Source organism: Microcebus murinus, chromosome 16 (genome assembly GCF_040939455.1).
Source record: "Microcebus murinus isolate Inina chromosome 16, M.murinus_Inina_mat1.0, whole genome shotgun sequence".
In the NCBI taxonomy this organism is placed as follows: domain Eukaryota; kingdom Metazoa; phylum Chordata; class Mammalia; order Primates; family Cheirogaleidae; genus Microcebus; species Microcebus murinus.
Window position 1 is genome coordinate 33,870,418 of NC_134119.1, and position 144,179 is coordinate 34,014,596.

At 42.3% G+C, this 144,179-nt stretch overlaps 3 protein-coding genes, 1 non-coding gene and 1 pseudogene across 5 annotated transcripts; 2 read left to right on the plus strand and 3 right to left on the minus strand.

Annotated features, from left to right (window-relative positions):
• Positions 1 to 477: 477 nt before the first annotated feature.
• On the minus strand, positions 478 to 64,829 carry MROH8 (maestro heat like repeat family member 8). Its single transcript, XM_012754956.3, has 24 exons — positions 64,395 to 64,829; positions 53,144 to 53,265; positions 50,498 to 50,643; positions 46,429 to 46,551; positions 39,982 to 40,061; positions 39,122 to 39,266; positions 37,456 to 37,551; positions 36,110 to 36,214; positions 31,013 to 31,148; positions 27,869 to 27,987; positions 26,490 to 26,633; positions 24,400 to 24,560; positions 21,628 to 21,763; positions 17,466 to 17,656; positions 16,196 to 16,333; positions 15,796 to 15,910; positions 15,323 to 15,463; positions 13,881 to 14,045; positions 12,712 to 12,867; positions 10,373 to 10,495; positions 8,713 to 8,812; positions 8,358 to 8,423; positions 3,077 to 3,247; positions 478 to 1,548 (listed from the first exon to the last, which is right to left on the minus strand). Exons 1-23 carry the CDS (start codon positions 64,679 to 64,681, stop codon positions 3,099 to 3,101), a joined length of 3,144 nt encoding a protein of 1,047 aa, XP_012610410.2. The 5' UTR covers positions 64,682 to 64,829; the 3' UTR covers positions 478 to 1,548; positions 3,077 to 3,098.
• RPN2 (ribophorin II) lies at positions 64,410 to 120,620 on the plus strand. 2 transcript variants are annotated; one of them, XM_012754965.2, is made up of 18 exons: positions 64,410 to 64,541; positions 69,992 to 70,185; positions 78,821 to 78,916; positions 80,348 to 80,523; positions 85,819 to 85,894; positions 87,006 to 87,140; positions 89,263 to 89,439; positions 90,991 to 91,109; positions 93,126 to 93,231; positions 104,480 to 104,571; positions 106,260 to 106,374; positions 108,607 to 108,801; positions 110,040 to 110,126; positions 112,064 to 112,159; positions 113,690 to 113,765; positions 115,956 to 116,085; positions 117,535 to 117,582; positions 120,277 to 120,620. In XM_012754965.2, exons 1-18 carry the CDS (start codon positions 64,529 to 64,531, stop codon positions 120,287 to 120,289), a joined length of 1,944 nt encoding a protein of 647 aa, XP_012610419.2. In that variant the 5' UTR covers positions 64,410 to 64,528; the 3' UTR covers positions 120,290 to 120,620. The 2 variants fall into 2 exon arrangements, with proteins under 2 accessions (XP_012610419.2, XP_012610420.2); XM_012754966.2 differs by lacking the exon at positions 117,535 to 117,582.
• LOC142861509 (small nucleolar RNA SNORA51) lies at positions 68,046 to 68,176 on the plus strand. The gene has a single exon (XR_012912734.1). It is a non-coding gene; the product is annotated as a small nucleolar RNA SNORA51 (small nucleolar RNA).
• On the minus strand, positions 96,044 to 96,400 carry LOC142861158 (large ribosomal subunit protein eL37-like; annotated as a pseudogene).
• Positions 120,621 to 128,989: 8,369 nt separating the features above from the next.
• GHRH (growth hormone releasing hormone) lies at positions 128,990 to 133,357 on the minus strand. Its single transcript, XM_012754952.2, has 4 exons — positions 133,275 to 133,357; positions 132,925 to 133,029; positions 131,065 to 131,184; positions 128,990 to 129,137 (listed from the first exon to the last, which is right to left on the minus strand). The coding sequence occupies exons 1-4, from the start codon at positions 133,355 to 133,357 to the stop codon at positions 129,119 to 129,121; spliced, it is 327 nt and encodes a 108-aa protein (XP_012610406.1). The 3' UTR covers positions 128,990 to 129,118.
• Positions 133,358 to 144,179: the final 10,822 nt, after the last annotated feature.

Here is a 144,179-nt window from a genome sequence, read left to right on the forward strand (position 1 = left end):
TTAGAGGTTCATGCCTTTGGCTTAAGAACTCTATCCTGTTAAAAAGACTCTTTGGTTTTAACCCCAGTAGCATATATTAAAAAAAAAAAAAAAAGACTCTTTGGAAAGTGTTGACTTCATTAAACATTGCATTATTAATCATTTACAAATAAGGGTGAGTTCATCAGATCCTTTCCTGAGAAGGAGACACAGAAAAAGGAGCATGGAGCCAAAAAGATGGGAAAATGGAGGGGGAAACCTGAAGGGGCAAAGAGACTTGACCTATTTTGTGATTTTACCTAGTATAGTTTTACTTGCCAGGGCTGGTGTCTAAAAGAATCTCCCCTTCCTCAATCCCATCTTTTACTACATGACAGTTTAATCTTTCAATAAGAGAAAAAAAGAATTTCTTATAAAATAATGTCTTATTATAAAGGAGAGAATATTTAAAGTAAAAAAAGTAAGAATCTAAAATAATAAAGACACAGATAAGCCAGTAATAGATGATGAAGAATACATTTTAATACTATGTGGATGAAAATAAAGCCAAAGTGACATACTATTATATTGAACTTTTATTTCAATATGTTTTAACAATATTAATACCTAGAAATTTTTGTTTTGTATATTTTATAAATCCCATAAAAATATAAACCTATTTCTGAGGACAGCCTTATATAAAAATAATGGTGCTATCTGGACTAAAAAGACTTGTTAATGTAATCACTATTAAGTACTTCTTCAGCTCTTCCCAACTGTTGAGGTAGTTCAGTAAAGAATACTTTACTTCTCTGTCTCTTTATGGATGCTCTCTGTGAATTTTAACCCAATAAATCACAAATAAAATAGAATACGCATTGTTGTGCTTGTTATCCCCTGTTGGTGGTATCACTCAGAAAATAACTCTCCACCTGGAGGGAAATGGACTCTAGCATAAAAATGAATAGCAAACAGAAAGGATTCAGTCAAACTCCTACATGTCACTGGAGATTTAAACTGTAGCCTAAAACTAGCCCCTGAAAGCATAAACCCCTTAAGTTTTTGGATTTGAAAAAAAATAAATTCATTCATTTTTAAATATAAAAATTTAAATTTAAGTGTATTCCAGTCACCAGAGGTCTGTTTTCTGTTGTGAGACAGGGATAGTTCATGAGATCAAACCAAGGACTAAAAAAGTATTCTTCAAGAATAACTACCACTTTTTACTCTAACTCCACTTTCTTTCTCTACAGTATAGGATATGTATTCTACCCTATTAAGAAATAAAATAATGTACACTAACTTTTGAGGAAGAAGTGTTCAACCTTTGTATTTGATAAACTATTTGAGGCTCAATATCCGTTTATAACGTTTGTTTGATTACATGTGTTTGTTTGGGGCTTGAGTTCAGGAACTAAGACTAATTGTAGAGTAGATCTGCATTTATTCACATTAGCAGGAAAGAGTAAGATTGGAGAAGAGCAGAGCAGATGAATCATGGCTTTGGAGCCAGACTCCTTGGCTTTGCTATTTACTAGTTGTGCAACCTTGGGCAAGTCACTTTCATGTTTGGTTCCGCATCTTCCCCACCTATAAAATGGAGATGGTTACAAGGAATAAAAGATGTTAGTATAGAATGTACCTAGATCAGAGTTTGGCTCATTGTAAGCACTCAATAAACATTATTCATTTTTATTGGGTAAGCCACAAAATGGATTCAAAAGTAGATAGCAGAGTTGGCTGCACATAATGAGGCCAAGGAAAATACAGCAAGGGATGCATAGAGCTCAAGCGTGCGCTTTGTGTTGAAAGTTAGCATCTAGTCACTACTCTCAAGGTGTACTCTTAGCTCTGCTTGAGAGTAAAGATTTAATCCATCAAGCAACTGGGGGCTGCTTTTCAGCTCAAAACTCTTGCTGGCCCCAGATATAAAGAACTCTCTTGGGCAGTGATTACCTTGAAGCCACATTTGGCATGTGGCATATATCAAAACAAATCCAACTCACTATAAATCATGAAGAAATTTATTCCTAAAGATGTCTTGGCAGAGGGATGGGGTGAAAGGTGTGGGGGGTGAATAAGGGTTCATATTGCTCACTGTACAACAAAAACTTAATGCAGTTCACCACTGGATCTCTATTCTTCATCTGCCAGTTGTGCCATTTCTTTTCTCCTTTCCCATACCACCTCTCTAAGAGCCACTCCATTGCCCTAGATAGTTCAGCTCTGATTCTCTGCTTATGTTCCTCAACAAAACAAGAGCCTGAGAATTGGACTGACAGTAACCATTTCTAATTAGTCCAGTGTGCCTTGGGGGCTTCCCCTGCTTCCACATGCAGTATTTTGAAGTCTTCACCCAACACAAACTGATCTGTCTTCCGGAAAATTTCTGCTTGTAAGAAAATTTTCTTCATCTATGCTTAAAGCAGATAGTGGGTACTCAACAAATAATAATTCCTATCCTAGAGCCATTTGAGGATCTGAAAACAGTTGTAGGAGAGATAATCAGGAAAGCAGAAAAAAAAGGGGAGAAGGAGAGGAAAATTACATATATTGGGATAGACTTAGCATTATACCAGTTTGGAAATTTTTCTTGCTTGGAGATTTATTTTATTTTTTATTATTTATTTATTTATTTATTGCTCAAAGATTTGAAAACCCTTAAGGGAAAGGAAAAGGAAGAAGAAAGGCCATAACGGATTTTGTAAAAATATATCATTAAATATAAAAGTATAAAAATGGGTTGTTATTTTATTCTTAAGATTATTTGACAATTAAGGAGACTGGGAATTGGAAAAAGAGCCAATAATATGAACACTATAACATTAACATTTATTTAGACTCTCTTTTGAAGCTGTCCTTGAATTGTTGATCAAGACTGGAACTTTATAAATCTTCTGGTATGCCTAAAACACTCAGTAGATTTTTCACTGTATCTGCAAATTTAAACTAAGGGCTGCCCTTCCCTATATCTTCTAATTCCTTAAAGGTTTTTGATAACACAAAACATGTTGGAAGAAATTAAATGGGTGGAAGTATTTTCATGCTGGCATTTTTAAGCCTGAAAAAAAATGGAGCATTAGTTGCTTCTGTGGTTTCTAAAATGATTAAGTTTTACCTGACTTGCTTGTGATGCATTTCTAGGTAGGAAGACAGCCCATGAGCTTCCTCAACCAGCAAACCGTTTGCTCAGGTTCTGGCTCAGCCCTCACCTTCTGGACTTGGTACAGAGCCTGGGATGCGATGACGCGCAGAGAGGGTTCGGGGTCTTGCAGCAGACCTCTCAGATCTAGTGGCAGGAAAACCAGGTTGGAGGAGAAATCTCCTGAGATCTATGGAAATGAACACTGGTCTAGACACCAAAAAGCCCACATGCCCGTAGCAGCTCACATAAAGGGCCAACTTTGTCTAAATCTCTGTCTAAAAGTTTATCAGTGAATCGATTTTAGTTTTGACCTACAAAATTTACTGGTTTCTGAGTTGCCAAATATTTCACTCCTTTGCAATAATCACATTCTAAGAAGTCTACTTAAAGTCAAATTATCTGGACCTGCTAAGCCATGTCTAATGTTAATCTCTAAATTCCTGTGTTGGTCCTAGATATAACTCTTAAATCACTGTTCCCTTTTAATTTTTTAAAAACTTTTAGTTTTTGTGTTTTCTTATTGCCAAAGAAATACATGTTCATTATGTAGAAAATTTAGACAATACATGCAAGCATGAGAAGAAAATCAGTTACCCATAATCCTATTATCTAGAAATAACTACTGTTATTTTGAGTGTATATCTTTCTGATCTTTTTTTCTATGCATTTCTTTACATATGTAAGCTTTTATTTTTTTGTCTGAATGGAACCATATGACATAATAATTGCTGGTTTTATTTAATGATATCACATCATCATTTATATGAGTCATTTAAAAATTCTTCTGAAATATTTTCATGACTATTCAGATTGAGTATCCCTAATCCAAAATGCTTGAGATCAGAAGTGCTTTGGATTTTTTCAGATTTTGGAATATCTACATATATATAATCAGCTATCTTGAGTATAAGACCCAAGTTCAAACACAAAATTGATTTGTTTCACATACATCTTATGCATATAACCTGAAGGCAATTTTACACACTATTTTAAATAATTTTGTGCATGAAATAAAATTTTGACTTTGTTTTGACTTTTGACTGCAGCTGGTCACATGAGGTCAGGTACCAAATTTTCTCCTTGTGGTGTCATGTCAGTGCTCAAAGAGTTTCTGATTTTAGAGCATTTCAGATTTGGGATTTTAGATTGCGGATGCTTAACCTGTATATAATTCTACAATATGGATATGCTATAATTTAACTAGTTCTCTATCCCTTCCAATCAAGAATATTTCCTATTTTCACTATTCTAAATATTAATAACACAAAAATGAACATTTCTGGAACTATTTTTACTTATTTTCATAGGTTAAATTCCCAAAGAATCAAGGTATATTATTATATTAATGGATTTTGAAACATACTGCCAAACTTCCCTATTAAAAAGTATCAATTTATGAGCCAGGCACTGTGGCTCACACCTGTAATTCCAGTGACTTGGGAGGCTGAGCTGGGAGGATTGCTTGAGTCCAGCAGTTTGAAAGTAGTTTGGGTAACGTAGTGAGACTCTAAAAAATTTTTGTAAAACTTTAAAAATTAGCTGGAAATTGTGGTGTGCAACTGTAGTCCCAGCTACTTGGGAGGCTGAGGCAGAAGGATGGTTTGAGCCCAGGAGTTGAAGGCTGCAGTGAGCTATGATTGCGCCACTGTACTTGAATTGTTGATTCAATTCAATGCCTGGGTGACAGAGCAAGACTCTATGTCTTTAAATTAGAAAAAAAGAAATATCAATTTATGTTCATTCAAGCCCAGTGTATAATGTCAGTTTTCCCTTAACACATCAATATTGAATGTAATTTGGTAATCTTTGTGACACAAATAAATGGAAAAATATCCCATGTTCATGTGTCAGAAGATTTATATTGTTAAATGACTATACTGCCTAAAGCAATTTACAGGTTCAATGGAATTCCTATTAAAATACCAAAGTCATTTTTCACAGAATTAGAAAAAACAACACTGAAGTTCATATGGAACCAAAAAGGGTCCAAATAGCCAAAGCAATCTTAAACAAAAAGAACAACACTGGAGGCATCACATTGCCTGACTTCAAATTAGACTATAAGATAATAGTAACCAAAACAGCATGGCATTGGTGTAAAAATAGACATTGGCTGGGTGTGGTGGCTCATACCTTAATCCCAGCACTTTGGGAGGCCAAGGCAGAGGATTGCTTGAGGTCAGGAATTCAAGACCAGCCGTGGCAACATAGTGAGACCCCCATCTCTAAAAAAAAAAAAAAAAAAAAAAAAGACACATAGGCCATGCGCAGTGGCTCACGCCTGTAAACCCAACACTTTGGGAGGCCAAGGCAGAGGATTACTTGAGGCCAGGAGTTCAAGACCAGCCTAGGCAACATAGCAAGACCCTGTCTCTCCCAAAAGTATTTAAAAAATTATCAGGGCATGGTGGCATGTGCCTGTAGTCCCAGCTAAGCAGGAGGCTGAGGCAGGAAGATGGTTTGAGCCCAGAAGATCGAGGCTGCAGTGAGCTATGATCAGGCCACTGCAATCCAGCCTGGGTAACAGAGTTAGATCCTGTCTTGAAGGAAAAAAAAAAGTCATAAAAGACAAACAGATCAACAGAACAGACTAGAGAACCCAGAAATAAAGCCACACACTTATAAGCAACTGATCTTCAACAAAGTTGACAAACATACACTGGGCATACCCTTTTCAATAAATTGTGCTGGGAAAACTGGATTGCTATAAACAGAAGAATGAAACTGGATCCCCATCTCTTACCATATACAAAATCAACTCAAGATGGATTAAAGACGTGAATGTAAGACTGAAAACTATAAAAATACTAGAAGAAAACCTAGGAAAAACTCTTCTGGACATTGGTCTAGACAAGGGAATAATCTACATAGCTTTTTTCTTTCTTTTTGCTTCAGATATCTGTGAGGAAGTGGGAAATTGTAGAGAAAAGTGGCATGATCTTCCTTAAATAAGCTTTAGTGCCTAGCTGTTTTACCAGTTATATGTTTGTATTTTAGAAGTAATGAATTGTTCGGGATTTTTTTTTTTAAACAAAGTCTTGCTCTGTTGCCCAGGCTGGAGTGCAGTAGCATGATCACAGCTCACTGCAGTCTTGAACTCCTGGGGTCAAATGATCCTGCTGATTCAGCCTCCCTAGTAGCTAACATTATAGGTGCATGCCACCATGCCCAGCTGATATATATATATATATATATATATATACACACACATACACACTTTTTTTTTTAATTTTATAGAGACACAGTCTCTAGTCTTAAACTCATGGCCTCAAGCGATTCTCCTGCCTCAGCCTCCCAAAGTGCTGGGATTACAGGCATGAGCCACTGAGTCCAGCCTGTTCAGGATTTTGATTTGGTTCTCAAAGTAATAATTTTAGATTGTGAAACTTAGCATTTCATGTCTTTTTCTAGTTGTAGGACTACTCCTTAAGTGGGAATAAATAATTCTTTGAGCACTGAATTGTATAGCAGAGCTGTACAATAATAGAACAATTTCACTCATTGACAATTCGGAAACCATTTGCATGATGGTAGCCTTATATGACTTAAAACATCTCTGTTACCAAGTCCTGCCACTTTAAAAATAACCACTTATAGAAAATAGTGCTGTAGTCATCTCTGTGGTACTTGTGAGGTATCATCATAATTTACCAAGATATTTAGGTTATTAAGTATGAAATGTCTGATTTCCTTAAGTGCTAAGTTTGACAGTTGATATCTCTGACATATCAGTTTGACACTTCTTGTCTTATTTTTATTGTAAAGGTACATCCTCAGTCTTTTAAATACATATTTTGGCTTGTGATTATCTTTCAAGTTTTTTTCTGGAGCAATTTTTGTAAAACCATGGATAAGTCAAAAATTTGTGTTATTTTTGAATATGAGTTCCGTTGTGGAACCAATGCAGTGCAGACAGCTCAAAATATCAACAAAGTATTTGGGAAGGATGTGACTAATGAATGCATGGTATGTCAATGGTTTGAGATGTTCTGTTTTGGTGATTTTAATCTTGAAAATTAGCCATGTGGGCAACCTGAGACTAAGGTGGATAATGATGAGCTTAAAGCTATAGTGGAAGTGAATCCATCTCAACTGTGCATAAATTATGCATAATTAGCATAAATTAGCAGCAAGGTTTGATGTTACTATTCCAACAATATTGGACCATTTGGAACAAATTGTCAAGGTAAAGAAGCTGGATAGGTGGATTCTGCATTAATTAAACAAGCATCAAAAGAGAAATCATCTCAAAGCTTGCCTTTCTTTGCTGTCATGACATAAAGATGAATAATTTCTACACAGTATTGTTATGTGTGATGAAAAATGGATTCTTTTTGATAATCCCAAGTGTTTGGCACAATGGTTGGATAAAGATGAAGTGCTGAAATACAGTCCAAAACCGAATATTCATCAAAAAAAGCTAATGGTGTCTGTTTAATGGTCTAGCACTGGTATTATCCACTGCAGCTTCATGAAACCTGGTCAACTGATAACAGCAGATGTCTACAGCAACCGATTGGATGAAATGATGAGGATGCTTGCAATTAAGCAGCCAAGATTGGTCAATAGAGACAGTCCAATCCTCTTGCAAGACAACACGCGACCTTATGTCACACAAGCAATGCTGCCCAAACTACAGCACCTGGACTTGGAAACTCTCTGTCATGCACTGTATTCACCAGATCTTGCACCAATGGGCTACCACTCCTTCCAGGCTTTGGACCATTTCTTGCAAGGAAAAATAGTCAATTCTCGACAAGCTGTAGAAAGTACCTTTTGCAATTTCATCACCATCACTCTCCAGGCTTCTTTGCTGCTGGCATAAATGAGTTACTGTTAAGATGGCAAAACTGTGTCGATAATTTAGGTGCATATTTTGGTTAATTGTACTGCTTCTTGTTTGAGATATAATAAAGTACGTTTTTGTTTAGAAATTGAACATTTCATATTTAATAACCTACTATTATTTGTAGGTACTGTCTTATTTCCTGGCAGACAAGGTTCAGGAAATATCCCTGAGATATTCATTAAAGCTAGTTTCCAGACAAATAGGGTTATGTCCTTTCCTAAAAGGGGAACTGGACTGGGATGAGACTGTCATTCAGATGAAATCTCCAAGGGCTTTATTGTTGCAAAGTCAGGCACTCCAGATTTCAAGAGTCTCGGCTCTGCTACAGAGCCTGCCCACAGTCACTGACTCAGATAAATTCCAAAATATGGATGTACTCCAAATTCAAGGACTGTTACCACTTACCGTCCTCTATCCAGTCAGTACCCTTCATCCTGAGCTCACTGCGATCTGTATACTTTGATAAGAGCCCTAAATGGAAGATAAAGTCAGTGAGTCTGTGATCTGGCTTTTGCTCTAGGAAATTAATACCTAAGAGTTTTTATCATTGAAAAATCTATGCAGCTTGTAGAATTGGCCTTTTCATAATTAGGCAGATTCCAAAACTGGACTTCCAAGTGCCTGGTAGTTACCTATAGGTACCATAGCCCCTTTCTCCTAGAAATATTTTCAAGGTCATCTTCATAAAGAATGGGGATACTACAATTTAGGAAAGTAGAGGACAAAAGTGACAGTGGAAATGAAAGGATTTTCTTTGTACCTACAAACATGACTGCTGATCTCCTGATGGGAAGTTTTGCATTCTTGGAGTACATCAATGTTTGGGCTAGGATGTTAATTTTCCCCTTGCATTTTTTTCCCTAAGTGGGGAAAAAAGTAAGAGTACAAAGCAGTGAAGTAGCAACACTATTTTCATTAGCCGCACCATAGTTTCTGGGGGCAGGGACTGTATCAGATATAGAGTGTAGCAGTATTTGAAATAACTGCAGTTTCTGAATAAGTATTATATCACAATTGACAAGCTCCTGGACCAAGTTAAATCCTCTGAATACCTCTTGTTCACACCCACCCATGCCACATGTTGTGCCTATAATGCTTCCAAAGCCACCCTGGCTCCTCTGTATCTAAGCCTTTGTTCTCTAAGCTCCATCTTGAGCTCTGCTGCCCTATGAGCTCTTTCCCAACCACCTGCCTGCCTGAGCTAACCCTGCTTCGAGCATTTTGCAGGTACTCCTCTCTTGGCATGTATTATTTTCCACATTGAGTTTTTATTTAATTTTCCATGGAGGTTTTATCTCCCTTACTAGTTTGCAAGCTCCCCTCAGGAAGTTTTAATCCTTTGGTTCTCCATGGCTTATTGCACACTGGATTTGTTGTGCCTATTGGGTGAATGAATGCACCTCTCAGTGGATCTCACATACGGACAGGCACCTCAGGAATAGGAGAGGGGGAAACAGGAATTTGTTCTTATAGAACTTATTTAGTTAACATGGACACCTTGTAGTTTTATCCACTGATAGCACTAAATTTCCTGCTGTAAATACATTCATCACTGCATCAGCTATAGGTCTGGCTGCAGGTCAGAGAGATACCCCCTACTAGAAAGCCTAACATGAGGGAACTGCAAGTCTGATCACAGGAACCTGCTCTGGGTCCTAAACAGGCAATATGTATGGAAGATACCTAGAACAGTCAGTCTTAGGGTCTTCATAGTAGAAGCCAAGTGGTTTTAGGGCCAATTTCTAGAAAATCATGGATGGGCATTCTGAGGTTATTGTGGCTCATGCTTGCCCGAGATCAGCCACAGTAGCCTTTGTCGAGTTTGTGAGGAGAAAGGATGCGATCTAGGTCTTGGTAAAGCCAGTGGCATGCTGCCATCATGTTGCATGGCCACACTGCATGACAGCTCTTTGCTTGGGACTCCCTGAACATGCTCTGATAGAATAAATCGATCCACTATATTTGAGGAAAGGATTAGAGATAGTTGTATAGGTAACACATAACTCCATTTCAATTCAGTCTAATAATTATTTTTTGAGCATATACTATCAGCCTGACCTTATAGGCTATCACCATATACTATCACCTCTGACCCAGGTTAGTAGGGCTCCCAAGAACTCACCAGTCTTTTTTGTGAGTAAGCATGATAATGGAAAGTAAGTTTGTATAGCTTTTGATTTAAAGTGAAAAAAAAAAAAAAAAGAAAGAAAGAAAGAAAGAAAGAAAGTCTGTGCTCAAATGGGAGGCAGCCATAGAAAAATAGGTCCACAATACAAAACAGTTCCTAGATATCAAATCTGATGTTGATAGGGATGGAACATGTTTCCTGTATGCCACGTTCTTTCACTAAAAACTATGTCAGAAAAAAATAAATATGTCAGCATGTTAAAGAGCTAACAAAACCATTATTGCACACATACAAAGAATTTGCAGACTGTTCTAGCTTCAGTAGGTTTGATGTACCAGGGCTCTTTGCAGTATACTCCCTGGGGCAGCCTCCACTTCAGGAACTGGGCACATACAGTTAGGACTCGCCTGCTCTCCTGTGAAAAAGATGATCATAAATCAGCATTTTCAAACCTTTTCTAGCTGACGTAATGTTTCTTCAATACTAAAGTTTCTTCAATACTGATACTAAAGTCCAATATGGAAAGCTGATAAGCTCAGAATTACCCTGGTTGAAGTGAGTGGAGGGGTGGCAAGGAACCAGAATCCTGCCCTTCTCCTCCCACTTCCCCAGACAGTCCCTAGAGTGGATGCATAAAACCTCCACCGTTCTGGGGAGGATGTAGAAATCATTGGTCCTGGGCAAAAGTGTCAGATGGAATCCCCAGATCACAGATTTGGGCAGGGATTCCCACTACCCTGTGCTCTGGAGATAAAGCTTTCGCCCCTGCTTGCTGCTCCCACGTCAATTTTCTGTCACTATACACAGGAAAGTATAGCTCCTGACTTCTTGCCCTTGTGGCATCTCTGGGTTGGAAGCAACTAAAGAGAGTATTGATCCCTTCCTGATCCAGATACTTAAGCAAGATTTAGCCAAGTGGGCCTTCTCTCTAGTTCAGGGCTCTCAGAATGCCTCCCACGCACCACATAACACTTCTGATGAGTCTCCAAGCTAGTACTTCATCTCAGGTTCACTAAATATTTGGACCATACAAATTCCTTTGGGGACTGATAAAAATAAAAATTAGTTCAGCTGCTTGGTTTAGTAATCTATAAATATCTAGTAAAGTTAAAATACCCAGATATTCTACTTCTGGGTTTATGTCCTCAAGAAACTCTCATATATGTACACAGGAAATATATATAAGAATGCTCATTGCAGCATTGTGATCATGAAAAATGGAAAACTATCTAAATGTCCAGGAATAGGATAACGGGATAAGTTGTAGATTATTCATACAATAGAATTTTACATAGCAGTGAAAATAAATAAACTAGAGTTATACAACATAGATAAATCTCATAAATATAATGTTAAACAAATAAAAAAGCAAGATACTGAACAATCTGTAGAATGATACAACATATAAAGTTTTAAAACATGAAAAAATATTACCAGAGGAATGATGAAAATAAGATTCAGGATGATAGTTCTTGGCGAAATTTAACTGGAGATGGGTATATGATTTATTCCTGTTTTATTACTTAGAGTGGGTGGTGGATATATGGGTGTGTGTTATGTTCTCCGTGCCAGTGGCTCCTAACTCATCGTACATCAGACACCCTCCTCTCTGCTTAGACTACTTTCTGAGGAGCCCGGAAGGAGGCTAGAGGTTGTTTAAGGCTTGAAGGAAAATAAGCCCAGAGCCATGGCTGCTCTAGGCCTTTCCTGACGGCTGAGGGCTGGCCAGTAAGAGTGGGGTGTCAATACCTCTGTATATCTGTAACCCCTGCAAAGTATACTTCCCCATCACTTAATTGGGAAGCTCTGCTCTTTACTTTATGGGAGTCTAAAATACTTCATATTTATAGCTATAGAGCCATAAAACTTTCCTCATAACAAGGTGCCAGGGCCCACCTTAATCTTAAGTCCTGTTTCTACCTGAAACCTTGAACTTTCATTTCTGTATAGGGGGGGATAGGGAGGTGAGAGCTCTGGCATTTTCCCAGAATCCTTGAGGTCTAGACCTTCCTGGGTTGCTGCAACTGGTGGTCAAGGTTAGCACCTTGGAATGGACAGATTTCTGAAGTGAGGAACATTACTAACAATGACAACATTCCAACCTCCCACCCACCACCTAGTTAAGATTTAGATGGCTTAAATGGAAAACCCCAACTCTTATGGCAAAAAACCTTGGAAGATCAAGGAGAGGTAAAGTCCTCTCCAGATTGTCAGAGAAGCTACTATGTCTGACTTAGCCCCAACACAAATCTCAAGGCTATGAGGCAGTTCTTGAAGTGAAATAGAAATATAATAGAATATTATCATTGTCATCAACAAAAGAGCTTGTTGATTGGGTGCTGTATGTAGGGCTCTCTGCCAGGCTGAATATCAGGAAAGGGGCTACAAAGAAGGATAATACACCATTCTTATCCACAAAGGACTATAATTTGTGATATAGAAATAAGAAGTAAGATTTTCTACACAATTTACTTAGGCAAAATCATTGAAAGGTAGCTCTGGGCCAGAGTGAATGGGGAATAAAGACAGTACTACAAAGTCCCTGCCCACAAAGATATGAATGCTTATGTGCAGAGCTGGTTGGGGATTTGAAGTTATTCAGGACTAAAAGAAGTTAATAGTAGGCATCACCTCAGCAACTGCATCATTTTCATCCTGAGAGTACAAAAGTAGCGGGACCAAGCTGTCCAGGACTTGATTCTCTATATTCTTCTTATCTGAGTATTTCACAGACTTTATGGAAGCTCCAAAGAGAACCATGGACAAACGATGAACATCAGGTCTCACCTATAAAAGGAGTATCAAACGGAAGCAACCCATTGAACATCTCCATGCTTAGCTTATAAGAATTCTGGGTGGGCTGAAAAGCCAGTCCTAACATTAGGCTACTTAGCTGTATGTAGCTGAGGGCAAGAAATCAAATATGTGAAGATAGTAAGACTTGCTATTTGGGCACTCTCTCACTCTATAAATGAGAAACAGGCACAGTCCCACTTGCAGTCCACAAAGCTTGCACCTGATAGTGGTATTAACCATCCACACAGGCTATTTTGCTGAAATTCAAAATCCCAGCCTATCCCAGCTTTGGTATGTTTTACTCTTCCAAGGATGCTGGTCATTGTACTCCATGTATTTCTTTTTGAAAAATAAATGGGATTTTGGATAAGGACATAAGTACACTACACCATCTTTTTTTTTTTTTTTTTTTTTTTTTTTTTGAGACATGGACTTGCTCTGTCACAGAGGCTGCAGCATCATCACAGCTCACAGCAAACTCAAACTCCTGGGCTCAAGGGATCCTCCTGCCTCAGCCTCCCAAGTAGCTGGGACTACAGGGATGTGCCACCACACACAGCTAATTTTTTCTATTTTTTTTTTTTATAGAATAGGGTCTGGCTATGTTGCTCAGGCTGGTTTCAAACTCCTGGCCTCAAGTGATCCTCCTGCTTTGGCCTCCCAAAGTGCTAGGATTACAGGTGTAAGCCACCACTCCCAACCATCTTGACCCAGTTCTGATTCTTGAAAAGAAAGACAATGTTTTCTCCTTCCTCATCCCACGAAGTAGGATAGTACCTTAGCAAGTTTCTATGTCTCAGCTTTTTATCTAAAAAAACCAATAACATTAGCCCTACCAACATTGCAGGTTACCTGGAAGGGTCTTAAGACAGGAGATTTGAAAATGCTCTGAAAGTAAAAGTCCTATATAAAATAGAATATACTTACTACCATTCCAACTTCTGCTCCCTGTTATGCCAATTACCACCCTCTCCCCGAAAGTCTCTCCTTTCCCATTGTCTTACATCACCAAATAAGGAATACAGGGTCCTCATCATGGCAGCCAGGGTAGTGAAATCCATTGTCCCGACAAGCCGCAGGAGTATCTGGATGGCCAACAAAACAATCTCCTCATCGGTTTCACATAAGCTGTCTAAGATGCATGGCAACAGGCTCCTGATGTCTTCCTTCTGTGTATCCAACAGAAATGCATCACTTCCTTTCTTTTTTTTTTTTTTGAGACAGAGTCTCACTTTGTTGCCCAGGCTAGAGTGAGTGCCGTGGCATCAGCCTCGCTCACAGCCTAGCTCAATCTCCTGGGCTCAAGCAATCCTCCTGCCTCAGCCTCCCGAGTAGCTGGGACTACAGGCATGTGCCACCATGCTTGCCTGAGTTTTTCTATATCTATTAGTTGGCCAATTAATTTGTTTCTATTTATAGTAGAGACGGGGTCTTGCTCTTGCTCAGGCTGGTTTCGAACTCCTGACATCGAGCAATCCTCCCACCTCAGCCTCCTAGAGTGCTAGGATTACAGGCGTGAGCCACCGCGCCCAGCCATCACCTCCTTTCCTGACACCATGTCACCTGGTACCAAAGGGAGGTCTCCCCACCTTTACTCGGTATGTAGTGCTTACTAAATTTTTGGTAGGGCTGGCTAGTCCAGAATGGAGAAGAAGAGGTCATGACTGTCCTCTCTCAGTATTGGCAGGCCTGACATGTAGGGGAGGGCAGAGATGTCGTGAGTTGCCTCACAGGGCAGAAGTAGGATCAGGCAGGGAAGATCTAGGGATGTGGACCTGGGCTCACTGTAAGGAAGAGTTCTCCTAACGATGAAAGTGGAACAGCTATCTCAGGTTATAATGAGTTCCCAAATATGGAAGGTATCCAAACAGAGGCTCAAAGACCCCTTGGCAGGAATTCAAGCAGAAATTGACTAAGGACGCTTAGGGGTCCTTCACCTTCTGAATTGGGATTCTGCTCTTCTAAACTCATGAAAGGAAGCAGTCTCAGGGTTGTAAAATTTAAAAAATTGATGTAAAAAAGTAAGTAGAATAAAGCAATGGATATTAATTGGATAATAAACCAGAATTAATATATATTAACATTTGTCATTTTTGCTTCAGATATACCCAAGGCATAAGAGGATACCTGAATGTTATCCAGGTTGTGATGATGATGAGCATACTTCTCACACAAATTTCAGGTGCCAAATATTATGAATATATGTAACTTGTAATTTTTGTTTATTTATTTTAGTTTCATTAAATTTTTAATAGTTAGTACTTGCATATTTGGTAGGTACAAATTCAAATGGTTCAAAAGGATGTGCGGCAAAAAAGACCTTCTCCCACCCACTCCTGTCCCCAGGCTACCCAATTTTCCTCCTCAGCCATATTAGTTTCTTTAGTATCTTTTTGGGGTATTTTATCTGTGACTTAAGAATCAATGCTCTGAGGGCTCCTCCTACCATCTCCTGGTGTCTGACAAGATTGTGCAGTCCCCTCAGGGCAAGTATCCTAAAAAGATTATTTCCATGATGTAGCCAGTCTTTCAAGCGGGCAATGGAGTATATGCCAGGCAGTCGTCTAGCCACCGGACTCTGGAGAAGCTGAAAGAACCCAGAAATGCGCCAAGGCAATTACCTTCAAGCCTTTTTTCACGAGGGGAGCTACCTTCCCACTAACTTAACGATCTCTATTTTCCTTTGAAATTTCTACAGTACAGCACATACACTACATGGTGAAGCCCTATAGGTACATAAAGAATACCAAATAATGAATGTGTGGAAAGAAGAATTTCAATAGGCTTGAATATGAAAAATATTTCTATCCCACACCTGAAATAGATCCCAGCCTTCTATTCTGTTGGATATGGCCTAGGAAGGCAGGTACTGCTGCTTTATATGCTTCCCGAATCCAGCTTCTAAAGAATCAGTCTTACCTCCACAAAAAAGCCCGCAGATGTGAGTTTATGTTCATCATTGCCTCGGTTAAGAAGTGGGACTAACAAGTACATGACCTTACGTGCAAGGTAGTGATTTTTTTCCCGCAATGCACTGCAAAACAGAACATCCACAAAATGACTCTCAGAAATGCTTCTACACAGAAGGCATTTTCTTGGGGCTGGGGACCCTCTGAAGTTTTTGCCCAGCTTTGGTAACACAGGAGGGTATGGCAGGGCCAGGACCTCTGAAAAATTTGCCGGGCATTATGGATATTTGCCCACTCTATTATGAAAAAGTTATTCAACCTTAGTTACTGTGATAACTAAAAGGGAAATAAATACCCCAAACAATGCCAATTTAGAGCAGGTGGGTATATGCATGACAAGGAAGCCTTACTTGGCAAGGAGAAATACTCCCTGAAGATGGCAATCTTTTCTTTCTAGAAGAGTCCATCCTTTATTCTTTTCCATGATGTTGAATTCCTGCCAGCACAATGTTCTGAGGAGGAGAGTCTTTATAGCCTGTATGGCAAAGCTGAATCAAACAAAATGGTATGGGTGAATTTAATAGGTCTCTCCAACTTCCAAGCACACAATCACCCTGCTCTCACTGAGGAGGACCAGGCATTGACAGCTGGATGGTAATTCTCTCCTTTCTAGATTTCCTAAAAGACTTAATACTCTAATAACTTGGAAGGCTCTTTACACAAGTTCTCAGGATAAAGAAATTTAACTATTAATAGAATCCTTTTTCCCCAGGAGTTTGGAAAGAAATCTATGATAAAACAAATGATCTGGAATGCTAACCAGACACTCACTGTTATTTTTGTAAAGCTTTATTAAGATATCATTTATACACTATAAAAAATCTATCTCCACTGCTTTTAATTTTTTGTTGTTGTTGTTGTTATAGATGAAGGATCTTACTATGTTGCCCAGGCTGGTGTCAAACTCCTGGCCTCAAGCATTCCTCCCATATCAGACTCCCAAAGTGTTAGCATTACAGGCATGAGCTACCACACCCAGCCTCTCCACTGCTTTTATTTATTTATTTATTTATTTTTTTCAGTTCGACTATGTGGCAGCTCCACTGCTTTTAAAACTACGTATTGAACTGTCATCCTGGACATTGCATCAGAGAAAAGAAAGATTTCTTAGAGATTACCTTGCCTGACTCCCTCATTTACAGATAAGAAAACTGAGGCACAGAACAATAGATTTGCCCAGGGTACACAGCTTAGTTGAAAGGACAAATAAGAATTAGAACTAAACTCAGGTCTACTGACTCTTAGTCTGGTGTTCTTACATATGCCATATTATAGCACTATAGTACTTTCTCTGAAAGAAATCCATGTACTACAGCAATACTAAAAAACTTCTACTGAGACCCTAACGGGATTTAAAAATATCTCTCCATGCAACAAAGCAGAAACGAGGAATCATTCCACAGTGGATAAGTATAGTTTTGGAGGTAGGTGTAGGCTATTTTGCTTGTTTCTGTCTTGACTTGATTTATTAGGAAAGAGTTGGCATGATATCACACATTATTTTGCAGGGCATCTGGACCCAGCTGGACAAATTCACCTTGGTATCAATAAAACCAAAGACAACCAATGAAAAGCCCAGAATGGTTCCTGTTCATACTGATGCAATCACAATGGGTATACCTCAAAGGGGTGGCCTCTGAAGACATTTCCTGTTCTGGGTACAGACCACTTGGGATGGCAATGTCAGACATGGTAAGGCCGATGCTATGGTGAATCTGGATGAGCAGTGTCATGAGAAGCTGAGGGAAGAGTCGGAACGTAGCTGCTTGGAGACGATTTCCCACAAACACCTCATAGAGGGCATCTGTTGCCTGTGACAGAAAAGAGAGAGCAGAACTGAGCACTAACCTGAATCCCACTTTGGCTTCACTGCTGTTTGTGCCAGAATGTGCTTTCTGGCTCTACTGCCCCACAGGCAGATCAGCAGTGGTAGTCAGTACAGGAAAATGAAAGCCAAGGGGAAAAGTAATAGGAGTGCAGTGGTCATTAAAAGTTATCAAAGAGCAAGGGGAGACTTGAAATCCAGAAGATATAAAGGAAACTATTAATATGAACATATCTGACTACATACAAATATAAAACCAAGGCAAAATTTATCATAGTTAGATGACAAATAACAACCCAGAGAAGTATTTGCATCAATGTGTTGTTCTTAATAGATACAATGCTCTCTTAGGTATTAGCAAGAAAAAATGTAAAAGGCTTGCTACTCAAAGTGTGGGTCAGATACTAGTAGCACTGGCATCACCTGTGAGCTGGTTAGAAATGAAGAGTCTCAAGCCTCACCCTAGATCTTCTGTATCAGAATCTACCTTTTATTTTATTTGATTTATTTATTCATGTGTTCATTTTTTTTTTTTTTTTTTTTTTTTTTTTTTTGAGACAGAGTCTCGATTTGTTGCCCAGGCTAGAGTGAGTGCCGTGGCGTCAGCCTAGCTCACAGCAACCTCAAATTCCTGGGCTCGAGCGATCCTTCTGTCTCAGCCTCCCGAGTAGCTGGGACTACAGGCATGCGCCACCATGCCCGGCTAATTTTTTATATATATATCAGTTGGCCAATTAGTTTCTTTCTATTTATAGTAGAGACGGGGTCTCGCTCTTGCTCAGGCTGGTTTTGAACTCCTGACCTTGAGCAATCCGCCCGCCTCGGCCTCCCAAAGAGCTAGGATTACAGGCGTGAGCCACCGCGCCCGGCCATGTGTTCATTTTTTAGAGACAGAGTCTCACTCTGTCTCCCAGGCTGGAGTGCAGTGGCATCATCATAGCTCACTACAACCTAAAACTCCTGGGCTCAAGCGATCCTCCCATCTCAACCTCCCGAGTAGCTGGGACTACAGGCATGTGCCACCACACCTGGCTAATAAAATGCTTCATTGATTTAAAATGAGTACAGGTATTATCAGAGATTTTACTAAGATCCCCGGCTGATCATGGTTTGTGTGCATATTAAATTTGAGAAGGACAGGTATATAGGAGATGAGCAGGTAGGTCACAAAAGAAGAAATATAATTGGCCAATTAAAAACACATACAGGCCAGGCGTGGTGGCTCACGCCTGTAATCCTAGCACTCTGGGAGGCCAAGGCGGGAGGATTGATTGCTTGAGGTCAGGAGTTCGAAACCAGCCTGAGCAAGAGCGAGACCTTGTCTCTACTATAAATAGAAACAAATTAATTGGCCAACTAATAGATAAAAAAAAAAAAAAAAAACTTGCTGGGCATGGTGGCACATGCCTGTAGTCCCAGCTACTTGGGAGGCTGAGGCAGAAGGATCACTTGAGCCCAGGAGTTTGAGGTTGCTGTGAGCTAGGCTGACGCCACAGCACTCACTCTAGCCTGGGCAACAAAGTGAGACTCTGTCTCAAAAAAAATAAAAATAAAAATAAAAAAATAAAACACATACAAGTATTCAACCTTACCAATAACAAAATTATTATTTAAACAGTATGTTCCTATTTCAACTATCAGCAAGGCAATGATGAGAAGACTGTAATGTTCAGTGTGGTGAGGATATGGGTAAAAGGCATCCTCACACACAACTAGAGGAAGGGCAAAACTTCTAGCAGACAATGTGGCAACAAATACTAAAACTTTAAGTAGGTCCATTGACCTAGAATTTCCCCTTTAATGGACTTTAGCCTAAGAAAATAATTGAGTATATATGACATTTATGTATGCATGTAGCAGCATTGTTTTAATGGCAAAAATTTGAAAATTTCTAAAATGTTCACTTAATAGGAATCTTGATAATTAAATGATGATTCTGTACCATGTAAGACCTATTTTTAAAAAGGTAATTACAGCTGGGCGTGGTGGCTCATGCCTGTAATCCTAGCACTCTGGGAGGCCAAGGCAGGAGGATCACTCAAGGTCAGGAGTTGGAAACCAGCCTGAGCAAGAGCGAGACCCCATCTCTACTATAAAATAGAAATTAATTGGCCAACTAATATATATAGAAAAGTTAGCCGGGCGTGATGGCGCATACCTGTAGTCCCAGCTACTTGGGAGGCTGAGGCAGCAGGATTGCTTGAGCCCAGGAGTTTGAGGTTGCTGTGAGCTAGGCTGATGCCATGGCACTCACTCTAGCCTGGGCAACAAAGTGAGACTCTGTCTCAAAAAAAAAAGGTAATTACAAATAAACTACTATGCAGGTGGGGCATGGTGGCTCAGGCCTGTAGTCCTAGCACTTTGGGAGGTTGAGGCAGGAGGATCACTTGAGGCCAGGAATTTGAGACCAGCCTGGGCAATAGTGAGACCCTGTCTCTACCAATGGAAAAAAAAAATTTAATCTCACCTACTCAGGAGGCTGAGGCAGGAGAATCCCTTGAGCCCAGGAGTTTGAGGTTGCAGTGAGCTAAGATGATACCACTGTACTCTAGCTCAGGCAAGGGTCTCAAAAACAAACAAATAGACAAAAACCCTACTATGCAGCCATGAAAAGAATAACAGACAGCACTTATATTGATACAGAAAGTAATTCATATATTGTTAAATTTTAAAAAGAAAGCCATTAAACAGTATATGCGGTATGATCCTATCAATATATATGTAATTTTATAGGCTAACATAATTGAATATATACCTTTATCTTCCCCAGCTCCTAAAACTGCACTAAAATGGCATTATAGGGATTTAAAAAAAGGCATAAGCCCACAAGAACAGAGAGAAAAGGAGAGGAGACAATAGCAGATTAGAGAAGTTGAAATAATTTTGGAAGCTAAAAAAAAAAAAGTATGACAATAACTTAGACCAGAGAAAGCTGAACCACAAAACTGATAGGGGAGAAAATAAAGTGAAAAGTGTATGTTGGCAGTGGCAGAGGCTGTGTGTGGGGGGCGGCAGAGGGTTTATGAGAACTCTTTGTACATCCTGCTCAATTTTGCTGTGAACATAAAACTTCTCTAAAAAATTATTTGAAATGAAAAATATGTGAAAAAAGAATACCAAATATATATATACAAAGTTTACATATAAACACTTTCAGAATGTTCATTTTTAGAACAATGGTACAGACATCAGCTAAGAATGACTTTTACAGTTTTAAAAGGATTGTTAAAAAAAAAAATCCAAAGGCTACATGAAAGAGACTGTATGTGGCCTGCAAAGCCTAAAATATTTACTATCTGGTCTGTTGCAAAAATTTGCCAACTCCTGCTCAAGGGGACTTTTACTTTCTATTTTATATACTTTTTAAAAAATTATTTTTAGAGATAGGGTCTTGCTCCATCACCAGGTTAGAGTGTAGTGGCCCGATCATAGTTCATTGTAACCACAAACTCCTGGGCTCAAAAGATCCTCCCTCCTTAGCCTCTTGAGTAGCTGGGACTACAGGTGTGTGCCACCACACTCAGCTAATTAAAAAAATTTTTTTTTGTAGAGACAGGGGTCTCACTATGTTGCCCAGGCTGATCTTGAACTACTGGTCTCAAGTAATCCTCCCACCTTGGCCTACTAAAGCATTGGGATTACTGTGTGAGCCACTGTGACTAGCCTATTTTACACATTTCTGTATTATTTGAAAATTTTTTATCACAAGTTTGTATTGCTCTTTAACTATGATGATAAAAATTTTTTAAAGGATGAGGGAAAGAATGTTTAAAACATATGAAACCATACTGATTCCTGTACTCTTCCTAGCTCCCTCTGTGTCAGTCTCCTGGTAGAGATACTGTGGATTTATAAATGGATGACAGAGCACAATTTGAGAGGACCAAAAGGAAAGCTCTGCCAGTGGGGCATGTGACCTCGAGAATGGGGCACAGTGGGCAGAGCTCGAGGGCTTACAGCCACGGCCTCGTAGGGCATCTTCTCCTGGGTGGGCACATTATGGCACTTCTGCAGCTTCCTCAGGAGCCTCCACAGAATCCAGGTCGTGCTGGGCAGCTTTACCTCCAGACTTCTCCACAACTCAGCTAGATGCCTAGAAATCCCAAAGAGTGAGAAGGTTCAGGAGATTCTGGCTTATCCCAGGCCTACCATAACCACAACCTTCCTAGAGTCTGTTTGGAATCCAATCTATCCAATCCAATCCAATCTAAAGGTTTTCCTCCCTGCTCAGTTCCTTCGGTGTATCAAAAGACTTCCTATCTGATTTTATCACTAACTCTCCAGGTTTGTCAGGTTCTCATGGTCTCAGCACGCACCTCAAGGCCATTCATAAACTGGTCCTGACTAAACTTTTCAGCCCCACCACTTCCCTGCCATGCGCTCTGTGCTCGAGCCACCTGACCATCCACCTTACCCACACAAACCACGGACTTTGAAATCCCTATGCTTTTGCTTATGTCACTTTCCTAAAACAGAAGGCCCTTTCCAAAACTTTTCTCTGCCTGTCAAAATCCTTTAAGGTCTAGCTCCAGTGTCACCTCTTCTGTGAAGCCTCTGCTGCTTCATCATGTCTCTCATAGGAGTTCCCATAATACTTTTAAAATTTCTTTTCTTAGAGGCTGCCTGAACCTTACATGTGCTATTGTCAGTTCTCTGTGTGTGCATCTCTGTTCCCTCTGAAGGAAGGGATTATTTCTGGCTCTTCTCTGAATTCCTCAGGGCCTAGCACAATGCCAGGTTCACAGAAGACATTCAAAGACACATTTAGCCAATACAGTCTATGGTCCTCAAATTTTGGCTAAGGTCAATCCTTGAAATAAAGCTTTGATCCTGCTTAGAAGAGATCTCTTAAAGAAAAATCATGTAATTTCTCTTTCCATCATTGATTCAAATGTAGGGCCTGAGAGCTATATAAACATTGTGGAAGAGCATTATGGTAAGAAGATGGGGAGTGACTCATCCTTTTAATTTAGTCTCTTATTTTTGGAATCTACCTAGCATATCTTTGTATGCTACAGTCAGAGTTTTTAATCTTTTAAAAATTTTTAAAATTATTATGGGTACATAATAGTTACATGTATTTATAGGGTACATGTGATGTTTTGATATGGGCATACAATGTGCATTTTTCATTTTTTTTATTTTAGCATTTCAATGTGCATTGATGACATCAGGGTAACTAGGGTATCCATCACCTCAGGCATTTATCATTTCTTTGTATGAAGAACATTCCAATTCCACTCTTTTTTGAGACAGAGTCTCGCTTTGTTGCCCAGACTAGAGTGCTGTGGCGTCAGCCTAGCTCACAGCAACCTCAAACTCCTGGGCTCAATTGATCCTTCTGCCTCAGCCTCCTGAGTAGCTGGGACTATAGGCATGTACCACCATACCTGGCCTTTAAATAATCTATTTTATTTATTTCTTTCAATGAATAAAAGTCCTCTATTTTTTGATTTAGTAGTTGTATGTCTAAGTGCAGTTTAGAGAACATATGTACTATACCAAGATATTATGTAACAGTCATTTAAAAGAGTGGTTTTCAAACAGCTTAAAGTGGATAAATCTTTTCTTCAAATAAAATAGTTGCCCAGAATCACAATATATAAAGCAGATAAAAAGAGGTGCTCCTCTGCTTAAAGTGGGCAGGGAGTGGTAGTAGTGGGGGCTGGAGCTTTCCTCTGAAGCCTTATTGCCTCCCACATATGGCATTTCCTAGAACTCCCAGGGTGCCTTCAAATGTGAAAAACACTCATCTAAAAAACATCTTGTTCCACTCTATTCTTCTTTATGTAGATATGTGTATTTTCATTTTTTTTTTTTTTTTGAGACAGAGTCTCGCTTTGTTGCCCAGGCTAGAGTGAGTGCCGTGGCGTCAGCCTAGCTCACAGCAACCTCAAACTCCTGGCCTCAAGCAATCCTCCTGCCTCAGCCTCCCAAGTAGCTGGGACTACAGGCATGCACCACCATGCCCGGCTAATTTTTTGTATATATATTAGTTGGCCAATTAATTTCTTTCTATTTATAGTAGAGACGGGTCTCGCTCTTGTTCAGGCTGGTTTCGAATCCCTGACCTTGAGCAATCCGCCCGCCTCGGCCTCCCAGAGAGCTAGGATTACAGGCGTGAGCCACCGCGCCCGGCCTCTGTATTTTCATTTTAATGTATATATTTTTTATTTCCTTAATTTTAGCAAAATCATTCTCAAGTGAGTTGCAGACATTATGACACTTTGCCCCTACATAACTTTAGTATCTTATCTCCTAAGAATAAGAACATCCTTCTGCATAACTATAGTATCCTTTCATACCTAAGAAAATTACATTAATTTAATAAAATCTAGTATAGAATTCATATTTAAATTTTCTTCAAGTTTTTTTTATAGCTTTTGTTTTTGACCAGGATCTAATCAAGGTCACATAGCACATCTGGGTATGTCTCTCACATATCTTTTTTACCAAGGATAGTACACCCACCACCAATTTTCTTTTATGACATTAACTTTTTTGAAGAGTCCAGTCCAATTATCTTATAGAATGTTCATTATTCTGGATTAGTTTGATTGTTTCCTTATGATTATGTGTTATATTCTGATTTATATCACAGGCATTTATCTATATTTTATCTCCTCTACAAGAGAATCATTAGAGTTTTGAGGGCAACAATCTTCCACAATACTCAGAGCTATGTCACGTACCCAAATTTAATCCAGAGGCTATACAGGGTTCTGTTACCTGTCATATGGTATTGGATGACACAGAAGGTGGCTGAGCACTATGTCTGTATACTTGGGCATGGATATAAACAAACTCACAGCATTTATGATTTGTTGGCGGATTCTAGGCTGGCTGATCACGGATAGCTGGGCACAGATAACTCCCATAATTTCTGGCACCTGAAGAAGAAAAAGAAATTCCTAAGACCATAACCCTATAGGACACTGATGGTTACTGAGGATATTTCTAAAAGGTCCTGAGGGGTGACTTTTAAACAAATGTTTATTATTTAAAAAACACTTATCAAAACTACTTAAAACGTATCTATATATGTATATGCATATAAAAGAATTTGGAAGGATTTATTATCAAAGATGTTACTAATGTGTTTTTGAGTGATATTAGATTCATTTTTTCCTTCTATATTTTTTCTAATTTTTCCTCAATGATTATGTATTGTTTGTATAATAAGGCAAACCAATAAAAGTATCGCAAAGAAACTGGACTTTTTCCCACTGTGACTCTGAGAATGGCAGAAGAGTCCTTACCCATCTTCCTCCCAGAGATGTCCACTGGGCTCAGGTAAAGGAAACAGGAGCCATTGGGCTTTTATCCCTTTCTCTGCTTGGACTACTCTTCCGACCCACAGACTCGTGGCTTCAGGTCTCTATGGAAATGTCAGCTTCCCAGAGAGAAGAACTTTATATAAAATGGCCATCATCACCACTAATTTCTAGAAACTGGTTTAAGGATGGGCAGGTGACAACATTTCATCCTGCCCAATGAAACATGAGGGTAAGTTCACTGGGGGCTTCTGGGAAAGATTTTCTTCCCTTAATAGAAACATGAAAAGGAAGGCAACATCTTTCTTCTTTCTGAATACAGTCTTATCTGCTCAGAAAATGTGAAATTGTTGCCACTACCTTATGATCATGTAAATAGACAAAGTAGAAAGATAGAAAAACCTCCGGGTCTTTATTAATAATGTTGAATCACTGAACCAATCTTGAAAAATACTCTACATTCAGACTTATTATGTGAGACAATAAATCCCTTTGGTTAAGCTTCTTGCCAACTATGTTTTTGCTGCTAAAAGCACCCAACTGATATAAGTGCTTATCTCACCATCCTCTCATATCATACCATTCTTTTTGCATCTTTTAATAGGTTAAAAATGGATTCTCATCATTTTAAAATTACTTTTTATTTTAAATTTTTTTTTGAGACAGAGTCTTGCTCTGTTGCCCTGGGTAGTGTGGAATGGCGTCACTGCAGCTCACAGCAACCTCAAACTCCTGGGCTCAAACAATCTTCCTGCCTCAACCTCCCGAGTAGCTGGGACTATAGGTGCATACCACAACACCTGGCTAATTTTTCTATTTGTAGTAGAGATGGGGTCTTGCTCTTGCTCAGGCTGGTCTTGAACTCCTGAGCTCAAGCAATCCTCCCACCTCAGGCTCCTGAAGTATTAGGATTACAGGCATGAGCCACCATGTCTGGCCTACATTGTATTTTTATCAAAGTATAATATGCACATATTTTTAAAAGTCCAGGGGTGTTTTGAGGCTCTTTCCTCCCTATTCCCCAGGTCTGCTCTCTAGAGACAACTTTCCTCCCTTTTATCTCTTGCTGTATGTGCTTCCCTATTTCTAAATGATATAGTTAGATTATTATTTCTTGATGTATCAATTTTAGATACATTTAGATAAATTGTCTTCAATTTAGACTTTCTTAGTCTGCCTCCTTCTAGGGTCACTTATGGCTTTTTTTTTATCTTGACACCTTAATCCATCTGGATGAGTATCTAAATTGAAGTTATTGTTCTCATGTGTTACTTATATCTCCCCAGAAAAACCTCTACTCTTATGGAAAATATGGACCATGCCTTAGATTTAAAAATCTCCCTCTCCACTGCATACACAGTGATTGTGTTGTTCAGTATACATTTATTAAATAGATGAATGTCTGTGACCAAATGAACTAAGGCTTTGACCCTGTCCTCATCAGTAGTTGTTCTCAGTTGAATAGCAGGAGCAAAAGAAACCTCAGCAGCTGAGGTCTTGCTGGTATTTTGAACCCAAGGAAATAAATGGCCATTGAGCTTTTACCGTCTCAAATCGGGATGCTGCATTTTTCACCAATGTTATCAGCAATTCTCCTGCTGATTCTTGGATGCGGGGATTTTTCAGGCCATCCAATGTAGTCATCATGAACTGGCAGAGCTCATTGGAATTGAGAAAAACTTCAAAGACCTGAAATGATTTAGGAAAAATGAATTTCCAAGAAATGTGAAAGATATAAAGAGCCTTGAACAAGCACTAGCTTCTAAGTTAACAATCAGAGAAGTGTATAAAGATGTACAAGCCTGTTTACTTCAATCTTGTTTACAGAGAGAAAAATTAGAAGCAACCCAAATGTCCATTGCTAAGGTCTACGCATGGCCTTTTGCTGCTCTTTTAGACAGAAGCTTTATTATGAGGTCCCCAGAAAGAGTGATACTTAAAACATTTTTTTTTGGTTTGGTTTTATTTTTTTAGAGATAGGGTCTCACTATATTGCCCAGAGCTGGTCTTGAACTCCTGGCCTCAAGCAATCCTTTTGCCTTGGCCTCCCAAAGTACTAGGATTATAGGCAGGAGCCACAGCACTCAGCCAAGAGTAACTCTTTTATGGGAGTAGGACTAAAGAAAAGTCCCTAATGCTATATAGCTGATATGGTTCCAGGCATAATGAAGACAGGGGACAACATATTAAAAGAATGTGTCATTCTGCTTCTCATTGCACATGGCAGTATATAAAATGCTTCACATGATTGTAATAGGTACAATCTACTGGGTACTTACTATGTAACAGGCATTATGTAAAGCATTTGCCTTACAATATCTCATTTAACCCTTATAACAACTTAGCCCAATTTTTAGAAATCCTCATGGTATCAGAAGAGAAAACTGATACACAGGGAGGTTAAATTATCTGATACCTTTGACCCTAAATGAGTAAAATCTGTAGGGTTTATTTTTTAGCCCTAATCCCTAAGATGCCTGGCACCTAGTTGGTGTGTAAATATTTACTGAATAACTACATTAATTAAATAATGTCTCCTTTAATCAAGCACACTGTCTTGCAGCTCCTTTTTGTGACAAGGGTTTACATTTGCAAGAGGCTGGCAATCAGAGGAAGCAGAGCTGGTCTGCAGAGAAACCCAGGGATATGGGCCTCCTTGACAGGTTGACCTAAACCACTGAACTAAGAGGGCAAAGTGTATAAGAGTCACAAACATAGTGCCTCGTTTCCAAACTATAATATGTTTACAGAGCTCATTCCCTGGGCAATCTTGTATGTTTAGTTTTAGAAGAAACTATCAGAACTCTTTCCAAAGTGATTTTTACTCTTTTATATTTCCATGAACGAATGTATGAGACTTCTGGTTGCTCCCCATACTTGCCAACATTTCAAGCTGCCTTTATAATTTTAGCCATTCTGATCACCTGGGCAATTCTGAAGGGACAACTATAGAATTGTTTAATATCGCAGAGCTCTAGGAATTCTCGACATTTTTTCAATGCTCTTCTCAAGCTTTGGTGATTTTCCTTGTCATGAGTGATATCTGAGAAAAAACAAGAAATGTTAATACTTTCTTTCTACTTGATTTTATAAGTCTGGTTGATCTCCAGTTTCAAGTGGATTCTAAGACCTCACTCTTCTTGTCTTTTTCACTTGAACAAAAATGCCTGGGGAAGAGAGTGTGTGTTAATCTAAAGGCTGATTTGTTTCCCTTTTCTTCTGGAAAAATAGATAAAAAGAACTGAAAGAAAAAGAAAAGATCTTTTTATAAAAGCAGTGTTTTTGAGCAAGTTGTGAGTACAACCAAGACATGCTACCTCACTTCCTCATTGATGAAGAATTTTGAAAAGGTCTCCCTATGAAGTTTAGATCCCCACAAAAAATTTCCCAGTTTTATACTGTTTGATAATTCTGTACCAGAACTCTTTATGTGTCTAGTTTTGCTGATTACTGAGTCTGCCAACATTCCTTGTGGTGTTTTATTTTTCTCATGTTTTATTGTGACCTCATATTTGCTGGAAATTTATCTATGAGAAATCTTTGAGCCTGTAGTTAAGGATACTATCTCTCCAACTAGAGAATCAGCTCCCTGGGGGAAGGAACTTTATCTGTCTTGTTTACTGATGCATCCCTAGGACAATAAATGCTTCATAAATATTTGTTGAATCAATAATCAATCATATTCCCCTGGCTGTATATCTTGGTAGACATTGTTCATAATCAGAGCTGCCCAAAGATGGAACAATTGCTTTGGGAAGCACAGAGCTTCGTATCCATGTGACGAGGATGCCCAGGCAGAGCAATGACAGTTGTGCATAGTTTAATGATGAGGACATGTTCTGAGAAAGATGCATCATGAGGCAACTATGTCATTGTGTGAACTTCATGGAGTGTACTTACACAAACCTACTATATACTGAGGCTATATGGTACAGCCTATTGCTCCTAGGCTACAAATTTGTACAGCATTTACTGTACTAAATACTGTAGGCAACTGTAACACAATGGTAAGTATTTGTGTATCTAAACATAGAAAAGATACAGTTAAAAAAAGAAAAGGTACAGTAAAATATGGTATAAAAAATAAAAAATGGTATATCTCTATAGGGCACTTACCATGAATGGAGCTTGCAGGATTGGAAGTTGCTCTGGGTGGGTCAGTAAGTGGTGAGTGAATGTGAAGGCCTAGGACATTACTGTGCACTACCATAGACTTTATAAACACTGTACACTTAGGCTACACTAAGTTTATAAAAAAATTTTCCTTTCTTCAATAATAAATTAACCCTAGTTTACTATAACTTTCTTACTTTAGAAACTTAATTTTTAAAAATTTGGTCAGCTGTACAAAAATATTTTCTTTATATCTTTATTCTATAAGCATTTTTCTACTTAAATTTTTTTTTAACTTTTTAAACTTTTTTGTTAAAAACTGAGACACAAACACATACAGTAGCCTGGGCCTACACAGGGTCAGATCATCAATATCACTGTCTTCCACCTCCACATCTTGTCCCTTTGGAAAGTCTTCAGGGACAATAACAAGCATGGAGCTGTCATCTCCTACGATAACAATGCCTTCTGGAATACCTCCTGAAGGACCTGCCTGAGGCTGTTTTACGGTTAAATTTTATTTATAAGTAGGAGTATGCTCAAAAATAATATGTAGGATAGCAAATACATAAACTAGCAACACAGTCGTTTATGATCGTTATCAAGTATTATGTACTATACATAATTACATGTGCTATGCTTTTATATAACTGGCAGCGCAGGTTTGTCTACACTAGCATCACCACAAACACGTGCGTAATGCATTGCACTACATTATGACAGCTACGATATTACTAGGTAACAGGAATTTTTCAGCTCCACTATAATCTTATTGGACACATATGCAGTCTGTTGTTGGCTGAAATGTCATTATATGGTACAGGACTATACTTGGTGGGGATGGACTAGACTGAGATTTGAACACTGGGAGGATTCTGTGTTGGGTTGGGTATTTTCTAAAGTCCCTTCTAACTGGGAAAGTCAGTGGCTCATTCCTTGACCATGTTGGCCCTCTCTCTATTTTCTACACTCCTCAAGCTCACACCTGCTGAGGGCCTTTGCTTACGCTCTCCCTCTGCCTAATATTCTCTTCTTATCTCTTCACCCAGCTAATCGCTCTTTATTCTTCAGATTATCTTCAGACAGGCCTTTTCTGAACAGATTATCTTCAGAGAGGCCTTTTCTGAACCTTACAACTAGATCTGATTCTTACTCATGGCCCCTGTGATTTCCCTTCATAGAAGTTATCTTTGTTGATAATAACAGAGTTATTTACTGATTCTTTGATTGTCTGAATCCCCCAACAGGCTGTCTGTAATATAAGGACCACTTGTGTTCTGGTTACTGTTGCATCCTGAGTAAGTACTAAACAAACATTTGCAGGATAAATAAATGGAAGGCCCAAGTGATGGTAAGAACTTTTCTCATTTCTGACCAAACTAATCACTCCAGTTTATCCACAGGGCCACATGTTCAGCCACTCCATGGCCGTGCAGATGGCTCACAATGATGGGTCTGACCCAGTGTTATGATTCTAATTATTAAGTCTGTTGCTTCAACTCTCTGCCTGTGGACCATGTCTGTTTCTCTCTCCCTTTTAAAAATATTTAAATAGACATATGAGGTCAAGTGTCTTTTTTTACATGGTTGAATTGTATAATGCTGAAGTCAGGGCTTTCAGTGTACCTGTCACCAGAATAGTCTGCATTGTACCCAATAGGTAGGTTTTCATCCTTCTCTCCCCTCCCACCCTCTCCCCTTCTTAGTTTTCAATGTCTATTACAACACTTTATGACCATATATATCCCTCATTTAGCTCTCACTTACAAGTGAGAACATATGATATTTGTTTTTCCATTCCTAAGATACTTCAGTTATGGACCATGTACCTTTCTCTTTTAAACTACTGTAAAAAGTCTTTCTAGAACATGGAGAGTGAGTGTATAAGGAGGACTGGTGCTTATGTTGTGCTAGAGAATTCACTCAGGGGCTTGCTGCCTTCAGCAGGGCCTTACACTTTAGCCTCTGGGTGATATGTAGCAGGTAGTGTGTGCCCTCTGCAGCCTCCTCGGCCACCTCTTTCACTGGGTCCCCACACAGCAGCGCCATCACAGCCACCAGGTGTCCAAGTCTTTGGAATCGCAGCGGAGGCTAATTAAGAAGGAAAAAGGAAAATGCCATCAGAATACAGGTGCATTTAGTGCTTTAGATTTGAGTTGTTGAGAAGGAATCCCACATCTACCCAAACTCAAGAAGTGCAAAGGTCACATTCAGTCCTTGGATCTCTGTAGGGCTCACATTTAACATGGGTAGATATGATATACCCAGCAGATGGTATTAAGTAGGGAAATTCTAGTCTAAGTAAACAATCTGAAAAATGAAAAAATTTTGTACATAAAGATTCTAGCACTGTTTTTAAAGATCACATTTTAGAAATAATTGCATAATAGTAAAGAGAATTATGGTACAACCACTCTATGACTGACTATAACTGTTAGAAATCAAGTATCTTAGGAATTTATAGTATTGGAAAATGTACTGTTCTGCTAAGTAAAAAGGCTGAATGCAAAGTTGAGATGTAGTATTTAATACTACTAAAAAATTTTATTTATCGATATGCTGCTTTATTATGCAAAAAATAAAGTGCCAGAACCATACCAGAAAAAGAAGTGTACCTTAAAATAAATAGTGAAGAAAATCAGACACATTAAAAAATTAAGGAGAAAAATGCATAATCATTTGCTCAAAGTAGACCAAAGAGTTAGGCTCTGAACTTTCTCATGGCTAATGTAGAGGTACACACAATGTCCTGCGTAATATAATTCATGTAGTTCATAAGATAAGAAGCAACTAGCTAAACAGAGGAAGTACAACTTTTCCTAGGATTGAGGCAGAAAGAAATTTCTTTTTTTAAAAAAAGGTTTTTCTTTGTTTTGTTTTGTTTTTTAAGAGAGGGGCTTCCTATATTGCTCAGGCTGGTCTCAAACTCTTGGTCTAGATCGATTCTCCTGAAGGCAGAAAGATATTTCTGCTGTGGCTCTTCAAACACAAGACACAGAAATATTGTGAATGGCGGGCACGCCTGTAATCCTAGCACTCTGGGAGGCCAAGACTGGTGGATTGCTCAAGGTCAGGAGTTAGAAACCAGCCTGAGCAAGAGCAAGACCCCGTCTCTACTATAAATAGAAAGAAATTAATTGGCCAACTAAAATATATAGAAAAAATTAGCCGGGCATGGTGGCACATGCCTGTAGTCCCAGCTACTCGGGAGGCTGAGGCAGGAGGATCGCTTGAGCCCAGGAGTTTGAGGTTGCTGTGAGCTAGGCTGATGCCACGGCACTCACTCTAGCCTGGGCAACAGAGTAAGACTCTGTCTCAAAAAAAAAAAAAAAAAAAAGAAATATTGTGAAAAAGAGTCTCTACAACCTCTTTACAGTAAACACAGCAACACTTACACAAAACTATATAACATCTTTAATTCACCATTATAACCTTCATTCAGTCAATCAATGAACACAGTGTCAATTATGAGCCAGTCACTATGACTGGAACTGGGGATATAAACAGTAAACAAAAGAGACATATCTGGTTGTGAGGTGATAATCTAGCTGGGGAAACATGAAATAAACAAAATAAATTTGTAAAATTAATTATGTATCAAATGGTGATAAATGTCATGATGAAGGAAAATGTAGAGGAAAGGGATAGAAATTGTTATTTTAGAATGGTCAGGGACAACCTCACCTAATATTAAAATGAGGTATTGGGCCGGGCGCGGTGGCTCACGCCTGTAATCCTAGCTCTCTGGGAGGCTGAGGCGGGCGGATTGCTCGAGGTCAGGAGTTCGAAACCAGCCTGAGCAACAGCGAGACCCCGTCTCTACTATAAATAGAAAGAAATTAATTGGCCAACTAATATATACAAAAAATTAGCCGGGCATGGTGGCGAATGCCTGTAGTCCCAGCTACTTGGGAGGCTGAGGCAGGAGGATTGCTTGAGCCAGGAGTTTGAGGTTGCTGTGAGCTAGGCTGATGCCACGGCACTCACTCTAGCCTGGGCAACAGAGTGAGACTCTGTCTCAAAAAAAAAAAAAAAAAAAATGAGGGATTGAACTACATAGATATCTGGGAGAAGAATATTCCAGGCAGAGAGAACAGCAAGTGCAAGGGACTGAGAAGAGAGAGTATTTGATGCTTCTGAGGAACAATAAGTAGGTTAGGTTGGCTGGAGCAAAGTAAATGAGAGAAAAAGAAACAGGAAGTGGATGGAGGATGGGCCAGATGGTGTAGCAACCTATAGAATATTGTAAGGATTTTGGATTTTATTCTGAGTGATATGGTAAGACATTAGAGGTCTTGAGCACAGAAGGGATCTGAGTTGACTTATATTAACTCATAAATATTTAATAGAGTATCAGCCATGTGCCAGAGTCTGTGCTAGGTAGGCACTGGGGTGGGGACCTGTGTTGAACAAGGAAACATAATCACTGGTGGAATTTATATGCTATTAGAAGCAAACAGATAATATATCAGTAAAGAATAATCAAACCAGATAACCTCTGATTCTAAGAAATTCTAGGAAGGAAAGAGAGTGGTGAGAGACAGCAAGGGCAGACCTATGTGTGTTGAGCAAAGGCTTTGTTGAGGTCGAGACATCTGAACGAGCAGTAAAGAATGAGGAGGGCCTGGCTGGCTCTGTGCAGAGCTGGGCAAGGTCATTCCAAGCAAAGGACACAAGGCAAGAAGAGCCTTATGTGGGAAGGAACATAAAGGAGGCCAGTGTGGTATGTGGGAGGGTGTAGAGAGGCAGGCAGGAGGGACCTTGTATTTTAATAACACACAAGACCTTATATTTTAATAACAGTTGGAAATCACTGCATCAAACCAGTGACATGGGGGAAAAAAGGAAAAGATGAAAAAATAAAGAAAACATAAAGGGGAGCAACAAACAAACAAAATAAAAGTAAAAGAGTGACACGGGTCTTAGGAAGACAATTCTGAAACATGTAGAGAACAAATTGGAAATGGAAGTCAATACCAACACACGCATGCACAAAAAAGTACTTGGAAGGAATAAAAATGTTAACGGTGGCTATCTCTGAATACAAGTTAATTTTTAAAAAAATTTTTTGTAATGAGAATATTTATAATCATAATAGAAAAAAACCCAAACTTTATTAAGACAAAAAAATCGATTGAAGAATTATGCTCCTAGGCTGATCACTAAATACTGCTTTTTTTTTTTTTTTTTTTTTATTGAGACAGAGTCTTGCTCTGTTGCCCTGGCTAGAGTGCCGTGGCGTCATCATAGTTCACTGCAGTCTCAAACTCCTGGGCTCAAGTGATCCTCCTGCCTCAGCCTCTCAAGTAGCTGGGACTATAGGCACATGCCACACACCCAGACAATTTTTCTATTTTTGGTAGAGATGGAGTCTTTCTCTTGTTCAGGCTGGTCTTGAACTCCTGAGCTCAAGTGATCCTCCCAGCCTCCCAGAATGCTGGATTACAGGCATGAGTCAACATGCTGAGCCCACTAAGGGCTTCGTTAACAGTTTCTTTTTTATCTTTATATTCTTTAGGCTCCTTTGAGAATAGGAAAAAAGTCAGGGATACAGAGAATATACATTTGTCAAAACTTACTGAATTGTACATTTATATCAGATGGATTTCATTGTATATAAATTATACCTTAATAAAGTTGACATAAAAAAAGCTATGGACCTTTGTCAGAAAAATCCAGAAAACTGCACTTCACTAAATTCTACATACAACTTCTGGATGTTGTTTTTTGTTTGTTTGTTTAATTTCTTTCTTTTATATATATCTTTTTTCCTTTTTTTCTTTATAGTCACAGTAGTGTGATCACTTTTATATATTTTTTTCTTTTTTCTTTTTTTTCTTTATAGAACTTCTGGATGTTAACAGACCCCAGTGGCACCCAGGCTAAGCATTCCTATAATAGCAACTCTCTCCAGGAAAAACAATGCTAAGGAAGATCTCTAGGACCTAGAGGGAGATCATGAATACAGGAGGGAGTCATTTGAAACTCTTCTTTAATCTGCAGCAAAAATCAGAGGTTGAGGAATGTAGAAGGAGGAACAATGCATTGTTGTTATGAGAGTAATAGGGTAGTCAGTGATGGCCAGAAGTTACTTGCTTGCATTCTCTAAAGAGAAAAAAGGAAGTAGTATAGGTTGAGAGGCTGAACTTCAATAAGGAGGTAGAAAGTTTGGATATATTTTCAATGTGAAAAATAAGAAAGCTAGTAGAATGCAATTCTTTTAAACATGACTGTTAGAACTTTTGTATCAAGAACAAATTCTCTGAGGAAAATTCTGACATAAGCACCCAGCATCCTACCCTACCAACTTCGTTTCCAATTCCTAGGGCTTATGATGTAGACTGGAGATATGATGGATAGAGAATAGAAGTAGCTCCCATGGCCAGGAAACCTGCTTGGGGAAGGGGTAGGAGAGATTCACAGATGAAAAAAGGAGTAGATCCAGGAAGGAGAATCTTGGTTTTGAGGAATTCTTTTTATTAATAGAAGTTATGGTAGAGGATTCAGAACAATTGAAAAGTGAGAGAGTAAAAGAGAAATAAGACTTTAAAAAAGAGATAACATATGGGAGAGGATTCAGAATTGAGAAGTGAGAGAGTGAAGAGAGAAATGCAAAGATTTAAAAGGAGGTGCCAGAGTACCATTCTTTTTGAAATGCCGGGAGCTGTTTAAATTGATTTATATAAATTTTCTTGCTGGATTCTATTTCTTCAAACACAACATTGTACAGAGACCAGGCCACTGTGGGCCCTCAGACATTTTCAGATTATATTTATTTATTCATGCATTCATTCAAAAATATTAACTATATTATTATGTCCCAGCTGTTGTGCTAAGCAATGGGGATACAAAGATTAATCAACACAGTACCTGGCCTCGAGCTGCTCATATTTCAGGAGAGGGCAGATATGTAAATAATGCTAAGTGCTATGATATTACATGAGCACTAAGGGGACACATAACCCCATTTGAGGAGTCATGAACAAGAGGGGAAACAGGCAGTGGTAGGAGGCTTTGGATCCTTTCTCCTCTGCAACCAAAGGGCAGCTCACCTTCAAGCTGAGATGACTGGACAAGCACTTCAGAACTTGAGCCACGCTGGCTGTGGCCCGTTCCCGCTCGTGGTCTTCAACTGACTGTAACCAGGGGTCCATGTGCTGTGAGAAATAAAGGAAGGCTAAATGGTTTATCAGGAAGATTTGGGACCTTTATTGTGTTTAGAAGAAAATGCGAAGAAAGAAGTTCCATATTACTACTATGTTTGAAGATATTTTTCTAAATGATGAATCAGCTTGGGTGAGAAATGAAAGTGCCTGGACGACAAGCAAGGCATAAAGACCTGGGTGGTTGTGTGGTCTGGCTGCTACAGGAGCTTATTTTCTAGATTTATTTTTCCTTCATCCCAATTTCTTCATTAATTATTCTATTTTTCTATATGTTTTTAACCCTCTCAAATCTGTTTTGGAAAGAAATAAAGTTAATAACATACTATGAAAGACCTCTGAGGATAGAGAAATTGCAGCAACTTGAACAGTCAGGGAGGAATGAATGGAGAAGATAATATCCATGAGTAGGTGCTCATGAAGAAGGAGGCATTTCAGGTAGAAGAAATCGCTTGAATTAAGCTGCCTTCAAAGTACAACTGGATAAAGGGGAGAAACCCAGTCTACCTGGTATGTTAATGTACAAACACAAGAGGAATGAGAAATAATGTTAAGGTCAGTTATGACAAGAATAATGCTGATCTGTACTTAGGTACAAATGATGGGTAATAGCTTGAGGGTTATCTCTTGTCTGGGATATCTGTATCTTTTTTTTTTTTCTCAAATGCATCCTGATGTGCGAAGAATATCTGCATCTTTAAAATGGGCAAAAGAGCAAGATGCTTGAACTGCAGAGAATGCACTCCAATGAATAAATCCCTAATGATGGAATGGCATATACTGGAACAGGTATCGTTATGGGCAGGTGGTCATTATTACCTTTGAGTCCCACCTGGTAGGAGGCCGCTTATTTACTAACTCATGGGGCTGAGTCTGTTCCCTCATCAATGATTAAAACCCTTCTGTGCTAGTAAGGAATAATAATTTAAGGAATAGTTATAGCAACCATTTAAACCATTTATTGAAGGCTATTTATCCAATACTCACAGTAGTTACTATCTCCATGTAAAGGTGAAGAGTGAGACTTTGAGAGAGCAAATTCCTTGCAGAATTTACAGCAGGAGGACTTATAATCAATGAATGGCAGAGTCAGAATTTGAGCCCAAGTCTCTGACTCAAAGCTGATAGCTGATACTCTTAAATAACATGTTGCCTTCTACAACCTGAGCCTTCCACATTTTCCTCTTCCACTTTCATCAGTTAACAGGAATAGTTTTCCATGATATCCTGTTTACCTTCAAAATGGCATCAAGATTTTCCAAATGTGGGTCTTTTATCACCAAACTCTGGAGCATCTCAAAGAATGCCTGGAACGTCAGCCTGTAGAGACACTGAGAAGGCACAGGATCAGTGATGCTCCCCCACACGAAGCTCTCCGAGCACTGCATGTTTTTGAGGCTCTTATCACTATCTTGAGACTTTATTCAAGGTTGCAGAACCAGCGTAAAAGTTCTCGCAGATACTTTGCGGCATCAGGTGAAGCAGAATAAATCTTCATTTCAAATGGACACCTTTGCATCACTGGGATCACAGTTAATTGACTCTTACTATTAATTCATCTGGGGAATTACTTAACGGTCATCAAGATACTTTTAAAAGTGACTTGTAACTCTTTCTGACATCTTGAAACAGAGGGGAATAAGTCCTCTTTGGCAATTGCTTTACCAGCTGAGTTTACTAGCCACTGAATTAGGGATCAGGGCCTTTGTATCTAACCCTTCTCTCAGCTTAAAAGCTTCTCCTCCAGACATACCCACACCCTCTCCCTTCCTTCAACTATCACCCCATCAGGAAGGCTTTGCCTGACCACCCATATGCCTCCCAAACACAGTACTCTTTGTTTTTTAGAGACAGGGTCTTGCTCTGTTGCCTAGGCAGGAGTGCAGTGGCATGATCATAGCTCACAGCAAGCTCAAACTCCTGGGCTCAAGCAATCCTCTCTCCTCAGCTTCTTGAGTAGCTGGGACTACAGGAGCACACCACCACGTCTGGCTAATCTTTAAATTTTTTATAGAGATAGGGTCTCACTCATTATGTTGCCCAGGCTGGTCTTGACTCCTGGCCTGAAGAGATCCTCTCCACCTTGGCTTCCCTAAGTGCTACGATTACAGGCGTAAGCTGTGCTCAGCTGTGCTCAGCTCACAGTACTCTTCATCCTCCTCTTTCCCTGCTTTTTTTCTTATAACGTTTATTACCAGCTGACATATTTTCTTTATCATCAGTTTGTCTCTCTGCATTAGAATGCAAGCTCCATGAGTGAGACTGAACTGCGGTGTCCCTATTGCCTATCAGAATGCTTAGCACATGGTGACCCTTAAATAAATATATGAATAACTACTCATACCTTATTTTACATTTGAAAGGAAGGAATGAAGTAATGAAGGGAAAATGAAGGGGGGAAAAGGCCATCTTTTAACTTAACTGCCTATTTTGTTCACCAGACTTGGCTTAAATGGTTTTGGCTAGGTTTTTTGTTGTTGTTGTTGTTGTTTTGAGACAGAGTCTCATTCTGTTGCCCAGGCTAGTGTTGTGGTGTCAGCCTAGCTCACAGCAACCTCAAACTCCTGGGCTCAAGTAATCCTACTGCCTCAGCCTCCCGAGTAGCTGGGACTACAGGCATGTGCCACCATGCCCAGCTAATTTTTTCTATATATTTTTAGCTGTCCTGCTAATTTCTTTCTATGTTTTTAGTAGAGACGGGGTCTCTCTCCTGCTCAAGCTGGTCTTGAACTCCTGAGCTCAAACGATCCACCTGTCTTCGCCTCCCAGAGTGCTAGGATTACAGGCATGAGCCACCATGCCCAGCTGGTTTTTGGCTAGTTTTAAAAAATCAAATGCATTCACTACAGGCCAAGATCAGCTGACCCCATGGATGGGCAGTTACTAAAGCAAATGAGTTACCTCCGAGTTGCAGGGCCCATTTGGCATGATTTCCTGAGGCTGGGTAAGATTCCTCATAGAGGGCAGAGTGATTACACTTTTGTTGATGAGGCAGAACAACTCAGCTCGATCTTCAGAGCCAAACAGCAAATGGACATCTTGGTAACTAAGAAAAGACAGTTTGGTGACAGCAAGCTGGGAAAAGGGTTTGACTTGATATTCATGAGCAGGGATCAAAGTTACAAAAAAGAGAAGGGTAAACTGGCTGGGGGGTCATTCTGATAGAAGAGATAAATGGCTTGTCAGTCTGCTTAGAGAAATCTCGCAAAAGGTTAGAGAAGAGATCCCCCCAAGAAGTAAGCAAAGCAAAATCCTTCCAGGCTTTCCTTCAGTTCATCTGCAGAGGGAAAGCTGCTACAGTCTAGCATGGTAAGTCACAATTTTCCAAAGCATACTCTGTGGAATGTTAGTTTGGGCAACAGTGGGTTGAACCAAGCTAAAAACTTTTTAACTACAGGACTTCTCAGGACCTGCAATCAGTTTAATCACTGCAAAACAAATCTCCAAGACAGGTAAACAGCAGGCAGCCCTTCCAAATTTCTTAGACCTTGGAACTTGAATGTCATGAAACATACGGAAGTAACTTGGCACTGAATATACTTTGGGCAAATCTGAACCCCAAAGAAGTTCCAATAAAGTCTTTCACATATTGATGGCAGCATACATCAAATCAAAGTTTGTACTCAAAAACATGGATTTGGCTTCCCCTTATTTATCTAAATAGTTTTCAAAAGTTAAAAATACAGAACATGTCAGTTGTCTCTGGCATTGGCCCTGAATGAGGAACCAGGATGCACATGTAGGGGGCATGTGGGCATCACCTGAGATCAGTAATGGTGACAAAGACCTCCTGGCACACAGGGCTGAATAGAGAATGCGAGGCCTCCTCTTGCACCAGTACCTGCAATGAGAAGGAAAGAACTTGGGAGAGTTGAGAATGTATCCATTCATTAGGCCAGAGCTGATCAGAGATGTGGGTGGCATGTAAGAACAATAGCAGGTCCTTCAGTTGGCCCTACTCTTTGGCTCCACAGGACCGGCTGCAGGATGGTGGCAGAGTTAGGGGTTTATTCTCTCGAGCCAGAGCCCCAACCCTGGCTCTGCCTCTTACCAGCTGTTTGAGCTGACATGAGTTATTTAACTTCCTGGTACCTCCGTTTCCTTAACCATGAAACTAGGTAACAGTACTACTTACCTTCATGGGGTGGCTATGAGTACTAAATGAGCTAATTCATGATACCTACTAGCCCTCCTTAATTGTTATTATCTGTTATTCATTATTTTTATTACCAGTGATTATTTCTACTTTAGGCATTCTAACTCCGCTTTCTAGTAAACTAGTCATCTCTGCTTTCATGTCTCATATTATTCTGAGTTACTTGTCCTGGAAAAGGAATAACTTTCCAAATTAGAAATTGGTAGAGGGAAAACTGCTTGGAAAATCTGCAGTGATACAGAGGGGAAAACAGGGACTTTGGAGTGGAAAGTCTCAGGGGTGAGCATTGGTTCTGCCACTCGATGTGTGACCCTGACCATGTCATTTAACTGCTCGAGTGCCTCATTTGCATGAGGGAATGAGACATATTTCAGGGAGTTGATGTGCGGAGCAAATGTCAATGGCTTTTGTGGAAGCCTCTTTGGGAACTGCCTCCATCCCACAGGAATGGGCACTCAGAGCCATGTGTCTGCCAAGTCATTCTGTCCCACTGTCCAGGAGTAGATACTAAGGTCAACTGGATTCTCTCAGGAATCAGGACAATGTGCTTCATTCTCAGTCTGGCTGTACTTCTAAAAGGAAATTTAAAATTTGGGAGCACTAGTTCCTATGGACAAGGTAACATATATGGCCAATTTTGGGGCGAGGCTGGGGCTGGGTGAGGTGACTTACACCTGTAATCCTAACACTCTGGGAGGCCGAGGCAGTAGGATTGCTTGAGGTGAGTTCGAGATCAGCCCGAGCAAGAGCAAGAGCAAGATCCTGTGTGTAGTGAAAATGGAAAAAAAAAAATTAGCTGGGCAATTAAAAATAGAAAAAATTATCTGGGCGTGGTTGCATGCTCTGTAGTCCCAGCTACTCAGGAGGCTAAGCCAGGAGGATTGCTTGAGCCTAGGAGTTAAGGTTGTAGTGAGCTATGATGATGCTATGGAACTTTAGCCTGATAGAAGAGATAATAGGGTAATAGGGCGAGACTCTTGCCTCAAAACAAAAATAAAAACAAAGGAGAAAAGATAAAAGATGGAGAAAAAGTTCTCCCTGAGTTTGTGGAAGCTTTTTATTTTCTAGATAAATTCCCTTTCTGGGGCAGGCTGCTCTTCCTTGTTGTAGGGTTCTGGAGAACACTCAGTGATCCTTGGAACAAATCTCCTCTTTGGTGTTTCAACTTGCCTCTAGTAGATGTCTCTTACTGCCACCAAAAAGACTTCACGAGGAATTTAGGAGGCAGTTAAGGCCAGGCACGGTGGCTCCTGCCTGTAATCCTAGCACTCTGGGAGGTCGAGGCGGGCAGATCGCCCAAGGTCAGGAATTCAAAACCAGCCTGAGCAAGAGTGAGACCCCATCTCTACCATAAATAGAAAGAAATTAATTGGGCAACTAAAAAAAAAAAATATATATATATATATATATATATATATATATATATATAAAATTAGCCAGGCATGGTGGCACATGCCTGTAGTCCCAGCTACTTGGGAGGCTGAGGCAGCAGGAGTGCTTGAGCCCAGGAGTTTGAGGTTGCTGTGAGTTAGCCTGACGCCACAGCACTCTAGCCCAGGCAACACAATGAGACTCTGTTTCAAAAAAAAAAAAAAAGAGGCAGTTAAGTGTCAATGTGTATCACCAGGTTCCCCTTCTCACCCCTTTCTTTTTCTCTTCTCACTTTCCAACTCTTGCTCTGACTCAGATCTAGCTGGTGGCCTGCTGCTCTCCTTCACGTACTTCCTCAAGGAGCTCATTCATTTTTATGGCTTTATAGTCTGGAAGGAACAGCATAAGACTGTCTTCAGCCTTGACAGTTCTCCCAGGGCTCTCCTGGCCCACATCTAGTTATCTCAAGGACACACCTTTCTAGCCTTTGATAGTTGTCAATGGTGCCCTTTCCCAGGGCTCATTAAAGAGGTGATTTATGACTTTTTCTCTTTTGTTCAAGCCCTACATCCCAGCTACAGCCACTCCCTGCTCTGCACTGTCTGGTTTCTGGGACTGTCCTTTTCTAGAGCCATATCCCTCACATGTGGATGAAGGCAGTGTCTCTTAGCTGAACCCTCAGGCCTGCCGTTCCCTCTGACTTCAATCTACTTGACCCACTTCTGCCAGAATCTTTTTTCTTTTTTAAATGACTTGGGTATTAAAGGCTTATTATTTGTTCACAATTATGCTAGCCACTACGGGGAATTCAGAAGTGAGACTATTTTTTTGTTTGTGAAGTACTTGTATGGTAGAAAACTCTTTAGGTGACTGCCCAGATCACAACAATCACCCCTTCTCTCTGGGAATGCCTCCAACACACAGGGAGGGATGCCCAGAAGTCATACCATTACTATATGATCCTGCCCTTAGACATATGTGATTGATGCAGGGGTGGAAAACAGACCAGTCTGGGACAATCAGATTCTCTCTTGCAGTTTGGAATTTTAGAGTGACAGAGAGTGGGTTTGAACTGCTAAAGGTTTGAGTCATGTTGATGGTAGAGCAACCCCTGCCTGAGACCCCTGGAGCTGTGCTGGAACTTGCTCCTACCTCCAGGCAACCCCTGGTCTGCTATCACTATGGATTAGTTTGTATTTTTTAGAATTTTATGTAAATGGAATCACACAGCATATCATCTTTTCCCATCTGGCTTCTTTCACTCAGCATAATTATTTTGAGATTCTTCTAAGTTGTAGCATATATCAATAGTTTGTTCCTATTTATTCCTAAGCAGTATTCTATTGAATGAATATACAGTATCACAATTTCTTTATCCACTCATTTGCTGAAGAAGATTTGGGTTTCTTCTAGTGTTTGTCTCTTACATATAGAGCTGCTACGAACATTTGTGTATACATCTTTGTGTGGATGTATGCTTCATTTCACCTAGGAGTGTAATTATGGAATTGCTGGGTCATATGGAAAGTGCTCATCTAACTGCTTAAGAAACTGCTTAACTGTTTTCCGAAGTGGTTGTGCCATTTCATATTCCTACCAGCACTGTATGAGAGTTTTAGTTAATCCATATCCTCACCACTATTTGGTATTGCCTTCCTTTTTTAATTTTAGCCATTCTAATAGGTGTATAGTTGAATCTTATTGTGGTTTTAACTTGCTTTTCCCTAATCACAATGATGGAGCATCTTTTCAGGCACTTACTTATATTCTTTGGTAAAGTGTCATAACAGATTTTTTTCCCTTTTTTCTACTTTCTGTTGTTGGCTTCTTTGGCTCTTTTTATTTGGAGATTTAAGAGCCATGCACTGGTGTGGCTCACAAAAAGATTGACAAATGCCTTAAAGTTTTATTTCTCTGTAATGACCCTGGCTTTTTCCTCCTATAGGTTCCTTAGCAGCACTGCTTCTCCTCTTGGGCATCTTTCCTCTTGGTTGGAAGCCATGCTTTTTCAGCCCCGCAAGGACTTTATAGACTTGTACGATGTTGCAGGATGCAATTTCTCATGGACACTAGCTACCCTTAACTCTTCTAGGGTGAACCCTTTGCCAGCACATACTTTGGTTAATATCTGATGTTGGCATTTCACTACTGGTTGGACAGATCCAAAGGCAAAGCACGGGGCAATTCAGTGGGCTTTTGCTGTCTGAGACTTGCATTTGTGGATTTTCTGAGCTGGCTTGTTGAACCATGTGGCAACCCATTGCTGCCAATTCTAGTGGAAGTGGAAATTTTGAAACATGTCACTTTGGGTGAGTTTTATGGCTGCCTATAGGCCTTTTCCAAGGAGTATACCCAAGCAGAAAGCTGCATTCGTTCTTAAATCTGCATTGTATCATTCTGTACTTCTTTTTTTTTTTTTTTTTTTTGAGACAGAGTCTCGCTTTGTTGCCCAGGCTAGAGTGAGTGCCATGGCGTCAGCCTAGCTCACAGCAACCTCAAACTCCTGGGCTCAAGCAATCCTACTGCCTCAGCCTCCCAAGTAGCTGGGACTACAGGCATGTGCCATCATGCCTGGCTAATTTTTTCTATATATATTAGTTGGCCAATTAATTTGTTTCTATTTATAGTAGAGATGGGGTCTAGCTCTTGTTCAGGCTGGTTTCGAACTCCTGACCTTGAGTAATCCGCCTGCCTCGGCCTCCCAGAGTGCTAGGATTACACGCGTGAGCCACCGTGCCTGGCCTCATTCTGTACTTCTTAATGTATTATTTGGAATGGTTCTCAATCTATTTACTTTTTGAGGTATGGTCATTTCCAGATGGATTATAAACTCTTGGAGATCAAAGATTAAAGCTTCTCGGAAATTTGTAACCTTTATCAAAGCACCATAGTATACTAGATGTAGAAGATCCTTGACAACTGCCTACCATTTAACAAAACTGTTGGCTGGTTAACCTTCAATTTAAAAAGTTAATCATCAATTTAGTTAGCCTTACAGATGCATGGTATGAGAAAGAACTCATATTCCTGGAGTATATAAGAAATCTCAAAATCAGAATTTTAGAGCTTTAGAGAAACTGAAGGGGGCATTTCAGTGATGAAAAAACTAAAGCACGAAGAAGTTAAGTACTTGCTTAAATGCATCACCTGCTTTGTAAAGCCCTTTTGGACCCTTGGACATGGAATTGATCATGCACTCACTCCTCTGTGTCCCCAGTACACCCATTTAAACTTCCGTCAAAGTCCTTGTGACACTTGATTACACCTTCCTTGGCTGCATGAACAGGGATATGTCTTCTTTGACTTTGCAGCCCCAAATCCCAGGATAGTTACTGGAACTGTCAGACACTTAAAAAATGAATGAATGGATGAGTTGGTGGCAGAGTGTGGTTGGAGTAAGTGCAAGCAGGACAAAATACAATGCTAACACTATTACAATCATGTTTCTCAAATGCATAATGTATGTTAGTTACCATGTTACATGGCTTACATTTATTTCTTATTTAATACTGACAATAGCTCTGTGAAGCAGATATTGCTATTCTTATTTTATAGATGAGGAAACTGAGGCATTGACAAGTAATTTCTGAAAATTATACAACTAAAAAGAAGCAGAGTGCTGGGAGTTAGCTATGCTCCCAGCAAAAACAGGTCCCTGGCAGAATCGTCGCAAGAGATTTGGAAATAATAGAAATAGAAAAATAATAGAGAATAGAGAAATAACTGAGACAAGAGACAATGCATAGTTTAAAAAGATGGGTGAGTCAGGGGTCCTCCAGCATTCCCATGAGCTGTGAGGCCCTGAGTGAAGTCCCGTGTCAGTATTTATTGGTGCAGCGATTAGTTGTCAGTGGTTACAGATTTACATAATAATAGATAATTCGTTTAGGTTTTAAGTCTCCCCAAAAGTTTGTAGAGATCCCTTAATTAACTCTATTTACGTGAGCAAACAGTTACTATTATTTTTCTAAGATAAACTTCTAAACCCTAAGATAAAATTATCAATTAGCAGAAAGACTAAACAGAAATATAGAGGCTATATATTTCTTTATTTAGTTTCTTGTTGATTGAGACAAGTGGTCAGGAGTGAAGCAGGAACTGTCCCTAAGGCCAATTGTCTCTAGCTACAGGTGACTGCCAGGCAGGCATTCTTTGATCAGTCCTCAACCTGTGACCCCATACTGAGCCCATGTCTTACACAAGCATCAGGCGCAGGCCTACAGGTCTGGAGACGGGCATCACCATGCAAACACTCCTGAACGGTGAGATGCCCTCCTATGGTGAGGCAGCTTTTGGTCTGTGAACTAACATGTTCACATATTCCTTCAAGGCAAAGCCCTGCAAAACTCCTGATATCTTTTATTTCTTTATCTTCCAACAGCAGAGTAGGCACTTGATTACAGAGACTGTCTCAGATCCCACTGCTTGATTAATGAGAATGCAGCATCAGCCTTGCTGAGAAATTTAAATTCTATTTCTCTCCTTTCTACTCTTCTTTTAATTGGTTTTCAAGGATGATTATATTTGAGGGGTATCCCTGAGTATTTCTCCTCATGCAGAAATACTGAAATGAGTTCAAGGGAATGTATAACACAGGTGAAGGCACTAAAACATGTTTTGGCCAAGTCACTGAATTTCTTCTGTAGTCCTAATAATTTGTGATAAGGTCATAAATACTTACATTTAGGATATGCACAATGTTTGCTATGTGGCTGTGAATGAATGATTCTGCAGTTTCATCATAAGATAAAGTTTGGCTGAGAGAAGACAAAGATCTTAGGAATGTCAGCTTTTCAAGTTCACCCTGAATTTGTAGAAAAATGATAAAAACACAGTTATACACTATTATCTGACAATTGTACAGGGCTTTTGAAAAGTTTCTTGGAATGTTTTAAACATCTGACCTCTCATTCAATCCTATATCAGTCTTTTTTTTTTTTTTTTTTTTTAGTCTGCTTGCCAGGGTGACATATCAGTCTTTTATTATAAGGAATGAATAAATGACAGAGGATTTCAGTGAAATTCCTTGTCTACTGGCCCTGCCTTGATTGGAACCTCATTCTTCCTCACAGCTAGATACTAAGTGCTCCTTTATGGCTCTCCCCATCTTTAGCCTTTGCTTTCCTACCTACCTGCCCTGTGCAGTGCTGCCTGATTAAGCTTCTTAAAGGTGATCTCTGAAGCTGTTACTTCTAGTTCTTTTGATGTCATTAAAGATTCATTATTTTGTCTTTAAGGTTTGCTAAAATGCAAGTTCTGATGTGAAGAATAAAATCTCTTTTTGGATTAACATTCTCTTTTTCTGATTATGAAAGCAATATCTCTTTATCATAGAAACTTTGAAAAAATAATGTGTAAATTAAAAAATAAAAGAAACCAATTCCACAACCTTGGGAAAATTTCTTCCAGTCCTTTTCTCCTGCACATAGATGATGTGAACTGGTACAAGTTCTCTGGAGAGCACATAGCAATCCACTAAAAAGAAGGCCCCATTCTCTCTCATATCGAGTAGCATATTCTCTGTTCTAGTTTTGCCCCCCCCCCCAATTCATTTCCCCAGTTGTTGCCTGATTCATCTTTCTCAAATGCAAATTTGGTCAGGTAACTCCCCATCCAGAATCTTTCAACGGCACCCATAGAAGTTGAGGCCCTCCCCAACATTACCCCAGCTGATCTCTTCAAATTTGGCTCTTGCCCTGTGGCATTCTGAACTCTAGCCAAATTAACTTTTATGCTGCTCTTTCCTGCTTCTGGGCTTTGCACCTTTTGACTTCTCTATACATTTCTTCTTGCTTACTGACTAAAATCAGTATATATTTAAAGAATCTGATCATGCAGTTTCTTCTGAAGCAGGATCAGGTGCCCTTCCTAAGTGTATCTATAAACCACATGAGTAAATCACTATCAAGGCATTTGTGATGCTCTGACATCATTACCTTCTTATCTATTTTCCTGACTGACTGTGGAGTCAGGTCAAGGCAGGGAATGGACTTTTTTGTTTTAATTTACTGCAGCAATTCAAGCCCTTCATTAATTATAAAGAAATGCAAATAAAGCCTTGCTGACATGAAGTATAATGACTAGTCCAAGTCAAAAGTGAAGACCAATGTGCTGGCTTTAGGTGTTTTATTTTTTATTAGCATTCTACATAAAGAAAATGTATAGCTTGGTGAATTTTCACAAATCAAAAACACGTGTGTAACTAGCAACAGATTATGATAAGCATTCCAGAACTGTTCCTCATCCTCTCTTCCAGTGGAGGCTCAGTTTTTTTTTATATTGTAAATTGACAAATTATATTGTATATATTTATAGGATACAAAGTGATATTATGATTTTTTTAAAGTGTCATACAACAAAATTGATTTTTTTATGGAGGAGTGTATGGATCTATGCCTTGTATTACATGCATACATAAGTGGAAACACCACCACAACCAAGATATAGAACAGATCCATCACCTTCAAAACTTCTCAGGTGCTATTACTTTATGTCATACTCCCTTCCCCATCCCTAATTTCTGGGAATCACTGATCTGTTCTCTATCACTATAGTTTTGTCTTCTAGAGAATGCCACGTAACTGGAATCATATAAAATAGTATGCAACCTTTTGTGACTGGCTTCTTTAACTCAGCATAATGCATCTGAGCTTCACCTAAGTTGTTGCAGGTATCAATAGTTCATTTGTTTTATTGCTGAATAGTATTCCGCTTCATGGATGTTCCCTAGTTTGTTTACTTATTGAATAGACTTTTTTTTTTTTGAGACAGAGTCTCACTCTGTTGCCCAGACTAAAGTACCGTGGTGTCAGCCTAGCTTACAGCAACCTCAAACTCCTCAAGCAATCCTTCTGCCTCAGCCTCCCAAATCGCTGGGACTACAGGCATGCACCACCATGCCCAGCTAATTTTTTTATATATATTTTCAGTTGTCCAGCTAATTTCTCTCTATTTTTAGTAGAGATGGAGTCTCACTCTTGCTCAGGCTGGTCTCGAAATCCTGACCTTATGCTAGGATTATGGGCGTGAGCCACCATGCTGGGCCTGAATAGACTTTTTAAATCTTACCACTCCAACTTCTTCCGAGTGCCTAGCACAATGTCTTATAAATGGTAGGTACTCATTCCTTTCTTGTTGATTGGCTGAATGGGATTTAAAAGCCATATAAAGGTGAAATCACTGGGAACACTAACCAGAGAGGAGTTACTGTGATACTTGCTTCTTGTGAAGCTTCAGGCTAAGTAAGCTACTACCCAGTAGGATGAGAAATGCTAAGATACAGAGGTAAAACAAATGGATTCACTTGTTCTTCTATTAGATTGGTAATGATTAAAAACAAAAAAAGTAATAGTGATTTTGGACAGTTGTAAGCACCTAGCATTTAATATATTTTGCTGGTGAGACTATAAATAGGCTTAACATTCTTGGGGCATAATTTAATAGTATCTATTAAAAGCCTAGAAAAGGTACATACCCTTTGATTCAGCAATAGCACATCTAGGAATTTACCCTAGAGAAATCATCTGAGGGGTACACAAAAACCCACAATGAATATTTGTCCAATCTGGGAGGCTGAGGTGGGAGGATCACTCAAGGTCAGGAGTTCGAGATCCTCCTGAGCAAGAGCAAGACCCTGTGTCTACTAAAAAATAGAAAGAAATTAACTGGCCAACTAAAAATATATAGAAAAAATTAACTGGGCATGGTGGCACATGCCTGTAGTCCTAGCTACTCGGGAGGCTGAGGTAGGAGGATCACTTGAGCACTGGAGTTTGAGGTTGCTGTGAGCTAGGCTGATGCCACAGCACTCTAGCCCAGGCAACAGAGTGAGACTCTGTCTCAAAAAAAAAAAAAAAAAACACAAAAAAAACCCCAAAGAATATTTGTCAAAGGACTATAATAACAAAAAACTGGAAAGAAACTAAATAGCTAATAATGGGGTATTAGGATATTCATTTCCTTATATATTCCTTATTTGTTTTACTGTTCTTAGACTAAAGATCAAAATTCTTATTCTGGTTTCCAAGGGCTGCCTTCATCTCTTCAGCCTCACCTGGTACCACCCTCCCCTTTCATCACCATGATTTAAACATACTGGTCTTAGTTCTTCAAGCATGCTGTGCTCCTTTCTGCCACAAAGTTGTTAAAGATATGCTTTCCTATTTCTGGAACACTAACCCCAGTTCTAACTTCTAGTTTTTCCTATTCATTCCTCAGATCTGATGTCAAGGGTTACTTCCTTGCAGATGCCTTCCCTTACCCACAGATAAGTTCTTCTGTTACATGCTCTCATACATGCATGAATGAATGAATGATTCACCTAAACAGTGGAATACTGTACAGCTATTAGGTAGAATAATATTGGTCTATAGTTACTGACCTAGAAAAGGTTTTTTCTTCTACCATATACGATGGTTTTCCCCTATAATTACATGCATTTGTATGAAAAGATATAAAAGTCTAAAAATATATAAAGTGATATGTTAACAGTAGTTAACTCAGGAGAATCTGACTAGAGAAGATTAACTTTTAATTTTTATTACAGTTTTATTTTTATATGAATTTTAAATTTTATACATATAAATATAATTTAGAAATATATAAAATATATTCATTATGAATATAAAACAAACATGTTTTATAATCTATAATATAAAATTATTTGCATAATAAAGAAATAATATATGTTTAAAATATTTGTTAAAATGGAGGAATAAGTTAGACAACGCGTAAGGATTGCTTGTGCATACCTTTAGCTCACCATTAAAAACTGCCTGGATGGACTGGATCAGCTTCTCAATGATGGCCTGGCTGAGGGGTTCCTGGTGGGTTGGGTATCTGAAGCTACATGAGAAGGACTCTGGAGGAGGTCCAGGGATGTCAGAGATATCCAAGTCTAATATCGAAAGAAAGACACTGGGTGACGCCTCCATACTGAGTAAAGTATGGTTTAGCAGGGAGCACCACTAAACATCAGGATAGACAGGTCCTGTTCTCACCTTTACTACTTGATCTACGACTTGACCAAGTCCCTTCCCTTCTCTGAATCTCAGTTTTCTCAATTACAAATTCAATGTTCTCTAAGGGCCTCCTAAACTACAAGAACTTTCGGGATTGAGCAGTAGCAGAATAGTTAAGAGCGTGGACTTTCAATCTCAGTTTGAGACTAGTTTGAATCTTAGCTCTACCAATTTATTAGTTGTATGACCTTTATCAAGTTAGTTTGCCTCCTGGAACATTAAATTTCCTCATCTGTAAATAAAACAGGGTTACTGTAAGAATTAAAGGAAGTAATACAAGCAAAGAACTGATTCCAGTATCTGGCACATAGTAAGCACTTAAATGGTTGATATTGTTCAAACTCAAAAGTCTACAACTCTGTAGTGACAAGAGCTTAAAATACAGTAGCAGCCCCTTGCTGATCCTTATCTCTTCCCACTGGAGCAGGCCGCAGTATGTGTTGGAGGTAGCTTCTTCTCCACCTGGGACAGCACAGGCTCCACTGCCCATCTGCCTAGGCTCAGAACCTGGCTCTGTCTCTTTCTAGCACTCTGACTATGTGTGACCTTAGCTTCTCTGGGCCTTATTTCTTCATCTCCAAAAATGGGGATGATAATAGAAACTACTTACCCCATTTGGCTGATACAGAGTTAACACCAAGGAAGTGTCAGCAAATATTACCCCTTTGTTCCCTGAGTGACAATGATGACAGCGGTATCATTTTTCTCTTCATTTACCTTTACATCCTATCTCCTCTATTTTCCAATATAAAATTTCTTATTCCTATTAGGCTAATAGTATTACTATTTCCTCCTTTTTTTTTTTTTTTTTTTTTTTAAAGCAAAGGAGTTTATGTATACTATTTCCTCCTTAACACATCTATCATCTGAGGATTTCTGCTACTCTACTTTTATAATTTTTTAGTCTCCTGAATGCCTTTTTTTTTTTACAAACTCCTCCTACTCTTTGCCACATTCTTGTCATCTACTAAGAGCAATACTTGAAACCATGTTCTTGCTCACCTCTGATCTTTACATAGGCTCTTTCTTCTGCCTGCATTTTTCTCCTTCCTTTCTCCCACCTTCCCTTACCTCTCCTTTCCTTGCTAACTACTACTCTTTCTTCAAGAACTCAGCTCCAGGATGCCTTTCCAGTATCCCTTCTGCCCATTTTAGTAGGTATCCTTGTGCTCATTAATAAACCTCTCTGTTTCCACTCTGGTCCCCCTCCCCATCTCACAGATTACACCTAGTTCCAATTGTGTACATTGCGTCTGTCCTGTTCACTGCTGCATCTCCAGCAGCTACATTAAATTTAGAGCACAGGAGGGCTTCACTATTTGCTGAGCGAATATATGAATGAATGAATATAGCTCCTCAAACACACTAGGTCTTTCTGTCTTGTGCACATGCTGTTTCATCTGTCTAGAATGCCTATCCCTTTACTTATATGGGTTACTCTTTCATATCCTTGAGGCCTCCTCTATGTTTAAATAGCACTGCTCATACAGGTGTTCTCTGACATCCATAAAGTAGGTTCTCATCTCCCTTATTTTTGGTCTCAGCTTCTTGTTTAATTTTTCCATAGTGCTTACTACAACTTGAAGTTACTTTAGTTACTATTTACTTTGTTGTTATTGTTTTTTTGGAGAAAGAGTCTAGCTCTGTTGCCCAGGCTGGAGTGCAGTGGTGTCATCATAGCTCACTGCAACCTCAAACTCCTAGGCTCAAGCAATACTCCTGCCTCAGCCTCCCAAGTAGCTAGGACTAAGACACGAGCCACCTCATCCAGCTAATTTTTTCTATTTCTGGTAGAGACAGGGTCTCACTGGTGCTCATGCTGGTCTCAAACACCTGGCCTCAAGCAATCTTCCCACCTTGGCCTTCCAGAATGCTAGTATTACAGTAGTGAGCCATCATGCCCGGCCTGTTTACTTTTTTGGTGTTTTTTCTTAGTATAATGTAAGTTCTGTGAGGGCAAGGACCATGTCAGCTATGTTCGCTGTTATATGCCCAGCACCTTGTATTCAATAAATGTTTGTAGAATAAATGAAAGACAGTTATTCTACAGCTCAATCCAGACACCACCTTCTGCATGAAGTCTTCCCTCTCTATATCAACCCACACTCTCCTTTGCCTTCTCAGAATAATCTCCCAAGCACTCAAATTCTGCTGCAGAGTCTGTAAGACTGTCTGTCTCATTTTCGATACATCTAGAATAACACATCTTACCTTACCAGCTGTATTCCAAAGTCTCAAAGTCAGGTATCAAATTCATTGTCTAAGTCTAGTCAAGGGCTGGTCACCCAGCAAGTACTCAATCAATACCTCTTGGCTTGACTTGAAAAGAGATTTCCTCACCACTCTCCCTCTTTTAAAGTCCTTTCCCCTTTTCACCTGTAAATTCAGAGCTGTTTGGACCTTCTTTAATATCCTCTAAGTTGGTCAGCTGCAAGTCCACACTTCCCGAATCATTGTCAGAAGCACAAGGGATCACTACTTCTTCCTGACCAGGGCTCCTAGGAATAAAGAAGAGATTAGAGAAATTAGTTTTTCAGGACTGCTTCTCTCTCATCATTTAATTGAAAGCCTAAATATCACCTTCTCAGAGAGGCACTTAATCATCTAGATTAAGCACCTCCCTCTACCTAGCCCCACATTTAATTTCTTATTTTTTTCTCATAGTATTTAACCATCACCTACAATTATCTTTTTCATTCGTGTGTGTTTGACTGTCTGCTATCAGACTGCAAGCTCCACTAGAGGAGGAAACCTTGTCTACATGGTCACAGTTTTATCTCCAGCACCTGGCATACTGTCAGCCTCAGGGGAAGTGAATGGATGGGTGAGAAACACTATGCTGCTGTTAAAAACAGATTGAGGTAGAATATCTCACCCAACCTCCCTCAATCCCCTTACCCTTTCCTACTTTTTCTTTTTTCCGTAGCACATAACACTTATTAATATATCATTCAGTTATTTATGGTGTTCATTGTTTATCAGCTATTTCTTCCTGCTAAAATATAAGATCCATGAGAACAAGGATCTTTGGCTGCTTTGTTCATGAATATATCCCAAGAGCCTAGAACAGTATCTGGTGCACCATAATGCTCAATAAATATTGGCAGAGTGGATGAGTACATTTATATTTACTGAATGTTTAGCATAATGAATGAAAAAGCAAGTTGCCAAACAGTTGACATAATATGACCCTAATTTTATTAAAAAAATAGTGGTAAGTATGTGTATGTGTGTATACACACAGAGAAACATACGTGTGCGCGCGCACACACACACACACACACGTTGGGATACATGTAGAAAAACTTACCAAATTCAAACCAAACATCTGTGGAGTGAAATTGTTGAGAGAAAATTTTGGTTTTTAAATTTCTATATTGCATGAATATTTTACATTGGCATTAATATTAGATGTGGAGCAAACAGAAATAATATAAATTGCAGTTGGCAGTGTACATTGGTACTACCACTTTGGAAATAATTATCTAGTAAACTTGAAGGTGTACATACACTATGACTCACTCTTCCATTCCTAGGAATATATTCCAGTGAAATTCTTACACATGTATACCAGGAATATGTATAAGAATCTTCATAGCAGTATTTATCATAGTAAATATCTGGAGACACCCAATGGCCTATCAACAATAGAACAGAAAAACTGTGCTATCCAGTAAAGTACTTAAAGGAGTGAAAAATAATGAATTCTAGCTATACACAACAAAACAGACAAATCTCACAATGTTAAGAGAAAAGAAAGTCATGAAAAAAACGCAGAAAATTCCATTTATATAAAATTAAGAAATATGTACAACTAAATAAATACTTCTTAAAACTATAAACATACAAGGTAAAACTATGAAGAAAAACAACAAAACAATATAATCTGCAGGATGGGTACTTCTCAGAGAGGAAGGAAGGAGGTGGAATGGGTAGGACCAGAAGGAGAACTTCAAAGTTATGGTTATGTTCTTTCTTTCTTTTTTTTTTAATAAAAAGAAATTTCTGAAGATGGCGGACGAGAAACACGGCCAGACAGAGTGTCTCTGCAGAAAAGACAGATTTTGGGCCGGGCATGGTGGCTCACACCTGTAATCCTAGCTCTCTGGGAGGCCGAGGTGGGCGGATTGCTCAAGATCAGGAGTTCAAAACCAGCCTGAGCAAGAGTGAGACCCCGTCTCTACTATAAATAGAAAGAAATTAATTGGCCAACTAATATATATATATATAAAAATTAGCCGGGCATGGTGGCAAATGCCTGTAGTCCCAGCTACTTGGGAGGCTGAGGCAGCAGGATTGCTGGAGCCCAGGAGTTTGAGGTTGCTGTGAGCTAGGCTGACGCCACGGCACTCACTCTAGCCTGGACAACAAAGCGAGACTCTGTCTCAAAAAAAAAACAAAAAAAAAAAAAAAAAAAAGAAAAGAAAAGACAGATTCTAGCAGAAATTAGAAGAAAGAAGCAAGAAGACGAGAAAACAGCGGACAAGGGTCGGAAGGAGAGGTACCTGAGACCACGGGAGACTCCATGGGAGGAGGCTGTGGAGGAGAACTGGAAGCTGAGACCGCAGGAGCAGCCCAGAGACCAGTGGGAAGGCTTTTCCTGGAAGCAGAGAACAGAACTTTGACCCCCACTAACTACATTGGTGGTGCCTGAGGGCAGGCTTACCCAACCCAGCTCCAGCCAGACTCTCTCCTAGACCAGCCCTCTAGAGTGCCTCTCTACAGGAACAAGAGCTGATAACAGGACACAAAAACAACAGCAGAGCCAGCTCCTACAAGCAAGCGCCACCTACTGACAGGGAGGACATCCTGCACACCCTTTTCACCGCACCTACTGACTCATTATACAGGGAGTGGTCAAATCTCACCCACAGACACCACCTACCAGCTCAGAAACTAAACAAGACGTGTGAATACCCAAATGAAAACCTAAAGGAAAGAAACAACAACTGATCTACATGGGAAGAAACCAGCGAAGGAACTCCAGAAATATGAAGAACCAAATGGAAAACACCCCCCCAAAGAGGAACACCAGCCCCCTAGAAACAGACACCAACAAAAATCAGGCAACCAAAATGACAGAAGAGGAATTTTGAATGTGGAGCATAAGAAAATTCAATGACCTGCAAGATCAACTCAATAACCAACACAAAGAAACCACAAAAAGCCTCCAGGACCTGGAACAAAAGTTCACTAAAGAAATCGACACAATAAAGAAAAATTTAACCGAATTACTGGAAATGAAGAATCAATTCAGGGAACTACAAAATACAGTGGAAAGTCTCAAGAACAGGGTAGATCAAACAGAAGAAAGAATCTCAGAGATTGAAGACAACATCCTCCAATTAAATAAATGAGTCACAGAGATAGAGCAGAGAAACAAGAGAAAAGAGCAAAGCCTACAAGAGATGTGGGATTACGTGAAGAAACCTAACGTGAGGGTCATAGGGTTACCAGAAGGGGAAGAAGACAACACTAAAGGGTTGGACAAGCTATTTGAAGATATAATAGAGGAAAATTTCCCAGGCCTTGCTCAAAATCTCGATATACAAGTTCAAGAAGCTCAGAGGACCCCTGGGAGATTCAATGCAAACAGGAAGACATCACGACATGCAGTCATCAGACTGACCAAAATATCAACTAAAGAGGCCCTTCTAAGAGCTGTAAGACGAAAGAGGCAAGTAACATACAAGGGAAAGCCAATTCCAATAACACCAGACTTCTCTACTGAGATTTTACAAGCAAGGAGAGACTGGGGCCCCATTCTCACTCTTCTGAAACAAAACAATGCCCAGCCTAGAATCTTATTCCCTGCAAAACTAAGCTTCATATATGAAGGAGAAATAAAGACATTCTCAGACAAGCAAAGTCTCAGAGAATTCACCAAGACAAGACCAGCCCTACAAGAAGTACTCAAAACAGTGTTACGTACAGAACACCATAATAAAAACTCACGAATATAAAAACAACCAAAACCCAAAGATTGAAGGCCAGATATTACAATGGCTCAAGAGAAAAATCAAAGCAACAACATCCAACCCAACAGAATGAACAATAATCTACCTTACCTATCAGTTCTCTCAATAAATGTGAATGGCTTAAACTCTCCACTCAAGAGACATGGGCTGGCTGAATGGATAAGAAAATACAGGCCATGGCCCGGCGCGGTGGCTCACGCCTGTAATCCTAGCACTCTGGGAGGCTGAGGTGGGCGGATTGCTCGAGGACAGGAGTTTGAAAGTGGCCTGAGCAAGAGCAAGACCCCGTCTCTACTATAAACATAAAGAAATTAATTGGCCAACTAATATATATAGAAAAAATTACCTGGGCATCGTGGCACATGCCTGTAGTCCCAGCTAATTGGGAGGCTGAGGCAGAAGGATTGCTTGAGGCCAGGAGTTTGAAGTTGCTGTGAGCTAGGCTGACGCCACGGCACTCGCTCTAGCCTGGGCAACAAAGCGAGACTCTGTCTCCAAAAAAAAAAAAAAAAAATACAGGCCAAGTATGTGCTATCTACAGGAAACACATCTAACCTACAAGGATGCATATAGACTAAAAGTAAAAGGGTGGAGATCAGTATTCCAAGCAAGTGTAAACCAAAAAGAAGGCTGGCGTGGCAGTTCTAATTTCAGACAATTTAGTTTTTAAACCAACAAAAGTAGTGAAAGACAAAGAGGGTCATTATATAATGGTGAAGGGCACACTTCAACAAGAAGAGATAACAATTTAAAATATATATGCATCCAACTTAGGTGCACCCAGATTCATAAAGCAAACCTTACTGAATCTAAGCAAATTGATTAATAGCAACTCCATAATCACTGGAGATATCAACACCCCACTGATGGCACAAGACAGATCCTCCAAACAGAAAATTAATAAAGAAATAATGGACTTAAACAAAACTCTAGAACAATTGGGACTGACTGACATTTACAGGACATTCTACCCAAAATCCACTGAATATATGTTCTTCTCATCAGCTCACGGGACATTTTCTAAGATTGACCATATCCTAGGACACAAAGTAAACCTCAAGAAATTTAAAAAAATAGAAATCATACCATGTATCTTCTCAGATTACAGTGGAATAAAAGTAGAAATCAACCCTAACAGAAACTCACATTTCTACACAAAAACATGGAAATTAAACAACCTCCTACTAAATGATTACTTCATAAATGAAGAAATCAAGATGGAGATTAAAAAATTCTATGAACAAAATGACAATGGAGAGACAAGTTATCAAATCCTCTGGGACACAGCTAAGGCAGTTCTGAGAGGAAAGTTTATCTCTATAAATGCCTATAACCAAAAGTCAAAAAGATCACAAATAGACAATCTAACGAACGACTCAAAGAGCTGGAAAAAGAAGAACAGACCAACCCCAAACCCAGCAGAAGAAGTGAAATCAACAAGATCAAATCAGAACTAAACGAAATTGAAAACAGGAAAGCTATGCAGGAGATTAATAAAACAAAAAGTTGGTTCTTTGAAAAAATAAACAAAATTGACACACCATTGGCTAAGCTAATGAAAAGCAGAAAAGAGAAATCTCTAATAAGCTCCATCAGGAACAAAAAAGGAGATATCACAACTGATCCCAAAGAGATACAAGTTATAATTTATGAATACTACAAAAATCTTTATGCACACAAACTGGAAAATGTGGAGAAAATGGACAAATTTCTAGAAACACACAGCCTCCCTAGGCTCAACCAGGAAGAAATAGATTTCCTGAACAGACCAATCTCAAGAGCTGAAATAGAAACAGCAATTAAAAATCTCCCTAAAAAGAAAAGTCCCGGTCCAGATGGTTTCACACCCGAATTTTACCACACTTACAAAGAAGAACTAGTACCTATCTTGCAGAAACTATTCCACAACATCGAGAAGAACGGAAACCTCCCCGACACCTTTTATGAAGCGAATATTACTCTGATACCAAAACCAGGAAATGATGCAACAAAAAAAAGAAAACTACACACCAATATCCCTAATGAATATAGATGCAAAAATTTTCAACAAAATCTTACCTAACCGAATCCAGATGCTTATCAAAAAAATAATCCATCATGACCAAGTGGGCTTCATCCCAGGGATGCAGCAATGGTTCAACATACGTAAATCTATAAATGCAATTCACCACATAAACAGAAGCAAAAACAAAGACCACATGATTCTTTCAATAGATGCAGAAAACAGGCTGGGCGCGGTGGCTCACGCCTATAATTCTAGCAATCTGGGAGGCCGAGGTGGGAGGATTGCTCAAGGTCAGGACTTCAAAACCAGCCTGAGCAAGAGCGAGACCCCATCTCTACTATAAATAGAAAGAAATTAATTGGCCAACTAATATATACAAAAAAATTAGCTGGACATGGTGGCGCATGCCTGTAGTCCCAGCTACTTGGGAGGCTGAGGCAGAAGGATTGCTTGAGCCCAGGAGTTTGAGGTTGCTGTGAGCTAAGCTGATGCCATGGCACTCACTCTAGCCTGGACAACAAAGTGAGAATCTTGTCTCAAAAAAAAAAAAAAAAAAATAGATGCAGAAAAAGCTTTTGACAAAATTCAACACCCTTTCATGATATGAACACTTAATAAAATAGGCATAGAAGGAACATACCTAAAAATGTTACAAGCCATATATGACAGACCCATAGCCAACATCATACTGAATGGGGAAAAATTGAAAGCATTCCCACTTAGAACTGGAACCAGACAAGGCTGCCCACTATCTACACTTCTGTTCAACATAGTGCTGGAAGTCCTGGCTACAGCAATCAGACAGGAAAGTGGAATTAAAGGTATCCAAATAGGGGCAGAAGAGATCAAACTTTCACTGTTTGCTGATGATATGATATTATATCTAGAAAACCCGAAAGATTCAACCAAGAGACTCCTGGAACTGATAAATGAATTTAGTAAAGTCTCAGGATACAAAATCAATACACAGAAATCAGAGGCATTCATATACACCAACAACAATCAAATTGAGAACTAAATCAAAGACTCAATTCCCTTCACAATAGCAACAAAGAAATTAAAGTACCTAGGAATATACTTAGGAGGTAACCAAGGAGGTAAAAGACCTCTACAGGGAGAACTATGAAACACTGAGGAAGGAAATAGCAGAGGATGTAAACAGATGGAAATCCATACCATGCTCGTGGATCGGCAGACTCAACATCATTAAAATGTCTATACTACCCAAACTGATCTACAGATTCAATGCAATACCTATTAAAATCCCATCAGCATTCTTCACAGATATAGAAAAAATAATTTTACGCTTCGTATGGAACCAAAGAAGTCCCCAAATATCAAAAGCAATTCTAATCAACAAAAACAAAATGGGAGGTATTAATATGCCAGATATCAAACTACACTACAAAGCTGTAGTAATTAAATTAATCTGGTATTGGCACAAAATAGGAATATTGACCAGTGGAACAGATCTGAGAATCTGGATATAAAATCATCCTCATATAGCCATCTAATCTTTGACAAAGCAGACAAAAACATACGCTGGGGAAAAGAATCCCTTTTCAATAAATGGTGCTGGGAAAACTGGATAGCCATTTGTAGAAGGCTAAAGCAGGACCCACACCTTTCACCTCTCACAAAAATCAACTCACACTGGATAACAGACTTAAACCTAAGGTATTAAACTATTAGAATTCTAGAGAAAAATGTTGGAAACACTCTCCTATAGATATAGGCCTAGGCAAAGAGTTTATGAAGAAGTCCCCAAAGGCAATCACAGCATCAACAAAAATAAATAAATGGGACATGATGAAACTAAAGAGCTTCTGCACAGCCAAAGAAACAGTCATGAAAGTAAACAGACAACCTACAGAATGGGAGAAAATTTTTGCATCCTATGCATCCAATAAGGGACTGATAACTAGAATATACTTAGAACTCATGAACATCAGCAAGAAAAAATCAAATAACCCTATCAAAAAGTGGGCAAAGGACTTGAACATAAACTTTTCTAAAGAAGACAGAAGAATGGCCAACCAACATATGAAAAAGTGCTCAACATCTCTAATCATCAGGAAAATGCAAATCAAAACCACAATGAGATATCACTTAACTCCAGTGAGAATGGCCTTTATCAAAAAGTCTCCAAACAATAAATGCTGGCATGGATGCGGAGAGAGAGGAACACTCCTACACTGCTGGTAGGACTGCAAACTAGTTCAACCTCTGTGGAAAGCAATATGGAGATACCTTAAAGTGATACAAGTGGACCTACCATTTGATCCAGCAATCCCATTACTGAGCATCTACCCAAAAGATCCAATGACACTCTACAAAAAAGACACCTGAACTCGAATGTTTATAGCAGCACAATTCATAATTGCAAGGCTGTGGAAACAGCCCAAGTGACCATCAATCCAAGAATGGATTACTAAAATGTGGTATATGTATACCATGGAATGCTATTCAGCTCTAAGAAACAACGGTGATATAGCACATCTTATATTTTCCTGGTTAGAGCTGGAACCCATACTACTAAGTGAAGTTTCCCAAGAAGGGAAAAACAAGCACCACATATACTCCCCAGCAAACTGGTATTAACTGAGCAGCACCTAAATGGACACATAGGTACTACAGTAATAGGGTATTGGGCAGGGGGTAGGGGGGCGGGTATATATATATATATATATATATATATATATACATCATGATCGAGATGTGCACCATCTCGGGGATGGTCATGCTGGAAACTCAGACTTGTGGGGGGAGGAGGGAAAGGGCATTTATTGAAACCTTAAAATCTGTACCCCCATAATATGATGAAATAAAAAAAAAAGAAATTTCTTTTTTGGTAGAGACAGGATCTCACTATGTTGCTCAGGCTGGCCTCAAATTCCTGGCATTGAGCAATCCACCTACCTCCGTCTCCCAAAGCGCTGGGATTATAGGTGTGAGCCACTGCACCCCTCCTATGTTCTCTGTTTAACAGGATGGTGGGTGTACAGTTTTATTGTATTGTTATTCTTTTTTCCTTATATATGCCTTGTAAAAATTTTTTCAGTAAGTCAACATTAAATAAAACAATTTTGGAAAAAAGCCCTCCAAACCAATAAAGTTTGTACTTTTTCCTATGTGCATGTATTTCTTTAATTAAAAAAAAACAAGGTAATTAAAAACAAAGCCTCTAGGAACAGAATGATTGGGTTGTATGGTAGGTTATATAATTGATTTTTTTTGTATTTCGGCATATTATGGGGGTACAGATTTTAAGGTTTGTATAATTGATTTTTTAAGAAGCTGCCAATCTGTTTCCAAAATGGTTATACCACTTTACATTTCTACCAGCAGTATGAGAGTTCTAGTTGCTCCACATCCTTGCTAACATTTGGTATTGCTGGGTTTTTTACAGTAACCATTCTAAAGCATGTGTAGTGGTATCTCACTATGGTTTAATTTGCAGTGATGTTGACCATCTTTTCATGTGTTTATTTCCTATTTATCTCTCTTCTTTGAGGAAGTGTCCTCTGGCAAATCTTTTGCCCATGTTTTTCATTGGGTTGTTTGCAGTGGTATGCTGGTAAATGTTATTTAATAATAGGTTCTCTAAGTGTTGTTTGTAAGTGAAAGCTAGTTGACATTTTCATTTACATCAACAAATAAGATGTAATTAAAACAACAAAGACAATAAAAAATAAAAAATAAAACAACAAAGACAACTGGAAACTTCAGGAGTGACTTTTCTGAATTAGATAATAGTTTTCAAATATTAGAAGACTATTTCCTCAAATTTTTGTGCTACTCACAATGTAAAGACACAGATGTGACACACTTTTAAGTTTAAATTCTATTAACAATTTCTTCATAAAGTTTAAATAAGCAACAGAGCATTAAATCAAGCTCTAGTTCATAGCATTTGTTGATCTATGGTATAAATACTCCCAGAGTGGCCAAAATCAAGCTACCAATATTACTTTGGGAAGAGATGTGCAATAGCATACCACCAAATAATATTTCCACCATACAGTTACAATAGATATAAGCAACCCCAAAAGCACAGACAATGTAAAATGTAGTAAAAGAATTAGGAAATGATGAGTTTTGTTTTCAAGATACTTCGTTGTTTAGTTGATACAATTTAATTTTCTAAATAGCTATATTTAAACAATTTTCAAAATTCCTATGTAACAAGTGACTCTCTCAAGACAGTATGAAATGGCTCAAGCACACCATGGTTGTTTCTCTTTTTTTTTGTTTTTTGAGACAAAGTCTCATTTGTTGCCCGGGCTTGAGTGAGTGCCGTGGAGTCAGCCTAGCTCACAGCAACCTTAAACTCCTGGGCTCAAGCAATCCTTCTGCCTCAGCCTCCCGAATAGCTGGGACTACTGGGCATGCGCCATCATGCCCGGCTAATTTTTTCTATATATATTATTTGGCCAATTAATTTCTTTCTATTTATAGTAGAGATGGGGTCTAGCTCTTGTTCAGGCTGGTTTCGAACTCCTGACCTTGAGCAATCCACCCGCCTCGGCCTCCCAGAGAGCTAGGATTACAGGCGTGAGCCACCGCGCTGGGCTGTTTGTCTTATTATTGAGTTGGAAGAGTTCTTTATATATTCTAGATCAGCACAGCCCACTAAAACTTTCTGTGATAATGTAGATATTCTATAATTTTGTGATGTCCAATACGATATCCACTAGCGACCTGTAGCTACTGAGTGCTTGACATGAGGCCAGTATATAGGAGGTACTACATCTTAAATTTTATTTAATTTCATTTAAATTCAAATTTAAAATACCTGAATTAAGACTAGTGGCTACCATACTGAATAGCACAGTCTAGACACAAGAAAGAACCAATTCTCCCCTATGTGGGATAATATTTAAAACAATAATGATAAGAGTTGTCATATTGTGCATACTTTATATGTTCATAATACTGTAGTTAAATGCACAGAATCTGAAATCAGACTGCCTGGTTCAAATGTTTCCTTCTTCTTAAAATGGAATTAACAACAGTACATACCTCACAGAATGGTGATAAAGAGTAAATGAAATAATGTAGGTAGAGCGCTTGGTGCACTGTCGGGCTATAGTGTAAACACTTAGTAATTGGAGCTAGTTATTAGTCCTGTGTTCTTAGATGAGTCACTTCCATGTTTGAGCCTGTTATGTCTGTAAACTTGGGCTAATGTGCTCCTCACGAGTCACTGAATTGCTCTTAAAAATCAGATAAAACGCCACTCAGAGGTCGGTTATTCATAACCAAAGTAGGAATTTTTGGAGGAAATTGCTATCATTTTCTAAAGAAAAAAGAAACACATCCCTTCGAATATTGCTCTCCACTCCCCACCCCACCCTACCCGTTCCTTTAAAATTGGCCGGGCTGCAGAGAGACGAGTGAGTGACAGCATGTTCGGCCAATCAGAGGCGGCCCCGTCTCGGGCCCACCCCGAGGCCTCGTCCAACTGCTTCCCGGCAGCGCCCGGAATAGGACCGTTGCCAGACGGCCGGCTCCAAGTGGGTCCGGGCGCGGGGGGAGGGAGACGGCCTAGACGCGAGAACGGCTAGGCCCTCTGCGCGCGAGGACTGGAATCCCGCCGCGGCTGCTAGGAGCGCCCAGGCCCAGAGGGCCCGCGGAGACTGACCTGGGCCTAGAGCTCATCCCAGCGGGCAGAGCTTGCCGCGAGGCCCTGGCGTCCCCTCCGGCGCGCTCTTGGAGCCACTTTGCCGAGCGGAAGTCAGCCGGTGGCTCGGGCTCCGGTGGGACCTGCTCCGAGGAATGGCGCCGCCGGGTGAGGCGTTGCGTTTGGCTCAACGGCGGGGCCCCGCGGCCGGCACGCCTTGGGGAGCTGGCCGTCGCCCGCGGGAGGCTAGTGGCCACCGCTCGGGAGCCGGCCAGGCGGGGTCCCCTTCCCCTGTAGGGCAGGGGCATGGGCTCGGGCTCTCGGGGGGTCGAGGATCTGACGGACGGGTGCGAGCTGGTCGGAGTGCCCGCGGCCAGCGTGGGTTGGGGGTGTGTGTTCGTGTGCAATGCGGAGCTACGGGTCCCCCCGAGGCCCAGCCAGGGGAACCGCGGCCGCGCTCAGCCCCAGGCCTGGCTCGGCTCATTCATTTGACTCGCGCGGGCTTCTGGTCCAGGGCGGCCTAAGGTCTGTTCTCCGCGCCGCCCCTTAACACTGTGTGAGCCTTTGGGCACATCTTCTTTCTTTGGGCCATAGTTTCCTTTTCAGTGAAAGGGGCAAGAAGATCACTCACCTCTCTCGGGGAGACTTAGAACATAAGTTCTGAAGTTAGGCTCTGGGTGCAAACTTGCAGTCTGCCACGTATTCATTATGTGACTCTGTGCGCATTACTTAACCCCTCTGCACTTAAGTTTCTCATCTGTAAAATAAGTTAGCCATGTTATCTGTCTTATAGTGTTGCTCTATTAAATGAGGGAATCTCTGGGCATAGTTTAGAACACTGCATGGCACTGAGTAAGCGCTCACTAAAGTTAACTGCATTGGTGGTTATTGTGTGGACACTGCAGGATGGAATTTCACGTGGTCTCATCACAGTTTGGGAAGTGTGTGCTCTTGTGATTTCCATTTGACAGATGAGAAGTTGGAATCCCAGAGAAGGGAAGTAACTTGTCCAAGGTGACACAGTGGTTCACCGCCTCATTATCTGAGAAGTGGAGGATAATACCAAGTGGTTAAAAACAGACTTTGGATTCGGGCCGCCTGCAGTTTGATTCTCAGTTATGTGTCATAGGGCAGTTAACTATTTCTGTGTCTCAATTTCTTGGTCTGTAAAACACAGAAAATAGCGACCTCACTTGGGTGTTGTGAGGATTTTATCGGCGCATGCACAGTCCTTAGCATGGTATGGGCATAGCCAATCTATGTTAAGTGCTCAAATTTTAGTCAGAAAAGTTATTTCTGTCATTAACGTGAGGTGGGAAGATTAGGATTCTGACACAGATGCTGTGTTAGGGGAATTTACAGTCTAGCTGGGAAAATGCTAGTCTTAGTCATTCACTAGCTCTTAACGTATTGAGTACATAAGGCATTGGGGATTGAGCATTAGTGTCTTGGTTTCTCTTTCTCTTACATCTTTCTATCCATTAGCAATTCTGATAGGCTTTAACTTTGAATTCTAGTCAGGCTAACTTGGACCATGTCTCACCATCTCCACTGCTGTTGCCCTGGTTCAGACCACCATCATCTTTTTGCTTAGATTATGGCAGTAGTCTCCTAACTCTGCCCCCTTCTCTCCTCCTCTCCCCTGTGCTCCCCAGGCCAGGGAAGCTTCATTTACAGCTGCTCCCCATCACTCTCATCACTTCCTGAGCTCTGCCTCCATAACCCCCACCTTCCATGGAAAAATGGTCTTCCATGAAACCCATCCCTGGTGCCAAAAGGTTGACAAAAAGGTTGGGGACCCCTGGCCTAACTGGTAACCCTCTTTCTGTCCTTGATACATAGACTATACTCAACACAGTATCATCTCTTCTGACCACTATGATCCTGTTGCAATGTAAGTCATATTACTGCTTTAAACTTTCCAGTGGCTCCCATGTCACTCAGTAAAAGCCAGAGTCTCTACAGTGGCATACAAGGTACTCTAGATTTGGCCTCAGCCACCTCTGTCACTTCATCTCCCACTTCTCATCCCTTGCTTAACCCACTCTAGCTATACTGTCCTTGTTGGTCTCAAAAAACAGCATATATACACATACTCCTGATGCAGAGTCTTTGCATTTGCTCTTCTTCTTGGGATAGTTTCCCCCCAGATGTCACCGTGACTTGCTCTTCCTCCTGCAGGTCTATACTCAGTATCTTTATTTCTTTTTCTTTTCTTTTTTTTTTTTGAGACAGAGTCTCACTGCCATGGCATCAGCTTAGTTCACAGCAACCTCAAACTTGGGCTCAAGTGATCCTCCTGCCTTAGCCTCCCGAGTAGCTGGGACTACAGGCATGCACCACCACCATGCCTGGCTAATTTTATGTATATATATATGTATGTGTGTGTGTTTAGTTAGCCAATTCATTTCTTTCTATTTATAGTAGAGACGGGGTCTTGCTCTTGCTCAGGCTGGTTTCGAACTCCTGACCTTGAGCAATCCATCCACGTAGGTCTCCCAGAGTGCTAGGATTATAGGTGTGAGCCACCACACCAGGCTAATATCTTTATTTCTTACTTAGGCCTTTTTAAAACTACCATATTTAAAATGTAGCCCTTCCCAAATATCCCTTTTTTTCTTTTTTATTTCAGCATATTATGGGGGTACAAATGTTTAGGTTACATATATTGCCCTTGCCCCACCCGAGTCAGCTTCAAGCGTGTACATCCCCCAGACAGTGTGCATCACACTCATTATGTGTGTATATATACCCATCCCCTCTCCCAAATATCCCTTTTATACTTCATTTTTCTCCACTTTTTACCTTTAACTTTTACCTTTAACTTTTTACCTTTAGCACTTTTTACCTTCTAACATGATAAGTAATATTTAATTATTTTGTGTGATGTCTTTCTTTTCTCACTAGAATATAAGCTCTGAGGGTGGGGGTTTTTGTTCTGTTTTTTGTTGTATTTTTAACACCTATAATAGTGCTTGGCACAGAGTAGCAGTCAATATATATTTGATGAATATTCTCTATTATAGATCTTTTTCTATTTTTTAAAAGAGATTTCACATTCTTTAGGTTAACATACATGGGACTGAAATAGAACTAAGATCATAGATGAAGGATTCTCTGAGTTAAACTCTTAATGTAGGCATATCTTTTAAAAATAGTAGGGTGTGGGCCGGGCGCTGTGGCTCACGCCTGTAATCCTAGCTCTTGGGAGGCCGAGGCGGGCGGATTGCTCAAGGTCAGGAGTTCAAAACCAGCCTGAGCGAGACCCCGTCTCTACTATAAATAGAAAGAAATTAATTGGCCAACTGATATATATATAAAAAATTAGCCGGGCATGGTGGCGCATGCCTGTAGTCCCAGCTACTTGGGAGGCTGAGGCAGAAGGATCACTCGAGCCCAGGAGTTTGAGGTTGCTGTGAGCTAGGCTGACGCCACGGCACTCACTCTAGCCTGGGCAACAAAGCGAGACTCTGTCTCAAAAAAAAAAAAAAAAAAAAAAAAAAAAAAAAAAAATAGTAGGGTGTGAACTCTATTAGACCTGGGTTTGAGTCCAAGATTGGTTATGTGTGAGCTGTTTTGGTCCTCAGTTTTCTTATTTGTAAAATGGATATAAGAATGCCTTTCTCAAGGGATTCTAGTTCAAGCTTAATTTAACACTAAAGGCAAAGGATTGGCCTCCCAGTGCTTACCACAGGCTGTGTTCTTACACTGCCTGTATAGAAAGAGGAGGCAGAGTAAAGCTACCCCGTGTACACCCCAGCCTAGGCCCTGTGCCTGGTCTGTATTATGAATGGGGAACATGGAGTTAAGGGGAAAAAAAGAAAGGCAAAGGATTTAGGACCATTCATGTTAGCCTTGTGATTGCTTGTTATTTCTATCAGTTGAGTGGCAGACAATTAACTTTATCATGAAGTAGACTATTCAGAAGTTTTTTATTTTTTATTTTTTTGGGAGGACAGTGTCTCACTTTGTTGCCCTAGGTAGACTCACTGCAACCTCACACTCCTGGGCTCAAGCGATCCTCCTGCCTCAGCCTCCCAAGTAGCTGGGACTACAGGTGCACACCACCACACCCAGCTAATTTTTCTATTATTGATAGAGACAGGGTCTTGCTCTTGCTCAGGCTGGTTTTGAATTCCTGAGGTCAAGCAGTCCTCCTGCCTCAGTCTCCCAGAGTGCTAGGATTATAGGTGTGAGCCACCGTTCCCAACCCAGAAGTTTTTTAATCGAAAAGTAGAAATGTACCATTCCTACAGCTTCCTGGCTGCTGGGGCATCATAGATGGGGATTGATTTTTCTTTCCATTTGTTTAGCAAATATTTATTTAGTACTTACTGTGGTGTGCCAGGCGGTGTGCAAGACTTGGAAATACTGGGATGAGCCATAAAAACAGTTTTTTGGTTTTTTTTTGAGACAGAGTCTCGCTTTGTTGCCCAGGCTAGAGTGAGTGCCGTGGCGGCAGCCTAGCTCACAGCAACCTCAAACTCCTGGGCTCAAGCAATCCTCCTGTCTCAGCCTCCCAAGTAGCTGGGACTACAGGCATGCGCCACCATGCCCGGCTAACTTTTTTATATATAAGTTGGCCAATTAATTTCTTTCTATTTTTTTTTTTTTTATAGTAGAGACGGGGTCTCGCTCAGGCTGGTTTTGAACTCCTGACCTTGAGCAATCCACCTACCTTGGCCTCCCAGAGTGCTAGGATTACAGGTGTGAGCCACCGCGCCTGGCCAAAACAGTCTTTATCCTCATGGAACTTACAGTTTAGCAGAGAAATCCGACATTACACTGTTATAGTTGTGAAAAACACCGCATTAGGAGAAGTACAGATTGCTGTTACAATAATAATGGTAGTAGAAGTAGTAACTAACATTTATATAGCACTTGCACTTGTTATATGCCAGTCATTATTCTAAGATCTTCCTGTATTGACTTGTGTAATCATCATCCCTTACATAGATACTTAGTATCCCACTTTACATTTGAGGAAACTGAGGCACTGGTTGGCTGAGTGACTTTGCCATAGCCAGATTGCTAATAAATGGCAAATATGTGATTTAAGCCTGGCTCGAGAGCCCAGGTTCTTCCCTACTTTATTGTACTAGAGACTTAATCCAAGGGAGGGCTGTTAGGGAGGGCTTCTTAAGGAAGAGATATTTGAGCTGAAATCTGAAAGTAAAAATTCAAGTTGATGTAAGGGAAAGCATGAAAAAATGCTGGGTAGGAAAGAACATGTCACCTCAGAGGACAAAGGAGGTCACAGAGCAACAGATGGTGAGAAGAGAGAGGGATGATATCTGGTTAAGAGGTAATATGGCAGGGTGAGGATTCAGGACTGGCTATATGCTAAGAGGCATAGAATTTATGAGCATCCTTTAAATGGGAATAGTGTGATACTCCTGTGCTTCAGATGCCTGGAGGCTGCTGGGAGGACTGTCCTTCTGACTATTTAAAACTAAGCTCACCACTTCCCCAAGGCTTCTTTTCAGGTTAAATCTCCCTGGCTTCCTTACTCTTCCCCATGTGATTTGGTTCCCAGACTTTGGTGTGCATCGTCATTGGGATTATGTGTAGAACTTTGGAAATGCGTGGAGTGTATTTAACAGTCGTTTCCCCCCAAGGTTCAAGCACTGTCTTCCTGTTGGCCCTGACAATCATAGCCAGCACCCGGGCTCTGACACCCACTCACTACCTCACCAAGCATGATGTGGAGAGACTGAAATCCTCGCTGGACCGCCCTTTCACAAATTTGGAATCTGCCTTCTACTCCATCGTGGGACTCAGCAGCCTTGGGGCCCAGGTGCCAGATGTAAAGGTAAGGCTGCCTTTGTCCTGGTGGCCAAAGTGGTTCAGAAGAAGGTTCGTCCCCACAGTAGGTTACCTTTGAGTACTTCAAAACTAACTCTTGCTCATTTGAGGATAACCAAAGTTAATCCAATATGAGAAATAATGTATTTCAATCTGACAGATTTTTTTTATTGCTTAATATGTTTAGGACCATGCCAGATTTTTGTAGTGAAATATAAAGAAAAGCAAGTCTTAGATCCTCTAGAAACTTTTACCATATCTCTGTGAGGAAGACTGTTCAATATCACATGTACCCTAGGTATGTGGCTAATAAATAACAGAAGAATTCAAGGGGTACTCACATGTATTAAACAGTGGTGGTCACTACATCAGGCAATTTTGATATTTTTTTTGACTTTTGATGAAGAAAATGCATCATGATTAAGATCTTTTCTGGATTCAAGAGCAGTCTTAAGTGAATTTACATTGTGTTCATTATAATACTATGGACAGCGGGACTAAGGGATTTTCCTGTGCCAGGTTTCTCACATACCTTAGTTTTCTATGACTGCATAACAAATTACCTTAAATTTAGGGGCTTAAAACACCACTCATTTATTAGCTGATAATTCTTTTTTTTTTTTTTGAAAAACAGGGGTCTCACTGTGTTGTCCGGACTGGAGTACAGTTGCTATTAACAGGTGCAATCATAGTATAGTACAGCCTTGAACTTGTGGGTTCTGTGATCCTCCCATCTCAGCCTCCCAAGGCACATGCCACTGTGCCTAGCTATTAGCTGATAGTTCTGCAGGTCAGAAGTCTAGGCAGGCTTGCCTGGGCTCTCTGCTTAGTGTCTCCTAAGGTTAAAATGAAGGTGTTGGGCAGGCTGGCTCTTATGGGAAGCTTTGGGCAAAGAAACTGCTTCTAAGCTCATTAATTTTTTTTTTTTTTTGAGACAGAGTCTCGCTTGTTGACCAGGCTAGAGTGAGTGCCGTGGCGTCAGCCTAGCTCATAGCAACCTCAAACTCCTGGGCTCAAGCAATCCTTCTGCCTCAGCCTCCCGAGTAGCTGGGACTACAGCCATGCGCCACCATGCCCGGCTAATTTTATATATATATATTAGTTGGCCAATTAATTTCTTTCTATTTATAGTAGAGATGGGGTCTCGCTCTTGCTCAGGCTGGTTTCGAACTCCCGACCTCGAGCAATCCGCCCGCCTCAGCCTCCCAGAGTGCTAGGATTACAGGCGTGAGCCACCGCACCCGGCCAACCCGAGCTTTTAATTCCAGCTCCACCTCTCTGGAAAAAGGGAATTATAAAGCCTACCTCACTGGATTGTTACAAGGATAAAGTGAAATCATATTATGCCCACCAAAGGCTCTCAAATACTAGCAATTATTGTCACTCTTAATATTAAAAGGTTTTCTTTATAATTTATTTAAGGGGGTTCAGGCAGTGCCTGATGCACATACTATATTCATGGTACCTTTTGTGGTGATGCCTCAGCCCTCTGCCCTGGTTTTCTTGATGACTGTAGAGGGCCTGGATGGGACAGAAAGAACAAATTAATTAGAAGTGTTGTACTGTGAGGGGTAGTAGATAAAATTGGCATATTAGATTAATGTTAAATATTGGCAGGATTTGAATGCAGGGTGGAAGGTTTCTGCTGTTGATTTTCAAACTTTTTTTTTTTTTTTTTTTTTTTTTTTTAGACAGAGTCTCGCTTTGTTGCCCAGGCTAGAGTGAGTGCCGTGGCGTCAGCCTAGCTCACAGCAACCTCAAACTCCTGGGCTCAAGCAATCCTCCTGCCTCAGCCTCCCAAGTAGCTGGGACTACAGGCATGCGCCACCATGCCCGGCTAATTTTTTGTATATATATTAGTTGGCCAATTAATTTCTTTCTATTTATAGTAGAGACGGGGTCTCGCTCTTGCTCAGGCTGGTTTCGAACTCCTGACCTCGAGCAATCCGCCCGCCTCAGCCTCCCAGAGAGCTAGGATTACAGGCGTGAGCCACCGCGCCCGGCCGATTTTCAAACTTTTATGGAACCCTAGGATTCACTTTAGGGGGGTCATGGAGGCATCAGGTACTCTCACTTCATCCAGAGCGATGCCTTTTTATCTGTGTTGTGATTTAGAGTTCCACATGAGATTTAGGTTGAACACAGACCCCTAAAGGTGTTCGCTGCCAGTGTCATGAATTTGAGGGCATGTTGGTGAGGACTGAAGATGTAGAATGAATGGCCACATAGACAGCTGCCATGCCGTGTGACTTGGGATAATTAATGATTAGGCCAGCTGCGGCTTTAGGTTTATAATTTAGGCTCTGAAGTCGGACTGCTCGGCTTCAGGGTGTTAACTTCAGAACTTCGTAACTCAGTCACCTGTGCAGCTTACTTAACCTTTCAGAAATTTTGTTTTCTCATCTCTGAGATGGAGATGATAATAGTTCTCAGCTCACAGGTGATCTAGGCAGGGTAGTTAGCACTTTGGCATGTGGTAATACATAGGAAGTATTAGCTTATATTCATGGTACTTTTATATAATAATAGCAGTTGGTGTACATTGATTGACATTTTTTTTTCAAATTGTCTTCCTGCTGCTTAGCATACATCTGACACACAGAGAATGTTCAACAAATGTTTGTTGAACGGATGAATTGTAAACTTTAGCTTAATAGAAATGGGAGCTCTCTAAATGTGCCCCATAATCAGAATATAAATAGGTTAATCACACTTCATTCTGCTAATTGCTTATGAAATGTGCTGTGGTGATTAAGTGGTATGTGTGTTATAATAATGGAAGAAAGGGAGTTGTATGGATGTTTCAGAGCTGTTGAATTAACTTATTAGATGCGCACAGTAAATAAATCCATTGAGAGAAAGTCTCTATTACTGTCCTGTGTTCTGCTTAACTATTGTTGCTTTCAGCTGAGCAGAACTCCCTTAGCCCTGTTCAACCCTGTTGGTTGTTTTCAGAGATAGATCCTTGAGGGAGATTTTGGTTATTTTGTCACAAGAGGTTTTAGCAGCAAAACTGGGAGAAATGAGAATTTAAAACTGGGAGATTAATGAGAATACAAGAATAGAAAGCAGCTCTGGAAACAGCAGTATGGAATGAGAGTTGAATTTAGGTATTATGAAGAGTGAGCATCTTTCATTGTGATAGGTATTGTATTTATATAAAACATAAGCATATCAGAATAGTGACTTTATTTATATTATTGTTTAGCTTTTTACAAGGTTAAGAACGTAAGAACAATGGGAGTTGTTTTGTATTTATTTTAATAAAATAGTGAATGGGCTACGTTCTATGGCAAAAATGGTAATGGTAGTATTCCAATGACTGAAACCAGGAAATGGATAGTATTCACAGGTTGTCAGTCAATCAGGCCCTTTCTTTATCTGTAAGCTAGGCATAATAATACCTACCTTAATAACTGTTGTGAGGTTTAAGTGAGATAAGTATAAAGTGCTTAGTGTAGTTAGTGTCTGGCTCATGGTGAGTGCATATAGAAGTAAGTGTATTTGTTTTTTGGTTTTTGGTTTTTTTTGAGACAGAGTCTCACTCTGTTGCCCAGGCTAGAGTGCCATGGCATCAGCCTACCTTATAGCAACCTCAAACTCCTGGGCTCAAGCGATCCTCCTGCCTCAGCTTCCCAAGTAGCTGGGACTACAGGCATGCACCACCATGCCCGGCTAACTTTTTCTATATATTTTTAGTTGGCCAATTAATTTCTTTCTATTTTTAGTAGAGACAGGGTCTCGCTCTTGCTCAGGCTGGTTTTGAACTCCTGATCTTGAGTGATCTGCCCGCCTCAGCCTCCCAGAGTGCTAGGATTACAGGCATGAGCCACCGCCTCCGGCTGAAGTAAGTGTATTTATGGGCCTGGCACTCTCCTGTGCGCCAGGCATTGTGCTAAGTATAGAGACAACACCTTGTTTGCTAGTGAGAGACAAGTACCCTAACATAGAGTGCTGAGTACAGAGGCACATAGGTATGGCTTGTGGAAAGTACCATGTAAGTCCAGCAGAGGGAGCTGGCATACACCTTGTCTGCCAAGAAAACTTCCTGCAAGCCACAATCTTATACAGGGGGAGTTGCTGTCTGTGCTGGCTGCTGTATGATTTCATTTAGTCATTCAACAAATATTTAATGAATTTCTGCTATGCACTAGGCATGATGCTAGGCACTGAGGATTTAGTATTGAACAAAAAAGAGGGCCCTGTACTCTTAGAATATATTGTCTAATAGTGGAGATAGACATTAGTCATGTAATCAAATATATGTACAATATTTGTAACAATGGTAAGTTTTTTGAAGGTGAGATATATGCTGTTAAAAATAATGGACTCCTTTAAATGTAGAATAGGAGGCTTTGACCTGGTCGGAAAAGGCTTTCCCAAAGAAATCTCTGGACTTATATCTCACTCAGCATCACACTAAATTACAACTCTTCGAGGGCAAGACTTTATCCATTTTATTTGTTGTGTATCCCCAGGGCCTAGACTAGCACTTGACGTGTGGTAGGCACTGAGGAGCTGCTGTTTATTAAATGAAGGAAGGCATGATTGATCTGAATTCTAAAGGGAAAGTAGGAGTTAACTGGGAGATGTGGGGAAGGGAAGGGATTTGAGGCAGAGGGAATAGCCTGTGTGGGTAGAGAGCAGGTTATATTTGAGAGTCTAAAAGGAGGCCATGTGTGAAACAGAGAGTGGGAGGGAGAGGAGTGAGGCTAGAGAGACAGGCTAGGGCCCAGCCACAGTGCCTTGGCAGCCACAGGAAAGGTTCTCATCTTTCTCCAATTGATGAGAAATTGATTTAAAACAGTGAAATTGATTTTAAACAGTGATTCCAGTCTGCATTTGGGGGAGATTTCTGCTCTGCATTGTGGAGGACACACTATAGCAGGGGGCTCTGGGGCTAGATTGAACGCAGAAGGGGTGTAAAAGATAACAGGCAGATTTCCTACTATTTTTGCTGCATGGATGGATGGTCAGACCATTTCCTGAGATGGGAACACAGGAAGAGAATTAGGTTTGTGTAAGGAAGATCGTGCATTTGGTCTTCACCATGTTGAGCTTGAAGTGCCTTTGCGTCATATGAGTGGCTGTTGAAAGAAGTCTAGGCTAGAGGTACAGAATTCTGAGATAAAATTCTGAGAATTATCTGCATGGAGGTTTGGGATGAAGCCGTGGGCATGAATGAGATGGCCTAGGGAGAGGAAGGGTTTGGAATGAGAGGTAGGCCTAGGAGGTGAGAAACTCCCGTATTGAATGGCCAGGCAGGAGAGCTTGAAACTGAGAAAGAGCTGCCAGAGAAGTAGGAAGAAAACCAGGAAAGTGCGGTGGAATCCCACAGACCAAAGGAAGCAAACATTTCAGGATGAGAAAGTATCCAGTGTTGAGGGAATGAACACTGGAAAATGTCCCTTGCTTTAACAGATTGGTCACCAGTAGCATGCCAGGGGCAGGAACCAAATTGGAGCAAGTAGAGGTGAGAAAATGAAGACTTGAGCACAGGCAGCTTTTTGGAGGAGTTTGGCTGTGTGGGAAGAGAGGTGGTAGTAGCTGGAGGGGAGAGAAAGACTGAGCGAAGTTGTATTTTAAAACAAGTCTTGAGTTTTATTAATATGTTTTAGGAGAAGGTGAATTGATGAAATAATGGGCATCCAGGAGGAAAGAACAGGCTGTACCAATGCCTGGAGACTTAAAAGTGCTTGTGTTTTGGGGCAGTGAGTTCTGGTTGGGGCAGCTGGAGCAGAAGTGTGTGGGGGCACATGGGATAATGGGCCTGGTGACAAAGGATCTGGTGTAGGGCTCCAGCCAGGGTGCGCCTGGGTAGTGCATCATGGTAAGGACATCTGCAGAGATTACAAAGCACAGTTTAAGAGGCAGCAAGAGTAGCTGGGAGCTATTTATGGTGGAAATAGAGGGAGGGGAGGGCAGATGAGAGAGATTTGCTCCCTTTTCTATAGGACTTGGTACCTGATTAGGTTCAGGGTGTTGTAGGGGAAAATGTATAGTAGAGGAAAGCACTGCTATTCTTTGCTCTGGAGGATGTCTAGATAATTGGAGTATTAATTAACACAGGGCACAGAAAGTTGGAAGGAAGCAGGTAGGTGGGCATTTAGGGGATGATTTCCAGCCTTCAGTTGGGAAGATGAGTCTGGAACATGATAGGGCAGCTGGAGTCAAATCCCCTAGAAGCGGCTGGCTGAAGCTCAGCATTGGGTGGGGTTCACTGAGCATGTTCTGAGAGATCTTCCCCTGCTGCTGCTGCTGTTAAAACTATACCATTAACATCCTGGGCTTTCGAGCTACTGAATGCTGGACCTGTTTACCTTGATTTGTCTTTGCAGAGAATTAGTATAGGCATGATTCCTGTTTTACTCCAGAACAGATCATTTTTAGTTGTCTCTTGAGAGATAGAGGTTGTGTAGCTGAGATTCTGGAGCCAGACTGCCTGGATTTGAATTCTAGTTCTCCCAGTTATGACCTTGGACAAGTTACTTTGCCTCTTTAATGCCTCAGTTTTCTTGTCTGTAAAATAAAGATAATAAGAGCACCTAATGCAGGAGATTATTTGAGGATTAAATGAGAAATGCACATAAGGCATTTCGGACAGCGGTGACACATTTTAATTGCTCAAAAAGAAGTAGCAATGGAAGTAGAAGTAACCAAGCAATCTTAGTTTTGGGGTCTTGAGTGCTGTCATTCCATTGCTAAAACACCAGATGGCGACAAGCACATGTCTTAAGCTTACATTCTGCTGCTAGGATGGACTTCTTGAGTAGATTAACTTGTTTTATAAGATCCCTAAATATCAAGCAATGCAGAATCGTTATTAGTGAAAAGCAACAATCTATTTCATGGTCCACCTTGCCCTACTCCCTGTCCTGTGCCCCAGAAGCACCTATTTTGAACTGTTATTATTGCCATATAATTTTTTTTTTTTTTTTTTTGAGACAGAGTCTCACTTTGTTGCCCAGGCTAGAGTGAGTGCCGTGGCCTCAGCCTGGCTCACAGCAACCTCAATCTCCTGGGCTCAGCGATCCTACTGCCTCAGCCTCCCCAGTAGCTGGGACTACAGGCATGCGCCACCATGCCCGGCTAATTTTTTGTATATATATATTTTTAGTTGGTCAATTAATTTCTTTCTATTTTTGGTAGAGACGGGGTCTCGCTCAGGCTGGTTTCGAACTCCTGACCTTGAGCGATCCGCCCGCCTCGGCCTCCCAAAGTGCTAGGATTACAGGCGTGAGCCACCGCGCCCGGCCCCATATAATTTTGAATGGTTGAAATTTATATTTTTTCAACCAAAATATTTAGTAATATAACCATTCAATAATATTTCTTCGAGTTTGATAGACTAGAACTAGCATGGGTTTTGTTATGTGCTTACTCTGTACCGGTCACTGTGATGGGTGTTCAGCAAAGTCCCTGCTCTCAGGTAGCAAGTTACTGGAGGAGGTAGTTAATACAGTGTGGCAAGTGCTTTGGGGAGCAGTTGAGAGGGAGGACTCCTGGCCTCTCCTGGAATGAATGTCTGGAAGAGGTAACATCCGAGCAGAGATGAAGATAAGACCTGGTTTGGCAGATAGGGACAAAAGAAAGGGTGCTCCTGGCAGAGGGAGTAGCAGGTTCAAAAGTACTAAATGGCGAGGGTGTAGTATAGTTGCAGTAGGGTGGAGGGTAGGATTTTGGAGTTGGAGGTGGGGATGTGGTGTTGCCGCTGGCACAGAGTGGGAGGGTCGGTCAAGAGGGCATCTTATCCCGTATCAGAAACTTTTGCTGTTATCTGAGAATTATATATAAGGAACCACCAAAGGGTTTTAATAGCACAGCAACACAGTTACATTTACACTCTTTGAAGGTCACACTTGAAGCAGTGTGCAGAATGGATTGCATGGCTTGAGACCAGTTAGGAGACGGTTGTGACAGTCTAGGTAAGAAATGACAAGGGCTCACCCTAAGGCAATGACAGAAGCCAGAGGGCAGGACTAGGTTTGAGAAATGACAAGGAGGTAGATTTGATAGGCTTGAAGGGGAAGGGAAAAGTCAAGAATGGTTCCCAGGGTAGTTAGATGCATAGTGATTTCTTGTACATGAGCTGGGAAGTCCAGGTGAAGAAATAGAAGGTTTTGAGCTCATGTTAGATTTGTTGAGCCTGACTTAGCTTTGGAGACTCCTAAGTGGAGATGCCAGTATGGTTAGAGTCAGAGGAGACTCCCTGCCACTTATTAGCTTTGTCACCTTCATCAGGTTACTTACCAACTCCAAGCCTCAGTTTCTTTTTAAGTTAAATAAGGATGGTGACAGTATCTACCAAAGGGTCCTTATATTCCTTAAAAGGAAGATCATCTTTTATGGATGTCAGAGAAGGAAGGTGATGGCCACAGCAGGTGATTGGTGAAGCGGTTTCTTTCTTTCCTTCCTAAAGTTTAGAAAGAATTAAGGTGCCTTCAGTCTTATTGCTCCTTATATGAATTGAACAATTTTGGGTAATACAGTGTCCTAAGGAAAATAACTGCTTAAAAAACTCTATCTTGTGTAGCTCATTCTTCAAGCCATCATAGATGACTTAGAATTTTATTTATCCAAAAATAACTTTGCTTTTCCATTGCATATGTCACCACTAATGTTGACTTTTCTCCCTTGTTTAGAAAGCATGCACCTTCATTAAATCTAACCTTGACCCCAGCAACGTGGATTCCCTCTTCTACGCCGCCCAGTCCAGCAAGGCTCTCTCAGGGTGTGAGGTGAGTCCAGGTTCCTACATTGACATTTACTTTAAACTGTAAAATGCATTTTTAAAGAGGAAGGGTCATATCAGATTATTATTATTATTATTATTTCTTTTTTTTTTGAGACAGAGTCTCGCTTTGTTGCCTAGGCTAGAGTGAGTGCCGTGGCGTCATCCTAGCTCACAGCAACCTCAAACACCTGGGCTCAAGCGATCCTCCTGCCTCAGCCTCCCGAGTAGCTGGGACTACAGGCATGTGCCACTATGCCCGGCTAATTTTTTCTATATATATTAGTTGGCCAATTAGTTTCTTTCTATTTATAGTAGAGACGGGGTCTCGCTCTTGCTCAGGCTGGTTTCGAACTCCTGACCTAGAGCAATCCGCCCACCTCGGCCTCCCAGAGAGCTAGGATTACAGGCGTGAGCCACCGCGCCCGGCCCTAGATTATTATTTTTTTAACAATGAGAATCCATTGGTGTGGGTGGGAATTCTGTTCCTGTGATTTTTTTTTTCTTAAGAAAGTATAGTTTGTTTATTTTTTCCTGGGTAGAGTGCAGTAGCATCATCATAGCTCACTGCAGCCTCAAACTCCAAGACTCAAGCAATCATCCTGCCTCAGCCTTCTGAGTAGCTGTGACTACAGGTACACTCCACAACACCTGCCTGATTTTTTTATTTTTAATAAAGCTGGGGTCTTGCTCTTGCTCAGGCTGGTCTCAAACTCCTGAGCTCAAGGGATCCTGTCACCTTGGCCTCCCAGAGTATTAGGATTACAGGTGTGAGCCACCACGCCTGGCCTTAAATAACTTTTTCCTACAGTTGTTGCTTTTCTTCTAGGAGATCTTGATTTTTTTCTTTCTATCTCTCTTTAACATTTCAAAGTGTTCAAAGTAGGCCAGTGGCTCCTGTCTATAATCCTAGCACTCTGGGAGGCCAAGGTGGAAGGATCACTTGAGCTCAGGAGTTCTAGACCAGCCTGAGCAAGAGCAAAACTCTTGATTTCTACCCCCCAAAAAGAAAAAGAAAACGAGAAAAAAGTCGTCCCAGCTACTCAGGAGGCTGAGGCAGGAGGATCCCTGGAGCCCAGGAGTTTTAAGGTTGCTGTGAGCCAAGCTGACATCACAGCACTGTAGTCTGGGCAACAGAGTGAGACTTTGTCTCAAAAAAAAAAAAAAAAAAATCAAAGTATACCTCCACACCAAATTTCTGGACATCATTTTATTGAACATAGAGAACCATAAAAGTAGACAAGTAACTTGTCAGCATCTTTTCAAAAGTGTTGTACAGAAGTTTTGCAAACATTGCATTCTGGTGTCTAGGGATTAGGGAATGAGTATGTATGAGGCGGTGTGACTTTGGCAGCTGCTCTGCATGCCATCCTTGGCATGTCTGCCGCAAATTGCCAAAACCTGTTCTAAAACTCTGTGTCTGCCAATTCATTCCTAGATCTCTATTTCAAATGAGACCAAAGATCTGCTTCTGGCAGCTGTCAGTGAAGACTCATCTGTTACCCAGATCTACCATGCAGTTGCAGCCCTCAGTGGTCTTGGCCTTCCCTTGGCATCACAAGAAGCTCTTGGTGCCCTTACTGCTCGTCTCAGCAAGGAAGAAACTGTGCTAGCGTGAGTTGTCATCTTGAGCACCTCTCAGGCTTCATTTGTCCTGGGTACTATCCTGAGAGGGTTCATTCATTAGTTCAGCAGATATTTCCTGGGCACCTATTATGTGCCAGGTGCTCTGCTAGGCACTGCAGACATAATATTGCATTAAGGCAGGTAAGGTCCCTGTCCTCATGGAGCTCACATAGACACAGTCTTCTGTAAACTGCTTAAGCAGAAGGCAAGTATTGAGTCACAGCATGAAGATGCAGCCACCTAGAGACCCAGTTGCCTTTTGAGGTTAGAGGGCTTGAGCAAGGATAGATAACCCAGGAAGAGCCATATGCATCTCTTGTTGAGGCTCAGCCAGGGACATTGGCAGTGGAGGCTCTGTAAAGAAGAAAGGTTTAAGGAATCCTTGGAAGTTGTGAGAGACAGCATGTGGTGGGAGAAGTGGGTACTCAGGGTAGAATATTCTAGGAATCAGACTATCCTGCTCTGCAAAAGGCTCAGGTGAAGGAGAAGCACCTTATAGAAAGGGGCTTGGAGGCCAGGCGCGGTGGCTCACGCCTGTAATCGTAGCACTCTGGGAGGCCAAGGCGGGCGGATTGCTTGAGGTCAGGAGTTCGAAACCAGCCTGAGCAAGAGCGAGACCCCATCTCTACTATAAATAGGAAGAAATTAATTGGCCAACTAATATATATAGAAAAAATTAGCTGGACATGGTGGCGCATGCCTGTAGTCCCAGCTATTCGGGAGGCTGAGGCAATAGGATTGCTTGAGCCCAGGAGTTTGAGGTTGCTGTGAGCTAGGCTGACGCCATGGCACTCACTCTAGCCTGGGCAACAAAGTGAGACTCTTATCTACAAAACAAAAAAAAAGAAAGGGGCTTGGAACAACTTTCCTGTGTTTATTATAATATTGTAACTGACTTCAGAATATTTGCTAAACTTATAAGTGATAATATATGTAGTTTTTTCCTTTGACACTAAAACTCTTCATTGAAAACAATATTTTTGTATTGTTTGAAACCCCACTCAATTGTAAACCCTGAAAGAGGGTGTGAAATGCCTGGGGAACCTGTAAATTATTAAGCAAGAGGTTGGTAACACGAATTCCCCTTTTTAAAACAGTGAGATTATTTCCCAGTTTTTTGATAACAGCTAAATTTTTTCTAAACTTGAAGCTTTGTTAGGGCAGTGCTCACAATCAGTCGACATTCTTTCTTTGTCACTCTCACATCCTACTCATATTCACGTGATCAGCGATCAGTGGCTCTGAGGGTGACTTTGCCCAGGGCTTGACACTTTTGGCCCTTTGATTTTAGGCCGAATATTTTGGTCTCTGCTCGTAATCTCTGTGGGGAATGCTTCCCCAGTCACCACAATCTCATGCCGTGATGTACCTGTCAGTGCCTTACTTCTCTGATGCCACTTCTACCAAAAAAGAAAAAACAACTTCCCATTCCCTCCAAGCTAAAATCTTCTCCGGAACAGGAAGAAGTACAAAAGCAGTACCTCCACTGTGGAGTCAGACAGACTTGGGTGTGAACACCAGCTGTGTTCGTTCTTTGCTGTGTGATTTTGGGCAAGTTACTAACCTCTCTAAGCCTCATCTGTAAAATGGAACCGATAGTCCTTGTATCATACAGTGAATGTTAGGATTAAATGCGATTATAGATGTGAAGAGCCTTGCACAGTACCCGGTTCTCAGTGGGCATTCAAGAAATGGAGTTTGTTTTCTAGATCATTTCCTTTTTAGGTCTCTTTCTTAGCTGATTACTTCCTTCATTGAGTTATAATTATTTCTGTATTAGATTATAAGCTTCTTTATTTGCAGTGCCCACAGAGCCTGGCACATAGTATGTGCCCAACAAAGAGTTAATAAAAGCTAAAACTATATATTGTGTTTCTACTGTCTTGTAGAAAGCCTCAGGTGGAAAGAGCACATGCTTTGGATCATAAAAACCTTTGTTCAAATCCATACTCTTGTACTCAATACCTCTGTGACTGTAAGCAGGCTGTGTAACCCCCCTAAACCTGGAGTTTTCATTTGTAAAACCCAGAAAACAGTATCTTTCTCAGGGTTATTGTGAAGATCAAACTGGTGGGATGCCTAATATTACTACTAATTTGCTCTATTTAAGGAAATATGATATAAATTAGGACTCTTCTAAATGGGTCTTCTATATTTAAGTGGACTTATTCTGGGAAATATATGTTTGTAAACTTGTCTTGAATGAAACAAAAAAAATATTTATGGGTTTGAATGAACCATCTGAAAAGATGTCATTGTGGTCTTTCATAAACCAATTTCTCTGAATCATCTGCTGTATATTAGCAAGATAGGATCTGTTTTCTTTGTCTTTTTTTTTTTGTGTGTGTGACAGAGTCTCGCTTGTTGACCAGGCTAGAGTGAGTGCCGTGGCGTCAGCCTAGCTCACAGCAACCTCAATCTCCTGGGCTCAAGCAATCCTTCCGCCTCAGCCTCCCGAGTAGCTGGGACTACAGGCATGCGCCACCATGCCCAGCTAATTTTATATATATATATATTAGTTGGCCAATTAATTTCTTTCTATTTATAGTAGAGACGGGGTCTCACTCTTGCTCAGGCTGGTTTCGAACTCCTGACCTCGAGCAATCCGCCCGCCTCAGCCTCCCAGAGTGCTAGGATTACAGGTGTGAGCCACCGCGCCCGGCAGGATCTGTTTTCTTGAATATAGTACTCCAGGGGAAAAGAAATTGCTGTCTGGGGAATAACTAATTAAAGTCAGTGGCGAAACTTTTCTAAAGCTAAGAGAATTAATTTCATTCTAAAACTTCTGAGATTGTTACTAGTATGGCACTCATTCTGAAGAAGAGAAAAACAATATCTTAATTGAAAAGTTCTTTCTAGGCTATTTTAACGGCCTTTTCTGTGCTCAGCAATTATCATGGGCAGATGTGGAATTTTACTCTTGTTTAGAAATTCAGATTTCATTTTCTTAAGTACATTATAACAACAAGTATCCCATTGGAGTTGTGGAATACTCTGGGGCTTCTCTCTGTGTGAATTGTGACCCCTCCATTTTCCAACTTGTCATCTTAATGGAATTAGTTTTCCATGGAAGGAATCTAAACTGTTATGATCTCCACATAAGCAGACGGATTCTTGCTGTACATTCCCTGACACACTGACTTGATAGATGGTGGGTTTACACAAGGGCCCAGTCATCTCTTAGGAATTAGAGAGCCATTCTGGGTTGAGCAGCAGCCTGTTTAACCACCAGGGGGCCTCAGCTTTCCCCACTGCACCCAGAAAAGCACCATTTATATTTTCTATATCATCTTCATTAAGCAAAGAGAATCTAATAAATACTATGTATACATACTGATCATACTCCATCTTAAAAAGTTTACCTTATAGAAGTATGCTCATAAATGGGTAAAAATATACGAATAAGCCATAAAAAAGAATGAAGTGCTACTACATGCTATAACATGGATGAGCCTTAAAAATATTATGCTAGTGAAAGAAGCCAGTCACAAACAGTCACATATTGTAGGATTCATTTTATATGAAATATCTAGAATAGATAAATCCAAACTATTCTAGATATTTGAATCTATTTGGAATAGATAAATCCAAATATCTAGAATAGATAAATCCTACAATATGTGACTGTCACAAACAGTCACATATTGTAGGATTCATTTTATATGAAATATCTAGAATAGATAAATCCATGAGACATATTGGTGGCTGCCAGGGGCTGGGGGAAGACAGAGTAGAGAGAAACCACTTAGTGGGTAAGGGATTTTATTTTGGACTAGGTGGGAATATTTTGGAACTATACCAAGGTGGTGGTTTCACAGCATTGCAAATGTAATTAGTGCCACTGAACTGTTCAATTTAAAATGGTTGATTTTGTTATGAGAATTTCACCTCACATTTTTAGAAAATGATATATATAAGGGTTGTCAGTTGTACCATTGAATGACCTAGTAAAACAAATGTCTGTCAATTGGAGATTAAGAGAGTAAATTGTGGTACATTTAGACAGTATAACTATGTCATTGTTAATAAGAATGAGGTACATTTATATGTACTCATGGAAAGAGGTATACATATATTATTAAGTTAAAAACAAATTGGAGGGCCGGGCGCGGTGGCTCACGCCTGTAATCCTAGCTCTCTGGGAGGCCGAGGCGGGCGGATTGCTCGAGGTCGGGAGTTCGAAACCAGCCTGAGCAAGAGCGAGACCCCGTCTCTACTATAAATAGAAAGAAACTAATTGGCCAACTAATATATATAGAAAAAATTAGCCGGGCATGGTGGCTCATGCCTGTAGTCCCAGCTACTTGGGAGGCTGAGACAGAAGGATCGCTTGAGCCCAGGAGTTTGAGGTTGCTGTGAGCTAGGCTGACGCCACGGCACTCACTCTAGCCTAGGCAACAAAGTGAGACTCCGTCTCAAAAAAAAAAAAAAAAAAAAAAAAAAAAAAAAAAAAATTGGAGGACAGTTCTCTTTTAAGGGTGGGTGTTAACAGGAATTTTAACTTCTTTGGTAATGTATTGTTTGAATTTTTTGACAAATATGTACTTTTATGATAAAAAATAAATGGTAGGAAAAGAAAAAAGAATAGACTCTGCTTTTGGAATAAGTCCTCTGTTCCTTTCCTTTTATTTAATGCTGAAAGGCCGAGTGACTTTCAGGTCCCCCAGCAGGGTAGCCCAAGTGTTAGCCATTCAGCATGTTTACCAAATGCTTCCTCTTCGTATTGCTTTGTTCTAGTTTTCAGAAAAGGAGCTCCAGATTCTACCTAACAATCTACAGATGCAGATTCCATAATATTTCTTTGGCTTTGGAGTAAGAAATATAGAAAATTAACAGGCACCAACTTCTCCCTAGCATAGTGTCTTGTACAACGTACAGCCAAGTACACCTTGGTTGAATCCTGTTCCCACAAAGAGCATATCTCTTAGAAATTTAATTCTTGGTCTCAGTGTTCTACAAGTGGTGCTATTAGGAACAAAACCAATGTGGAGGGAGTGGGCAGTGGTGAACCTGTGCTCCCTCTCTCTTCTGTGCCCATAGTTCTTATTGCCAGTATTATTGCCTGGATTGTCTTCTCAAGCTGTGATGTTCTTTTCCACTCCTTATCACATCTGCTCCAACTAGATTATATTAATAAATAAACTCCTTAAAGGCCGAGACCAACTCATACTTCTAAAGAACAGGAGCAAGATATTCGTGAAGGTGTCTGGATATGAGAAGGGGTGAATAGTTGAAAGGAGACTTGCTTTGCCATTCATTGGGGTTCTACTTTTTACCTTCCAGAACGGTCCAGGCTCTGCAGACAGCATCCTACCTGTCCCAGCAGGCTGACCTGAGGAACATCGTGGAGGAGATTGAGGTGTGAATCTCTTTTGACAAATAGATCTTGTCTTTGACACTCTGTAGAATAGTCTTGCAGGTAGACATGCATGATTTGTTACAGTTATATTGCATTTTTTTCTTTTTCTTTTTTTCTTTTTTTTTTTTTTGAAATAGTATCTTACTCTGTCACCCCAGTTAGAGTGCAGTAGTGTATCATAGCTCATTGCAATCTCAAAGTCCTGGGCTCAAGCGATCCTTTACCTTGGCCTCCCAAGTAGCTAGGACTATAGGTGTGAGCCAGTACACCTGGCTGAATTTTTTTATTTTTAGTAGAGGGATGGGGTTCTTGCTCTTGCTCAGGCTGGTCTCAAACTCCTGAGCTCAATTGATCCTCCTGCCTCAGCCTCCCAGGAGTGCTAGGATTATAGGTGTGAGCCATGGCACCCGGCTTTTTATATCCATGGCACACTTAAGTTCTTTGTATTAGAACAAAATGTCCAAGGAAATATTTGTGCCTGGTATACAATCAGTGCTCGGGAAGTGGTCATTGTGGCTTTTATTATTGCTCTATCCTTTAGTTCACCCAGGAGATCCTGATCTTCAGGGGCCACTCTCATGAAGTACATAGCCAGTGGAAGTCCTGATATTGTTATCACTGGTGCTTCACAGGCACATTAGCTGCCTGGTCTTGTTGCCCAGGAGAACAGTATATCTCTCTTCATCTTTCGGAGCATTGAATAAGAAAGGGAAATGCTGTGCTTTGTAGGTTGTATCAGATAGATGGCCATGGACTCCGTCTGTATCATGATGCTTCCTAGGTGCACTGCAGCCTGGCCCACAGCCTCCTGCCCAGAGCAGCTGGTGCCTTCCGTGCCATGAGTTCTGTGCTTGGGCATGAGTACAAGGGGCCAAGGAAGGAGCACCTTCAGAGCTGCAAAAGATACTGTTCTCTTCAAGTGTCTGTGTGGTATACTTCACCTTCTGCCTAAGCACCTTTTCTGAGAAAGTACTAAGTGACTGAGATGGTCCTCAGATTTTTAGAGTAAGAGATTTCTCAAAATTGTGGCTGCACTGGGGTTGACAGTGATTTGTGCATCTCATTTCTGCTATCACTTGACATCCAACATGCTTCTGTTTTGTTATGACAGGACCTTGTTGCTCGCCTGGATGAACTGGGGGGCGTATATCTCCAATTTGAAGAAGGACTGGAAACAACAGCATTATTTGTGGCTGCCACCTACAAGCTCATGGACCATGTGGGGACTGAGCCATCCATTAAGGAGGTGCCTGCCTAACAATTCTCAAGATGAAACCCAAAAGGGTTGTCAGTTTTATCTGCAAAGGATAGCTTTTGTCAGAGAAGGAGGTTCAGATAATACTTTGGGGTGTTGTCATTCAATGTCTTGGGTTAGGCTTTATGAGGAATAGAAAGATGAAATGCCTGCTCTCAAGAAACTGGTTGTCAGTTGGACAGTCATGTAAACAAATCATCACACTTGCTTTAAATAGGGCATGTACATGTCATGAGGTAGTGGCAGGAAGGCCGAGTGCATTACATTTGTTTCATCTCCCTTTTCTTCCTGATACCCGCTCCTTCTTATCTCATGAATGCTTTCCACTTTGGTGGTCCATGCAAATCCTTTCTCTGAAAAGTGACCCGTACTTCAAAATCGCCTATTCTCCTTTGCCCCTCCTGCTCAGCAATGGCTAAATCTTAGCTAATCTTTGCTGATCGACATAGTTCACTGAGAGGCATCCGCCAAGAGTTAATTCCTTTTTTCCCAAGAGGAGCTTATTAACCTGAAAGAACCTTTAGTTGAAATGTGTGTAGGAAGTCTTTTTGAGTAGGACCCTCTTTGTACCCCTTGTCTGTGAGACAGTTACCAGCCCTTGATCTAAAGTACTTAAGGTATAAGCTGCTATTATTTAAATTTTAGGAGGAGAGATTTGGGTTCTAAGTTAGAACTTTCTTTATGCATTATGAGTTTTGGGCCAAGATTGTTTAAGTAAACAGTAAATAATTATCTGTCTTGGATCATATAAATTAATTTCATATTTTCTCCAGAGGATATGATCAAATAATTGATTCATGTATTTGGATTCCTATGGTGTCTTTTCCTTCATCCTAAGTGTAGAATGTCTAGAAATAAACTCCCTTTTAATTTCTCTTATGGGTAAAAGTGCAGGATTGTGGGAACTTATGGTATAAATTATTTGGGGATTCTCCTATACACAGTAAAATGGATGAATTGGTAATATACAACTTAAACTTATTCTCTCTTTATTTCCAAGCTTTTGCAAACCAGGTATTTGGCTAGAGTAATTTTGCTGTCACTGCTTTCTTTTGACATAACAATTCTGGTGAACATTCATCCATTTTAACATGTCAACAGCCTGGTGATGGAAAAATGTAATTGGTACAATTAAAGAAAATTATTTCATGTCGATTGTGAATAACACCATCAGGAACAAAGGAGCTCTTTTGTTAGATGGTAGATTTTAAAAAACAACACTGATTGAAGTGGAAAATGTTTCCTTCTAAGCAAACAACCTCTAGAATTTTAATTATGCCTTTTAGGTTCTACTTTTGTAAAAAATTGCTTTTTCTTTTCTAAGCAGCCCATTAGTTCTTTTTTGTATTTTTTTAATTTAAAAATATTTTTTTCTATCCTTGCTGTAGATAATTAGGTCTTAATGGAGAGTTATTTTAGTTTCTTTCTAATGCACATTTTAGCTATGAAGTTTGGTCTTATAAATACAAATTTTGCTGCAATTTACTACTTACAGGCACGTTGGGAGGGAGGGTAGTTTAGCTGTGAGGGTGATGGGAATCAAGAAAGAACAAATTTTCTTCTGGAAGGACTTTGGGTACAAACAGACCTACATGGTCTTGCTGTTTTTGTTGTTATAACTTGTAGAAGTTACGTAGCCATCTTTGGCTTCAGTTTCCTCATTTAGGAAACATTGACAGTACCAGTTTTGTAGGGCTTTTGCCAAGATTCGAGTTAATGGATATAAAGCACCCATCACAATGCCTGGCATATATAGGCATTTAACAAATGATTGCTGTTATATGTATTTTATAATATACTTTTGTATCTCAGTAGTTATCTGGAAGTATCTTGTGTTTTTATAGTAAGCATTCTTTAAATAATTGACAAATGAATGTATGCATTTCAATTTATAGTGGGAGATGGAAAAAATCAACCAAATCCAAGTTTTAAGCTTAAATGGAGAATATTTGCTTTTTCCCCCCTCCACCAGTTTGGGTTAATGACTAAAAGACTGTCCGTATGAACACCTGAAACAGATGGAATGACTTGAGTCAGGTGGGGAGACGGGTGGCCTTCCCACCTTCCTGCCCGAGGAAGGTCTGCAGCTGTGTTCGTTCCCCTTTCCTTCCAGGATCAGGCCATCCAGCTGATGAATGCGATCTTCAGCAAGAAGAACTTTGAATCCCTCCCAGAAGCCTTCAGTGTAGCCGCTGCCGCTGCTGCGCTATCCCAGAATCGCTACCACGTGCCAGTTGTGGTTGTGCCTGAGAGCTCTGGTTCCGACACTCATGAACAGGCTATCCTGCGGGTATGACTTCCACGCCCAGACATGCCAGTGTGATTGCCATTTCTAGCAGAAGGCTTTCAGAAATCCAGACCACAGTACACAGCCAATTGTAGCCCACATGAGGAAATTACCCATTAAATGTAGGACAAGGTTCACTTCTCTTAGCCTGGAAATGGGGACTTGACCACTGAGTGAACTAGTCACAGAACCCTTCAAATCTATCAAAAAGCCTCCCCCGCCCCCGGCAGACGATTTTAAATAGTATTGGCTTTCAATAAAATAAACGTAAGGAAATTGCATTTCCAGGTCCATAACTGTGGATGTGTAGAGAAGTCTTGCTTCTAAAATACATTTCCCAGTACCAAATCTTTCTAGATACGTTGTTTTAACACAGGTGTTTTAATTCCCAAGTATTCTGGTGCTGATAGGTGTTAAATTAAATACCAGGTCTCTTCCTCCCTGGTACTGATAGAATATAGTGTATCTTTCTGCCGCTTCATAGCATAGTCCTTCCTGTCACTCAGGAGTAAGCATGGACTTCTCTTTTGTGTTAACTCTTTGAACAGAGCAAAGCACAGATTTTGAATATGCTTAGAAGTTTCATTTCAAATGAGGCATTTTGGTGCTGTTTGGAAGCTAGTGACAAGCTAAGATCTTCGTAAGAGACTAGCATTTTATTAATACTCTAAATGTTGGGGTTCCACATAGGATAGTTGTGTCTGTCCCCTTAGCTCTACTTTGGTGGTCCCTGCAGATATCCTCCGGAAAAGTGCGCTATACTTCAAGATTGCATATCCTCTCCCTACATACAATTCATATTCCCTCAACAAAGACTCGAGCGAGAACCTGATTAACATAGTTCACTGTGAGTCAAGAGGGGCTTAGAGAACACGATGGAGAAAGTACTGGCTCTGAAACTAGATAGACAGATTTGAGTCCTGGTTCGACCACTTAACTGACCACGTGGCCTTTGGCAGTCCTTTAACCTCTTGTGGCCTCAGTTTGTTCATCTGTAAGACAGGGATTATGCTGTCTATCTCATATGACTGATGGGAGGATATATGTGTAAAGGGCCCATCCTAGTATCAGGCATATAGTTGACTTTCAACAAATGATAGTTATTAATATTATCTATATTTTTTCAGGTTTCCCATTGCTGATACCTTCCTAAAGTATTGTTATGGTTGATAAATTTTTTTTAAAGATTCTATAGTAGAGTGAGTGGAACAGGAAATCAGGAAAAAGGATATATAACTGTTTGTGTAATTTGGGACCAGCCATTTTCTTTCCTGGGGCTCTAGTTTCCTTATCTGAAAACTGAAATAATTGGGCAAGATCATCTTTAGGATCCTCCCCCACTCTAGCATTCTATAATCTATCCCATTCCTAATTGAATTGTGTGTTTTCTGTAATGGATTTCTGATAGGCAGCAGATCAAAGTCAGAGAAGATTTCCTGAAACAAGGCATTTGCTCTCCTGCAGAGCTTGTACCCTATAAATAAAGCACCCCAGAGACAAAATTCTCTACTCCTGCACCTTTGTTGCTACAGATAATTTTTTATTTATTTCTAGTTGCAAGTTACCGACGTTCTGTCCCAGCCTCTGACTCAGGCTGCTGTTAAACTAGAACATGCTAAATCTGTTGCCTCTGGAGCCACTGTCCTCCAGAAGACGTCCTTCACCCCTGTAGGGTAAGTGTGATCATATTTTGGCAGGGCATCAACCTGTTTGTTTTGGAAAAGTTATCCTGCAGCCAGTGTAACAGATTAACACGGATAGTGCCATGATCATAAAACCAAATTTACCTAAAGTCCAGTTAGGTAAATTTGATGTACTGGTATCAAAATGCTAGAGTTGAATATACGAAAAGGATTTTTAAGACTAAAAGAATTTGGGTTTTACTGTTTTATTCCTTGTCTATTTCTAGTTGGTTCTATGTTGTGATAAAAGTAGCTATTTTAATATTTATTGTTTTTTTCTGATGTATGAGTAATACATATTTATTATAGGAATATAGAAAAGCACAAAAAAGAAAAGATAGCTTATCCATAATCCTACCACCCAGAGATAACTATGGCTAACATTTTATAATCCTTTTTTTTTGTTAGTCTTTTTTCTATGCATATAAATAGATTTTTTAAATTCATTGAGGATTATGCTTTATAACAATGCATCATGAACCTTTTCCCATAGGATTAAGTATTCTTCTTCTACAATTATTTTTAATGGCTGCTTATTATTGCTCTGTAAACTTTTTTTTTTTTTTATTAAGAGATGGAGTCTTGCTTTGTTGCCCGGTTGGAGTGTAATAGTGTGATCATATTTCACTACAACCTTGAACTGGGCTCAAGCAATCCTTCTGCCTCAGCTTCCTGAGTAGTTGGAACTATGCCATCATGACTGCTGATTTTTTTCATTTTTGTTAGAGATGGGAATCTCACTATATTGCCCAGAGTGGTCTCGAACTCCTGGACTCAAGCTATTCTCCACCTCAGCCTCCTGAGTTATAGGCGTGAGCCACTGTGCCTGGCTCCATGCTATGTAAATTTTTTAAAAATTAAGGGTCAAGCTGGGTAAAATGGCATTTGCCTATAGTTTTAGCTTACTCAGGAGGTTGAGGTGGGAGGGTCAGTTGAGCCAGGAGTTTAAGACCAGCCTAGGCAACATAGTGAGACTCTCTGTCTCTAAAATAAAAATTAAAAGTCAATTTTTATAAAGTGTTAAATTGGTAAGTTACTGAGATCAAGAGTTTGGATTTTAGAGAGAAAATGTGTTTTTTATATAGTAATAAAAGTATATAGTGAATAAAAATATTTAAAAAGCAAAATCATTTTTAGGAATGATCAATAGAATGGTAAAAGACATTGGGATTTTGCTGTATAGTTAGAGTTAGGAATTATCTTCTTTAGCTTAAAATTGATTTTTTTAATAAAAAAGATATGTCTTTTTTTCTTTTGAGATAGTTTTGCTCTGCCACCCCAGCCAGAGTGCAGTGGCGTCAGCCTAGCTCACAGCAACCTCAAACTCCTGGGCTCATGCGATCCTCCTGCCTCAGCTTCCCGAGTCCCTGGGATTATAGGTGCACACCATAGTGCCTGGCTGATTTTTCTATTTTTAGTAGAGACGAGGTCTCGCTCTTGCTCAGGCTGGTCTCAAACTCCTGAGCTCAAGCAATCCTCCCACCTCAGCCTCCCAGAGTGCTAGGATTACAGGTGTGAGCCACTGTGCCTGGCCAAGATATGTCCTTTTTGAGAAATTGACAAAACATGGAAAAGTAGAAGTAATACCAAAAAATTACCCACAGTTATACTACTCTATGCTAACCTCTTTGAACATGTTGGAGTATTTCCTTCTACCTTTTTTTATTATTGTTAAACATAATTAAGGTCATACTGTAGACTTAACCTATTTGACATTAAATTGTGGAAACCTACCAGACGGCAGTTGAATTTTAGGAGCTGAGGGGGAAACGGAGGAAAAGAAAACTTTGGAAACCTAGGAGGTCATTTTAGATAGTTTTAACGGTTTCCCCGCATTGTAATCTGTGATTGAGCACAAGACCCCCCCCAAGTAAGAAAGTCAAAAAGTGACTTAAGGATTGGGATATAGCCTTGAACTGTCTCAAAGAGACACTTTATAGGCCCTGTTTGTCCTATCTGTGACTTTCCTACATGAATTCTTACTAACCCTGCTGTCATTCTTAACAGGGATGTTTTTGAACTAAACTTCATGAATGTCAAATTTTCCAGCGGTTATTATGACTTCTCTGTCAAAGTTGAAGGTGACAACCGTTATATTGCAAATACCGTAGAGGTAGGTGATTTTCTTTCCATTCCCACTGCCAAGGAAATGACCATATAGACATGCAGCATTAATTGTCTGGAATATTGACTTCTCTTTGCAACCAAGCTAACGTGACTATGTTAAAAGAGGGGTAGGTTCAAACTGTGCTGTTTGACAGACTTAGCCAAGGCAGTAAATCAGGAACTTGGTCATGGCGAGTTTTCTTTTATTTGTAAATTATTCGTTTTCTATTAAAATTTCTCATTACTGTCTTACATAAAATTTAGGAAGTAGAAAAGATGATAAAAATCACCTGTAATTCCACTGAGGCATAAATCTTTTGTGAGGTAGGCTTTGGTAGATTTAGAAAAGTGCTTGATGTCAAATAGGTGACAAAAAGCATCAAATGACACATATACAAGACTGTAATGAGGCTGTCTGGGTAAAGCATAAAAGAAAATTGTAATCTATCACAATGAATGGTGTTTCAGATGTTTAGCTAACTCTAGCTGGGTTGAAAATGGAAATGGCTTTAAGCCTCATTTATCTGATGCTCTGTGGGAATGAGGTATTTCATATTAGTGTTTTTCCCAGGTGCTTGAAGTTTTACTTCTTCCAGCACTGGGGCTTTCATTTTAACCTTTTTAGATAGCAGTTTATTTAAAATGAGTTACACATTTTCCTACTTCCTTAAACTCGAGTATGGTTGAACCTTTTCTTACTGTGAATTAGGATCATCAGTGTGAACCCTTTGTTGAATGCCTATTATATGAGAAACATAGTTCTGTGTGTTTTGGGTTATATTATTTTATTCATACAACCCTGCAAGATGATGGAGTCATCTTCATTTCATAGGTGAGGCTCAGGGGCATAGAGTAACTTATACCAGTTTAGTTAGTGTGCCCTGGGGGCTGTAGAGCTAGCCTAAGGGACTGCAGAGCTGTGTACAGCTCTAGCAGCTGGCCTTTTCATAAAGTTACTTTCTCCTTTCTCATCCACGACTTTTAGCTCTCATTTCTCAATGTTTCCACTACCATGTCTTTGCTGCATCTACCTGACTACATTGCCATGCATTCTGCTTAATAGAGACCTTGGAGTGGTACTGTGCCTTTCCTGAAATATTAAATATATGCTATTTGTGACAACTATTTTCTTTACTATTCAGATGTCATTTTCTACTCACTTTTCATTTTTCAATTAGAAATTTTTTTATCTTTTCATTTTGAAAGAATTGTAATCTTAATAAACATTGCAAAAGTAGTGTGTAGAATTCCCATATATACTTCATCCAGTTTCCCCAAATGTTAATATTTTATGTAACTATAATATAATTATTAATACCAGGAAGTTAATATTGATATAGTACTATTAACTAATCTATAGACCTTAATTCAAATTTTGCCAGTTGTTCCACTGACGTCCCTTTTGTGGTCCAGGATTCAATCCAGGATCACATATTCCTTTTGTTATCACGTCCTTAAGCCTTGTCCCGTTTAAGATCATTTTTTTGTTTTTCATGACCATGACACTTTTGAAGAGTACTGGCCAAATACTTCGTAGAATGCCTCTATTGGGGTTTGTGTGATGTTTCTTATGTTTAAATTCAGGTCATGCATTTTTTGCAATAATACTCCAAAGGTGATGTTCCATCCTTCTCAGTGCAAGAAGTATTTGATGTTGGTATATTTCATTACTGGTCGTGTTAACCATGATCACTTGAGAAAGGTGTTGTCTGCTAAGTTTCTCCACTGTAAAGCTGCTGTTTTTCTGCTTTGTAATTAAGTGTTTTGTGGGGTGATACTTTGAGACTCTGTAAATATCCTGATCATCTTGTCTGCAACAGTTATTACTATGGTGTTTGTCAAAAATGATTTTCTTTTACTCTTACATTCATTAGTTGGAATTCTGCTGTAAGAAAATAACTGTCCTTTCTCCCTCATTTATTTATTTATCCAGTTATCTATAATCATAATAAATATTATAATATATAATTTATATAATATAATGTATTTATAATTTATCATCTTATGGATATTTATTTTACTATATAGGTTATAATCCATCACCTTCATTTATTTTTTTACTCATATTATCCAAGGTTTGGCCTTTGGAGAACTGCTCAAGTTGGCTCCTGTAATACTTTATTTTGATGAAAGAAGTAGGCAGCTAGAAAGTTTGACCTTTTCAAAAAATAGGGCATTACTTAACATGGGTGGTTTAAACACTTGTATCTAAAGTTTGGCAGAAAAGAAGATGTTTTCTGGAACTCTAATCTCTCTGCCTCATGTCTGACCTTTTGGGCATGAGACATCTGATCCTAGTGTATTCGCTAAGACAGAGTTCGGGTAGAAACTATTATCGTGTGTACTTCAAACCTTTCAAATCTACTACATTCTGGTAATGTTAGTTTCCTTCATTAAGAGGCCTTATTTGCAACTTAACAGATTAAAAAAAAAAGATTTTTTATTTTTATTTTTTGAAACCTCTTCTTTCCACCTTTGAATCCAGCTTAAATGCTAGTTTTACCTCCTTGTCAGCTACCAAGTTCTGTCGATTCCACCTCTTAATGTCTTTTCCATGAGTCTTTTGTTGTTGTTTTATTAGGTATCACAAAATTGCTCTTTACTTCACATTCTTGTCATTGTTTGGTCTTATCAGTTTTTGATAATGTGATACATATGAAATGGTATCTTGTTTTAATGTTTTACTTGATTACTAGTAAAGTTGAACATCTTGTATTTCTTGGCCATTCAGGTTTCCTTTCTTGTGAATTATCATAAATCTTTGCCTGTTTTTCTTTTGGTTTGTTAGTCTTTTTTATTATTGATTTTTAGGAGTGATATTTTTTATATATATATATATTTTTAAGCCATAGCATTTATTGCATGTCTAATTATTGAAATTCTTAAGATGAACTAGATGTTGCAACAGCTGCCTTCTTGGGTTTAGGTGTTGTTCTTCATGAGATTCATGCCTGAATCTGCAGTATACCATTTTTAGGTGCCTCATTTGATCCAGTCCCAGTGGTATTTTGTCTTTTAGCCTCGCCACTCCAGTTATATTTTCTCTTGCTCTTGGCAGGGTAGCCACATTTACCATAGGTCAACTTCTGAAGGTGGTGGGCCTTAGAGCAACAGTGGTGGCATAATGTGTGCATCTTATTGTAATGCTTTTTGAACAATGATGTTCCCTTTGTCATCTTATTTCTGTGGCTGAGACCAAAGAGAAGGAGTGATATATATTTTGGATACTAATCCTTAGTTATAAGCATCAATATCTTCCCCTAGCCTCGCTTTATGGCATTTTTTGATGCATGAAATTTAATTTTAGTGAAGTCTAATTTAAAAGTCTTTTCCTAGGGCCGGAAGTGGTCACTCACGCCTGTAATCCTAGCTCTCTGGGAGGCCGAGCCCAGTGGATTGCTCAAGGTCAGGAGTTCGAGACCAGCCTGAGAAAGAGCAAGACCCTGTCTTTACTAAAAATAGAAAGAAATTAATTGGCCAACTAAAAATATGAAATGAGCCGGGCATGGTGGCGCATGCCTGTAGTCCCAGCTACTCAGGAGGCTGAGGCAGAAGGATTGCTTGAGCCCAGGAGTTGGAGGTTGCTGTGAGGTAGGCTGACGCCATGGCACTCTAGCCCAGGCAACAGAGTGAGACTCTGTCTCAAAAAAAAAAAAAAAAGTCTTTTCCTAGATTGCTTTTGTATCGTCTTCACAAAAATCCTATGCTACCCCAGGATAAAAAAGGTATTCTCCTATGTTTTCTTCTAACAATTTTAAGGTTTTTTCCCCTTATATTTAGGGCTTCAGTCCACTTGAATTTTATTTTATTTTATTTTATTTTTTTTTTTTTTTGAGACAGAGTCTCACTTTTGTTGCCCTGGCTAGAGTGAGTGCCGTGGCGTCAGCGTAGCTCACAGCAACCTCAAACTCCTGGGCTCAAGCAATCCTGCTGCCTCAGCCTCCCGAGTAGCTGGGACTACAGGCATGCACCACCATGCCCGGCTAATTTTTTGTATATATATTTTTAGTTGGTCAATTAATTTCTTTCTATTTTTAGTAGAGACGGGGTCTCGCTCAGGATGGTTTCGAACTCCCAACCTCGAGCAATCCGCCCGCCTCGGCCTCCCAGAGTGCTAGGATTACAGGCGTGAGCCACCGCGCCCGGCCTGAATTTTATTTTTGTTTCTTGTTGTATTTTATACCCTGTCTATAATTGTACTTCTTGAATTATATTACTATTGTTTGCTTATATGCATTGCTCTTCCACTGGGCTGAGAACTCCTGTGGGTGGAGATCAAATCTTATTTTTTTGGTGCTTAGTTTTCATCTCTGACCTCTTAGAAGAAGAAAAGGATGGAGTGCTTTAAACATGTTTGCTCACATTCCAGAGCCCTCAGAACTTTGTGGCTCACCCAAGGGGTGAGCCTTGGCTTTTATTTATTTGTTATTTATTATTTTTTATTAAACAACAATTTTATTGAGCTATAATTCTCATACCGTAAAAGTTACCCATTAAAAGTATGCAGTTCAAGCCGGGTGTGGTGGCTCATGCCTATAATCCTAGCACTTTGGGAGGCTGAGGCAGGAGGATTGCTTGAGGCCAGGAGTTTGAGACCAATTTGGGCGACATATATAATTAGCCACTTGTGGTGGCACACACCTGTAGTCCCAGTTATTCTGGAGTCTGAGGCAGAAGGATCACATAAGCCCAGGAGTTTGAGGCTGCAGCAAGCTATGATAATGCCATTGTACTCCAGCCTGGATGATGGAGCAAGACCCTGTCTCAAAAAAAAGTATGCAATTCGGTGTTTTTAGTATAGTTATAGACTTGTGCAGCCATTACCACAATCTAATCCAGAACGTTTTTATCACCCTAAAAAGCAACCCTACATCTTTTAGGAGTCACTGTCCATTCTTTTCCTCTTGGCCCTGGGATCTACTGATCTACTTTCTGTCTCTGTTGTTTGCCTATTTGGGACATTTTATGTAAATAGAATCGTATGTCACCCTTTGTGTCTGGCTTTTTTTCACTTAGCATATTATTTTTAAGGTCCATTCATGTTGTAGCATGTATTAATATCAGTACCTTATTCATTTTTATGGCTGAGTAATTGTATGGATACATCACATTTTGTTTATCCATTCATCAGTTGATGGACATTTGAGGGATTTTCACTCTTTGGCTCTTATGAATAATGCTGCTGTGAACAGTCATGTGTACGTTTTTATTTGAACACCTGTTTTCAGTTCTTTGAGATATATGCTTAGGAATAGAATTACTGGGTCATATGGTAACTCCATATTTAACTTTTTGAGAAACTAACAAGTTTTCAAAGCAGCTGTCCCATTTTACATTCCTACAAGCAATATATGAGGATTCCAGTTTCTCCACATCTTCACCAGCACTTTTATTACCTGGATTTTTGATTATAGCCATTCTAGTGGGTATGAAGTGGTATCTCATTATGGTTTTGATTTGCATTTCTCTGATGGCTAATGATATTGAGCATCTTTCCCTGTGCTTTTTGGCCACTTGTATATCTTCTTTGGAAAGATGTCTATTCAAATCCTTTGCCTGTTAAAAATAAGGTTTTTTGATCTTTTTATTTCTTCCTTTCCAATCTATATACCTCTTATTTCCTTTTATTTATCCTTTTATATTATTGAATTGTAAGAGTTCTTTATGTATTCTGGTTATAAGTTCTTTATTAGATAAATATATGATTTGCAAATATTTTCTCACAGTCTGTAGGTTGTATTTTCACTTTCATGATGTCTTTTGCAGCATAAAGGTTTTAATTTTGATAAAGTCTAGTTTATTTTTTTGTTGTTATTGCTTGTGATTTAGGTGTCATATTTAAGAAACCATTGCCTAATCCAAGGTTGTGAAGATTTACTACTATGTTTTCTTATAAGAACTTTATGGTTTTTGCTCTTACACTGAGATTTCTCATTCATTGTGAGTTATTTTTATGTATGGTGTGAGGTAAGGGTCTAACCTTCTTTTGCATGTGGATCATCTAGTCCTAGATCCATTTGTTGAAAAGACTGTTCTTTCCCCACTGAATTGTCTTGGATGTGAATTGTCTTGGCACATATTTGTCAGAAATCAATTGACCATAAATGTAAGGGTTAATTTCTGAACTCATGATTCTGTTCCATAAATCTGTATTTTTGTCCTTATGCCGATACCATGCTGTCTTTTACTGTAACAGCTTGGCTTTTTGTAACATCAAATCTGGTGTTTGTCCAAGTGTTTCTGTTGCTGTTGGAAAAAATGATCCAAGTACAAAATAGCAGAAATGGCTAATAGCTGTTGTTCATGCAATAATAAGCCCTTATTGAAGCCATTTGCTGTCCTTTTCCTTCCTGGTGATGGAATAAGCATTACAAAATCTCTCTCCCTCTTCATTACGTTTGAGCTGTGTGGGGTGTGTGTGTGTGTGTGTGTTGTGTGTATGTGTATATGTGAGAGGGAGAGAGAATTGGTTCTGACCTCTGTCATGTATGCAACTTTACTTTGTAATTTCAGTAATAGTCACACTTAGAGCCTTGGAGCAGGTCAGTGGGTCCTGTGTGCTCTCCCTAGAGATGCTCGACATTGGTCAGAGTGCATTAACAGTGGTTTGGTATGGGAGGCCTATAATAGCACTCATTGACATTGAACTTGCTGTCAGGGGAAGCATGGGTTTTGGAAGCTTTCATTAGCATTAATTGCCCCTAATGCACCATCATTTTGACAGTAATAAGCTAAACAGGGAGGTTATTACTCCCAGCAGAAAGACAGCATTTCCTGGCGTTAAAACATTTTTTGAGATGGATATGGCATGTGGTGCAGGCAAAGAAAGGAATAGCATGATCCAGTGTAAAGCAGGCTTAGCTGCATTTAAAGTGCAGAAACAAGTCCCTTTCCTATTATAAAAACTAATCCTACAGTGTTGGTTTGAAGGAAGAAGCAGCTAATCAACAAGGATCCTACGCTAAACTCTTTAAAAGACGGCTTTGAAAAAAGTTATAATGATTTTTATTTCTAGATTTGCTTTAAAAGAGTAGCATAAAAATGCTTTTTCCTTTGAGTATTTCCAAAGACTCATTTGTTGTACAATTTCAGGAGCAGAAGGATTTTATAAGAGTCTCATGCTTTACCGACTAAGCTAGCCGGGCCCCTTCAGAAGGATTTTAAACTGTTGCCTATGTAAGAACAGCCCTACAGTATTTCTGTGCAGCAAAGAAAGTTGTAACTCAAGGAGCCTTTTAAAATTAGGGCTGAGGGCAAACTGAAAATGACTCAAGTTCACTGCAATTTGCCCTTTGCTCGTTCCATGTGTCTGTATTTTCTGGGAATGCTCATGCTGTCTTTAGAACACACACACAGCCAAATCTTGCTTAGCAGGCCCTAGTGGCCATGTTACTGCCGAAAGTTTATAGTCAGGATTCTAAGTGAAAACCTGAAAATCGATGGCTCCCTTATCACTCTGATCAGGATACATTGAGGAGCACTACACAATTCTTTAAACCTCTGTTTGTGTATATCTATCTGCTGAAAGGGAGAGTGATTTTTTTTTTCTTTTTTTCTTTTTTTTTTTTTGGAGACAGTGTCTCACTTTGTTGCCCAGGCTAGAGTGAGTGCCGTGGTGTCAGCCTAGCTCACAGCAACCTCAATCTCCGGGGCTCAGCGATCCTCCTGCCTCAGCCTCCCGAGTAGCTGGGACTACAGGCATGCACCACCATGCCCAGATAATTTTTTGTATATATATTTTTAGTTGGTCAATTAATTTATTTCTATTTTTGGTAGAGACAGGGTCTCGCTCAGGCTGGTTTCGAACTCCTGACCTTGAGCAATCCGCCCGCCTCGGCCTCCCAAAGTGCTAGGATTACAGGCGTGAGCCACCACGCCCGGCCGAGAGTAATTATTTTTAAAATCATATTTATTAGGTAATACTTTTTATTTAAAGCTGGGTGAGAACTCCAAGGGTGATATTCTCTTAATTCAAAAAAGTATATAAAGAAGATAGTAAATGACCCACAATCTCATTACCAAATGATCCCTATATTTAAAAAATAGCAAAATATGCATGTGTTTTTAAAACACTTAAAAGTACAGAAAGGTATATAATGAAATATAAGAGCCTCTTTCCATCCCTTCAATTGGTCCTCTTCAGAGGAATCATTATTAACAGCTTTCTATGTACTTTTTAAGAAAAAAAGCATACTTCTTATAGCAAATGTGAGCATATCCTTTCCTATGTACATAAAAGAGATCATTTGATAAATAGTTCTTTGCTTTTGCCACAAGTAGAGGCTCCCAGCTTTACCCTTGGGGAATCTATTAGCTTGACAGCCATCTCCTGCTCCCACCATAATTCACCCTGTTGCCTAGATTCAATGACAGATATAAATGACAGATTATAAATATAATTTTGCTACTGTATAGTTGTATATTCAAAAGTAGGTAATATCTCCATATCCTTCCGTAGACATCTACCTTGTTCTTTTTTTTTTTTTTTTTGAGACAGAGTCTCACTTTGTTGCCCGGCTAGAGTGAGTGCCATGGTGTCAGCCTAGCTCATAGCAACCTCAATCTCCTGGGCTCAAGCGATCCTCCTGCCTCAGCCTCCTGAGTAGCTGGGACTACAGGCATGCGCCACCATGCCCGGCTAATTTTTTGTATATATATTTTTAGGTGGTCAATTAATTTCTTTCTGTTTTTAGTAGAGACAGGGTCTCACTCTTGCTCAGGCTGGTTTCGAACTCCTAACCTCGAGCCTCCCAGAGTGCTAGGATTACAGGCGTGAGCCACCACACCTGGCCTACCTTGTTCTTTTTAATTGCCCCATAGTAATTCATAGAATGCATTATTCATTTAGCTAATTTCCCATTTATGGATATTTAGGTGTGACGATGATTTCAAGATCACATTTACAAATTAAATGAATGAGTTCTTAAGAGAATGAGTTACAGAAATGAAGAGGGAATTATCTAGTTAATGTTGATGAAGATTGCAGACTAGTTAACTATGAAGACATTATTTTTGTAGCATAGAGTATTGCTGATCTTCTACCTCTCCCAAAACTGCTAAGCCCACCAAACCTCCTCCTCAGTCTTCTTGCTATGGAACATTTCCTACTTCCAATCAGGGGCCACCCTTGGGCAGACTTGGGTCACAGTTCCTTCTCCTGTGCTTTCATTGTACTTTGTACATCCCTCCATTAAAGTTGCAAACTGGCCTGCTATAATTACAGTTTGCATATAGGACAGGAAGTGTATCTTGCCATCTCTGTGTAGGTGCTCCACATGCTATAGGGAAAGTGTTCTCAGTGGAGCATCTTGCCAGAAGTCAGTAGCCTCATCAGAGCTCTTTGCTTCTTTGCTTGAGCCTTCCATTCCAGTTTGTCTTCAAATGGAAATGATGATGGTGCCTGTCTGGGTTGAGCTTTATATGGCAAAGCTTGCTCTGGTTCTGAGCCCCGTATGAGTTATGAGGCTGTTTACTCAATAGAGAGCCCACAGAACCAAAGTAGAGGCTCCTTGCTCTCTCCCTGATGGGCCTTCGTCCATCTCCTCCACTGCCATAATTCACCTAGTTGCCTACACTCGGTGATAGGCAATAATGCTAAATATACTGCTAATAGGTGGCCATGTATTCAAAAGTAGATGGTAATATCCTTTCACCTTCTGTTAATAAATCTTAAGCAAAACGGAACACTCCTATTCAACCTGATAATTGAGGCTGTTGTCACAAAATAGTTATGGAGGCAAGAGAGAAGGCTGTTAAAAAGAAGAGCTATCTTTATCTCTTTTTAATTTTTCTTCTTTGCCCTTGATTTGAGGTTGTCACACCTTGATACAGCATTTTATTAGAGGAAAATGCCAAAGCTATCCTTCAATTATTTGCCCAGCCCTCTATCTCTATTCCTTGATCCTGACTCAGACTATAAACCAGTGGATTTGGCAAGGATTTCCTTAAGCATTATGTTCAAACCTATCAAATATTTGGAAGGCTCACAGATATGTTTGCACATAAAAGCGCCTTGGGTTTGCATAATTTGCACATTCAAACTAGATTTTAACTCAAAAATGTCCCATGAATAGATTGTTAATATATTTTCTATCTATTTTGGGTATTTACATTTATTTTAATCTAATTTTTAAATTTCTTGTTTACTGGCATTAGGTAGCTCCTCTTAGTGAAAATGTTTATAAAGGACATACAGAATTCAAACACTGGAAGAATCCAGATAGATTGGTTTATGCTTATAGCAACAGTGGCTTAAAACAACAAAGGTTGATTTTTTTTGTCCCACGCTAGGTGTCTTTAGGGGGTCAGCTGGAGGCTGTGCTTCATGTTGCCCTTACTCCAGGACCCTGGTTGAAGGAGCAAGCCTCCTCCCATCCATTGTCTGTGTCCATGTCAGCGGAAAAGAGACAATCACACCCTCCCTCTCAAAGCTTCCACCTGGAAGTAACACACCTTGCTTCTGCTCACATTTCTTTGGCCGAAGCAAGTGACATGGCCACACCCAACTCCAAGGGGCAGGGAAGTAGAATTCTACCACATGCTCAGAAGGAGAATGAGAAGTACCTGGTGAACAGTGCAGATAACTGCCAAAGCTTGTGAGGTCTTATGCAGAGTTCCAGTGCTCCTTGGCACAGAGTAAGCATTGGCGAGAAGCTGTATAACAAGGTGCCAAAGCACATGGATTCCGAATTGGAGTGCCTGAGCCTGAATGTTGGTCCTATCACTTATTGGCCATCCAATCTTGAGCAAGCAGCTTAAATCTCTCTAATCCTTAATGTCCTCATCTGAAGTAGCACTACTTTACAGAACTGCTGTGGGGATTAAATGAGATAGTCTTTACAAAGCCAGTGCCTTTCACACAGTAAGCACACAGTGAAGCTTAGCTGCCATTAAAATTGAACACTTATTGATTTGAATTATTTAAAGGTTACTGCTTAAGGATTTTTCCCCTTATTTATTTTAAAGGGACACATGATCTACTTTTTTTTTCTTTTAAAAATATATACCATCTATCCAAAACTAGAGAAGGGAAGAAGAAATGAGAATCAAGGGGTTATTGTTTAGGTCTCATGTTGGGAGTGGGTGGAAAATACTACTTGGCTGGGTCAGTTTTACTATAATCCTTAAAGATTCCTGTCCTAGGATTTTTTTCATGCCTTTTCTGACTTTAACAAGTAGAAAGCTTTGAATATGCATGTTAATTCTTCGTATAGCCACCAGTTGACTTGGCGACTATCTTCTCTGTTTTGCTCTAGCTCAGAGTGAAGATCTCCACTGAAGTTGGCATCACAAATGTTGATCTTTCCACTGTAGATAAGGATCAGAGCATTGCGCCCAAAACCACCCGGTAGGTGGGATGCCACCTGGGCACTGGGGGAGCCCAGGATGAAGAGCTGAGGGGAGCATGCCCAGGTGCACGGAGCCCCTTTGGACATCAGTTCTGTGTCAGCAGGGATCCAGTTTGCATCCCAAATTAAAGAGGCTATAGTTCCACTGGTACTGCATCAGAGATTCAGCCTGGCATCTAAGTGGATTTGGGGGTTGTGTATACGAGTGTTCAGTCCATGAGCAAACTGTTTATTACCAATCCACAAGGAGATAAGGAGCTTACCTCAGGATATAAGTCTGAGTCAGTCAGCTCTGTCACTAAGCACATTATTTAGTTCAGATGACAATTTTTTATATAGCAAGACCTTCTCAGTGAAGGAAGCAGTGTATTAATTTATATTCTGGTACAATCTCCTTATATTCACAGTCCCAAATTTGCTCTTCGTAGCCTCATGAAAACTCTCCCTGGCCCATGGTAGGTCTGAAATTAGTTGGAAGCGTCATAAGTCCTTAGAACTGAGCTGGCAGATACCCAGCACTAGGGCTGCCATTCCCCTCCCCAAGTCGGTGGAGGGCATTACTAGTAAGTCTCAGCATTTGTTCCTACTAAACTCAGACTCAGCTTCAGAATCTTTTTTTTTTTTTTTTTTTAACACAACCTTCTAGGTAATCATAAACAATGATCAGAGTTGGACCAGGACACTCTAGGAAGCCCATGTGTCAGCCCTTCCTCAGATCCTTATTTTGGGGATCTAGATCTCTGGGTACAGTCCAAACTCCAACTCTACTCATCTGGGGTGGCTTTAGAGGCCAGAACACAGTAGGTGACCCTCTCAAGGCCATTTTGAAGACAGGGGATGTTAGTCAGAGCCTGGAAGCCAAGCAGTCACACCTTTTAAATCTCATAGAGGCGATCTTACTGTCTCTGGCTTGGTTATTTTCGTACTGATATTGGAGATGAGAGCACTGTTTGAGAATCCACTGAAATAATGTCTGTTAGAGTGCTTTGCAGTTTAATTCTCTATATAGATGAAGAGTTGGTATTATTCATGAGTAAATATAAAGCATAAATATAAAATAGAGCCAGGTGTGAGCTCTATAACCATTTGGTTTGTTTACCCTAAAATTCCAGGAGATAGCTGTGAAAAGAACAGTTTCCCTCATCAAGTCTGCCTTTTTGAGAAAATGACTTTTTAAAACCCAATTTCAAGGCAGAATAATAATTGAAATACAGCATTAAAAAAGCAAAAGCCAAAAGTAGCCTTGTTTCCTTTGCATCTCCTGTCCCTGGTTTCTCAACCTTGCTCACATATGCTGCTAACGTCAAGCCTGTGATTATTTCTCCTTGCGGCTCTGCCAGCCTGGCCCTCCCCTCTCCTGTGTGCCTGCAGAGGTACACATGAGCTCCACTGGTGCCTGACTTGGTTGAGTTGCTAGCCCAGAGGTACAAGCATCTGCACATAGCATTTTCTCCAGACCGTGCTGAAAGTTTATTCTGAGTTTTCCTCAGTACTGGCTTTAGCAATCCAGTTTACCCCGAGGCCACAGACAATTCTCCACAACTGTCTGTCCACAACAGAAGTGTTACAGTGGTAGGGTGAGGATTAGGCAGCGAAGCGAAGTATGCATTCTTTGCCTGTTCTTAGAGATTTCTGAAGACTGTTCTTAGATCCTTTCTGAAGACTGACTGCTTAATGTCTCTTTCAGGGTGAACTACCCAGCCAAAGCCAAGGGCACATTCATCGCAGACAGCCACCAGAATTTCGCCTTGTTCTTCCAGCTGGTAGACGTGAACACTGGTGCTGAGCTCACCCCTCACCAGGTCAGGAAGAAGCCCAGATAGTTCTCTTGGCCAGAAACATGCATGCGCACTGGAGTTAACAGTGTGGTGTATAACATGGTCTAGGGGAAGTTCCACATTCCTGCTTTCAGACCTTGACTCCGAACCCTGGCAGTCCTTCAGATTCTTCCATGTGACGCTTTACGCCTCGCACTGGTTGTAATCCTTCACCTGGAATACACGCTTCTTTTCAAAAGATTAGTTGGTATTGAGGAGATATACTGAAGACAGATTAGCACTTAATTGAGACTTTTTATTTCTGATTAAAGAAAGGGAATATATTGAAATAATTTTGAAAAAGAAAAACCTAAGCAGAAGGCCCAAAGGACTTTTTCTTCTGGCTAAAACAGATTTTCAATTTGTGGGACTCTGAAGGACATCCTCTTTTAACTTGTACCTACTTTGTATTATAAAAGCAATAGGCTTTATTTTATATATATATAAAATAATGGAAATTGTCATTTAAAAGATTTTCTAACCATATACCTTTTCCCCAGAGAACCTAATGTGGCTTTTGTCCACTGTTAGCCCCACCTTTAGTGTTCTCTAAAGGCCAATTCAGATAAATACTTCAAATGCTGAAAGACTAGAAAGAATGTGGGAACTAGTAGGCTTGGTTTAAGTGCTCTGTATTGATGGTTTAGCAAGAACCAGTAGCCTTGTGTTTGTGCCTCAAGGCAGCTTCAGGGCAGACCACTGAGGTGAGCAGATTTATTTGGGAACCTTCTTGCTTTCTCTTTCTCATAGCTGCAGCTGTTGCACGTGTGTCCCACAGCACCTGCCCCTAGGGCCACAGTCCCAGGCAGTCTTCTGCTCCTCTCTCCCCGCCACCCCCAAACTCCAGACTGCTTGGTCAGGGCCCTTAGCCATGGCTAACTGACCTTTAAGCATTTCAACCTCTTAACATTTCCCAGCTCCTTCCCAGAATGACATTTGCCAAGCAAATAGCACAAAAGAAAGAATACGAAGAAAAGAAATTAACAAGACTAAATTGGTAGGATTAGGGTTAGAGCAGAGAGAGTTAGTGAGGAAATGTAACTTTAGCTGAATACTTGTCTTATCCAAGACTCTATTTTGGAAATCATGGCTTAGAGACCTCCCAGGCAGAGACGGCATGTTGTAGATGGGCTTGGCAGCTGCCTGCATTTGACTATGACAGGAGGGAGATCAGGCACCTGGACTCCTAAATGCCATTCGTGGCCAAGACTAATAGCTGAAGTCGGGATGCTTCACATCTCTGGGCCCCTTTCCCTAAAGATTTGATGGTGGTTCTTTGTTGTTCGGGTGAAAGTAACAAATGAGATGTTTTTTCTATAGACCCAGCACTAGCTGTGTGACCATGGCAACTCATTTAATGCTTATGTCTTACAATCTGTGCCTTGTTGAGTCTTTATTTTGAAACATTTAGAATAGCTCTGAGTGGGGACATTAAATTTTGCTTCAGAAACTCTAGTTTCGTATACCTTTGTGGGGATAAAGTGATTATATTCAGTACCATTATATTGATAATAATATTAGCTACCTTTTGTTGACTACCTAGTATAGACTGGGCCCTTTACAAATGCTTTACATACATCATTGTAAATCTTCACACAGATATACCTCCTGTAAAATTTAATCTTTCTGCCTTAAATGTGAAGAAATCAAGGCACAAAGAGGTTAAGGAACCTGCTCACCTAATAAGTAGAAGGGCCAAATCTGTCTGTCTTCAGAGCTAGGGCTCTCCGTGACACTGGGCTGCTCTGCTCGATTAGATCTCCGCCTTGCTATCAATACCCAAACCCCCTCTACTAAATCTTTAGCTGTAGGCACTAGGAAATTGAAAATGGGCCTTTTACAGTTCCACCTCATTTCCCTTCTTTTCACCCTCTGCTGAAGAAGTTAATTGGGCAGCAAAGTGGCCAAAAGGCTGGCAGGAAAAAGAAATTGCAGCAATTGCAAAGGGCTTAAATCATCCACAAACTGGGCATTCAGCCTCTAACTGGTGGAGAATTGGCTGGACCCCTAAGTTAAATTTCTGTCCTTGTACCAGTAAAAAAGTTACCTCTGAGCTAACAGCATGACCACTCCTTCCACTTTGGGGCAGGTCTGGCAGGTCCCAGAGTGCTCATGGTGAGGAAGGAGCTAACAGTCTGCTGCCTGGCAGAGTCAATGTTGGGCCCACGGGGAGTTTTGAAATGATTGGATGAAAGGTTGTATTATTGTTCCATTTAGACATTCGTCCGACTCCATAACCAGAAGACTGGCCAGGAAGTGGTATTTGTCGCTGAGCCGGATCACAAGAATGTGTACAAGTTTGAACTGGATACCTCTGAAAGAAAGATTGAATTTGACTCTGCCTCTGGCACCTACACTCTCTACTTAATCATCGGAGATGCCACTTTGAAGAACCCAATACTCTGGAATGTGGTATGTGCCCAAATGTACCCTGACCCAGGTGAGAGCCGCTGTACCACAGACATAGACGGCTCCTCCTCAGGGACAATGGATCTTCACCCCACCCTGCCTGTGCCTCCCATGGGCCATGAATAAGTGTTGTGAGGCAAGGCACTGTGTGTTGTCTCCATAAATAGTCCTAGGGTCATGCACATGGGTTGGCACATTGTAGGTGCTTAATAAATATTGATTGAGTGAGTGAAGGAAGTATAAATTTGTCCTTGTGAATGCTAGTGATCTGTGAATTCCTGTAGATGTTACAGAGGAAGGAGGCTTTCATATTCCAAGCAAGGCACTGTCGGGGGTACACAGATGTAAAAGAGAAGGCCCTGACTTTTGAGATACAAATCTTGTCCCTCATGGGAGGGACAAGATTTGAATTCTGATAACAACTCAGGATGGTGTAGAATAATGAATTGTAGGATGTGCAAAATGCTAATTAACTAAAGACTAACATTTGTGTAGTGCCTGACTTCATGCCTCTCTTCTGATTGGTGTGATGAGAGAAAACTCTAAAGACATGGCATTTGAGAAGAGGTTGAAGAATGGCAAGGCTTTATCAGCATAGTATCTGGGGGCTGCGGGATGATCACTGGGGAACGGCCTGCAGAAAAACTCAAGGTGCTTTCAGTGAGATGTGAGTGGTTGTATTTCCCTGGAGCACCTGCATCCTGTCGAGGGCAGTGGGCAGCTTGGAGAGGCAGCAGAGGCCAAATTGCAGGCCTTGAATGGTGGCTGGCTCCCTTCCCAAGACAAAGGGACTGCTGTGTTTTCTTGTGCCGTATTCAAGGCTCCTTTTCTTCTCCTGGACTTTGGGCTACTTTCTGTACAAGAACACATTCTCATTTCTTTCTTTTTTTTTCTAAATGTGACTAAATCACACTTCCCAGGACACCAAGCAGTTTCTGATTGCAACTCTAACAGCTTGTGTGCCAGCTGGGATTTTTGTATTAAAGCAGCCCTATGGGGCTTGCCATACCAGTAGAAAATTAGAACTCCTGCTCTAAAAAGCATTTTCAACAAATACTTGTTTTTGTTTTTTAAATTTTTACTACCGCAATTTGTCAGCTAATGGATCAGAAGTGATTGGACTGCTTGGAGCTTTTTTCAGTTATGGTCCTAGATGTGAGTCAGGGAATCTTATCCTGCCAGAGGAGTTTTGCCCCCTTCTCTGCCCCTGTGCTTTTAAAGACTGCCCTTATTTTTTTTAGGCTGATGTGATCATCAAGTTCCCAGAGGAAGAAGCTCCATCGACTGTCTTGTCCCACAACCTTTTTACCCCGAAGCAGGAAATTCAGGTATATCCCAAAGGGCATATCCACTAAACATGGGAGAAGTGGGCACAAAGAAAAAGGGCAGCAAACCCCTGGACTTTGGCTCTGGTCCTTTCACCTGCTTATATGATGCTCTATAGTTTGATCTCATTACCCTATAAATTAGGCAGGGCAAACAGCAGCCCCATCCTCTAGCTGAGCAAACAGGTTCAAAGAGTCCAGTGACTTAGCTTCTAGAAAGCAGAATTGGAGATGAAATCAGAACCTGAGTCTGTTTTTCCTGACATCCAGGAGGTTCAGCCTTCAGCCTGCTGCTTGACCAGCTACGAGTGCAGATGGGTTTAACATTTATCTCACTGCTTCTGCATAAATCAGGGCTGATGGGGAAACTGGCCTGGGAGAACAGGGCCTTCATTAGGCAAATCCTTAGATAAGCCAGGCCTGCCTAGCCCACAGGACTGCTATAAGGATCAAAGTAGGTCATAGATGAGGGAAAAAAAGCTTTGAAATGTTTCTAAAGCCCCTTACAAAATAAACGCAATAATAGCTAAATTATTTAGGTACTGGTTAAGGAAACTGAGGTGAATCCACTTGGTGGACTGACTGTTCTGTAATCACGAGAAACGATCATACATGGAAACCTACATATGAATCAATGTAATGTCCAGGTGTTACAAGCAGACTACCTGCTTTCATTTCACTGTAAAAAAGGATAAGAGCCCAAAGAGTAAAGCAGAATTCTTTTTAAAATTCCTCTTAATGTTGATAGAGCATTAAGATTTTAGGAATGTAAAGTGCAGTTAAATAGTAAAAGGTATAATTGCGATGCTGAAGGGTGCTGACTGTGGAGTATGGAGTAGGTGCAGCAACGTGAAATCCTTTCATGTCAGTGGCAGCAAAGGAGCACAGAGGTGCAAATACAGGAACAGGAGGCTCAAATGAGCTGCCTCATCATGGCACCGGGCATTGGCAAGCAGAAGAGACAGCCATGAGTTGATAACACTAGAGGGAAAAAATCTTAAAGCTTGATTTGCATAAGTGTGTTACAGCTTCCAAAGCATAGTCCAATGCCCTATTTTATTTGATCTTTAGAATATCTTTACAAGCCTACTAGGATGGTCATTGCCTTCCTCACCCCCAGTTTTCCAGCTGAAAGCTGAGACAGAGTGGGAAAGTGACTTGCCCCTGGTCACACAGCCATGCATATCAGTTTGCACCTAAATGGAGGGCTCTGGACTCCCGGTCCATTGGTGCCTCTGCTAGGTCACATTACCTAGGTGAGCTTCCCAAAGAGAATTCATGTAGAATTGGTGAGGAGAAAAAAACAAAGCAAAGAAATATCAGACAGATGCTTGTCCAGCCTTCTGCTTTAACTCTGGAAATCAGGCAGAGTGAGTGAGGGAGAAAGTTTGTTTAGGGATTCCTTAGAGCCCTGGCTGGAGGAGGGAGCAGTTAGTTATGGTTGAAATCTGCAGTGAGGCCTCTGTTATATTTTTAAAGGGACTGAGGTTACCACCAGTTGGCTAACTTAAGTGAGGCAACAACATAGGCTAGTGCCTCCTGGGAATGCATATGCATTATGAAGTCTAGAGTCCTGCCTCAGGTATGTCACACAAGCCATCCCTATACCTGGGCACTGTCTTTGAGGCTAGCCTAATGCCATTTGATGGGTTGCATTCTCCAACTTGTAAATGGCAGCGAGTCTTTGAGGGGACAAAAGGGTTGGCCAAGCAATGAGCTGGGACTGATGTAGTGTCTTCAGTAGGGGGACCTCTGGGATCAGAAGCCAGCGTTGAGAAGAGGCAAAAGGCCAAGTGGCCACTTGTTGCCAATAGGTTTTTGCCTCTGGGTAGCATTTCCCCTTGGTGACCATCATTGATGTTTTGGTCCCTGGTATATATGGCAGCTCCTGCCAGGAAGGGCACATTCTTAAGTCTTCTTGGTATGTCTTCTTTTGACAGCACCTGTTCCGAGAGCCTGAGAAGAGGCCCCCCACGGTGGTGTCCAATACATTCACCGCCCTGGTCCTCGCGCCATTGCTCCTGCTGTTCGCTCTGGTGAGTGGTTGTAATTAGCATGGGCAGCGTGTGTCCTGCGCCAGAGTCGGCAGATGTAGCCCTTCTAAAGGAGCCTCTGTGCTCTGGCCTCCGCACATCTCCAGAGAGGTCCAGCAGCTGTGACCTGAACTGATGGTCAAGAAATTTTAGAATAACCAAACTTCCCCAGTATGGGGAAGCCGCCAAACAAATTGACCCATTGACAAGGGGGCATGAGAAAGTACCTAGTAGCAACTAAAATGACAAACGTGGATGGACTGTGATACTCCATAGGAGTATTCAGAGGAGATCAAGTGTGAGCAAAGCAAGGTCCAGTGCTGATAGCTATAAAAAATGCAGTACAGAGGCTATGCTTGTCAGCACTGTTTGGAGCATAAAACTGGAAACAACCTAGTCTTCATAAAAGCAAGTGTTAACTAAGTTATGGACAGCGGAATAATGCGCAGCTTCTCCAAAGAATGGATAGATTTATATGCTGATATGACGATTGCCAGGAAGTATTTATTGCACGAAGAAAGCAAGGTAGTATGTTTAGTATGATTCTCTATAAAAAGTTTTAAAAGGCAGTGTGGGTTAATGTTGGTCACCTCTGAGGAGAGGACATTTTTGGAGAATGTGCAGGAAGGAAACTTTTACCTTAGACTTTACTGTACTGTTTGATTTTTTTTTTAACCAATTAATTTTTTTCTTTGTTTCTCTTTTAAAATTATAGACATATATGTATATCTTCGAAGTTCAGAGAATTTTGAAGAAAAAAGCTTTAGACCAGGTGTCCTCAAACTATGGCCCGCGGGCCACATGCGGGTGTTTTTGCCCATTTGTTTTTTTACTTCAAAATAAGATACGTGCAGTGTGCATAGGAATTTGTTCATAGTTTTTTTTAAACTATAGGCCGGCCCTCCAACGGTCTGATGGACAGTGAACTGGCCCCCTGTTTAAAAAGTTTGAGGACCCCTGCTTTAGAGCTTACTTTTAGAAAGTTTTCTGTTTCCTAATTAATTCATTGATTTTAATAAAAGAATTATTGGTTAATCTAAATCAAGAAGACATGCTGCAAGCTTTTGGAAACCATACCTAGGGTGTGGGCATCTGTCCTCATATTTCAGTGATCAGAATTTTAAAAGTCATGGGACCCACAGAAAGAGCATCATCCTACCAGCTGCCAGCAGGTTTCTCTTCCCAATTCCTAGAGAACCTGATGGGAGTGTCAGTTACTTCATCATAAATGCAGTTTCTGACCTTTTGGCTTCATGTTTCCACCTGTTTTAAAATAGAAAGTTTTGCCTCATTAAAAATGATGTTCAGGTTTGAGTTACCCAAGCTCAGGTGCTTTTCTAAAAAAGAAAAGAGAATAGTGTTTCCTGAGGGCTTGTAATAGGGTGGTTGTCACTTGGAAGAATTTCCTGTCCTTTCAGTATGCATGACTTTCTAAGCCCTTGGGGCTGTTGATTGGATTAGCATTGGCATGACATGTGTTGCCTCCTTTTTAAGTTCTAATGTCTTTTTAATTTATTTCTCCCCATCATTCAGTGGATCCGGATTGGTGCCAATGTCTCCAACTTCACTTTTGCTCCTAGCACGATTATATTTCATCTGGGACATGCTGGTAAGTGCCCCAGGCTGCTAATTCCATTTAACCTCCTCTGACATTTCGCCTGCCCACGCAAAAGGCCTGTTAAGTAGACCCACAACCTATTAACTATAATGACTTAATAGCATAACATTTCCCTCTTCCTCCTGGCCTTTTAGGACAGTTAATATGATGATAAACCTGTTTGGTCCATCAGCTTAGAACAGCTGTCATTAGACTGGGCTTCATTGTACTAGGCTGCTGTTGGCAAGCCATTTACCCTCATTTAATAACCCTGTTCATTTCCAGAGATTACTCACTTATCGTATCTTTACATCGAGCCATCTTCCTGGATGAAGAGCATTAATGCAGTTTCCAAAGGTTATCTTTCCCACCATATTGATCTTCACGTTTGCCGGCGGCTCTGTCCGGACGGTAACAGAAAACAGTCCTTTCCACAGTCAGACATGCTGTCCGGCATCGTTCTCTTGAGAACTAGACCTAAACAACCTAAACATGAGACAGTGCATTCATACATCAGTTCAATATTTCCAGGACTTTTGACACTGTTGGATCCGTGGTGACTTGCACTTCATGGAGACTTCATTATTTTTAAACTTATTTGTCTCTCTCCGGAGTCACTGTCTGTCCACCCACAGTATGCAGATTCTCATAGGGGTGCACAGATGAATCCCTTGAAGTTCTAGGCAATTATGTGTCTATTTTTCTGGGGGGAAGAGAGAGTTGTAGCTTTGATCAGATTGTCACAGTGATCCATGATCTTGGAAATGGTCAAGAACCCCTGCTGCAGTTCACCTGTCATCCTTGTGGGCAAAAGTGACAGGATAACCTTTCTCTCCAGCTCAGTTACTGGAGGTGACTCAGGGCCCTCCTGGGTCAGACCGAGAGCAAAGCCAGAATATAGATCTGCTGAGAGCCATGGCTTTTCTTGTCAGTATGCTTCTTGTGATTGTTGCCTCATTTGATTCTCATCACAACCGTGTTGGGGGTGATTGGGGCAGGAATCATGATCCTGTTTGACAGGTGAGAGAATTTGGGCTTTGGGAAATTAAGTGGCAGGTAGGAGCAGAGCCTGGACCAGAATCCAGGGCGCTGAGTGCTCAGCTCTGAGCTCTGTTCATAAACCTTCCTCAGTCCTCCTTATTCCCACATGTCAAATTATCCTTAATTTTTTTTTTTTTTTGACATGGTGTCTTGTTCTGTCACCCACGCTGGAGTGCAGTAGTGTGATCATAGCTCACTGCAGCCTCGAACTCCTGGGCTCAAATGATCCTCTCCAGTAGCTAGGACTACAGGCACAGGTCACCACACCTGGCTAATTTTTTGTTTATTTATTTATATTTTAGAGATGGGGTCTTGCGCTGTTGCCCAGGCTGGTCTCAAACTCCTGGCCTCAAGCGATCCTTCCTCCTTAGCCTTACAAGTAGCTGGGATTACAGGCACTAGCCACCATACCCAGCTTATAATTTTTTTAATATAAAAGAAATCCATTTATTTATACCCTATGTATTTTTATTAAGAATTTGAAAAATAAAATCCCAAATATAACACGACAGTATAGTTTTACACAAAATAAAAACTTCATTAGAGAAGCAGAGAAATAGATGTTAGTAGGAAATGAAATGAAATAAAGTAGCTGAAGTCTGATTTTTTTTTTTTTTTTTTTTTTGAGACAGAGTCTCACTTTGTTGCCCAGGCTAGAGTGAGTGCCGTGGCGTCAGCCTAGCTCACAGCAACCTCAAACTCCTGGGCTCAAGCAATCCTACTGCCTCAGCCTTGGGAGTGGCTGGGACTACAGGCATGCGCCACCATGCCCGGCTAATTTTTTCTATGTATATTAGTTGGCCAATTCATTTCTTTCTATTTATAGTAGAGATGGGGTCTTGCTCTTGCTCAGGTTGGTTTCCACCTCCTGAGCTCAAGCAATCCGCCCGCCTTGGCCTCCCAGAGTGCTAGATTACAGGCGCGAGCCACCGCGCCCGGCCTGAAGTCTGATTTTTTTAACTCTGGATTTCTTGGTAGCCATGGCTGAGAGGCAGGTATATTGCATTACCTATTTTTGGGCTCGGATAAAAGGAATAAAACAAGCTGTTATGGAAATACGGACCTTTTCATGATCTAGCAATTCCTGCTCCTAACTCTCTTCGACCTCAGGACATTGGTACAGTTTCATTTAATTGGGTATCATGACACCTCTTCTTACAGCTATGCTGGGGCTCATGTATGTCTACTGGACTCAGCTCAACATGTTCCAAACCCTGAAGTACCTAGCCATCTTGGGCAGTGTGACATTTTTGGCTGGCAATCGGATGCTAGCTCAGCAGGCAGTCAAGAGGTAAGGCTGGGGCTGGGCCATGGCTCTGGAGTAGGGTTAGAAATATTTGCATCAGCTCTGTGAAGAAGGGTATGTGGCAAAATGATTCGTATGTTCCAGAAGAGGGCCTTAGTGATTAGCTTTAAATGTAGTAGAAGCACAATACTTTATTTCCCTACACATTAGAATGAGAGAGGAAAATAACTGCTCTATGAAGGTTAAAATGGATTAGAATGTGTGGCAGAAGAATGTTAATTTTCTGGCCGTGTAAAAATTCTCCTCTCTGCCCTATCCTCCTCCCATGCCCGGGAGACTTGCTCCTCTGTAACCCCTGACAGCTCCAGGAGCTTGTCCTCCGATGCCTGAGTCTTGTTCTTTCCTGTAGAAGCTGCTGCAGCTTTTGCCGAAGCTCCCAGCAGGGAGCATCTGCCCGGCAGCCCATACCACTTCCCCGGGAACCAGACAACCTCGGAGTCATACAAATGGTCAGACCTTGACATGGTGGCAGCTTGCTGGCAGCTTGACTTTTGAAACTGAATTGGAGGCAAATTTAAATGTCACTAGGTGTTTCTCATTGATTTGACTTTATTAGAACCTGGGTGATTTCTGCCACACAAAGGCCAATAAGAAAAGGTCAGAATTGCTTTCACCTTTGTAAGAAATCATTTTCAGACGTGCCCTGCTTTCTCCTGTCCAGGACTTTTGCTGGAAGAATGTAACTCAATAGCATGCCCTCCAGCATGGCTGTCAATTAGGTTGGTCAGATGGGAGAGAGGCTTTTTCAGGGAGACCATTAATGAGTAGGAGAAGCAAACACCTCATCTCTGCCAGAGTCTCCATTGTGAGCTCTTTGAGCGCTTCTCTGTGGCGACGTGACACAGACATGCTCCTTGGCTTCCCTGTAGGAATTCAGATCCCACCAGAGCTCCCCACAGCACCAGCAGTGGCAGCTGGTTGGTTTTCTGCCCTCCAGCAGCCTTTTCTTGCCGGAGCCGGGACTCAGCTGTTTTTGCAAAGCAAGAGCACTGTTCCCTTCCAGCAACTGCCTGGGCCCTCAGGGAGCCAAAAGGCTGTGCTCTAAGTTCTCTCTTTTCTGGAAGTTGCCCACTGAGAAAGAACAAAATCAAGGGGAGAGCGGGATAGAAACCATTTGGTTTAGATCCTGCATGGCTGGAGTTCTTAATCTGGAATCCTAAAGTTGTATGCATTTTCTGGGGAAATAGGCCATGGTTTTTATCAGAATCCCAAAAGGATGGGTGGCTCCTCCCTCCCCCGTACTCACATATCCCACTTACGAGCTTAAAGCCCACTCTTCTGTTGTCTTCTTTGTGAGTCCTGGAATGAACTCTGCCCTGGGAAAATCAGTGACCCTAACGGAAGCTTTGGTTGGGTGTTTGTCATTTCTTTCCTCAGCTTATTTCTCTTCTCAACTGTCCTTTCTTGATTCTCAAACCCTCTTTCCTTTGGCAGGATCGCTGCAGAGCAGAGCAGTAGATTGGCAAAATATAGGACACTACGGTAAAGATGAAGGGTGGACTCATCCCAGAAGCAGGGTCCCTTTCCCATCTTGCCCACCTCATGCATGTCAGTTATCTTTCTAGTTTTCAGCCCACTCATTCCTCCCACCTCTCCCTAAGCCAAAGCTGAATTCTGGGGCCATTTTCCAACTTACGGGGTGAGGTTGTGACTGGACAAGGACAAAGGCTTCCTGAGTTAGCCCAGCTGACGGGTAATGTTGCAGTGGGGCAGCTTCGGCCTGACTTTGACTATGTAAGATTTCATCCTCCCTCATGTCCCATGATTTATTTGTAGACCATGCCCATCTCTCTTTGTTTACAGGAGAGCTGAGTTGAGGATAAGACAAGTCCAAAATTCATGGCAAATCCTGGCACACCTTGTCACTGTTTCTAGGCCTTCTGTAACACTAATGTTTATTCATTGGGCCAAATGGTGTGGTTTGTTGAAACTCTTAATTATGAAGGACTGGTGGCCACAGATCAAAGCCAGCATCAGAATCCAGCTTCCTAGCACTTAGCGTAGGGTTCAGGGCTGCCCCCCTTGTGCCTAAAATGTTAAGTGAAATGCCACTCATTCTCCTTCCACATGTTAGTCCTAGAATGGGGACAGAAGTAGAGGCAAGGTGACAGGAGAGAAGGAGAGAGAGTGTCTGATTGTCTGTTCCACTAGACCAGGGGCCAGCAAAAGTTTTCTGTAAGGAGCCAGATAGTATTTTAGGCTTTGCTGGCCATGTAGTCTCTTGGCAGAACTGTATAACTCTGTCACTGTCACATGAAAGCAGCCCTAGACTATGTATTAATGAAACAAATGGGGATGGCTGTGTTCCAGTAAAACTTTATTTATTCAAACAGGTGGTGGGCTGGATTTGGCCTGTACAGCACAGTTTGCTGACCCCTGCCTTAGCCCAACAAAGGGAGAGAGTATTTGAATTTTCACATCATGTTCCCTCTTAATGGCTTTCCCTGCCAAAGCAACAAAGCCACCTAATTTTTAATCCTCTGAAAATAGGAGAGATCAACAAAAGCACAGAATTTAGAGCCTTTCCACTGCTGTGTGCACATAAGCCGGGTCACCTAGTCCTTGGCTCAGAAAGGATCTGCATTTGTTTCGGTTTTGTTTTTTCAGGTTTAACTGAAGTGTAATTTATATATGGTAAAATTCACCTGTTTTAATGTACAATTCTATGAATCTTGAAAAACTTAAAATAGTTTTGTAACCACCGTCTCAATCAAGATATAGACTTGTCGCAACCCTCCAGAAAGTTCCCTGTCTCTCTCTTATAGTTGCTTCTCCCACCCTCATTCCCTGTCACATTTAGTTTTATCCTAAATTAAATTATTCTGTCTGAGATTTGCTTTCAGAACTAGTCCTTTCTGCTACATGTTGAGTTCTTTAATTCTTTACTCTGAATTGATTTTTTTTCTTGATTTTTAAGTAGTCCACCCGTACCCTGGTACCCCCAAATCACATTGCTTAAGAGAGAGGAAAGTTACTTGATTATTTGGACATTTGGTACTTTCTGAGGTTGAGACCTAGTATTTTGTAGGGAAACCCCTGGCGGTTAAATGCTCTTGATCTGAGGACAGACGTTGATTTGAGCAGACATAATGTAGGGCATAACTTTTCAGCCAGGATAGAGAGTTGTGGGCCACCACCCTTCAGCTCTTCTTATTTCGTACTCATGCTGTCCTTTCTGCATGAACATTTATGAAAGCACACGCCTTAGCATACCTAGGAACCTCTGAGTGTTGGCAAGGAATTAGGAGCACACTCTCTGGCCCTCAGCATCAGTTCCATGCCTGTGCATATCCCTTGCAACTGTTTTATTAATTGGTTTGGAGCCTGCCATTCTGCAAGGCTGCATCCTTGTCACCTTTTCCTCGCCACTGGGAAGAGCTGCCTACTAAAGGGCAGTGTGTGTGTCAGCACCCCACCCCAGCTTGCCAGAGCCTGCCTGACTCGGTGACTAGCTGCTGTCACCCCCCACACACACACACACAGTATCTCTCTAGATTGTCATTTTCATTCTTTGTGTTTCCCCATCACTTAGAGTCTAGGGAAGGGCAGCCGAGGGGAAAGAGGGAATAAAGAGACAGAGAGGGTTTTATCCCCTTTAAAAGTTTTCTGTTAGCTGAGTCCCATTTTTGAGAGTCCTTTTGTGTTAGGTTTAGGTGCCCAGTCAGTCTTGGCAGGAACACAGTCACATGGCAGGGACACGGTGCAGGTTTCTACAGTGAATGGGCAGGATGTGGTCTTCAAGCTACGTAAGGGCCGCACGTTGGCTGGCAGATCTGGAGTCTGAGAGATTGAAGATGAGCATTCTTCAAATTTTCTTCTGTTCATCTAGTTAAAATTTATACTCTTTTTTTGGCCTTGCACTGTGAGAGGTGTGCCTGGAATTACCGCGTCTGCTTAGGTGCTCACATACCGCTGTCTAACTTAGTTGCCATCCAGTTTGTTTCATTGTGTACATTTAAGTGGGCATCAACTGTAGTTTTGAACAAGCTGTCTCACATTCTTTTGTAAAATGAGATGGGGGGTAAATAAATAGAACCAATAGTTAAATGATTATTCCCATATAAATGGGATCTTATAGTGGGAGAGTATCTTGGTCTCACTCTTGTCACCAGTTAGGAACTACAACAATGAACTGGAACCTTCGGTAATTTTGTGTTTGTCTTCATTCCCTTTCAGAACAGCGCATTAGTTCCAGGATGGAACTATGGAAGGATGGAAATTCTGAAAACTGAAATGAATGTTGAGAAAAGAAGTCGAGAACAATTCACAGTGTGAAAAGAGAAATTAAGCAAGGTTTATTTAAAAAGAAAAAAGTCAAGATTGTGGTTATCCTTTTGCTTGTTGTTTTTCAATTTCCCCAACACAGAGCAGATACCCATGAGCCCAGACTGTCTTTTTCTTTGGCATGGTACCCTGGCAAGGTGCTGTGAATATTCCTAACTTACCCAGATGTTGCATTTGAAAAGTTGAAATCTGTAATTAATCTGTTTTAGAATAAAGAGAATGATAATAGGAACAAAGGCCTGGTTGAGAGCTTATTCTAGTACTTTTGGGATCCTTGGGTATGTAACATGAGGACTCCGTTGGGAAATGCTGTTGACGAGATGGCCAGGGTGCTTCTCTAGGCCTTCATACATTGGTCCTTCTTGCCCCTTTCCTAAGAGGATTGAGAATTGCCTAGAAAAGCCAGCTTCCTGTCTTCTTCTCCAGCAGTGAGCACCAGCTGTCTGCATAGGAGCTCTGTTGGTATCTGAAGGCCCCTCTTAGCAGCTCGACCTCTGCTAAATGCTTTTGCCTTGAAAGTTTGGCCACAGCATGTAGGGGGGAAGGGACGGGATTGTCTTAGAGCCAACTGGCTCCGTCTGTTCCTGCTACTATAACCACAAACTGGGTAATTTATAAATAATAGAAATTTCTCACAGTTCTAGGGTCTAGGAAGTCTAAGATAAAGGTGCAGGCAAATCTGGTATCTGGTAATGGCCAGTTCCTCATAGATGGCACTGTCTCTGTGTTGTCACGTGGCAGAAGGGCAAAGAGGGGCTAGCTAGTCCCCTGGAGCCCTTTTATAAGGGCACTAATCCACTCCCGTGGGTGGAGCCCTCATGACCTAATCACCTCCTAAAGGCCCCACCTCTTCATACAGTTGGACTGAGGATTTAGTTTCAACGTGAATTTTGTTTTTTTTGAGACAGAGTCTCATTCTGTTGCCCCGGCTAGAGTGCCATGGCGTCTAGCTCACAGCAACCTCAAACTCCTGGGCTCAAGCAATCCTTCTGCCTCAGCCTCCCAAGTAGCTGGGACTACAGGCATGTGCCACCATGCCTGGCTAATTTTTTCTATATATATATTAACTGGCCAATTAATTTCTTTCTATTTTTAGTAGAGACGGGGTCTCGCTCTTGCTCAGGCTGGTTTCGAACTCCTGACCTCGAGCAATCCGCCCGCCTCGGCCTCCCAGAGTGCTAGGATTACAGGCGTGAGCCACCGTGCCGGCCTCAACGTGAATTTTGGAGGGACATGAATTCAAACCACATCACGGATCATGTGAGTGTCCTTAGGCTCTCAGAGAGGGCCATACCCATCTCAAGGATGCCCACTCTGAAGTTGTGCCCCAGGACCACCATTACATGAGGTCACATAATATCATGCAGAGGAGTCGTAGTGAGTGGTGTAGTAAACTGCATGTCCTTCAGTGCCAGGCAAACCTGCTGTTGCCACTAGCGTGAGAGACCCTGGCCAAGTAGTTTAACTTTTGTAAAGCTCCTTTTTGGCTTCTGCAAAAGAGAGATCGTAACAGTCTCTGCCTTGTAGGATTAAAGGAGTTTAACACATCAACAGCGCTTGGCTTAGTACTTGGCATCTTTCCTGATTGACCACGATTTTGTATTTTGGTTCATTGCCTTTAATTCTATTAATTGAAACATGATGCTTTTAGTTAACTTTTGAAATGCAGATAATCCTCACAGTATTTATTGAATTTGGGAGCTAGAAGTTATTTTTTTTTAATCAGATTGCTTTCCAACTTAGCTGGACTTTACTACAGTGAGAAATTGAGATTTTGGTTGGGGAACAGGGAGAGGAGATTCTAGAACTCTGCTAGTTTCGACTGGGATTCTGTAGGTGGGAGGACGATGTGGGCAATTGCATGGAAGCCTCCAAAATGGGAAGGAGGCCTCACCTTTCCTAGAGGTTGCAACTGGTGGCCCTAAGGTGTTTTATTTGATCCGTACTGTTTTTAAAAAATTAAACATTCGGGCCGGGCGCGGTGGCTCACGCCTGTAATCCTAGCTCTCTGGGAGGCTGAGGCGGGCGGATTGCTCGAGGTCAGGAGTTCAAAACCAGCCTGAGCAAGAGCAAGACCCCGTCTCTACTATAAATAGAAAGAAATTAATTGGCCAACTGATATATATATGTAAAAAATTAGCCGGGCATGGTGGCGCATGCCTGTAGTCCCAGCTACGCGGGAGGCTGAGGCAGTAGGATTGCTTGAGCCCAGGAGTTTGAGGTTGCTGTGAGCTAGGCTGACGCCACGGCACTCACTCTAGCCTGGACAACAAAGTGAGACTCTGTCTCAAAAAAAAAAAAAAAAAAAATTAAACATTCGAAAATTGAGAGATTTTGTATAAAAATCTGGGTTTGGGGCTTTAGATTCTGAATTCTCTTGAAAAAGAAAGAGCTGTCAACATGAGGCCTGATTCCTGAATCAGCCGGAACTGAATAATAGCAGCTTCTCCCTTTGGTGGGGCCTACACTCTCCACCGTGTCAGCTCTGCCCTTCCAAGGTGTCCGCTTAGCAAGACTGTGTCCTCTGCCAACTCTGCCCCTTTGACACCTGCCTGGCTCCCATAGGCATATGACTTTGGGACGCCTGCTTTTAATTTTTAGTTTCTTATCCTACTCCAGGGGGAAAGGGTGATACTGGTCTCCCATTGCTCATAGGTGGCTCCTAGTGTCCCTATTCGGTATGCTGGGACCTCAGCAGCTGAGACTGGAGGGAGGGAGAGCCAGCAGCATGTGGGGGAGAGCAGGGGACATCCTCAGCCATCACCAGGCCTGTACAAGCCCAGAATGCACTGGGTGAGGCCAGTGGACAGTGGCGAAGGGGGTAGTAGGGCCCCAGGGTGGAAGCACAAAGGGTGCTGGGCATGCTGGTCCCTGGGAACAAGGGGCAGCCAGTGGCTAGAGGGAAGGGAATCAGGAAACAGCTTTTTGGAGAAGGGACTGGCAAAGCTAAGGGGCACCGAGGCTAGTTCAGGGCTGGCCTGCAGAGGGGAGCTGGAGAACAGAGCACAGCAAACACCGCTCTGTGTGGCGGGCTCTGTGCTGTGTCCTGAGCTATGGCAGTGAGCGAAAGGGATCTGTCCCTGCCCTCCGCCTCCTTACAGCCTGGAGGCAGACGGAAGGGAGACCGAGCAGCAGCGAGGCTGCAACCGTGAGGAAGGCTTCCAAGGCAGCAGTTTTTACCTAGAGCGGCTGGGAAGGCCAAGCTGAGACCTGAAGAACGAGAAGCGTGTATGCCGGCGCCGGGGTGGTGCTCTCGGAATGCAGGAATTCAACACATACCAGGTGCTGGGGCCAGACAGAGTGTAGCATATTTGGCATATTTCAACCATTAGCCAGAAGGAGAACACAGTTGCAGGTAGGAGAAGCCAGAACAAATTCAGCTTTTAAGGGCTGTGATGAAGGGGATAGTTTTTTTAGGACCAATACCAAATTTTAAGCAACTTGAAATGTTTTTAGAGACGAGATCTTGCTTGTTGCCCAGGCTTACCTTAAACTCGAGGATCTTCCTGCTTTCCTGCTTCAGCCTCCTGAGTAGCTGGGGCATGTGCCACCACACCGGCTAACTCGAGTTTTCCGTTGGGATACAGCAGAGGCAGGTGCTCCGTGCCCTGTCCGTCTGGAGCCAGGCTGTGGGGAAAGAATCTGGCTGCTGTAGCTTAGTCGGTCTGGGAAGCCCAGGAGTGGACAGCAGGCCTGTCTCCTGCGATTTATGAAACCTGTTGGATTTGTCACTCAGATTGTTCACTGCACTAGTGACTAGACCTGGCCTTCTCTGAGGAGCACAAAGCACGTGAGTTTTAGAGTCAAACGGAGCTGCTTGGGATTCCACAGTTAGCTGTGTGTCCTTACATAACTTTCTTTCTCTCTCTGGGCCTTAGCTGCCCAGCAGTGAAAATGGGAATAATACCTCTGAGGGCTTTATAAAGATTAGATGAGGTCACACCCAGCACAAATACCACAGCACCTGACACTTAGCATCACATCGGTGTTTGCTCCCATTAGTGTAGATATTGTCATTGTTATTTCCCAGGTGTTATTAGGAGGAGCCCGGTTCATGGTTTATACCAGGTCCACGCTGCCTGTTAGTTTAGGTCACTTGATCCCTCAGCTCCCTCATTGCCTCCCGGCATTTCTTGAGGGGCCTAGAGTCCTAAAGCAACAGGGCAGCACTGTCCTCCCTCTGCCCCCCTAGCAGTCCCCAGCCCCGCTGCCTCCCAGCTGCGTGACCCCAGGGCCAGTCATCTGACCTCCCTGGGAGGCCTGGCCCAGGAGCCTGGCCCGGTCTTCCTCCAGAGCGTGGTTGTGGAAAGCAAATGCAGTAATGAATGGAAAGCCTCTTTGTGAACTTCAAGTTAGTACAAACAGAAAGGATTGTCATTAAAAGCAACAAGTCCCCCACTGATGAGAGCATTTCTTTGGGGAAAGGAACAAAATAGCACTCAGTCTTAAGTAGGACCCTCATGGCAGTGGGAAGCTCTCGGCACCTCTGTGGGGAGGGGTGACGTCTTTTAAGGCGCCATTAGTGTCGTAGTTAATGGTGACAGAGCACCGGGGCCGCAGCCATGATAGTGTTTCCCTCTGTAATTGCATTCACCTCGAAACCCACAAGGAGCAGCAGGTTCCAGCGGTCATTGTTTCATTTGAAAAACTAATTGGAAGTGGAGAGAGCCCTCGGATTTGGCTCTTGTTGGGACGAGCGCAGGGACGGGATGAGCAGGTGGGTCCAGGAGGAAGGAGGGGTCCCGCGCAGGCCAGGCGCCTCTCCCATTCAGCAGCCGCCCCTTTGTTCTCCGCCTTGGCCGGTCCCCGGCCTGCCTCTCTCTCGGTTGAAGTGGACGGCCTGCCCTCAATGGCCAGCCTTCTCTTCTGGAGGGGCTTTTGTTCCCCTTTGTTCCGGGCAGCTCCTCAGCAGAGCCAGCCCGGCCCTCTGCAGAGCAGTTCCCACGCCTCGCAGTTCTTCTCGGGGCTCCCAGGGAGAGCAGGTGGTCTGAACCCTGAGAGGAACCGAGTTGTTTGTACGGTTCTGGTGCCGGGAGACTGGAGACCTAGTTTCCAGGCCCTCGGGACTTGGATGGGGCACATCCCTTCCCTGGTGGCAGCGTCCTGGGCTGGAGAACGAAGCGGGTGGGGTTGTTCATCTCCAAGTCCCGTCAACTCTAAGATGCCTTGATTCTTTTTGCACTTTCAATCAAAACAGACACCCCATCTTCCACACTTTCTAGTTGTCGATTTTTTAGGTTTCATTTACGTACAGCAAAATGCACAGATCTTAAATGGACAACTCAATGAATTTTTGTACATATAAAAATCGGTATAACTGGTATAACCACTACCCAAATCATAATACAGACCCCCCAGAAAGTTCAATCACCCTGGAAAGTTGGGTCATCACTGAGGCAGGGACCTCTGGTGAGTGGTGCCAATTCTCCACTTCCCTTTATAATAAAATTTCTCAAAAAAAAATTGTCTCTACCAGCTCCATCCAATAGAAATACAAACCACCTGTTCTAGTAACCATGATGAAAAAGTAAAAAAGAAACAGGTAAAATTAATTTTCATATATTTTATTTAACCCAATGTATCTAAGATATTGTCATTTTAATATGTGATCAATATAAATATTGACATATTTTATATTCTTTTTCATATTAAGTCTTTGAAATGCAGTGTTTCTTTCACACCTAAAGCGAATCTCAATTTGTACGAGCCGAGTTTCAAGTGTTCCACAGCCACCTGTGTGCAGTGGCCACCACGCCAGCCAGCCAGGTCTATACTCGCATGCTCTGATTCCTCTTCCCCCGTTCTCTCTTGAACCCACTCAGATCAGACTTTGACCCCTACCACTTCACCCACTTTGTTCCTGCCAAAGTCACCAGTTGTTTCCACGGTCCCTCCCGTGGTCAGTTCTCAACTGACTTGACCCTCGGGAGCAGCATTTCGCAGAGCGGATCAGCCCCTTCTTGAAACACTCCCTTCAGTTGGCTGCCGGGTCCCTCCCTGGAGTGGTTTTCCTGTCACCTCACTGCTTGCTCCTTCTCAGCCTCCTTTGCTGGTTCCTCATCTTTCCTCCAAACTTTAAATGTAGGAGTGCCCTGGGGGTCAGTCCTTGGACTTCTCTACACACTCTGTGCCCTTCCTGGGTGACCTAACCCAGGCCCTTGACTTTAATCACCGTCTAGATCTGTGGTCCCCAAACCCCCAGCCATGGACTGATACCAGTCTGTGGCCTGCTAGGAACCGGGCTGCACAGCAGGAGGGAGCAGCAGGTGGTGAATGAAGCTTCTTCTGTATTTACAGCTACTCAGCCTCCTGTCAGATCAGCAGCAACATTAGGTGCTCATAGGAGTTCTGCGAAATCCACTGTAAGCTGCGCATGCGAGGGACCTAGGTTGCGTGCACCTTATGAGACTCTGATGCCTGATGATCCGAGGTGGAGCTGAGGCGGTGATGCTAGCGCTGGGGAGCAGCTGCAAATACAGATTATTATTAGCAGAGAGGTGTGACTACGCAATGAATGTGATGCTCTTGGATCATCCCAAAACCATCCCCTGCCCCAGACCATGGAAAAATTGTCTTCCATGAAACTGGTCCCTGGTGCCAAAAAGGTTGGGGACTGCTGGTCTAAATGGTGACAGTTACCAAACCAAACCAGCTGTCCAGACCTCTCTCCTGAACTCCAGACTTGTACTCCCCTGTGCCCACTCAGCATCCTCGCCTGGACCTTTAATCGACACCTCACACTCAACATGCAAACTCCTAATACTCTCCCCACCCCAACCCCTGCTAAGCGCTGAGTGGCAATTCCCTCCTTCCAATTCCTCAGGCCAAAAACTTGTGAGTCATTCTTGACTTCCCTCCAATCCCTACACCCTATCTGTCAGCAAATGGGTTCTACCCTAAGAATGTATCCAGAATTGTACCTTTTCTCAGAGTGCTTTTTTTTTTTGAGACAGGGTCACATTCTATTGCCTGTGCTCTAGTGCAGTTGCATCATCATAGCTCACTGCAACCTCAAACTCCTGGGCTCCAGTGATCCTCCTGCCTCAGCCTCCCGAGTAGCTGAAACTACAGGTATGTGCCACCACGCCCAGCTAATTTTTTTATTTTTGTAGAGACAGGGTCATTCTCACTATGTTGCTCAGGCTTGTCTCAAACTCTTGGCCTCAATTGATCGCCTGGCCTCAGCCTCCCAAAGTGGTAGGATTATACCACACCTGACCTCTCAAAGTGACTTTAAATATATAGTAAGTCAGATGAAGTCATTTTGCTTAAACTCCACCATGGCTTCCATCTCACCAAGGGTGGGATCCAAATCCTAATCCTGACCGCGTTAAACAAAATTTATAGGAGGCCACTGTTTAGCACTGAGCTCCTGCACTAGGTGCCAACAGACCAGACCAAACGGAATGGAGTCACTTGTGCTAGGTGCCATGTAATCAAACTGAACTTTAAATTGATCCAGTTTTCAAAAAAAACAGAAGATTCACAGCAACCTATCAGAAGAGGCCCAGGCTACCTGAGCCAGCATAATAAAGAAGTCCTCTCTGCTTTAACCCTACAAGGAAAGTAACTTTGAAGGGACCAATCTACTTTTCATTCCCTGTTTCTGCTTCTTTGGCCGTTTTTTGCATATAAAGCCCACCTCTGCTCAGCTCATTGGAGCTCCCTGTAGGAGGCTGCCCAATTCATGAATCATTAATAAAAGCCAACTAGCTCTTTAAAACTCAATTTGTTAAAATGTTATTTTTCAGCACGTCCAAAGGTCCTTAGGAGCTGTCCTCCTGCTCCCTCTTGGCCTCCTTTCCGTCCACGCACACCCTCGCCCTGCTCCAGCGAGCCACGCTGACCTCCTGCGAGCCCTCCTTCCAGCTCCCGCCTCAGGGCCCGTTGCTGGGTTTCACTCCACCTAGAATGCTCTTTACCCAGATATCCGCAAAACCAGCTCCCTTTCTTCCTCAGGTCTTTACTCAAACGTCACATCATCAGTGAGGCCTTCACGTACATACCTCGTGGATAAAATAATACCCTCCAGCACTCCCCGTGCCCTTCCAGTTTTCTCCCGTGCACTTGCCACCATCTGACATATTCTGTATTTTGTGGTTTTTTGTGTCCTCTCCCCCTCAACATTGGCATATAACCTCCACGAGGTCAGGGACTCTGTTGCTCATCACTGGGGTCTCCCCAGTGCCGAGAACAGTACCTGGCATGTGGTGGGTGCTCTGTAAATGTTTGTTGAGTGAATAAATGGTATTGCTGATAGATGAGCAAGTCACCAGTGGAGGAAGGACGACTGTGACCCAGGGTGGATAAATATGTTTTAGAGCCTGGTTCTGGGCTGGACTGCCTGGGTTTGAATCTCAGCTCTCACACCTGCCAGCCATGACCGTGGCAATTTGATTAAGCTTTCTGTGCCTCAGTTCCTCATCTGTGAAGCAAGGAGGATGCCAATGCCTGCCATCAGATTGTGCACGGAGCATGTGAGGTTGGCACTGTGTGGGTGCTTGGTAAATGTTAGCTATTTTTTTTTTAGTATATCTGGTAATACCACTTTGGGAAATGTAACTATGTAAAACACATAAAAAATTAGGCTGAAGATACAAGAAAATTTACATGCAAACCAGGATGGGGGAATTTTATTGTATTTGCCAAGGAAAGAGTAGGTCAGCGATGAGAGAGGATTAACTGGGTCCAGTTGTATTTTGGCTACAGGTAGCCTAAGCCACAGGAGGAGTCTTCATCCTTGGAAATTCCTGCTGCAGAAAGAAAGATAACGCTCAAGCCGGGGGGTTGAAGTAAGGGTGAGTGGGGGCAGGACACCTACAGCCAGGGTGACGGCTACTCCAGCAGCAGGAGGTGGCTGTTTGGGTTCCAAAGGAGGCAGCGTGGGGTGGCGGGAAGGAGCCTCGTGTGTGTTAGCAAAGCGAATCCCAGTGCCAGCCCCTGCTCTGCCAACTGGCCTCCACCGAGACCCTAGGCCAGTCCCTTCCCCTTCCAGAAGCCACCTCCGATCCCCAGACGGGGTCAGCTTCCTCCAGCCTCCCACTCGCCACAGCCTTAGTCTCTTCTCGCTGATCACAAATTGAGTAACTGACTGTATGAGAACTTGTTTAGTTCCTGGCTGCCTCGGTGCACTATGAGTTCCATAAGAGCAGGGGCCACTGCTGTCCTGTCCTTGCTCTACCCCGGCCCAGAGCTGGCACGTCGAGGTCACCGGATGGCCGTGGGAGGGTGGCTAACCCTGAACCTCGGTTTCCTTCCAGGGCTGGCAGGCAGACACGGGCGTGGGGTGCGGGAACACGCCCTCCCTCCCACGCACGCTGCACCCGCAGGCAAGAGAACTCAGCCCTATTGCTGCCCTCTCGCCCACCAGCGAGGTCCTGGTGTTTGCAGCAGTTGAGCTGGAGGGGGAACAATGGCTGTAGCAGCCTCCAGGCCCCTTCCTGCCAGCTCTGTGATCCGGAGCTCCAGCTTTTAACCTGTGGGAGCTAAGCCTGTGTTCTGAGGACTCGGCCCTCCTGGGGCCCATCCAGCCTACCAAGCCCATAGCAGGTGGATGATTGCCTAACCCCACGTGAGAGGCATCCTCTTAGAGACATTACTTTAGAATCCTAGCCTTGGGGACCTTAGAGGTGGCCAGAACGGACCCCTCTTTTCATGGAGGAGGACGCTGGGAAGGCTGCTGGGAGCAGCAAGCAGGGCGCAGAAGCAGGCTGGGCTCAGGTGTCCATGCCGCCTCCCCGCCAGGTTCTCGCCTCTCCTGTCTCTGCGGCAGGCCTGCCGCTGCTTGTGTCTCCGCAGGGCTGGACACAGTGGCCTCGCTGGGCTCGGGGTTTCTAATTAAGTTGGAAAGAAGGTGAGACAGCACATGGAGAGCTCTGTTGTGAGGGGATTTGCTTAATATACGGGTCCAGAAGTGCCAGGCAGAGTCACACTGGGACATGTTTGTGCTCACAGTTTAAAATCAGGCTCTGAAAACCAACAGAGTTTCTCCAAACAGTTATGTCATTCTTGGGAAACGTTGTCCATGAAGTGGAGTTTTGTGGGAAGAAGTTCAGGAGGCAAAGCAGGTCTTGGGCCTGCAAGTCCCTGACCTGGGGCCAGCTGCTGCCCCTTCCTTGCCTCACTTTTCCTCTTCTGTAAAATGGGAAACCTCATTTCTGATCTTCCCTGACCCCTAGTTGGAATGTGGGGGCCAGGGAGATGGGGAATAGCGGCTGTCACTGGCTCTCCTCTGATGACAGTGTGTCTGCACACTCCCGGGATGTGGCAGGCTGGTTTGTCTTTGGTTTTATAGTTCTTTGAACTTGGCAAGGGATCCAGGGCATGCCTCTCAGATCACCTGCATCAGGATCCTCTGGGACTCTTGATTCAGGTTTCTGGGTCCTATCCCAGAGCTATTGAGCAAGTAACATCTTCGGGCACAGAGGCTGAGCCTGGCCTCTGGCTACACACTGAGACACAGCAGCGGATAAGCTCGGTCTCCATTGTCCATTTGCTCCCCTTCTGCTAGTTCTTCATGTGTGTAAGGAGGGACTGTGTTCTCGGTTTGCTTAGCAGAGCCCCACACCTTTGGAGAGGAGGGGCTTCTTTCCTATTCCTGGCAAGGGAAGGAGGCCCCAAGGTCCCTAGACACACACACACACACACACACACACACACACACACACACACACACCCTACCTGTGCTTCTGCAGCAGGGCCACCAGGACGCTCTCCAGTGCCATTTGCTTTTGTTCTGCCCACACACCGTCTACCTGACGGCCAAGCCGTACCCTTGCTCCTTGCTCCTGGTTTCTCTCTCTGTGTGGTTAGAAAAAGAGAAATAGCTGAGGTTGCTATTTGGGTAGGATGGGGAGAGGCAGGAAGTGGAATATGCCCATTCCAATATCTGGTGTGGACTCTTCTACCCACCTGAATTCGATTCAGCAACATTTAGGGAGGCAGTATATACATGGCAGGGAAGAGTACAGCAGTACCAATGTGCACAGTTGCAAACTGTCTCTCCACAGATTGTTAAATATAAAGGAGAAAATATTAATTTTACAGAGGAGAAACCTGGCAGACACCATGTTAAATGAGTGATCAAAGTTACCATCCACCAATATTGGGACAAATTGACATCCTGTGCCTCAAGATATCGTGCACTGAGGAGGACACAAGACCCCTTCTGTGGATGCACAGCCTGAATCTAATCATGAGGATGTGTGCAACAAAGTCAGCGTGAGGAGCACTCTATAAATCATTAGCCTTTACTAATCAAAATGTCAATGTCACAAAAGGCCGAGGAACTATTCCAGATTAAAAGAGACGTGACAAGCCGGGCACGGTGGCTCAAGCCTGTAATCCTAGCACTCTGGGAGGCTGAGGCGGGCGGATTGCTCGAGGTCAGGAGTTCGAAACCAGCCTGAGCAAGAGCGAGACCCCGTCTCTACTATAAATAGAAAGAAATTAATTGGCCAAATAATACATATAGAAAAAATTAGCCGGGCATGGTGGCACATGCCTGTAGTCCCAGCTACTCGGGAGGCTGAGGCAGCAGGATTGCTTGAGCCCAGGAGTTTGAGGTTGCTGTGAGCTAGGCTGACACCACGGCACTCACTCTAGCCTGGGCAACAAGCGAGACTCTGTCTCAAAAAAAAAAAAAAAAAAAAAAGAGACGTGACAGTTAAATGGAACCCATGACCCTAGATTGGATCCTGGATTAGAAAAAGAAATAATTGTTATAAAAGACATTTTTGGAAAACTGGTGAAATTAAAATATGGATTATAAGTGATAATTATACTGTGATTGTGTAAGGGGATGTCCTTTTGTTAGCTGTTAGAAGACACATGCAGAAGTACCTAAGGGTAAAAGGTCATGATGTTTACAATTTCCTCTCAAATGGTTCCACAGAAATGATTATACTAATCAATGTGTATTTGTGTTTGTGTGTGTATAGATCTATATCTAGCTATAGATGTAGTGTAAGCACATACAGAACAATGTCAGGAATTAGAAGGATATAGGGAAGTCCGTGGTAACGTTATTGCAACTCTTTTGTAAGCTGGCAATATTTTCAAAATAAAAACTGAAAAATGTACAGGCTGTAGGGTCAGGCTGTTTGGATCCTAACTCTGCCACTCATGGGTTGCGTGTCCTTCAGAAGCTCTACACAATGGGGGTAGGAGTCCCTACTTTGTAGGGTTGTTACAAAGATCAGATGAGAAACTGAGCACAATGGCTGACGCTGCCAAGGGCTTCCTGTGTGTCCAGCACTGTCTGCAAATGTCCCAGCGCAGAGCTTGTGTTTTGGCGCAGAGTCATGATCAGACAGTACCTACCGTCAGTATCGTTGCCATAGGAGCCTAGCCTGGGAAGGAGCACACGGTAGGTGCAGAGGTAAGTTGAGGTTTAACACGGGGGCCCTTCTGCTATGGAAGGTTCGGAAATGACAGTTGCTGACAGGAAGAGACCGAACTTGGCCTCTGGCCTCTTGCAGTGGGGCTTCCAAACTCGGATGCACAGGGGTGTGGGAAGAAATCACTAGAACTTCTGCTCACCCCTGCTGCCTGCTCATGATGTCCTGGAGCAGCTTGCGGGTGGACAGCTGGCCCAGCACCTTCCGGTAGCTGTTGGTGAAGATGGCATCTGCGTACCGCCGCATCCTGTGCCGAAGGAGTCAGAGGTCAAAGGGCGGTGCAGGGGCCAGGCAAAAGGACAGCAGGGGCTGCATTCACCATGTCTTGGCAAGATCCTTCTATTGCCCTTCGTCCCACTCACCCCCAGAGAGACTTGGCCCCTGGCTGAGCTGAGAAATAGCCGGGCCAGTGGAAGGCTTGATCCTGGATCCTCCAACGCCCGCCCCAAGGCAGGGACCCTTGGGGATGGCTGGAATCCAGGTGCTGCTTACCTGAGGGGCAGAGAGGGGGGCAGGGAGCAGTGGGAGCCACTGCTGAGGGTGAGGATCACGAAGAGGAACACCCAGAGCGGCATCCTTCACCCCTGGGGGGGCACCTGCAGAACGACAGGAGGGGAAGGTCGGGCGCAGCCTTCGTCCTTGTCCTTTGGAAGCTGTGGATTGGGAAAAAGAACCCAGACTCAAGTTCAAGGGTTCAAGTTCTGCCTCTATCAGTCACCAGCTCTGACTTCATTTCTCTGTCTGAAAAGGGCATGATAAAGTTCCCCTGCAAACCTCACAGGGTTGAAGCGAAAACCAACAAAGATATAAGGCATTAGAGACGGGATTTGGGCCTCAGCGAGGGAGGAGGAGGAGAAAGCACCTTCCTGGGGGTCCCTTCTGTCACCCTCATCCAGTGTGGCAGGGAGCAAGCAGGGAGCAAGGTCAGTTCTAAGTCACACAGACCTGAATTCAAATCCTGGCTCTGCTGTCACTAGCTGTGTGTCCCAGGACAACACCTCTCTGGGCTTCCTCAACCATAAAATGGGGTTGGTGACTCTACTTCCTGCATTGGGTCCTTGTGAAGATCAGGTGAGCTGAGACACGTGAGTGAATAACTTGGCACATAGGGGATTCTCCATAAACCTTCGCTGTGGTTACTAACATCGACCCACTCAGTGGGCAGGTGCACCCTGTTTGTGTTCCATGTGGAGATGAAGGGAGGGGACAAAGGCTGTGTGTGCATCTTGCTGCAGTCGCTGAGATTTTGCCGAGGAGTTTTAATCTGGGAAGAGCCCAGAGATCCCGGGGAGCCAGCATGGCAGCATCATGTCATAGATCATGTAATTACCTGTAATTGGGGCCTGTCGACACTGTGCTCTGCATTAGGGCAGGGACAGTCAGCAGGGGACAGAGCCTGCCTCAGCAGGGGAAGGTGCCACTGCTGGCCACCCTGACCCCTCCCGGAATGGAAATGTGGCTGGCCTTGAGGGACTCGGCCACCTAGGAACTGGGTCTTCCCCTCTCCCATGGGCACCCCCTCTGCCAGCAGGATGTCTACACCATGGGGACACAGACCCAGCCAGAGGCCCCGCCAGCCCCAGGAGACCAGCACTCCCTCCTGTCCCCCATAACTTCACAAGCACCCCCAGTTCCAGTCCTGCAGAGGAGCAATTTCCTGCAGGCAGGACCAGCACTGGCAGCGTCCACCTGGCGTTTCTGGGCTCACTTGCCCTCTCAGGGCATCAATCCGACTCTTGGCAGACACTAGGGTCTCCCCTAACCCAGGAGTGCCTTGGGCCTCTGGGCAGCACCCATGGGGACTGCTCCCTGTGGCTTGAGACACCCCTCCCCCCCCGCACCTCCAGAGCTGGAGGGAGCAGCACTCCAGGCCTTGGGGTCAGGCCCTCCCTCCCCCGCGTGCACCCCACACACACTGCAGTTCCCCAGTTCCCGCTCGAGCAAACACTTGCTGCCAGGGAATGACAAGGCACTCACTATCCTGCAGCCAGTCTGCCCTACTTCCAGGCAGTTCTTATTGTTAGGAAGTTTTTCTCATCATGTCAAGCCCAAATCCCCTTCTCCTACAAAGATTTGTTCAGCCTGTACTATTCCAACAAGTACCGGGCCAGAGAAAAGATGAGAACACGGTGTCTGCCCCCCAGGGCTGGCTCCTTAATGTCCACGTGCCCTGCCACCCAGCCCTCTGCACCTGCAGCCACACGAGCCCTGTAGATTCGTTCTGTGTCTAGATTAAGCCTTTGCCCTCAGATCTAGGATCTGCAGTCTTCTGTCCTCATCACACCTTATCTCATCTGGCTCCCCTCTCCCAACCTTGGCCAGGCTGCTGCTCCAGAAGTTTCCTAAGCAGGGAGATCTTTGGAGGCAAACATGGGCCCGTGACACAAACCACTGCTTCCTCTGTCTCCAGCTGCAGCCTGGCTCCCTCGCTTCTTTGCCGCTGATCTTTGAAAGATTTGGGCATATCCAAGTCCCTTGCTAGTCACCTCACTCCCCTGCTCCGAGGCCTTGGCTCCCTGCTCCTTTCAGAGTGAAGCCCAAACCCTTCCTCTTGGCCTGAGCTGTCCCCCTGCCTCCCCACCTCCTGCCCCTTCTCCCTCGAGCTGGCACGAGCGATTCCCAGCCCCTGAGCCCGCCTGGGCGGCACAGCCCGCCCTTGCACTCGCCCTCCGGAGCAGGTATCACCATCCTCATTTTACAGCCAAGGAAACAAGCCCAGAGAGGAGAAGGGCCTTTTCCCATGGTCCTCCATCCAATTACTTTCAGAGTGGGCACTTCAGAAGGGGCCTCCCCATTCCCAGGCCAGCAGACTTCCTCCTGCTCCGAGCCGCAGCCTCCCAGATACAATACCCTATTCACAGCGCTCCCCATTCATGGGGCGCTTCAGAATTCATCACCTGCACATGGGAAACGGCTCTGAAAAAAAAAATAAAAAACAACTGAAAGCTTTTGCTCTTTGTCATTGGGCCTCTGGGGAAGAAAGAATGGGGACAAACAGGAACACCTGCTTGACTGGCACCTCCCTATGCACACCGAGTGGCTTCGGGGAGCCGAAAATAACCTTAGAAGAGGGCAGACTCTGGGGGGCAAGGCACAGTAAATACAGTAACACCCCCTCATTCAACTTGAGGCTAAGCGACTGCACAGTCTGGTTAACCAGGGGGCTCAGCATTTGCCAGAAGCCATGTGTCCGGGGAGAGATCAAGACTCCACGGGGTTGCAAATCCCACTGGACAAAGACAGGGAAGAATAAGAATTATCCAGCTTAGGGTAAGATAAGAATAGAGGTTGTGTTACCAAGGATAAAAGAGCCGTTGACAGACACATTCCCCATGACAACCTAAGGAGCCAAAATTCACTGAATTAATAGAACACGAATCCAACAGCATCACTGACAGCGCTTTGATGACTGAAGGCGTTCTAGAGTTTATAATCTATCAGTACGAGCATCTGTCGGCTCTCTGTGGTGCATATGCGTCCTGCGATTAGATATATTTGAGGTTGTCTAGAATCAGGGTTAATGGGCACTTGATCGACATCAGTTGGCACCTTTCTCCAGCCTTCATGCCACGGATGCCATTAGAATTCCGCAGATATGAAAGACAGAGGCCCGCTCCCCAAGTGCCCAAACTAGCAAGACCACTATTGAAAACCTAGGGAAAGAAAATCTCTAACCTTTCTTAAATATTCTGCATTGACACTTGAGAACCCCAAAGCATTGACATCTTGATCCAGTTTATAAACTGTTTCACCACCAGGGTTCCAAGTGGAAGGGAATTGAGGTATTTAATGAGGAAACATCTTGAACTGTCAAAAGAGTGACACCACCACCCCACCACCTCCTTCCAGAAAGGGGTTGAGATGGCTTATGGGGAAAGACACAAATACTTCAGGACCATTAAGCAAGGATCAGGAGACAGGCATGGGGTAAAAGGGAGGGCTCCAAGGGTAGATAATTGTGTCTAAAACCTTTAGTAAAGAGTTGGCTGCAACTGAGCAAGAAAGCAAAATGTCATCGATTTCCAGGCGATTACACTGAATTGGTGCTGAGCAGTCGATGAGTGGTATTGATTTGCACAGCCGCTTAGCTCCTCTCTGACCCATGGCAGAATCTCATCGTTGACAGAATAGAGCCAATTCGTGTATGGCCCCAGAAGCTGTCCCTGTACATACCTTGAAAGAGCACTGAGACCTCACTTGCCCCTGACAGACACCTGGAGCAGATCTGCCCGCCACCTGTCCCTGAGTTCAAGTGCTACACACCCAAGACGAGCCCCAAATGGCACCAGGCATCGAAAGGATGTTCCAGAGCCCGTAGCGAGGGGAAATGTTACCCAGGCCAGCCCCCAGGGCCACCCCCTCACCTCCGACGTGGCAGGTCTCCCTCTGCTCCGAGGCGCTGCTCCAGTTTCTCGGGCCTTGGGCCGGGCGTTCGCTGGGCGGCTGCGTGGCTCTGCTATCATTTATACCTTCATTTTCCTAAGTGTTGTCAGCGTCAGAGAGTCAATTACCCACATGTCAACCGAAGGACCATTTTTAGCATCACGCCAACAAGCCTTAATCAGGGAAAGAGGTTTGCCCCTTGCAAATGAAGACTTCTATTGAACTTTATCTTTGAGGGGGCGGCAGCGTACGAAGTTGCGACATTATTCCGGGAGGGACAGAGAATATAACACCGCCACCCTAATAATCGGAGCACTCATAGCAGTGAAACACCAAGGGTTCATTTATTCTCCAAGATAAATGTGCCTTTTAAAAAGTTCTTGGAGTTCAGTTTTGTCCATGTGTAATGTAACTTTATTGCACTTTGGGGGCAGCCAACATTACAAATAAGTGTTTTTCTCTCCTTAGTGAGGAAGATTGCTCACCATCTCCCTTGCTGGCCAATTATCAGTATTTTCTTCTATTTGATTTTGGCCTGCTGCGGGCGCAGGCCGGATCGACAGCTCACCCGGGGAGCCTCCATCCTCGGGCTCGGTTGCCTCTGAGAAGTGTGAAGTGAGAGGAAAGAGATGGGAAGCCTGGGGAGAGTTGCTGTGTTTCCAGATTTCTCTAGCCGATAGCTAAGACATCCTCCAGACCGACATGAAAGCCTGTGAGGCAGCAGCTCTGGTTCCCAGGCAGCCGTTGTGAAGGTGCAGAAAGAGCTGGAAGCCTCTGAGTCGAGAGACCTATGCCTCTCTCTAGCCTGTCAATCACGACCTCTCTGACCCTCAGCAAGTTACTTCTCCCCTCCAGGCCTCAGTTTCTCTACGTGAACACTTGAGAGTTGGCATAGAACAGCAACTTTCTTTTTTTTTTTTTTTTGAGACAGAGTTTCACTTTGTTGCCCAGGCTAGAGTGAGTGCTATGGCGTCAGCCTAGCTCACAGCAACCTCAAACTCCTGGGCTCAAGCGATCCTGCTGCCTCAGCCTCCCGAGTAGCTGGGACTACAGGCATGTGCCATCATGCCCGGCTAATTTTTTCTATATATATTAGTTGGCCAATTAGTTTCTTTCTATTTAGAGACGGGGTCTCGCTCTTGCTCAGGCTGGTCTCAAACTCCTGACCTTGAGCAATCCGCCCACCTTGGCCTCCCAGAGTGCTAGGATTACAGGCGTGAGCCACCACGCCCAGCCAGAACACCAACTTTCGAACTCTTAAACAAGTGGCATAACCCATTCTTTGGAAATCTTCTACAATGCACAGTGTAGACAACAGATTTTAAAATCTGGCTGCTGTGGTTGAGGAGGGGGGAATAGAGACCCCTTTTGCCTGCTTCTGGGGTACTTCTATGGGTCACAGTTGGAGGCCGGTAGTGTGTGGGGTCCTGCTAGTAATGGTATTTTGTGATTCTGTTTCTTTGCACTGAGCCATGTTCTTGGCGTTGAGCAGACATGGGACATTTCCCATCAAAGTAAGGACTGAGTGGCATGTCACCTTGCTGGCCTGGACACAAGGTGGTCAGGTCAGGCCAAATCCCCAAGGATTAAGAGTGAGCTGATGGGGCCAGGTACGGTGGCGTAGAGGCCAAGGTGAGAGGATCGCTTGAGGTCAGGAGTTTGAGGTTACTGTGAGCTAAGGTGAACCATGGCACTCTAGTAGCCCTGGGCAACAGAGCAAGACTCTATCTCAAAAAAAAAAAAAAAAAAAAAGAGTGAGCTGATGGCTTTAAACTACATATTACTTAAAGAAAAAAGAGAGACTAGGTCATAGCAGCAGGCAGCAGATGGAGCGGTCAGGAGAATGGGCTGTTGCATGGTCAGAAGTTGTGGGGTTACTCCAGCGAAGGGGACATGGGGACCATGCAGAGCTGGGCACGCAGGATGGACGCTGGGCCAGAGCGGAGACGAAGGACACCTGTGCCCCGTGGCTGGAGAAGCCCTGGGATTCAGAATTCAGCACCAGTTGAAGCTCTGTGCCAAGCATTGTGCTAAAGACTTCGTGTCTGACCTCAGTTTCCCCACCTGTAAAACAGTAGCGATGGAGCTCAACGCACAGGCTGCTGGGTGAGGATTATTGTGGCAGTACGTAAGGTGCAGGCCTGGAACGGGCTGCGCCTCACAAATGAGCTTTCACCACCGCTATTCTTGTTGCTGCTGAAGGTTACGCCCTCGGCCACAGTCCCAGAGCTGCTCAGTGGTAGAGCCAGGACTCAAACAAAAGTTTTCTGGCTTCTAGTCAGTGCCCCACACAAAGCTCGGGGTCTCTGAAGGCCCTTCCTTGGTGCCCACTAGGTTTTCTTCTAATGAGCCTTTTTAAAGAATTGTAACAGCTATATTGACATGTAATTCACATCCCTCGAGCTCACGTGTCTGAAGTCTGTGGCTCTGCGAGTGTTCACAAATGCACACAGTTGTGCCACTGTCGCCACACTCCTGTTTTGGAACACTTCCATCACCCCAAAAGTTCCTTCCAGCCCATATGCCGTCAATCCCCACTCTTCCCCCCAGCCTCAGGCAACCACCAATCTGCTTCCTGTCTCTACAGTTTTTCCTTTTGTAGGAAATTCATGTAAATAGAATCATACAAAATGCACTCTTCGGTGTCAAACTTCTTTCACTCGTCAGAATGTTTCTGGCGTTCCTCCATGTTGATGCATGTATCAATAGCGTTTCTTTTTATTTCATCATATGCATGTATGATAGTTCGTTTACCCATCACCTCGATGGACATTTAGGTTGATTCCAGTTTGGGGATATTATGGATAATGTTGCTATAGACATTTCAGTACAAGATCTTGTACAAACATAGCCTTTCTTTGATCTTGGGTGGGTACCTAGGAGCGGAATCGCTGGGTCATTTGGTAAGGGAATGTTTAACTTTTTAAGAAACTGCCGACCTCTTTTCCAAAGTGGCTGTATAAATTTACATTCCAAGCCCCAGTGATGCCCTGCCAGTTCTTCAATGAGCATTTATTTGCTCATCCCATAAGGCCCTGTTAAATACCTAACTAGGCCCAGTGCAGAGGTTGCTGAATTAGCTGTCCATCTGAGTGGCCTGGCTCCATTTCTGTAGTTAGGAGAATGGGGTGGGCCTCTCCCCTCTGCATGGCCTTTTCTTGGGCACTGTAAGAAACACCCGTGAGGAATGTGAGAGTATGTAGACACAGTGCTTATCTTCAAAGAGCTGCAGGAGGACGCTGAATAAAAGGACATGCCATAAATGCTCTAAGAATTGAGAGAAGGAAGAAGTCATGTAAAACTGGGTGTGCTTCATCAGACAGGAGCAGGGAAAAGTCTAGAACAGGAGCATGGGTTTAGGTGGCAAATGGATTTGGATTTGAGACCCTGCTCTGCCACTTGCAAGATGTGTGATTCTGGGCAATCTCAACAAGTGGCAGATGTTATTGTATAATAGTTCTTATGATTGGAGTTGAGCTTTGGAAGCTGGGCAGCGAGGCTGGGGGGGGGGCGGCGGATAGCTGAAAGCCATCTTGGTGGCAAGCTTTATTTGCAGTAAATTCTCAAACCCTTCAAGAAAGAAGATGCAGACTGGGGGGAAAGGGTGGGATGGGAGGTGGGGGAAGAAGCCAAAAAGAGCCCTGAGAATGAGAGCCCGGCTTCCTCCCCCGATTCCCACCCGGCCTCATCCTTGTCCTCTGAAAGGCCATGAGAACTCCTCCCTAGCTACCGCGCTTGCTTTCCCAGGACGTGTTTTAACCTAGTGTTAATTAGCAAGCTCGGCCGCGGCTGCGGGTAGGGGCTGGGGGCTTGAGCTGCAGAAAGAAAGCGCCCCAGAGAAAGGCAGCCTTCAAAAAAAAGGCCCCAAAAGGCTGGGGCAGCGAGGCTCCGCCGCGGAGAGCGAGACAAGCCGTCCATTTGTGTTGCAAATTTCCAGTGTGAGCTCGCCAGCCATTCAGAGCGGGATGCTAAAGGCAGCGGGCTCGGGGGTGGGGATGGAAAGGAAGTCCACAAAGGGGGCCTGTCTGTGGGCCTCAGAGTCTGCTTTGTAAAAGCTGCTTTCATCGCCCTCCCTGGGTTATGGCTGTGTTCCCAGCCCAAGGCCACCGTGCAAGGAAGGGGGAGGCCTGGACCCCACACCCCAGATTCCCTTGGCCTCTCCCCTTGCCCTCTGGGCCTGTTTTTATGCAGTCATCCGCAGCACACGTCAGAGCAAGTGTGGCCTTGCTCAGTGGCCTCAGGCAAAGTCACTTGGCTTCCCTGAGCCTCTGTTTCCTCTTCTGTAAAACGGGGCTGATCTGATCCTTTCTCCTACTTCACATGGTGCCACCCAAATTGAAGGGCCTGTGATTGGATGGAGATCCAGAGGTTCATCTCTTTCTGGAAAAGGCTGCATTTGGGACAGTCATAGAAGAGCTCTTTTAATATGACCAGCTTGAGCTACGAAAATAGAAAAATTAGCTGAGCATGATGGTGTGCACCTATAGTCCCAGCTACTCAGGAGCCTGAGGCAGGAGGATCACTTGAGCCCAGGAGTTTGATTTGAGGTTGCAGTGAGCTATGGTGATGCCACTGTGCTCTAGCCTGGCAACAGAGCAACAGAGTGTAACCCTGTTTAAAAAAAGAAGAAGAAAGAAGAAAAGAAAGAAAGAAAGGAAGGAAGGAAGGAAGGGAGGGAGAGAGGGAGGAAGGGAGGGAAGGAGAAAGAAAGAAAAGTCCTTTAAAGAAGAGGTAAAGTCAATTGTACTTAGTAAATCAATTAAGTAACTAAGTGACTCTAGATTGCTTGGAAATGTTACTCCCATAAGTATTTTAAACATTCACCCTGCTTGGAATCTCTGGGCCTGTCATAGTCGGTTGTGACTGTCACCCAGGGTGGTGTTTTGGGTTGGTAGGCAGGGACCACACATGCTGCCATAAGAGTCCGTCCCCAGTGGTCCTCAAAGTTAGGGTGGAAAGCCTGGTAGGTGCTCACAGTGCAGATAGAGAAAGATTTGTTATGCAGAGATTAAGATATATAAAGTTATGTTTATGGCAGCACAATTCACAATTGCAAGGCTGTGGAAACAACCCAAGTGCTCATCAATACATGAGTGGATTAATAAAATGTGGTATATGTATACCATGGAGTACTACTCAGCCATAAGAAACAATGGTGATATAGCACCTCTTGTATTTTCCTGGATAGAGCTGGAACCCATTCTACTAAGTGAAATATCCCAAGAATGGAAAAGCAAGAACCACATGTACTCACCAGCAAGTTGGTATAAAAGGATCAACACCTAAGTGGACATACAGGAGTAACATTTATCGGGTGTCGGGCGGGTGGGGGGGGAAGAGGGGATGGGTGTATACAAACATAATGAGTGCGATGTGCACCGTCTGGGGGATGGACACGCTTGAAGCTCTGACTGGGGGGGGGGGTTAAGGGCAACATACGTAACCTAAACATTTGTACCCCCATAACATGCTAAAATAATAAAAGAAATAAAAAATATATATAAAGTTAGAAAGTTTATTTTATCTTCTTAGAGAAGAGAGGGAGGAAAGGGGGGGAACAGAACTGTTGCGGGGCGCTCAGTGAGAGAACTCAGGATTGATCCTTAACAGTTACTGGGGAACTTGTGGGGTGAGGTATTTTCCTGTTATTGTAGCAGGGCCGCCCCTTTCGCCCAGGTAGCCTGTCCGCGGTGAAGATCTGACCAGCCTCCAAAAACCCCTTTGGAACCCGACTCTCCAAGCAGCATCCTCCCTCGCTGGCCTCTCCGTGCGGTTGAATGATTTTATACGTGGAACGTTTCCTCCTTTTCCTGGGACCCTCAGGATGCCTGGGGCCAAATCTGATTCACCTGCGGGCCCCCTAGAGCGTTGCGATCAAAGTGCGGCCCACAGGCCGGCAGCACCGATGGCGCCTTCTTAGCAAGGCGGCACCTCGGGCTCCGCTCGGGCCAGCTGAATCGGCAGCTGAAAGCCCCGTCCTTCGAGGACTCTGAAAGCATCTCCAACGCCCCGCGGCTCCGACCAGGGAGGACGGCCGTGGCCGCGGGCAGCCAGAAGATGTCGCTGTTCCCCAGTCATCGGCGCTGTCGCACCTTGCTCCCAACGCCCGAGGCGCCGCCGCGAGCTGGGCTTTGTTCGCTCTGAAATCCCAGTTCCACCAAGGGGCCAGGGGAGGGCTGTCGTGCCACCCTTTCCTCAGCCCCCTAAACCCCCCATCCTTCTGTGCCCAGTTCCTGCCCCAGGTTCTCGGCTACATTTCCAAGACCCCCAGGAGAAAGAGTGAAGGAGAAAGCGCACCCCACGCACCCCTCCCCAGCTTGGCTCATCAGAAAGAACACGGCCCAGCAAGGAGGGGGCACCTATTGGAAGGCCCCTCTCATCTGGAATCTCTGAGTTGGAAGGTCTTAGTGACAACGGGACGTGCAGACACAGCCAGCCAGAGGAAGTTCCTGTTATTTGGCCTACAGGCCAAACCCAGAGTGCCTGGGACTCCAGTTTCCAGTGTCCCTCTCAACATGACGATGAAACCTCAGGGGCCAGGTTGTGGCTTCACTTCCCTTCTGTGGCCACAGTGCAGTTAGGGAACCGCAGTAGCCCTGACGGCAGAAACCTGGGCTCCAAGTCAGGCCTTCACCCCCAACTAGAAGCACAGTCACCGGGGTTTCCCTCTAGGGTTCGGAGCTCCCGTTTCCTGGCCTTCCCTCACCCTGCACCAGCCAGTCCCTGAACACCCAGCCATGCAGCAGAATGACGATCAGTTTCCACTTCCACACCCAGCCCTGGCCAGTCCCCAACTCCCTAGAGGTGGGGCCTTGTTGGAGCTGGAACTTTCCTCTAATCCTCCCGGGTCGGTGGCTGAGATCTGGCTTCCTGCCTAACTGCTGGGACCCCGGGTCAGCCCCAGTCACCACCACCACTTACAGGAGCCTACTGGTCCTGGATCCCAGCAGTCGAGCAGTAAGATCTATGTGCTGGTCACGTAACATACATGATCTCATTCAGTAACCTCAAGGG

Coding starts and splice junctions, on each gene's coding strand:
- RPN2 (XM_012754965.2), top strand. Junction 106,375..108,606: donor CTGAGCTCACCCCTCACCAG/GTCAGGAAGAAG, acceptor TGTTCCATTTAG/ACATTCGTCCGACTCCATAA. Junction 116,086..117,534: donor GCTCAGCAGGCAGTCAAGAG/GTAAGGCTGGGG, acceptor TTCCTTTGGCAG/GATCGCTGCAGAGCAGAGCA.
- MROH8 (XM_012754956.3), bottom strand. CDS start 64,681: ATGCCCCTGCCCTACAGGGGAAGGGGACCCCGCCTGGCCGGCTCCCGA. Junction 27,988..31,012: donor TATCACCCAGAGGCTAAAGT/GTAAGGCCCTGC, acceptor GTTTTTTCTCAG/ATATCACTCATGACAAGGAA. Junction 15,911..16,195: donor GGAGTATTTCTCCTTGCCAA/GTAAGGCTTCCT, acceptor TCTGTTTTGCAG/TGCATTGCGGGAAAAAAATC.
- GHRH (XM_012754952.2), bottom strand. CDS start 133,357: ATGCCGCTCTGGGTGTTCCTCTTCGTGATCCTCACCCTCAGCAGTGGC. Junction 133,030..133,274: donor CCCCCCTCTCTGCCCCTCAG/GTAAGCAGCACC, acceptor CCTTCGGCACAG/GATGCGGCGGTACGCAGATG. Junction 131,185..132,924: donor ATCATGAGCAGGCAGCAGGG/GTGAGCAGAAGT, acceptor CTAACCACACAG/AGAGAGAAACCAGGAGCAAG.